This window comes from Pleurodeles waltl, chromosome 3_1 (genome assembly GCF_031143425.1).
Source record: "Pleurodeles waltl isolate 20211129_DDA chromosome 3_1, aPleWal1.hap1.20221129, whole genome shotgun sequence".
NCBI classification, from domain to species: domain Eukaryota; kingdom Metazoa; phylum Chordata; class Amphibia; order Caudata; family Salamandridae; genus Pleurodeles; species Pleurodeles waltl.
In genome coordinates, this window is record NC_090440.1 from 1,576,985,090 (window position 1) to 1,577,129,268 (window position 144,179).

A 144,179-nucleotide genomic window follows, 5' to 3' on the forward strand; every position below is an offset into this window, starting at 1 on the left:
GTGATCGAACAGACCTTCGGCCTTCTGAAGGCCAGGTTCCGGTGCCTCCATATGACAGGTGGTTCTCTCTACTACTCACCAAAGAAGGTGTGCCAGATCATCGTGGCCTGCTGTATGCTGCACAACCTGGCTTTGCGATGACAGGTGCCTATAGGAGGATGGTCCAGAAGGAGGTCTTGTGGCAGCTGTGGAGCCTGTGGACAGTGAAGAAGAGGAGGCAGAAGAAGAGGATATCGACAACAGAAACAATGTTATCCAGCAATACTTCCAGTGAGACACAGGTAAGAAGACATCACTGCCTCCCACTTCTCTTACAATTGTTAGACCTATCATATGTCTGTCACTTTCACCCAGTGTATGGACCCTGACTTGTCACTTTGCCTTTCCATTTCACAGATGTGGGTCCCACTGTGTGACCTCTGCTATATTACCTAATGGACTAGAGCTGTGTGACATAGGTTGGTTGACAATACAATCGACATTGTTATTTTCCTTAGTTATAGCAAATACACATTTGTGAAAGCACCTACTGACTCCAGATTGTTTTGTGATTCAAGGGTGTTTATTTAAGTGCAAATTAGTGGAGGGGGTTGTAAAATGGTCAGGGGTGTTGGTGGAGGAATGTCCATGGCAGAGTCCAGTCTAATTGTTTCACAGGTGCATTGTCCAAAGGGGCTTAGGAAGTGGAGCTAGGGCAGTTTAAGGATGGACAGGGTGACAAAGTGGGACAGAAGGATGACATTCAGGTTGGTCTCATTTCTTGGCAGGGGTCTTAGCATTGTTCTCTGTCTTGTGCCTGGATCTCAGGGACTGTTTGCGGGGTGGTTCTCCATCTGCAGGGGGTGGGGTGCTAGTGTCGTGGTCCTGTGGCGGTGCCTCCTGTCCACTAGCGCCAGTGGAGGTGGTGGGCTGCTCATCATACAGGCTAGTGTCAGGGGCCCCTTGTTGTGCCACAGTGTCCCTCCTGGTGTTCACAAGGTCCTTCAGCACCCCTACAATGGTGACCAGGGTGATGTTGATGGACTTGAGTTCCTCCCTGATCCCCAAATGCTGTTCCTCCTTCAGCCGCTGGGTCTCCTGAAACTTGGCCAGTACCGTTGCCATCGTCTCCTGGGAATGATGGTACGCTCCCATGATGTTGGAGAGGGCCTCGTGGAGAGTGGGTTCCCTGGGCCTGTCCTCCCCCTGTCGCACAGCAGTCCTCCCACTTCCCTGGTTTTCCTGTTCCTCTGTCCCCTGAACCGTGTGCCCACTGCCACTGCCCCCAGGTCCCTGATGTTCTTGGGTTTGTGGGTTTGCCTGGGTTACCTGTAGTGGTGGACACACTGCTGCTTGGCCTGTCCTGGGGACAGAGGTATGGGCCCGCTGGGTGGGTGCTGTGCTGGTGTTTCCTGTGGGGGGAGGCTCTGTGGTGGCATGTGCCAGTGTGTGGGGAACCGACTGTCCTGAGGTCCCAGATGGGCCGGGCTGGTCATCTTTATCCAGTTGGACAGAGCTGCTGTCATCACTGTGGGCCTCTTCTGTGGGGTGAGTGGACATGTCTGGAACCTCCTGTCCGGTGACGTTGGGTAAGGGTCCTGCAGGGGTGTAAAGGCATGATTATTGCATCTGTGTGTGCCATTGTGTGCAATGGGTGGGTGACCGTTTACCCCAGTGCTTACATTCTCTACATTCTTACATTGTCTAGGACCTTGTGTGATATTTGGTTTGGGGATCTGTGTGGGTATCTGTGGTGGACATGCTTTGGTGTTGCATGCAGGGCTTGGCATTGGGATGTGTGGGTTGTGATAGTGGGGCATATGTGAAGTGTTGGAGTGATGGGGGTGAGGGTGAGGGTGGGGTATGTGATAGCATGCAGGTAGGGTGGGGGATGTAATAGTTAAGATTTGACTTACCAGAGTCCATTCCTCCTGCTACTCCTGCGAGGCCCTCAGGATGCAGTATAGCCAAGACCTGCTCCTCCCATGTTGTAAGTTGTGGGGGAGGAGGTGGGGGTTCGCCGCCAGTCCTCTGAACTGCAATCTGGTGTCTTGAGACCACGGAACGCACCTTCCCCCGAAGGTCGTTCCACCTCTTCCTGATGTCATCCCTAGTTTTTGGATGCTGTCCCACTGCGTTGACCCTGTCTACGATAATGCACCATAGCTCCATCTTCCTAACTATGGAGGTGTGCTGCACCTGTGATCCGAATAGATGTGGCTCTACCTGGACGATTTCCTCCACCATGACCCTGAGCTCCTCCTCAGAGAACCTGGGGTGTCTTTGCGGTGCCATGGTGTGGTGTGGGTGATGTGTGAGGTGGTGTGTCTTGTGATGTGTGAGGGGATGTGTTTGTGTGTGTTGTCTGAGGTGCGTGGATGTTGTGTGAATGATGGTGTTGTGTGCCTGTGGATGCTAGTGTTGTTTCTGGTGGTGTCTCTCTCTGGGCTTCTTTCTCAATTTTTGTCGTAGGGGTTTGTGGGTGATGTGAGTGTGTGTTTTATTATTGGTTTGGGTGTGTGGGAGTGGTGTGTGTATGTGTATCAGGTGTGTGTATTTGGAATTGTCCAATGTGGTTGTGTTTTGTAAGAGCGTGTGTATTTTGAGCGTGGATCCGTGCGTCGTGATAGTGTGGGCGTATTCCTGTTGGCGTGTTGGTGTCGGTTTTGTTATCGCCAGTTTATCACTGACCTTTGGTGTGGCGGACTTGTGTGGGTGTCTGGATTTTGGCGGATTCCGGCCTGTGGGTCGTAATAGCTGTAGCGGAATTCTGCCGCCGCAGCAGTGTGTTGGCGGGCTTCTGCACGGCGGTAAGTGGGATTTACCGCCAATGTTGTAATGAGGGCCATAGTCTTATTAAAAAAAAAAACTAAAGGGTGCATTGACACTTAGGCCAATATTTATACTTTTTTAGCGCTGCATTTGTGTCTTTTTTCACGCAAAAACGGCGCAAACTTTCAAAATACAATTATATTTATACTCTGTTTGCGCCGAATGTGACGTCAAAATTCCTCCGTGTGCGTCATTTTTTGGATGCAGGAAACCGCCTTGCGTTAATGACATGCAAGGTAGGCGTTCCCGCCCAAAAATGACTTTAAGGCCTGTGTCCCTTATTTATACTCCTGCGTCATTTTGACGCACAGGAGGAGGTGGGCCTTAAAAAACTGCGCCCAGCCTGATGTGAGCCATTTTTTAACGCCTGGGTGAGGGCAGGTGTTAAGCAGTCCAGAGGTGCCCTTTCCTGCCCCGAGGGACAACCCCTGCCACCCTCGCCCACCCCTGGAGGACACCCATGGAATGGTGGGACCCAACCCAGGTAAGTACAGGTAAGTTCAAGCATTTATTAACTTTTTTTTTTTTTAAGTAGCATGGGGGGCCTAATTTGAGCCCCCCTACATGCCACTGTGCCCAATGGCCATGCCCAGGGGACAGCATGGCCATTGGGCAAGGGGGCATGACTCCTGTCTTTACTAAGACAGGTGTCATTTCAGTGGGGGCTGTGCGTCAAAAAATGGCGCAAGTCCGGTTTAAGCCATGATTTTTGACTCAAAACTGACTTTCACCATTTTTTGACGCACAACCCCCGGCTAACGTCAATCCTTAAATATGGCGCCCGCATTGTGCGTAGGAATGGCGTTAGCCGGCGGTAACATTTTTTATGCATACCAGCGCCAGCGCTGGTTTGCATCAAAAAGTATAAATATGGGCCTGTATTTTTTAAGTTTGCGCCATTTTTGCGTCAAAATGCGGCGCTAAAAAAGTATAAATATGGGCCTTAAACTCTTATTATGAATGTGGACATTAAATCAAAAATCTCATGCTCCTGCATACCGTTTGTCACTTGCATTAACAAACCCACTAAAAGCATTATTCCCCTAACCGCACAGACCACAATCTATAGTTTATTATTAGTCACACAGTCACTCTACTTTTTGATCAATGCCCTGCAATATAAATAGAACTTTTCTTTGTACTTACGGTGACTTTTCCAGCTCTGTAAACATTTCAGAACAATCTTAGATAAGTGTCTGAAATCAAAGGTATTGAAGCATGTCTTGGCACCTAATTGAACAAGAAACATTCTACATTTTCAGTTGGGTAAACCTAAGATGTTCAGTATGTTTCTATTTTGTATCACTGAATTGGCCTCCGCATAATTCAATGCGAAAATAAGTTGAATTCTTGATTTTACAGAGGAAGAATCCCTTAGGTTGCAGATGTGTCTTCCTTTTCCACTGTGTAAATCAACTTTTGTCATTTTATATCTAACAACAGAATATATAAGCATTCATTTATGTAATTATTTAGCTGTAACATGCAGTCCAAACGTATGGTCTTCGAGCTATTTTAGGGTCGAATGTTATATAATTCATATACTTTGAACTGGTGATGTAATGTGGGTGGGTTAGTGATTGTCTAGGTAAGCAGTCGTGCCTGTGGGGGAGGTGGCAATCATATGGATTCCTATTAAAACTCAAAATAAATGGGTAGGAGTATAGAGGTGGAAGGAACAGAGAGAATACAGGGTGCATTCTGCATGTCGAGGACAGTTGTAATCTGGCCAATAAACAGCTAAAGGCTACACTTCAGAATACTAGCTGCCGAGTTTCTTGACACCGCTGCCGAGTTTTTTGACTCCGTGTATAGGTGGAAGGATCCGCATCTATTCTTCTGAGGAGCTGGTGGGTTATTTTTGCTTCGAAGAATTAATTAAAACCGTTCTATTGAGTGAGACCGCCAGTACAATACGTGAGATGTCCTTTGATGGTTTCCTACTTAAATCTCTGCTGACAGGTTAATAATGTGTTGCTCAGTTGTATGTTTGTTGTTGGTACATCGTAGGATCTAGTTTCTGAAGGTAACCTGGATATTAACTTCAGAAGGTATGGGCATGAACTGCAGAATTATTATAATTTCATGTTGGGGCAATATATGGACCCCTAGTTTTGAACTCATTGCAGGTCACCAACTATTATATTTGTCATGTTGGTGTATTGAGCTACCCGTGGGAAATTGTTCTATATAGGTATAGTTTGGGAAGTTGGATGCAGGTGTACTTTACCACAACTTATATGATGGATGAAAATGGTTAGGCCTTATAGAAGGCTATGCCTACTCTATTGTTTAGTTCATTGTCTGTTTTATTCACAAGGAGATGGATTATTTAGTTATGATTCCACTGAATTATAGATGCTATTTTTCAGGTACGGGTGTCAAAAGAGATACCTAGTTGTTAAATTCTAATGGTGAAAAAATCACTCATCATTGCACGCTATGGTTGTTCCCATAAAGTCCCAAACTTCTCACTTATGCATTCAGCAATATGAACTCGTCTATTGTTCATGGAAAGCAGGTGGGTTGAGTAGTGTCAAAGTTGCATTGTAGCAGTTGTGGGTTAGGTTGTGATGATGTGCAGGTGACATCTGGTCTTAGCATTTTGATAGGGTACATAGGTATAATAAAGAGTACCATTTGGCTTGGTATTTAGGTTGGGCTATCAGATTCTTATAGAGTCTTTATTAAATGCATGTTTCAGCAGGCCGGATACTGCACTCTTGAGGAAGGTTTGTTCAAGGAGCTCTGCCATATCAAGTGTAAGGACGGGGAGGTATGTATGATGATGATGCTTTATTTACAGGTGTCAATAGCGATGCGTTTGAAGATAGATTATAATAACTATATGGGTATTGGCTGTAAGAATACATTTCATTTCTGCTGTTCCACCGGTGTTTTTGTTTTTAAATATCTTAATCTGTCTCAGCTGACTTGGGAGGCCTGGAAACCTCTATGTATTTCTGAACCATTGATTTATACAGTCTGTAATTTCTCTTCTCGAGTGACAAAAGCAAGATTATTTGTAATGTTTACAGATGTTGATATCTGTGTTTTAATGAATTAATTTACGTCACCTGCTACACCAAGATTAGCTTGAAGCATTAAGGGGCAGATTTAAGAAAAGTGGTGCTGCACCAATTGCAGCGCTACTTTTCTTGCACCCCTTAGTGGCCCTCCTACCTCCACCATGTGTGTGCCGTATTTAAAATACGGCACACCAGTGTGCAGGGTAGGAGACAATAGCGTCAGAATTTTTGATGCTATTGATGTATTCAGGGTTAGCGCACCAACATTTTGGTGCTAACCCTGGACAGTACATATAGGCTCATTGTAACCAGTCATGTGCCCCTTTTTAATGCCTGCTCTGAGCAGCTGTTAAAAATGCAAAAAAAGGCACAAAGAAATCTTTTAGATTTCTTTGTGCCATTGGTTTGGACCCCCTAACGGGGTAATGTCCCCCTTGCATACATTATGCCCGGCTCAGACATAATGTGGCACAAGGGGTTACAAAGTGGTGCAATGCATGCATTGCATCACTTTGTAAATGTGGAGCGCCTTTTTTGCCATAATATCACCACATTAGCGTAAAAAAATGACCCTAATATGGCGATATATGGTGCAAGGGGCTCTTAAATCTGGAGACCTAGTGTAAGAAGCAACTAGGTACGAATGCAAACCCAAATACTTATCTATTACTCCGAATCCAGAGCAAATAGTCTTTTTGCCCAATTAATACATGCTTTCCCATTGCAGAGACGTATGGTTGGTCAACATGTTCAGAGAGGTGTCAGGTGGTGTACAAATAGGATACTTGTGCATTTCAGAATTTAGGCACCTCTGTTTGTGGTATTTAAAAACATTGCAAATTCCTGAAATACACCCTGTTTCTTTAACCTTACGGGTTTGCAGTCTCTGTGCTGCAGAGATTCAGCAGATACAGGGTCAAAAATACTGAATTTCAAAAACGTTTGCTCTCACGTGGACATTGGATTGATAAGTATAAGAGGAGGAGACAGAGGCCTCGATCTTGCTGTGGCTGAGCTTTATCAAGGCTAAAACATTCAGGGTCTAGGGATAACAGCATTTTTAGGTCTAGCTTAGACAGCGCACATGTGCTGTCTGCAAGACTTGTTGGATGAAGTATAGGCATTTGTTCCCGCCTACCGTTGCCTGCCACTTACAATAGGTTAAAGGCAGTGTAAATCTTGTTGTGCTGCCTCCTAACTGGTTTGGCAGCCGATACATCACCTCCTGTAATTGGCTGAGGAGCACCGGCCAAGTACAGTTTAATTACGCCTGGAATGTTTTTTTGTTGTTTCGATGGCCTCTTTCCTCCCTCTTGTGTTTGTCCCTGGGTACTTGTGTTCACACGCACGGTTCGTTTTCCATGTTTGCCCATCACTTGGTCCTTACTTTACATAATCAGTAATTAAAAGTAGTTGTGTTGTGCGTGTGTTTTGTACTTTTTTCTGTTGCTTAATATAGCATGAAATGGACCCAGAAATAAATCCTCAACAGCGGCTCTCCCAGCACAGCGGGAGAGCTGATACTACAATATTAACTGCACTTGGGTAAATTCACCCATAATGCTTTGCAGGCATTACTTTTTCAACACATTATTGACCATAACTCAGCCTATGGTGGTCCTAGGGCAATGGGACCACCACCAAAACATTCAGAACAATGTGCTCTTCTGGTTCAGGCCATTTTGTGAGTCAAACTAGGTGAGAGGGGCCCCACAACTCATAACCTCTTCCACCATTCAATGCATATTTAAATTCTCTTTTAGTTGAAACTTTAGTTTATACAGTTGAGTAGAGTTTGTGTTATTAGGGCTTTGTTTATAATAGTATTTTGATAGTTCTGCTTAGCTTACAAATGTGTAATGTGCAATTTTCTCTGAAGGCTGATGGATGATAATTGATCAAAGCACTACTTTCTCAGTTGTCTTGACAGGGGCATTTAGCTACTACCAATGGCATTGCATGTCCTGCTAATGCACAAACACAGTTTATTTTTGATAACGGTTTAATGTATGCATGAAAGCTCACCCCATAATGCTTTGCAGGCATTCCTTTGCAACACATGTTTTGCTATAACTCAGCCTGTGGTGTTCCTACCAAAACATTCAGAAGAACATGCTCTTTCTGTTCAGGCCATCTTGTGGGTCACATAGGTGAGAGGTGGCCCAAAAATCATAACCTAGTCCATCATTCATTGATTATTTAATTTTCTTGTGTTTGGAATTTTAGGTTTTATAGCTGGGATGAGTTTGTATTACTATGCTGACAGTACAGCTTTTTGGTCTCTAAGGGCTGAAGGATGGTAATTGTTCCAAAGCATTACTTATTTGGTTGACTTGACAGGGATATCTAGCCACCAGCAGTGGTACTTGCACCTTCTGCTGTTGACTCTACAGGGACATCTAGCTATAACTAGTAGTACTGCACCTCTTGCTGTTGACTCTACAGGGACATCTAGCCATGAGCAGTGGTACTGAACCTTCTGCTGTTCACTCTACAGGGACGCCTAGTAATGACCTGCAGCACTTCACCCTTGTGCCACTGACTCCACAGTGTTAAATCATATTTAAAATGTCTGCTACACCTGAAAATGTGTAATATACCATGCCGTCAAGGGGCTGATTATATGATTACACTGCAATATTATTTATCATTCTTTTTTATGTGATTATGCTCTCTAGGGACTGAATATATGTTGACATGACCATGTTTCTTCCAAATGTTATTTTTACTGTTGTGCTTTGTAGGGGCTGTTCGGACCATTACATTCTAATGCCAATTGTGTGAAGGAGTGCACAAACACAGTTTATTTCTGATAAAGGTTTAATGTGCTGCATGGATAAATATTTATAAGGTCCCAAATGCGAGGCTGTCATTATCTTTTACAATGCCAACAGCTCTAACTCTTGCTAATGCGAGACCTATTGCATTGCAAATGCTTGTTTTCATAGATATCTCAAGCTTACTACTGGTAGTTTACTCAAATAGCAGGCTTCCTCCAGAAAAAATGGATGTGCTATATCAAAACAGAATGCTATTTAACAAAGAAAAACAGCATATTTCCTAAATAAATTAGTTAAATAGAAAAACTTTAGTGGCTACGTTGACACAAATAAAATGTAGAGGTTAGGAGAAAAAAAATAAGGTGGGTGTTTTTAGCATTGAAAGTTATTTCTTCTTCTAACACACTTTTGGGTTGTCCTTCTCAAAAAAGCTTTTGGGACAGAGATTCCCTTCAAATATGCTACTTTTTTGGAAAAAGCATTCCTCCCAGGCTGCACCAAATGTCCATATTTAGAGGCATATTTACAACAAAGTGGTGCATCGGTCCTGATGCACCATATTTCTTGCATCACCCCGCCCCACCTAACCACACCATCAAAAAATGTTATGCTATTGTGGTGCTTTGCTGCACCAGGGGTTGCAAAATGGCGCAATGCAAGGATTGTGATACCTTGTAAATGCGGCACAGGGGAAAAGCCACTGTAGCACCAGCTTAGCGTAAACAAAATGATGGTATGGAAGTGCAAGGTGGTGCTAGCGGCTTGTAAATATGCCCCTTAGTTTTGAAAAACAAATGTGTAAAGGTTTAGAAGCTGTAGTAAAAGTTCTGTATTTCAGTTCTGGTGTTCCAGGAATCCCTTGACTCTTCAGCAACTGTTCGTTGAATGCCAGGGCGTGGATTGAATATACAAATGCTTTTCATTCATTACCTAGAGGATGACAGTAAAAAGTTTTTTTCCAATGTGCCATGCTAGACTTTGCCTAGATATTGCACCACCTCTGGTCCTCTAGACACTCCATGCGTCCCAGCTCAGGAATTGTGCATACACAGCAAAGGCCCTCCTGAAATCATCCTGGTCTCCTTTTTACCACTTGGGGTGGCAAGGGACCATTTCCCTTGTCCCTAGAGTAGCGTTAGACCAGAGATTTAATGACATGCTGGAGGCTGGCACCCCACAGTAATTTTTCAGGCAGTCAAGAAATCTTTCAGGCAGGTCATCTTACCTTCTTCACTTTTCCAGCAGCATTCTGCCTTCAAGATGGTAACAACAATTAATTTAGCATTACCCCACTAGTGATTAGTGAACTGGTCTAACTATCAACTTCTCAGAAGGACATTCTGACAAAATGCCCTCCAATCCAGGGGTGCAGCATGGGGGGGGCTATCACCCCCCCCACATAATTGTATCATCTGGTACATAGTTAGGTACGGGGGCTTCCAGTCGGGTAAGGTGAAGTGACTATCGGATTTCACCAGACCCTTTTCCATACATAGGGTCGAAAAAACACACAGAGTTTTGATTGCTTTCTGTTTTGAAAGTCTTCAAAAATTAAGTTTGTTTACAAAATAGTGTGTTTTCTCTCACTTAGGGGCAGATCTATGAAAAATTACTCACAAGTGCGCTAGTGCAGTTGTGCATCAAAAATTCCACTGCGAGCTACCATCATTCCCTAGCGTCATCAGTGTGCCATATTTTTTAAAATGGTGCACGATGGGGCTAAGGAATGGTTCACGTAAAAACAAATGATGCTAACCATTGCAATATACCATCAAAAAAAATTATGCTAATGCTGCAAAAGTGGTGCTAGAACGTTAACGCCACGTATTTTTGACGCAAAATGGAATAGCACCATATTTATCCACATTTGCGTAAAAAAAAATATAAGCAAGAAATAAACATTTGGGAAGACAAGATGGAGAATAATGGCCAGGAGAAACCCCAGGGAGACCCCAATCACCCAAGTACCAGCCAGGAGGGTCCATCAAAGTCCCAGGAGAAGGAGAAGAGGAAGCAGAAGTGTCACTTTAGTGAGGAAGAGCATGACATCCTGGTCAGAGAGGTGATGGAGCACCAACACCAGCTCTTCGTCACCTCCAAATTGCCAATAGGTAGGAGAGAGGCCATATGGCAGGCAATAACAGACAAAGTCAACAGCGTGGCAGAGGTGAGGAGGACTGTCACCGTTTGCAAGAACTGCTGGCACGATTCCAATCACAGGACTAAGGAGGAACTGTCCAGGAACCAAACGGCAGCACTGCACACTGGAGGTGGAAGTACTGCACCACAGGAGGTGATATCCCAGAGGAGCTGGTCACTGGAATCATAGGACAGGACAGCGCACACTACCAAGAACTACCACAAATGCAGAGTAAGTTGCAGGGGGGGACTATCTGGAATTTCACAAATGGCAGAAGGGGGAGGTACATAGGACACACTCAAAGCATGCTAAAGGGTTGCATCAGGACACATCGGCCCTGAATCAAAATGTCCCATCGCCACCCAAGCCACACTTGTAGTGACTCTCTGGTTGTGCAATGCATATACACAACGTGGACATAAGCCACTCACTATGGCTTTACACCGCCATGTAAATATGCAGCACATTGAAGGGACATGCAATTAGTGTGGTTGTGTCTGTGCCATAGCAACACCCATTGCATATTGTCATTGCTCCAGATCCAACACAACATGTACATCATAGACTGGGACTTAAGTCAATATCACCCTAGGGGTGGTGTCAGGATGGCGTAAAAAGGCAAAATGCTTTCCTTCCTCATTGTGTCATTGCCCTTCTCATGTGTGCTGCATCCTGCAGCACACATTAAAATGCCACTTTGCCAAAATAGCTTGCACATGTGTAGGAAGGGACACCCCCTTGAACATAAACAATCCATCCCCTCAACACAGGCACCCCTTCATCATGCTGCAACAATTCCTGCATTGGTGCAGGGAGAACAAATCTGCACAGACGCTGGGGGAATTGCAGGGGTGTGCTGTATTCCAGTAAAGATGGTGCATCCTTGCGTATCAAAACTGGTGCTGCACCATGCAACTCACATTGCTGCTGCACTGAGCTGTGCCACTTAAGAAAAAATAAGGCCTTAAGTGCGCAACCTGTGGAACACAAACCGCACAGGGTGGATCAACAACAACTCTCACACAACTTCATGCGCCATTTGGGAATGGCCACAAAAGTCAACTCATACACATGGGGCATGTCTGTGAACATCATTTGTGCAGCTGTACAAGTAGCTGCAATCTCACCATCTGACAATATTGAGTGTGTTGTGTGAATGGTTGGTATACTGCATAATGGTACAATCAACATGCATAAGAAGTGGCACAAGTGGCATCAAAGTTGCACTACCAGAACACTATCACTATCCTGTAATGCAACTGTATAACCATACAAATAGTTGTCCATGTGGATCCAAGCTGCACATTTCCCTTGTGCCACATTAACAAGGTCTCAAAATGTATGCTTTGATTCACATTCTACATCCTTACACCAACATATGCCTGTTTCGGATATGTTGTGTGCAAGGAAACGTCCCAAATTTAGGGAGGGACAAACTAATGGGGCAAACATTCCACATTGGTTGTACTGTCACTTCCAATTAGCACATGTGTGGGGCCTGCTACACGCAGTTGAGAAGGTAACACAGGCACTGTATGCAATGGACCTACCTGTTCTATGCTGCACTAGTGCCATCATTCATGGTGGCAATGCATCATAGCACCAAAAGAGTGACAGCACGCATTACACTACTTTGGCAATGTGCACCATGGTGAATAGAAAGGCAAATTACATGCCACTGTGGTGTCAATGGCAGGGATATGGAGCCTGCACGGAAGTAGGTGGTGTGGGATCAAAGCACTAAGGGCCAGATGCAATAGAAAATGATGGTGCACGGCTCTGCCCCAAGTTTGGCAACAGTGTGCACCGTCATTTTCAAAACACAAGAATGCACCATATTTTCAAGAATACAACAAAATCCTCTCTTTCACCCTGCGCCGGCACTAAATTAGCTGCTGTTTGCCAACACAGCAACCCTTGCACCATAGTGCAAGGATGGCTGCGTTGAGGGGTAGATTGTTTTTGTGCAGGAAGGAATACCTTCCTGCACAAAAACAATATTAAATGGTGATTTGCTCTTTCTATGTGTGCTGCAAAATGCAGCACACATAAAAAAAGCAAAAAACAAGGAGAAATGAAAGCATTTCTCCTTGTTGTGCCATGCTAATGCCACCACTGGGGTGGCATTAGATATGGGCGCTGCCTCAGGTTTACGAAAATTTTTAAATCTTTGGCAGCATCAAAATGCAATGGGTGTTGCTGTCACCCACAGCAACACCTGTTGCACTCCCCTTCCATGCAAAGTGCTGCGTGTGAAAGGGCCGTATTTACAAGGTGGTGTTAAGCCACAAAAAGTGGCTTAACCCCACCTTGTAAATACGGTGCTGGTCATTGCGCCACCGGAGCTTCACAAAATGTGACGCTCCGGTGGCGCTAGGGGCTCTCAAATATGCCTCAAAATACCTTGTGAGCTTGCCCCATGTGTGATACACAATGCTACACATAATATAAGACTACAAACTGGGGTCTGTAACATGTCACTGAGCCTCCAGTAGCAAGTAAATGATATGCCATGTCAACAGCCACCACAATCAAAGATTGACATATTACTATCTTATTGCAGAGCATGATTCCTTACCTCCTTCCGACCTGCCTGTCCTGAATTTTACAGATGACATGGATGACCAGCTGCCGACCATCAATGAAGAGACTCTCTCCCCAGGATGTCCTAGGTTCCCTCCAGACACCACCTTCAGTCCCAGGGAGGACACACAGCATTGCGGGTTCTCCACATGAACCGCCCAGCTACCAACACACAGCACCAGGCATTACTGACACAGCCCTGGAGTCTGAGGATCCAGACATCACATTCCAGAGGACAGTAGTAGGAGCCCACCGGGAGCTGGCCAACAGGTGCAGGTGGGGATGGAGACCATGGCAGGCAGCCTAGAGGGAGTGCAGAGGTGCCTCAGTCCAATTAAGGACAACTTAGCTGCAATCAGAGGCACCCATTCCCCCCTACATGGACTCCAGCAGTCCCTGGCCGACATAGCTGCTGTCATTAGGCAGAGGCTTCAACAATTGCCCTCCCAAACTGGCAGCAGCATGACAGACAACAGACCAGGGGCTATACAAAATACCCTGGAGTCCATACAGTGGGACGTAGCCTCCCTAAGAGGAAACCATGGCTGCCTACCACTGTGATGTTGCTGAGGTATTGAGAAATCAGCAGTGCTTCCTTGCTGCAGTGTTGCCTTATGTGTTCCCACAAATGACAGCTGCTGGACCTTTGACTCCACATCTCTATCGCCTGATGTGTGTGTGGCCCCCTCAACCTCAACAACAGCACCACCCATGGCACAGGAGGCACCACGTACATCAGAGGATGAAGATGTGGAAGGAACAAAATTCACAAGGAAAACCACCTGGTAGCACCAGTCTGTGCCACTTGGACAGTATCTCCTTAGTTCTGTGCTTAAGATCATGCCAGTGTTGTGACAGCAGGCAATGTGCCCCTTTCACTCAACCACTGTTGACTTGTCTGCTACGTACTGTCATTGTCTCAAATCTTTCACTCAACCACTGTTGACTTGTCTGCTACGTACTGTCATTGTCTCAAATCTTAACTATTGGCCATTTGAACACCTCCTCACTAATGCACAATTCTCCTAACCATGTCTCATGACATGTCCCTCACCCTTGGACTCTGAATGCACAATACATGGCTCTGGATCTCTCATGGGTTCTGCAAACAGAAAATTGTATAGCATTGGACTATTCCCCTGTAAATAAATCTCCTTGTTCATATGTAACATTTCTACATTTACTGCAATCTATCAACTCATCTAAATGTATGCATCGTGTGAAACAATGACAATTAGAACAGGACCTATTTACATGTACGCATAACTGTCAGACACAAAGCCACACACTAGGATCATAACATGAAAAAGATGAATGCTGGTGTTGTGGCCTAAAACCAGCTTTCAGAGCCTCAAATACATGTACTGAACAGCTATCAATGGAAGTTGACATATGGCATGTATAGATCAGTACCAAGTGTCAGATAAATTACCCAGATGGGAGCACCTCTACAACTAATATGGGTAGTTCAGTAGAGGTGAATTTCATCAGTGATGGGCAGATGTCAGTGTTGCAGTACACAAACCTTAAAATGGCTGATGTCATATGTGCTCACTTCCCAACTATAAATCTGCCTGAACCCAGCAAAGACAGTTGAAGTTCCGTATCTACCTGTCAGAGTTTGTATACATACACAATTTGAATGGCTGGAACTGTTGATGACAAATGTTTTGAGTAGCTGAAGTCATTTAGCAGGCTATCTGACAGCTGATTGGTCATGGGGGATGTGCATGCTCATTCATGGAAATCAAAACAGTAAACATACCCTAAGGCATTCCTCCTACTTGGCCAGTACACACATGAGAACACCCAGACACTCAGTCAACATGGAGAGATAATTGTTTAATACTAACAGGATTTAGTAAAACAAATTAAGAACATCATATATAAACCTACCCTATACACTACCCTACATTAAACTAACCTACACTAACTTTTCTAAACTTACACCTGCACCTATCTATCCTATTCTAAACTTATTTTACACATGTAACGCCACACTCTAAACATTGTCCCTCTACCCCCTTAAGAGACAAGATACGAGTAGGACAACATAAACCAAGGATACACATGTACTAACTTAACCTACGTCCTAAACAAATAGATATTTTTAATGTATTTTTTTGATTTTTAAATGCTTTTATGTTTTTATTTTTTAAATAAAAACCCCAACTAAACCCCCACCCAAACCCCACAAATCTAAAAATGTACTAAGATTCACCTCCCAACTATACTTACTCTAACCTATGCCTACCCTACACTATTTTAATAACCTAGTACTACCCATCTAAAGCCCACTATACCTATTTAATATCAGTAAAAGGAGAGGCACAAACAGTTCACAGCTTTTTCATTTTTTTCTTGCAGTACTTGAGCATCTTATATTTCTTTTCAGAATCTTTGACCAAATTGTTTAATATGGCCATCATGGTGGCCATGTCCTGTCTCATGTCTGACTCAAAGCTAGATGTTGTGGCTGGAGCAGGTGGTTGTAGAGGTGCCTGGCTAGAGACAGGTCCAGCAGATGTCGAGAGGGTCGGACCCGCTGAAGCCCCCTAACCCAAGATTTCTTCCTCGATGTGGTCCGCTTTGTTGTTGGCTGTTGCAGAGATCCCCATGTGTGAATGTACACCAAGCCCCAGTGGCTTTCTCTTTCCCAAATCTCCTCTCCATCCTTTCACCTTCAGGAAGGCCCGTCTGTCTGCTTGTTGAAAGCATGTTTTTCTGTTGGGGTCATATTGGCAGTTGAAATAAGCAGAGAATAAAGCATTAAATACAGCATTGGGTGGGGGTAAAACATACATGCAATGTACATAGCATCCTCACATGGCACATGCAGTCCACCACACATTCCACAGCACTGACTGACTCAAAATCTATACCAAATTCCTACCAGCCATCTACAATATCATTACATGTCACTGGGGTAATGGCTATCCATTGTTGATCACCAGGGCCCAGAGTTAAGTGGACTACTGCATCCTTGCTCAACATTTGCATGATCAAACTAGTGAGGATCAAGTGGCCCAACAAGTCCAGGATCCCTGTGCCATTGTCAATACACTGCGCTTTGAATGCAATCCACCACTTTGACACTCCTGGTGCTACACCAAGCCTTGCCCAAGCATCATGGATGCAAGGTGGGGAGTCATCTGATAGTGGGGCAGGAAACTTCCCACCGGCAATTCTAAGGTTAGGTAAAGCTTCATTCATGTGTCCTTGGTTAACACCTGCTCAGATCACGCGTTACAAGGGGGCACATCATTGCTCACAATGTGCCCACATATTCAATTCAGGTAAAGTGCCCATATAGTTTGGGCAAAGCCTGAGCAGCACATCAAAGTTGTCTACAGATTTTGTAACTATTGCCCTCTACCCTGTTCTATGTTGTGCAAAATGTGTAATGCGGTACACACATGGTGGCTGTATGGGGGCCCTTAGGGGCACAGTAAGATTTGTACTGCACTGGGTGCAGCTATAGTATTCCTATCTATTGAACAACATGTGCACATGCAGGCCAGGCATCTCCTAAGTACCAGGTACACACTGAGCATTCATATTATATGCACATGTGATGTCACCAAGACCACTCACAAATATCATGATGCGTAGACTATGTTGGTAAATCTGCAGAGATCTAGCTTTCTACAATCCGTAGACATTTCCCACAACCATCTGGAGCTGAGTTGTATTCTCATTGTGTACTCTACTGACTGTTAGCCAGCACAATAAGGCTCCTTGCACGACTACAGCCTCAATTAAAATCTGAAGAGTATTGAGGCGCCAGTGGTGCAAGTATTTCCTACATACTCCCCCTAGAGACCTCAAAACATTTACTTCGTTTGTACAGTTTCATGAGTAACTGAAAGCTACATGTGGCACTCAGTGCTGCCAAAAGTGCAGTGACAAATTTGTTGGCAACAGGCATGCTAATCAGATAAACAGCAGCTCTGACACCTATCATGACTGACATCAATGTATATGTGGGCATGCTTTCAATTTCCTAACACCCACAGTTCCATAGCAGCACACGTTGCCACTTGTGCAACAATTAAGCCATTCTCAGTCCTCAACATTGTATCAGACATGATGTCAACATCCTTGCTCAGATGATTTCATATTACTAGTAACACATTACATTTAATCATTGCATTGCACACATCAGACTGTCTGACACAAAACCCTGGAATGCCACATGTGACGCCCAAGATGACACTTACTGGCAGCACTGGGACTTTCGAATGTGGACACCTCTCCACTGGTGTAGGATGGAGGCCCATCTGCAATACTTGAAAGGAAAGCATAGCTTAGTGATATTTGGACTTTTCTGTGCTTGGCGACAGTTTCAAAATAAACATGTAAAGCTGAGTGAGCAAGTCAACCTAGTGGTAGATCTGAACAACTGTCAAACATATATAATCTGTCTGTGAGACATAGGGCCAGATAATGGAGACCCTGGCACCAACAAAACATCACTTTCCCTGACACTCCTGTGGTGCGTTTAGCTGCACATACATGGAATTGTCAAGCAGGTGTTTTGTTGCTTTATGCCTCCATGACCATAGGGGGCTGCATGACACAGTATTCTGCATCTGAGGGGCATGCGATGGTTGTTGCAGTGGCCATACCATTGTATCACCCATTGCATTTGACCCTGCCCCAGATTTTAAAGACACCTAGGTCATTCTCAGCATAAAAAGACTGCCAACTGCTGAGGGGTTGTGTGAGTATTGCAAAGTGTTGAGGAATGCATTGATACATCATTGTTTCTACTATGTGTGTGCCATTACAAGGCACACATACTTGAGCTATTATGCCATGGCCGTTTACTTTTGTTCTTTTAGTTGTCCCTACCTGCACATTAACTAAATAACATTACGGATGTCTTTCCAATACTGTGTGGCCAGTCATTGTTGACATGGTAACAATTTTTTGTCCAGGAATCAATACCAGACTGCACATATCCATTCCCCTCAACACAGACACACTTGCTCTGTGGTCCAAGGATGCCTGTGTTAGTGCAGTATTGTGCTAGTGCTAGCGCAGAAGCAGGCGTGTCCCATACTGTCTGTAAGATGCAGCAGGCCTGTGGTACAAATTCAGCACATATGTGTAGGGTAAAAGACACATTATGGGATGTATATGATACACAATGTGCAGGAAGAGGAATGTGCTAGTAGTCTGGAGCCACAAAGGGGCTTATTTAAGGAAAGTAATGCTGCACCTTGTGCATCATTACTGTCCTAGTGCCTCTTAGCACCCGCCCTTTCCTCCACAATGTGTGTGCCGTAAAAAACATAAGGCACACACATGGTGCAGCTAGAGGGCAATTGCGTCAATTTACATGGATGCAAATGATGTACTCAGCAGGAGTAGCACCAAAACATTTCCACAACTTCTGCTGTGTATATAGGGGCCCGTCAGATACAATGGTATGCCTCCTTGTAACACCTGCTCTGAGCTGGCGTTCAAAGTGCAGGAAATATGGCACTAGAAATATATCAGATTTCCCAGACCTATTTACCTTAGCTTCTCATACAGGGGTAGGCCCCCTCCCATACATGATGCCTGGCACAGCCATAATGTTGTGCAAGGCTTAACTGAGTGGCGCTATGCATGCATCACATCACTTTTTTAATATGGCACAGGGAAGATGGCACTTCTGCCCTATGTCAGCTTCATTAATGAAAATCACAATGGCAGCCCTAACATGGCGCTGGACCTCTTTAATCATGCCTGTTTGAAAATGGATTATTGGTAAGGGCAGGTAAGTACCTACACTTACCAATAGGCCACTAACACTAGGTTCAGTTAGGTCTCAATAAATTAATCCTAGCTCAGCCCTTGGTAGATTGGCAACAAGCGACAAGGCTTAACCTAGGAGACAAAGCATAAAGCATTCAAGTATCCCACAACAGTAATTAAATAAAACACAGAAAACAGTTTAAAAATCCCAGACCAATTCATAAAAATAGGGAATACTTTTATGTTTAAATGACACCAAAACAAATATAATCGGATAAAGGGAACTGGAGATATGAATTTTAAAGAATTGGGTCCATATTTATACTTTTTTAGCGCTGCATGTGTGCCGTTTTTTGATGCTAAATCGTCGCAAACGTACAAAATACAATTGTGTTTTGTAAGTTTGCGCCGATTTTGCGTCAAAAAACAACGCACATGCAGCACTAAAAAAGTATAAATATGGGCCTTGGTGTTTTTTAGCACACAGAAACGAATAGCGCCAATCTGGTAATCTGGTCGCACCTCGACCGGACCAAAGTCAAAGTTTAAGGCCAACCGCAATGGAGCCCTGCTTGGCTACAGCCAGTGAGAGGCATCGATCAAAAGTTTATCTTTGGACTTAGTTGTTTTCTTGAAGATTTTCTTCAGCGGGATGAAGTCGCCAGTCAACCTCATAGAGCCCATCCTCGGATTCGCATCGTGGTAGCCCTTGGAGAAGATTTCTATGTTAGGACTTTGACGATTTTTCGAGATGAAAATCCTTCGACCGGGGCAAACCCGAATCTTCATCTGACGTCCTTGGAGCCCTCTTTGGAGGCCCTGTGGGGGATCTCCTGGTCAACTTTCTATATTCGTCACTTTTCCAGAGATTTATTTTACCGGGATGAATCTGCAAGTCAGACCGGGTTGCGGTTGAGGCAAGCTGGCTAGAGTTGCTGCAGCAGGTCGGTCCCTTTATGGAGCTTTTTCCAAAAAGTTCTCCAAACTTCTCCAAACTTCTGGATCTTATTCCAGAAGGTCTTTTAGTAGTCCACAGCTCACCCCAAGGTTCTAGAGGCTCTGGTTGCTCCTTGAGGGTGCGGCCTACAACTCCAAGAATGCACTTGGTGCAAACTCCAAATTGGCTACTGGACAGTGGTCTGCTGGTCGGTTTCTTCAGGAGTTGGTGCAGGAGGTTCTGGTTAACAAATTTGTCACCTGTTGCAAACAGAGAGTCCATCTTTGAACCAGTTGAAGCCAGGCAAAGTTCTTCTCTTCTTGTGGTGAAGCCCAAGTGTGCAGCTCAGGCAGTCCTTCTGAGTGCAGTGTCCAGGTGTGGGTCAAGAGTCCAGCAGGGCAGTCCTTCTTCTTCTGATGTTCTTCCTTGTAGGGATCTGAGGTGTGGGTGCAGCTCTGCCATATTTATCCTTCCTCCTGGGTGAAAAACAGGAGGGTCCTGATTCTCCAATCAGATGCAGGGTCCTCCCCCCTTTGATGACCACTTCCTGGGAAGTGTGACAAAAATCAATCCCAGGGAGCAACATTCTTCAAAAATCCATCATGGATAAAACTGTTTTTCGGAGGTTACATCTGGCTGAGCCCACCCACTGGTGTGGCTAAAAATCCCAAACACACCCCTCTCCTGCCCTCTCCTAATCTAATCAAGAGGGCACCTACTTGTCTGGGGTTGCAGGATGTGAGGGAGGTCCAAGGGTGCTCCAAATGTCCTCCCCTGCCTTTGAAGATGAGTTTGGCAGCCCTTCCCCTTCCTGCTTTCCCAGCTACTAAGGTAGGTTTCCTCCCCCAGGCACATCTCTTTGTGTTCAGCCCAGGCCACTTCACACCTCATCAAGGCAGCCTGGCTAGGCTGCCAGAGGCTGGCCAATCAAAGAAGGGCACTACAGAGCTGAAGTTGGCAACTTTTCAGGTAGACTTTAAAACTCTTTACCTGAACAGGTTATATTAAATCCAACAATTGTAAGTAGTGGTATTTATTATAACAATTAATTTGATACCAAACTTGAGGTATCTGACACTTTGTTAATTAAAATAAAGTCTCCCTATGTCAGCCTATGGAGGCCATTCACTACAGTGAGGGAAAACAAATTTGGCTATTTGACCTCACCAGGGCTTCTAAAACAATTTTCATGAGGTCCCTGCTTATAGTAACATGGCACTCAACCCTAGGGGTACATAGGGCACACTTAGGGGCGACTTATATGTAAAAATAAGGTAGTTTAAGACTTTTTAAGTACTTTTAATTCCAAAGTCGATATTGCATATAACGTTAGTTTAAAAGCAGCCAGCAAGGCAGGCCTGCCTTTAAAATGATACTAGGCACCTCAGCAGTGCACCTATGGGTCCACTACCTAGGCTGGGGTCCATAAACCTACATGCCCTACCATATACTAGGGTCTTATAGGAAGGTTACTATTGCCAATTATAATTAGCCTATTTTGCATATCCACTTTACACAGAGCACTGGTCCTAGGACTGGTAGGCAGTACCCAGGGCACAGCCAAGAGTTTGTAACCACCAGTATCTGTCCAAAAAGTTTGGGAGTGACCAGGGCAAAAAGGAGGACTTTCCAACAAGGCCCAAAAAAACCTGTCCAGATCCCTTGACAAAACATGTTGCACTCAACCGTATAACCACCTGTCATGCACATGCAAATAATGGTGTCGCTATGCAAATTGGATACTTACCAACTGATCCACCAGTCTGAATCCCCAGGTGATCCAGTAGGTTTTTCTCCCTTGATATCAGGTCAGCCCAACGGAGTTCCAGGTGGTGGTCATTGTGTCCTCCTTCAAATATTCGGGTTAGGTGGTGGGGCACCTTGCCCCACTGCAGCTTCCAGGCCTCTGTGGTGTAGCCCTGGATCATCCGGCCACCCAAAACCAAGATTATCGGAAGGTAATGCTGCACCAGCCATATGAACCCTTCCAGTTCCTCTGCCGTCATCTTTGTGATCCTCCCTTTACAGACATAATAGGAGGCTGCAAATGTAAGTGCCCAAAGATAAATTTACTATAAAGCTACCCCACCTAACCCCAAATACCCCATCAAACTATGCTACCCCTAGGCAAACACCCCACAATACACTGACAAATACAGTACAAAACACTACAAAACACTAAGGAAATGACAAATATAGCACAACAGCAACAGGACACAGCACAAAACTCTTCTACAATTCCAATCCTCCAACAGCACCAGTTCCATACACCCTCACACAGTCACAGACATTAAGACTGTGAAGTGAAAGTGAACTCACTGTACATGTTTCATCATGTTCCGGGCCTGTACATCACGTTTTCAGATATGCATCATTTTATTTACTGCATAACGGCATCGCGTTGCTTTTTTCCTCAAGCCTCATGACTTGTGATTGACACTCAGGGGCAAGCGTCATTTTTCTGAATAGGAAAGTATGAACTTTTGGCCTTTGCGACTAAAATTTTGACGCATGATGATTATGTGGTATTCCTTCGCATGAAGTCTGACAACGCCTGTGGAGTTGAGATTGATGCCCATAGGCCAGACGTAATTTTTTGGGCCTTTTGGAGTATGGAATATTGCCATTTGTGTTTTGTGCACCCTAATTCACATACCATGTCACGGGCTGTGCATGTATGTTGTCAGTATGGTATGGCTACCTGTGTGTGCATGTCCGTTTTACAGTAACATCAGTATGTGTTGCCAATATGTTTGTATATGTGTGTGATGCATACGATGACTGATACAGTGTGCATATGTGCATGTGTTGCTAGACTGTGTCCCCATACATGTTACCACATGTGTACTAGGTGTGTACATATGTGATCTAACACATATTTGTGGGTCTACCACATTGTAATGTCTGATGTACAAATGTACTTTTACCAACAACATAGTAGATTTGCTATTGGTGCTGCCAGAGCTTGAACACCATGACTAATACGGGGCTGTGCCTATGTGTGACTTTCTTCCCTTTGACCTATGCCATTCACATAGCTGAGCTATTCATTGTTTAGTATAGTGTGTGTGGGATCTGTATTTAGTCGTCATTCAGTGGACACTAGCAGTGGTTTGGGGCCAGCTTCTGAATGCAAAGGGGACATAGCTCCACCTGTCCTCACGTGGTGTGCCAGTCAGGTTGTAGCTATTTTATGTACATGTGGGTGTATGTGTGTGTGATGTACAATGATTGCGGTGTAGTATGGCATATGTGTTGTTGTCTGTACATCTGTGCTCTTCTGCCCATGTGTGTTTAGTGAGGTGTATGTCTTGTTTGTCCTACAAGGTTGGTGTGTTGTCTGTATACTGATTGGTATGGTGACTTACCTACGAGTAGCCCATTGCCATATTGTCCATCCTGGAACTGCTCATTGATGGTGGAATGCTGGAATATGTACACATCCGGGGTATTTGGAAAGGAGGTTTGAGAAGAACCACCAGTTGTCCGCAATGGCCTGCACATTTATCGAATGTGTGTGCTTGCGGTTCATGTATAGGTGTTCTGCTGCTGCCCATTGTACCCAGCACATGCTGGAACCCAGCAATTAGATAGACACCTTGCTTGTTCTCCTGCTACAGTTGCTGGGTGTTGGGGAAGCAGATGTAGTGGGGTGTGAGGAAGATGATTGCATCAAGGACCTTTAGTAGGAGGGCTGATATGGATGGCAGGGAGATACCAACCACTTGTGTGCCCATTGTCTGGAAAGATCCTGATTCCAGCATATGGAGGACAGTTAGGAGTTTGGTCATGGGTGGTATATTGTTGGAGTTTCCACCCTTACAGTGATGTCTAGCGCTATGTGGTACAGCAGGCATTTAATTGACTCTCAGTTCAGACGGTAAATCCTAATTACATCTTTTTCCCTGTGCCCAAGGATGTTTGTACTCTGTCGAAAGATCCTCTCCCACCTTCTGCACTACCTTTGGGGCTGCTGTGGTGGGGTTTAGGGTTGCTGCGGTCGTGCTGGAGGGACCTGTTGCCGTTGCTGACGTCTGGGGCATATGCCAAGCTGGTGCAAAAACAGTTTCATGTTGTCCAGGAGGTTGCCAGTGCTCCTTCTGTGTGTTTTCCTTGAGTAGTGGTGTGTGGGCCTCATTTTAATGCTTGGTCTGACAAGGCGTAAAAATTTTACGCAAGTCAGGGTTTGTATCATTTTTTGGGACCGGTTCCTTTCTGTGCATCGTTTTAGCAACGGGGTGTAAATATGGCGCTGGAGGGCTAGCATAATTTGTTTTGGAAGGGAACGCCTACCTTGCATGTCATTGTCTCAAAACGATGCAAGGTGTTTTGGTGCTCCCAAGAAAATTATGCTAACAATGATATTTTGATGCTAGACAGGTCTTGCACTAAAATATAAATATGACAGTAGGTTTGCACGGCTTTTGCATTAAAAAAATGACACAAAGGGGCTCAAAGCTTTCATAAATATGGGCCTTAGTACTTCTATGAATCCACATTCCTCTCCCATTCCACTTCCCCCTCTGCCTCTCTCATGCACCCTGTTTGGCGCATAATGTATTTTGATATTATATGTGAGCGTAATTGTGGGAAAATCCAAAGCTCACCCTCCCATCTAAATGACAAAGATACGCCCCTGCTCCAATCCTTCTTAACACAACCTTGGTTTTCTGCAGAATCAATTCCATAAAGTACTGCTTCTCACATTTTCATGTCTGCTACATAGAGGCCTAAGCAAAGTTAATCCCCGCTCTATCTTGCTATACTCTAGGTCTGCCTAGGCCAGCCCTCATCCATCTCCTTCCTGATTAAAGTAAAACAACACACGTCTTAGTCAAACTTCATCATTTTTCCAATGGAGAGAGGTGTCTGAATGTCATTTGGGTACCGTTCTATCAAAAGATTACCTGCTGTTGTCCCTTTTTGTGTGTCTGCTATATTAAAAGACAGGATGCTTCTTTGTGCAGTATGAGCTGTTGCACACATTTACCTTTCTTGAACAAGTATTTGCTAAATATAAGGAAAGACTGACCTGATGCCCAGTTCTGTGTCCTGTCCTTTCAACAATAGGCTTTTTTCTTACCTTATAGCTGTCACCTTTAATGAGTTCTGCGACTCAGGAGCCCATTGATTTTGAGAGAGCCCTAATTATGTGAGCCAATCACTCTCCATCTCACATTCCTAGACCGGAAGGAAGTGGGAAGTAATCTAACTTAGGCCCATATTTATACGTCATTTTTTTCACGCAAATCCAGTGCAAACTTAACTCCATATTTATAGTTTGATGCTAGACACGTCTAGCATCAAAAATATGGAGTTAACATTATTTTAAGGATATGTGAAACCACCTTGCATCAATGAGATGCAAGGTAGGCATTCCTGTCCCAAAAATGACTTCAACACCCTAGCGCCATATTTAACCAACAGGGCAAAAATGACGCACAGGTGGGAGGCGGACCCAAAAACTGATGCTAACTCCGCTAACTGACTGGGTCAGGGCAGGCATTAAAATGAGGCGAACACTTCACTACTTAAGGAAAACATACACAACATTACAGACCAACAGAACAACATGGAGGTGTTACTGATGCAGCTTGCAAGACAATGCCAAGCACAGGACCAAGCGCAGGAGAGACTTTTCAGAAACAGGACAGCCTTCCATGGCCTCAGGGAACAGGACATCATTCGGAACTATCGACTCAACTGGCAAGCAGAAGGAAGCAGCAGGAGATAAAACAGGGGTGTTATCAAATCCATGGCTTGCCGCATGTTCTCAGTGCAATTGACTGCAGCCATGTCTGGATCGTCCCACCTGCAGCAACAGAGCACCTATTTAGGAACAGAAACCACACACATTCTTTCAATGTGCAGGCCATAGTTGACCACCGTGGACTGTTCACAAACATTTTGGCCAAGTATCCTGGGAGTGTCAATGACTCCTTCATATTCCGGCACAGAAGGATCAATGAGCACTTCCAGGATGGACAATATGGCAATGGCCTTCTTGTCGGTAAGTCAACAAACCTATCAATATATACACGGCACAACAATCCTGCAGGACACACAAGACATACACCACTACATTGACACGTGGGCCGGTGACACTGAGGTGTGACACTGGTAGTTATGTTGTACACCCAGACACAACGGGATACACACCTCTGGACAAACGACGACTGCCACAAACATTAGCTGCCACTCAAGAGCACCAAGGAACCAATGTCAAAGCCCACAGTGATAATCACATGGTCTGCACTGTAAGTACAATTTGTAAGATGAACTATTTACAATTACATTAGGCCACATAGTCAATTGGCCACCCTCCCAAGCAATATGTAGCGTGGAAGGGGTGTGCAATGTGTGTTACAGCAGGTCTAACACCGTGAGACACATAGCATGACGATGCTGACTCAGATGTAGGTGACACGGAAATACTGAGGCAGTCCCGACATCACACACCACTCCTGGGGTGCCGTTTGCAGGTTGCAATAAGGAAGTGGACTGTGCAATGAACACATATTGATGTGCCACCAATGGAAACTGCACACTGCTGCAAACACTGAGACCCTGATTTACACTTTTGGGTGTAAAACTGCACCAATGCAGTTTTGCACCAAAAGCTTTAGCACTGGCTTGCACCATTTCTGAGCACCAGACGGGTACCATATTTATGGAATGGTGCAAGCCGGTGCAAAGGGTAGGCTAGCGTAAAAAAAAATGATGTTACCAGGGTGGGGCTGGCGGTATGGGGTTTTGCACCAAAAAATGACGTTAGGCAGGTTAGAATTAAAAACAATGACTCTAACCAGCCTAGCATCATTTTCTGATGCAAAACCATCCATACCACATGACTTCTGTCTTAGAAATGACAGGAGTCATGCCCACCACCCCAATGGCCAGCACAGGGGACCAGGGTCCCCTGGGCATGGCTATTGCACCCAGTGCCTTGTAGGGGGGGGGCATTTCAGGGCCCCCAATGGCACTTTAAAAAAATATATACATACCTGTACTTACCTGGGATGGGGTCCCCATCCTTCGCTGTCCCTCTGGAAATACCTACTTTGCATCTCGTTGACGCAAAGTAGGTTTCCACGTCCAAAAAATGACTTTAACTCCATACATTTGGCGCTATACAGGTCTAGCTCCTAAGTATAAATATGGAGTTCGTTTTGCACCAATTTTGAGTAAAAAAACGAGGCAAATGTGGCACAAAGCAAGTATAAATATGCTCCTGAAAGAGCCAATTGTCCATCAAAACAGCACATGTATAGTGAGATGGCCCTTCCTGCACAGATACATCCACCTCCACAAGGCAGTTAGCCAGGTTTCCTGGAAGAAGTTCGGTAGTGTAGGTGCATAGTTGCACATGAGCAACTGGCAGAGAGAACAACAAAGGCTTGCCTAGAAACAAGTCACACATAGGACCATCGTGCATTGTCAATACTGAACAGCTCAGTGCTTCCACCTTATAGAGATGTGTTGTGCATTGTCACCTACCCAGTTCAAAGGGGCTCAGTGTCACATTTCATCTGCAATGACATGTCTAAATGGATGGGATGTCCAGGCCATGTAGTGCAACCATGTTACCACCACATCTGAACCCATTGTGTGTGTGAATGTATCATGTCCCCTCCAGTGAAAGCACACTGACACATATGGGACACTACACAATGCATGGTACATACATACTGACCAACAGTTGGAAAACCAAAGATCCCACTCCATGAGCCAAACATAAGCTGTCATGTACAACAACCAGGTGTTGAGAAGATCTCACAGAAGCCCAGGAACTCACACCATATCACAAACACATTTGAGTCACAGAAAACACAAGATCCCAACTGCCATGCTACAAGACATTCCTGTTGCAAGCACTAACAAAATACTCACTCCTACTATGTTTTGCAGTGGATCAGGGATATGGGATCCAGCCATGGATCATGACCCCATTCCCCAACCCATGCACAGCAGCAGAGCGTGCCGATATTGAGGCAAATCGGAGGACACGCACCATTGTGGAAAGGACTTTTGGCATCCTGAAGTACGGATTCAGGTGCCCGGACATCACAGGAGGCAGCCTCCTACATGCCCCACACATTATGTGTAAAATTATACTGAGCTGTGCTATCCTGCACAACATTTCTGTGAGGATGAACATCCCATTACATGAGCCGAACCAAGAACTGCCTGAGGAGGAGGATGGTGGCAGGGAAAATGAGGGGGAACAGCAGGACACAGCTGCAGGAATGCACAGCAGACAGCAAATTGTACACAACCTTTTTTACTTTATAATCACTCTGCACACCTTGTTCAGATATTTAAATAAACACCTTACTTGATCACACAGTCCTGATCTGGTGCTTTCATTCTCCATCACATGTACCTTAGAAATGTGAGTATTACCTCAGGGAGAATGCCACAAATAGAAATCTGACTACTTCTAATTCAAAATCACATGTGATGCGTATGATTGTACAGCAACCATCACACACATACCAAAAAGACTCATCTCTTGAATGTCACAAATGAAGGACACAATCAATGGACCACAACATATGAGTCACATCCACGTTGCCAACATGTTTAACTGTAGCACATGACACACAACTATGACATCTCCAATCATCAGGTAAATAAGGGCCCCATACATGAGGCAGTGGATGTGAAATATCAGAAGTACAGGAATGTATGAGCAGACCCCTTACATTACTAAGTGTGACACTTGCAATGTCTGCAAGGAGCTTGTGTGACAAGGGGGGGGCATCATTTGTTACAATGGATAGCATGATTGTCCCAGGTATGACAAGCAATGTTCACAACACTTGCCCGGCACAGTCCATCCCTAGAAATAAGTCTTGCCACTGCCATGGAGCCCAATCCTGACACAGGGTACACATGCCCACACACTTGGACTGGACACTTCTGTGGAATGCACATCTGAAATTATGTGAACACATGCATCTAGGTTAGCAGGTCCACCACAGCAACACAAGTAACTTAGCTAATTGTAATGAGTCAAACTGACATGTACAAAACATTTTATGGGTGGAATCAAGGCACAGTGTCTCAAACACAGTACGTGCCAAACATGTACACATGTCAGACATTTGTGTAGTCCACACACAAGTCACCATGAACTCATAACCAACAATTAGTGACATGTGAGGAGTAACATATCCTACATAGCACTCGTCAACCATCCTTAATGATGCCTGAGTTGTGTTTGTCGGCTATAATGTATTGCCCTCTAAGTCAAACAACTACACACATCACATGAGTCAACACATTTCACAAACAAATACCATGACTGTTGTAGATCGCTAACCGTCATCAAATGTGGCTACACATTTGGCACACATTCATACATATGCATGACGTCCAAAGTACTGCATGCCGCTCATTCAGAAACACACACACATCGTTGTGAGAGACCATACACACCCAACTCACAAAGTTGCATGCTCTACCACATGTGGTCATACACTATGTTACACACTTCAGCCCATACCATCCTATTTGCATGTTGATACAGAGTGCATCCATGGTAAATATAATAAAATCACACAATCACAGATAGAGTCAAAAATGTTGACGCTAATGTGTCAAAAAGGCCTGCAAACACAAACTACTGATACATGGGCCCTTAGCGTGAATTCCACCCGCGCACCACACTCAAGCAGATATCCAGTGAAATCGAAGTCTACAGGTAAGGCATTGTATATTGCCACCCAGGTAGTTAATGCGTCAAAAATAGTCACACAAACATCTTATGCATCAATAAAATACACGCATGATGTAAAACGTGTTGCAAGGGGACAGGAAGTGATGTAATAGGAAATCCTGTTTACAAGCATGGTACAGTGGGTGTACTTTCATTTTCACTTTACAGTCTGTGCCTTTGTTGACAGCGTGGCTGTGTCTCGGTGTTGCTGGTGTGTTGTAGGCGAATATTGTATCTTGTGGTGTCTCTCTTGTTGTGTCTGTCATGAAATCGGTTTGTTACTTGTACCATTGCATGTAATTTTGTGTAGTTTACTATATTTCATATTGTATTTGTACTGTGTGGTGTATGTCTGGGTATTAGGTTAGTTGGGTTAGTTGGGGTTCTTCAGTTTGGGCAGTAAGTTTCCTTTATTGTCATTTTTCTTTTCATTATTTACTGTTTGAAATTGTGGTTGAGGGACATGTCAGGAAGGGCAAGGCTGACACGGATGGGGGAGAAGGAGCTTGGGGACTTTGTGTGCCATTTCCTACCTATGATGGTCGAGATGGGTGGAAGGGTGATACAGGGGTATCAGCCAGAGGCGAGGCGTCTGCGGTGGGGCAAGGTGCTCCACCACCACAAGAAGGTGTACCACACCAGCCGTAATGAGCACCAGCTAAAGCATCGCTGGGCTGACCAGGTGGCCAGAGAGCAGGATCTGCTGGACCACCTGCTTGTGGTGATCGGTGGCCATGTTGGTAAGTATCACATTGACATATGTGTACAATAGAATGCTCCTGAGTGGAGTGACAGTAGCAGATGTGTTGGCGTGCTGCATGCAATGTTTTTGGTCAGGTTGAATGCAACCATAACGAAGTATTAGTGTCCCAGTACTGAGATGGAGTTCACATGTCGGTAAATGTTAACAATGCAGGTCAGAGGTTTGCTGAGTCATGTACGACTATCTCTTAGGGCCACATGTACGAAGTTCTTTTTTTCATCGCAAATGGCCCAATTTTCTGATTCAGGCCGTTTGCGATGAGAAAAAAGCTGTTTCCAATGCAGAAACCCAATTTTGCAATTCGGTAATCACATTACTGAATAATTTTTGTTTTTGAAATACATTCCGTTTTCCCTTAATGAAAAAAAAAAAACTGCCTTATTTAAAAGCAGTCACAGACATGGTGGTCTTCTGACCCCAGCAGGCCACCATCCCTGTGAGTGCCGCCATTCCCAATGGGTTTGCAAACTGAGACCTAACTCATGAGTATTCATGGAGTAGGTCATTTGCTACCCCATTGCGAATTGCAAACAGTGTCATTGACACTGTTGTACATCAGGTTTTGCCACTCGAAAATTGTGAGTCACTAAGTCTCACAATTTGCGACTTACAAAACCTTATCTTCGTACATGTGGCCCTTAGTCACACATTTCAGGTGCCATGGTAACACCTGTGCCCATGCATTCTGTCAATGATGATCAGGCAAGACACCAGAAACATACCATATTTCACTGGATCCTGACAGCAAATTGGGCAATCCATGTTTAGCACTACATTGTCATCATCACACACACATGATCCCTGCCATTATGTTGGCAAAGGGGGCGTACCTGCCTTAGGAGACACTTGCAATGGGGCACTTGTTACCAACTTACAACTGTGCCACATCAGTCATGGACCACTGAACGCATGATAATTGCAGCCTGAAAATTGAGCCCCATGTGTATCACACAGCTACTCAGTGTGCCTTGATCCACAAGCAACAATACCTGAGTCACTTGTATTGCAGTGCACCAGGGAAGTGCCATGGATTGTTCACCCAAATACAAATCATGCCATGGAGAACCATCTTAAATGGATTAGACACATATTGTTGCTGTAGGGTTTAGCACCACATCAGTGCATGTGTGCAGATGTGTGGCTCTCAATCACCGGAGTGTCAGTGTCAATGTGAGTTTACAGTGGTATGTCTGTTGTACTGTCTTCATGCAGGATCACTAGCTCACTCATGTAAAATGTCACACACAGTGATATGTTGTCCATTCGTATGTATAGTGATATGACATTGAGCATATATTTCCCTCCATGTGTTACAGGTGGACCTGCCCCCTATACCATTTGAGAAGTGGCAAGATTTCAGGACCCAGATGCATCCAGTAAGGGTGATAATGTCTGCCCCATGTAGTGATTGCGGCTGTTGTGTGAGTGACTCTTGTGTGTTACACTCAATGCTAGATATGATGAGCTGGCACGTGATCAGATATCAAAGTAGGCTGGACGGTGACACTGTGTCCCATGCAAGGGTTACCCATTCACAAGCAGAGAGTCATATCTTGGGAGTCGTGTGCTGCACAATGGGTAGCAACATGTGAACAAGGTGATTTGTAGCCACATGTAGGCCCACATGTGACTTGGAAGTGCACCAGTGTCAGTATATTGGCATTGGGTCATACCTTCATTCACACAACACAGTGATGTACCAGTTTTCCACAAAAATTGGTGCATCACTTTACTGTAATGTACATGTAGGACTGGGTGGGTAACTGTCCCCCAGCATGTAGCCCCATAAGTTGTACTCCATTTACGTGACACTTATGTTGTATGCATGCAGGTCAAGGCCAGACGTGTGTTGGCATCAATGTGGGTGTTTAGGGAATTGTGTTGGCAGATCAGGTGTTGATGGGTGTCCACACCTGAACACATAAATGTAGATGTGAATGACCCATGGATACCTGCTTCCTAGGTGGCAGGCCTCCTCACATATGTTCCACTCCCTAAATCCATTTATAAGTGGACATGCCTTCGTGGTTGACCTCAACAGTTGGGATGATGAATTGCATGCCCATCCCCCATAGGCACAGGGGTATGGGAACAACATATATGTAGGTAGATGTGATGGTCACAGTGTAGATGACAGCCATCTCATTCAGGTTTGCATGTGTCCCAGAAACACTGACCCCTTATGATTAGCAACTGCATACCATACACTCAATGACATCTACTAGTTATTGGTGTTGTGTGCTTTAAAGTTGACTCAGATGATGAAGAATAGTGGGCCTCGCCCATGTGAAGTAGTTGCTGCCTTTGCATTGTGACACGTTGCACTAAATCAGTGCACAGATTAGCTTATTTAGTTCCAACTCTTGTTGTGCATCACTTTGGTGTCAATGACATGATGGGTAGGCAGCGATGCTGTTACATTCATCAGGGACATTGTATTATCTGGAATGTGATTAGGAGTGCATGTGCAAATCGAGGCAGAGTGTTAGAGTATCATCTGTACATACATCACATAATGATGACACATATGGTTTCTTGTCTCAATTTAACAGCTGCTAACATTGATGTTGCGGAACTCAGGGTGTTACAGAAGAGGGCAGTACGCTATTGCTACATATTGGATGTGGAGTCTGGGTACCGCAAGATGGCACAAAGCTATCAAAAAGAGCGAGCCACTGGGGAATGGCGGGCATTGAGCCAGGTAGGACCCGCATTGGCCACAAAGAGTGGACCGAGCACCACACCTACACAGGGGGCCACAACCGCCACCACCACATCTGTCCCACCTGCAGCACCCTCAACATCTGCTGCAATGGACATGTCAGCAATAAAGGACCTACAGAGGGACATGAAACATGTCCTCAAGAGGCTGGACAGCCTAAAGAAGTAGGTGGACTGCAATACAAAGAGACTGAAGGCCATCAAGAGGACACTCAAGAGGGCCAACCTCTGAACTGATGCCTCCCTTCACCCGTAGGTCAGTCCGCTCCCTCCTCCTTCCTTATCATGTTTTGTAGTGGGATTAAGGGGGTTAGTGATAGGTTAGATTAGCGTAGTTGTTCAGATAGGATAAGTAGGCTTGGGGTGGCTTTTCATATTATTACATGTTAGTTTGAGGGTGGGTCGGTGGGTTGTAATGTTGAAGCATTTGTGTTAAAAAAATATATAAAAATATGATAAAAATATATATATTTATTTGTTTATGATTAGATAGTATATATGTAGGTTAGTATATGTTGTCCTGCATGTGTCTCGTGATATCAAGGGTTTGAGGGGCCAATGTTTAGAGTGTGTTGTTAAATGTGGTAAGTAAGCTTAGCATAGGGTAGTTAGGGCCAGTTGTGGGTAATGTATAGGTAGGATAGATAAGGTTAGGATAGGTGTTTAACATAGTTTTCAGGTCAGTTTTCTACATATATAATACAAGTTTGGGTACTCCCTCACTGCTTGTGTCACATGCTTGGGTCTCAGGGTCTTCGCATAAGTGTACAGTGCCAATTGTCTGTTGGCCAGGGGATTCCGTCCTGCATCCAGATTCTTCTCTTGTCACGTTCATTCCCACTTCCATCAGAGCTGTCACATTGGCAGCTACAACTCATCTACTTCTCAATGTATCTGCCATCCAATTTACCCATCACTCAAGGTGACTATGGTTCCCATGTATTGGACAGGTAGGTGTGGTTTTTAAGCTGTCATTGTTTGGGTCCTGTGTCAGAATGTTGGGCACTGTGAGATGTCTGCCTGAAGCCTGAAGTTCATGTCAATACTACTAAACTGAGCAGTGCCAATTTCAGATGAGGTCAAGTATAACTATTTCACATCAGTGTGTTTCACTGGTACTCCCAGTTGACGTTATTGCCCGAGCACTCTTACACATCCATTCCTGCTGTATGTAGTGGGTGAGGCATACATGTGTTAAACAAATGTCACAAACACAGTGACTTGCTTGTAGGGGATGTGGCCAGCATTGACGTTCATCATGTTGGTACCTTGTGCGTAGATATGTTGCCACAATATTTCTGTACTCTTGTACTGACACTCTGTGACTATAGACATGTTACATGCATCACAAATCAACAGCAAAGTAGATGTGTCACATTACACAGAGGCAAAGTGGTTGTGTAGGTGCTGTTTATTTCAAAGTGCTGTAGTGCAATATTTACATTGTCCAGGTCTGTGACCCCATTAGTGAAAACCATTCTATTGTGACACAACACAAGTCCAGGGTTGAGGGACATGTCATTGGACATGCTGGGGTGAAGTGTTGTTCAGTGCAGGGGGACATGAATTACCACTGGAGTAGTGAGAGACAATTCCAGTCCATAGTGGAAAGGTTAACAGTGTGTTGGTGAAGAGTGCATGTCACCAACTGTAGCGACACTGGAATGATGTCAAGCACAGGACAAAGGGAAATCTCTGCCCATGTGGCATGGGCTGGTGCTACTGGGCACTCCTACGGGTGAAGATGATCTGTTACACATCTTCATCCTTTGATGTGTTTGTTGTCTCCTCTGCCATGGATGGTGGTGGTGGTGGGTTAGAGGGGGCCACACATACTTCAGTGGTTAGAGAAGTGGACACCAAATTCCCGGCAGCTGCCATCTGTGGAACTACATATGGATCACTGTAGAAAAGGATAAGCTGCTGAATATTGAGTATGGCAGCAACATCCCTTTGGTAGGCAGCCATGTCTGCCCTGAGGGAGGCCAGTTCCCAGTGCATGGAGTCCTGCTTGTTGTCATGCATGCAGCAGCAAGATTGGAGGGCAGGCGTTGTGTCAACTCCCTCACACACTGTTGGACTCCTTGCAGTGGGGTTTGTGTGCCTTGTTTGGCTGCTGTCTGTTCAGTGGCCATTATGATGCACATGCGCATACCCTCAAGGCTGGCTGCCATACTTTGGATCCCCACCTGTACCTCCTTGGCCAGCTCCTGATACTGTCCTCTCAAAGATGGTCCCTGTGACATCAGAGTCCTCAATTGTGTTTGAGCTGGTAAGTCGTACTATTGGGTTGGTGGGTGGGGCCTCTGGAATGGCTGCTACATGAATGCTCCTCCTTGCGACTGGAGGTGGTGTCTATTGGGTTCCCAGGACACCTTGGAGGGTGTCCTGGCTGATGGATGTAAGCTGGTCATCCAGGTCATCAGGGTAGTCCAGGACAGGGACAACCACAGGAGAGCCATCATCCTCTGCAATGAGATATTGTACAATTAGTGTGTCTGTGTTGTGGCAGTTGATATGTGTCGTCACTGACTTTCTATTGGTGGCACATTGGTATCTTGGTTCCCATGCATTGTTACTGTACTTAATCTTTGCAGTCTCTCAGCCCTATGCCACACCTGCATGTCACATGTAGGGGGCGGCAGTTTGCACAATTGTCTGCGTCACATCTTCTAGGTGTGGGTTCTGCCCAATTTGTGGTTTGCCACCTTCTTGTCCTCATCAACCCTCCCTATGCTCCATTTGCATCGTGAGGCCTTGCAATGGGTGTTGGTGTGCTGATGCCACAGCACCACACATGACAATATGGCCTTGTCCCAGTCTTTCATTTTTCAAATACACCTACGCGGTGCTGAGTCCAAGCACCACCCTGTGCATGGCATTGCCAGAAGACAATGCACTTGTTACCATTGGTAGTTCCTCATGGTGATGTTTGTGTATGTGTGCTATATTGCATTGCCCTGATGGACCTGGCAGAGTTCCAATTCCTCTTGTGACTGTGTGGGTGTGTTCGCCTTCCTACACACATATGTCCTCCCCCTCAATGCAGTCGTCTTGGCTCTATGATACCTGAGATGCTGCATGGTGGCATTGCAGCTAATGTGACACAGGCACAGAGGTAAACACCGGGATGGCCAGCATTGGTATGAGATTACTGCTGTGTACATAATTATGTATGTGATAGTGCCTGATGGTATTGAGTCTATGGACATGACCAGTTGACAGGAGTTGCACTTGGATAGGGATTGATAAGGATTGATCGCGTACCCATACTGAACCCTCATTTCGAGTGTGTTTGTTCTATGAGCACCTAACTGCCATTTCCTAAATGACCAGCGCCAACAGCACAGGTGGTAGTGACAACTGTTGTCAATGGGGAATGCCCCTTGGGCCAATGGCCTGAGACTGGGCAGTTTCCTGCAGTTTACATTCTGGCATTACCATCTGTCCTGTGACACCAGATCAGTTTTACGTTCTGCCCTACCTTCTTGGGTGGCTTCAGCATTTCCACCAGCCTTGGCATGGTGGTGTACCCCCATGCAATGGTTGTTGGTGTTGTGTTGTGCTGTGCCCCTGGATGCCCCTGCACAGCCCATGCACCTGGCATGGACAGTGAAGGGGGTCCCATGCCCTGCCTATTTGCCCTTTCCACGGCCTGATTTGCAGTAGCTATATGCCTCCCTCTTCTTGCACTTGACATTTTGGCATATTTGTCCCCCATGCAACTTATACCGCATATGTGTTGTTTCCTGGTAGTCTGCTCTGTCCTGTCCTGCGATACCAGTGATGATTTCTTCCGGGATGACCGCTGCAACCATCTCCTCCATCTCGTCCAGGTCCTCTTGTGGTGCTGGACTCCCACCTCCGGTCTGCAGGGCTGCCTTCCTGTTCCTTGTCATTTTCTCCTTTGTCCTCCGCTTGCAGTCATGCCAGCGTTTCTGGCTCTCAGTGATAATTCTCCTGCTAAATTGCCTCTCTCCTTCCAATTGGCAATTTAGAGGTGATGAAGAGTTGATGTTTCACCTGACAGACCTTTCGGGAGCCTTACCAAGGCCCCAGAACAAGGGATTTTGGAGCTGAGTACTAAGGCCCTGATTTATACTTTTTGGTGCAAAACTCCACCAAAAAAGTTTGGCACCGGCTTCCACTATTTCTGAGCACCAGCCGGGCACAATATTTATGGAATGGTGCAAGCCGGTGCAAAAGGTAGACTAGCGTAAACAAAAACAAAAAAAAGATGTTAGCCGGGCGTGGCTGGTGGTATGGAAGGAGGGGGTTTTGCACCAAAAAATCACTTTAGGCAGGTTAGTGTAAAAGAAAAAATACTCTAACCAGCTTAACGTCATTTTCTGATGCAAAACCATCCATATCACATGACTTCTATCTTAGAAAAGACAGGAGTCATGCCCACCACCCCAATGGCCAGCACAGGGTACCAGGGTCCCCTGGGCATGGCCATTGCCCCCAGTGCCATGTAGGGGGGTCCACGTCAGGGCCCCCAATGGCACTTTATAAAAAAATACTTACCTGTACTTACCTATACTTACCTGGGATGGGGTCCCCCATTCTCTGCTGTCCCTCTGGTGTAGGTGGGGGTGTTGCTGGGTCCTGGGGAGGGCACCGGCGGACTTATTGCCTGGTGTTCCACCATGGAAATAGGCCCACAGGTCCCCTGATGCCTGCCCTGACCCAGGTGTTACAAAATTACCCCTCCTCCCCCATGCATGATTTTAGCAGGAGGGATAAATATGGCACTAAAGCCATAGAGTCATTTTTTGCACAGGAATGCCTACTTCACATCTCATTGACACAAAGTATGTTTCCACTTCCAAAAAATGACTCTAACTCCATAAATTTGGCGCTAGACAGGTCTAGCGCCAATGTATAAATATGGAGTTAGTTTTGCACCAAATTTGCATCAAAAAAATAATGCAAATTAGGTGAAAAACAAGTATAAATATGCCCCTAAGAGCCCTGAATCCAAATGAGACCTTGCAGGTACATGGACATCATACACATTGCCAAGAACAGGAACTGCAATAAGCCATTTTGAAAACTATGAACATCTCATTGTGCAGCTCAATTTCTCCACTGCATATTGTGCATTCTCTGACTGATGTACTGTATCTGTACATGCCCCTTTAGAGAGCTCTTTTCAGCCTCACTTTCAGTGATCTGATCTTCGCCACCTCTCACACTGGCTAACATACATTGACTTGCATCTTTCCTTCCCACGATTGTCCCTTCATTATTCCATTTTCCAACATTGCCCCTTTCTGCTATGCATGTCTCCTATTTTTATGTGTACTTAAATACTTAAATGTTTATTAAAAATACAATACAAATGCTTAACATACAAAAGAAAATTTTAATTGTGAGGCTTAGCGGCTTTAAAGAGATTTAAAGTATTTGTGTATGCTGACGATACTCAGCTTATGATGAATAAGTGAGCTATGGCCAATCGGTTTGGGAACTTTGGTTGTTCTGGCCAAACAGGACAAGACTCTTGTCTTTCTGTTTAATTCTGAGATGGTTTTAAGTCTCCAATCGAAAAGGTATTGTCCTCCTCTTTTCTCTACACTTGTCTCCTAAAAATTATATTTCCATTCAAGCCATTTCAGCTTGTGACACAGTTATCAGAACTAGGGTTCTTTTGTGTCCCTCTAATGGGTGCATTTTAAATTTTGGTCACCCAAAGCTCAAAATGGCAAGGTACAGTAGACTCACAAGGTTGGCAGGTAAGCTTAAGAAATGTGATCACATCTCTGCTGCATGTAGATCTCTTAACTATCTCCCGGTGATGCAGCATACATATTTCTATCTATCATCCACTGTTGTTAGTACAAAAAAATCCTATCTTCCTAATTGATCTTCTGCAGCTATGTACCACAAGGAATAATCTGAGATTTGTCTGTCTCTTTTCTCAACGTTCACTATTCCAAGGCATAATGTGTTAGTTGCAATTTGTTTGCATATTTACCCAGAAGCCTCACATCTTTCGCCTGCCCCAGCAGTGTCCCATTAAAAACTATTTGACATTTTTGAAAGGCTCAGAAAATACACAATTTCTGTAAAGTGCTTAACTCAAATCTTCCTTTTCTGCACGGCCTTAAGCTCAGCTTCCTTTTTATGGTGTATGTTTGTGTGAATGAGTATCATATCTATTGTTCAATTTCTCGAACTAAGTATTTCTACCAGCTTCGTCTACTTTGGAAAGTGTTCATTCTTATTTCCAAGGCAGAATGCTTGGCTTTCCAATCCCTGATGCTATCAAAGGTGAGATACTGCAATGCACTTCACCTGAGACTGTCTCACAAATCACTGTCTTGACTACAACAAGTCCAAAACTGAGCAATTCATCTAATCTTCAATGTTCCTTGGAATTCTCATATCTCCTCGTTCAGGATTAGTGTTCATTAGTACTCTATCTCAAAGCTTAGTCTTTTTTAAAATATTATGCATTGTACATTACACAATAATGGCACCGGATCATCCTATCTTCGTGGAAAGATGACTCACTATAAACACCCCAGTACTCATAGATCTTTATCTACACTTTAACTTTTGGTTCCTCAGATTCATCATCATAAACTAGGTGGTTGAACCATTTCCTATCCAACACCTTAGCACTGATATTTGTTATCTAGATCTATTCAGTTAAACTCTGGTCATTCAGCCTTCCAGAAAGGATGTATGACAGTGCAATGCCTTTACCATTCATTGCCTTTACCACTCTAGTCTTTACTATGAATGAGCCTTTACCACGCATGCCTTTACAATTAAGTAGTTAATAGTAAGTATATATCAGGTAAGAAAAACTACTATATATATATATATATACCTATCTAACTATATATATACATATATACCTATATATATATATATATATATATATATATATATATATATATATATATATATAGGAAACCCAGAAAGGGAGCACCCTGCCACACACTCCAACATGATGCAGTCAGCCCCAATGCATCCTGGTAAATACAGTCAAAGTTTGTTTTTTATTCATAAAGTAAACTGAGGTTTTTTTACCTTAGTAGGTGTAGAAAGTGCTGTAAATCTCTGGGCACATGTTTCTGGGTTTAGCCCTTCATCAGCAGAGAGCAGCTTTGTCTGTGGGGTTGCTGTAAATGCTGCTAAAAGTCCTCTCAGGTTTATGTACCACTCACTGGTGCTCAACCAGAGCTTGTCAGCACATTGGTTCAAGGGAGCCTTCTTAAACAGGAAAAACAGAAAGGAAGCACCATCCCTCACACTCCAGCAAGCAGTCAGCCCCAATGCATCATGGTAAATGCAGACAAAGTTAATTTTTTATCCATAAAGTAAACTGTCGTTTTTCACCTTCGTAGGTGCAGCAAGTGCTGTAAATCTCTGGGCAAGTGTTTCTGTTTTTTTTTTTTTTGATTATATTTACATAGGCGAACATTTTAACCGTACCGAAACATAGAAATTCACCAGTTATAGTTAAAGTTACATCAAGTAACTAAAGCTTGTGCCCTAAGGTAACTTTGACTCGCGCGCTTGCGATGCACATTATTTCCTCAAAAATGTTACTGCAAATATTACATTGATATTATGAAGGATGTTATTAGCAGTGGATGGGAATGTTTTTTCCATAATCACAAATATTTTGCAGATAATTAATGGAAATTCATGAATCTTCACCAATATCGCACGCTGTGACACAAAATTATATTAAATCTATAATTTGCCCCTAAAACACACCTGTTTCACACTCCTGTGGTCAGGTACCTTCATCTTGACCCCTTATGCCATATGCTCACCCCCAGGGACCGTGTCCCGTTAATTTCAGTCAGCCAATTGCACAGCTTCTTTTCGCATGCATGTTCGTGAAAAACTCACAACATTTTTGTGAATTATTTGTAACCAGAGATATACACATTTATTTGCCCTTAAATATCTTCTAAACTACTGAATGGATTTACACCAAATAACAAAAAGTACAATCTGCATACCAAAGCTAGCTTTCTGCCAAATTTGGTGAAATTCCATCCAGTGGTGTGGGCTGTAGACGTGTTAACAGGTCCAATAGGAAATAACAACGGAAAAACAATGTTTTTTTAGCCCACTTTTTCTCAGCCACTGCTTGACAGATCACCCAGAAACTTCCTATGCACAACAAGAATCACCGGACCACTTTTTTTTTGGAAAATGTCATGAAGATTTGTCAAATAGTGTTGTTCATTTGTTCCTGCACTGGAGGATGCTATGAAATAAAATACAATTGGTTTGGATTCTGGTTGTGCTGCCCATTCATATTTCATGTATATTTTTTATGACATTATAGAAGTTGTCATGAGTCCTGTAAATCTGGGGTAATTAGCAGTGCATGAAATAACTCTAACTATAACTGCTGAAATTTTATGGTTTTGTGCGGGTAATTCAGAACCTAACTATAACGTCCTTGTAACTTTTGTATTTTCCAGTGAATTTCTATGTTTTTAAAAATTCTATTTCCTAACTATAACGTCCCTGTAACCTTTGGTTTTTAAGTGAATTTCTATGTTTTTTTAACATAAAGGATTTTTTATTACTATATGCTAATCCAACCACTGCCACATGGCCAAGCTCCTATAACCACCCAAACTGCACTGCGCACGGCCTTTGGTGGTGTACGACGTGGAGTTAGCCTACAGCCAGTCTCTGCGGCCAACCTCCATAATGACCCAACCCCCAGCAGGAGTTGGCCTCAGGGTCTGTATCTCTGGGTTTTGGAAAATGGCTCTCTCTTAAGGGTGTCCTCAAAAGATTTTGCCTTCCTTCTCCTCTTTTTCTGACCTCATTTTTGTTGGCTTTAGGATTCTCTTCACTTTACCACTGCTAACCAGTGCTAAAGTGCATGTGCTCTCTCCCTAAAAACATGGTAACATTGGCTCATACCCAATTGCCATAATTAATTTACCAGTAAGTCCCTAGTAAAGTGCACTACATGTGCCCAAGGCCTGTAAACAAAATGCTACTAGTGGGCCTGCAGCACTGATTGTGCCATCCACATGAGTAGCCCCTTAACCATTTATCAGGCCTGCCATTGCAAGGCCTGTGTGTGAAGTTTCACTGCCACTTCAACTTGGCATTTAAAACCACTTGCCAAGCCATAAACTCCCCTTTTTCTGCATATAGGTCACCCCCTAAGGTAGGTCCTTGGTAACCCATAGGGCAGGGTGCTATGTAAGTAAAAGGCAGGACATGTATTTATGTGCTATACATGTCCTGGTGGTGAAAATCTCACAAATTCATTTTCCACTACTGTGAGGCCTACTCCTCTCCTAGACTAGCATTAGAACTGCCTTCATATATATATATAAATAGTATATTCTGATCTGGAAGGAGCAGCCCTGTCATGTTTAGTAAGGCCAGAATGGTAATAGAAAATCCTGCTTACTTTTGAAGTTGGATTTAATATTACTATTTCAGAAATGGAATGTTTAGAAAGTGGGCATTTCTCTGCACTTACTGCCATCTGTGCCTTAGAGCTCTGTCTCCAATCCAAGTCTGGTCTGTGTTGGTTGACAGCTCCACTTGTGCATTCCACCCCGACAACCATAAGCACAGGACACTCAGTCACATCTGCATTCATCTGCATACAGATGGGTCTCCCTGGGCAGGAAGGGTTCTCTCTTACACTTCAAAGGTCAGTGGCATGCCCTCACAGAAAGGATTAATAACTCCCCACAGGGATCCTGGCAGGTAGGATTGGGCTGAAAGGGGAGCTTGTGCACTTCAAAACCACTCTTTGAAGTTTTCCTCACTTCAAAGGCATTTTTGGGTATATAAACTGGGTCTCTGACCCCACCAAATCAGACACTTCTGGACCTATACCTGGACTCTGTCAGAGAGGCTGCCTGGCTGCCCAAAGGAATCATCTGGACTTTTTTGTTTAAGGACTTCTTTCCTCCTAGTTGCCCTTTTTCTTGGTGCTCCTGACTCTGCTGGAAGGATACTGCCTTCCCCCAAAAGTGCTCTCCAAGGTCTTGGATTGAGCTTGCCTCCCGTTTCTGAAGTCTCAGGACCAACAAAGGCTTCACCCCTTTAGGAAATCCTTGTGAGTCGGAAATTCAATGTAACACCTACATAAATCTACGCAGCACCTGCATTGCAGCTGGAAAATCACTGCACCGCTGACCAAAATGGCACATCGCTGGACTCAAAACTGGAAATCTGACTCAGTGCTTCCCTCGTGGCTGAAAAATCACTGCAACACCTACCGGATCACCACAGCACCTGCTCCTTTTTACCAGTGCATCCAGGATTTTCGACGCATTGTCCCTGGGTGTCAAAATATCCCCGCATCGCAGTGAGGAACCAAGGCTGCCCTCCTGGAAATCGATGCATCACCTTGCAGTGTGGAAAGGAACAATGCATCATCTGAGCCACACCGGAAAATCTGATGCAGCCCCTTATTTTTCAATGCATATCCTCCTCTGGGGCCCCCGTGCATCATTATTTTTGATGCATCCCAGGTACTGTGTGTTACAAGGATAAAACAACTCGTTTTTAATGATTGAGACTCTTTTAAGCCTTTAAAAAGTGATATCTCAACTTGTGCATATTGGATTTTTGTTGTTTTGAGCTTATTTTAGTCAGATACATATTATCAATTTTTCTAGACCTGTGTGGTGTATTTTTGTGGTGTTTTCACTGTGTTAGTGTGTGATATTGCACAAATACTTTACACTTTGCCTTCCACGTTAAGCCTGCTTGCTCCGTGCCAGACTACCAGAGGGTGAGCACAGGATAATTTGTGTTGTGTTGTGATTTATGCTGACTAGGACTGTGGTTTCTACATGGACGGGGTACATAGCTGTGAGACGGAGTCTCTGGGTGTGGGAGTGGCTGTGAGAGTGTCTGTCTGGGTGTGAGAGTGGATGTGAGAGTGTCTGATTGTGCTCCAATAGATGAAAGATGCATTTACCACCACAATGGATTTCAGATCGGTTTTCAATATGGAATCTCAGAGTAGACACACTTGCTTTGCCTTTGCCAAAGCCAGGAGTTAGAATAATTTGTCCTTTCCAGAAGCGGAGCTTCAACTGGGGAACCTCCTACATTTATATTTGAAAGTGCTTCCTGTTGAGATTTAATTTCTGTGAAATTAGCATCATGGCCAGAACAGAAGCTCACCTGCTCGTTTATCTAACAAGTGTCCACAGTTTTGCACAAAATGTCTATCCAACTTGAGTAATTTCTACTGGTTAGTTAGTAAGGGCTACCTTGTTAGGTGAATGGCCAGTGTGGGGGAGGGAGGCCATGCTGCCCCTCTCCCCAGGCCGATTTCGGCTACGGGGACCCTATCTCCCAAAGCCCACTACAATTAAATGGAGGTTGGTGAAAGTCCCTCTCCAGGGACCCCATCCCCCAGGGCCCAGCCTTTATTAAATGTAGAATAAAATTTATTAAATTGGAAAATTTTGTGAAGATTTGTCAAATAGCCCCAATCAATCAAAGATATAGGCAAGTCAAAAGATGATTTCTCTATGGAAACATGGTCCTAACTATAATTACCTACTGCCCACCACCAGTAGGATATATATATATATATATATATATATATATATATATACATATATATATACATATATATATATATATATATACATACATATATATATATATATATACATATATATTTATATATATATATATATGTATATATATATATATATATATATATTTGTTTTTAATGCTATTTCCTAACTATCAAGTCCCTGTAACCTTTAGTTTTTTTAGTGAATTTCACGTTTTTTAAATATAAATTGAGCTACAATTCCACTTATAAGTTACATTTATTGATATACATTTTTACAAGTTTAGAAATACATTTTATGAATACATTTATTCTTGTTATACTTTTTAAAAGTAACAATTAACAAATCAAGGTAAGGTAATTTATGTAACCTTTCTATAAATGCAATAAAGCAAGTCTTTCTCCTTTTTGTATTCATTTCATGAATCCACATGTGTGTGTGAGTGTGTAAATGAGTGTCTGAGTCGGTGTGTGAGTGGGTGTGTGAGCATATGAATGGGTGTGTGATTAAGTGTGTGAGTGGGTGTGTGAGTGGTTGTGTAGGTCTTTGAGAGGATATAGTAGTGGCTCTGTGGGCCTGTGAGTGGGTGTATGAGTGTTTTAATAAGTGAGTGAGTGGGTTTGTGGTCTGTGGGTGGTGACGCGAATGGCTGTTTGAGTTTTTGATTGGGTGTGGCAGTAGTATTGTGCATCTGTGAGTGTGTGTGTGTATACATGAGTGTTTAAGTGGATATGTCAGTGTATGGATGGGTGTGTAAGTAGGTGTGTGAATGACTGTGTGGGCCAGTTAGTGGGTATGGTAGTGGTTTTGTGGGTCTATGTTGTGGGTGTGTGTGTGAATAGGTGCAGGAGTGGGTGTATAAGTGGCTCTGTGGGTCAGTGAGTGGGTCTGCAAGAGCCTGCTTGGGTCTGTGAGTGGGTGTGGAAGTGATTTTATGGGTCTGTGAGTTTGTGAATGAGTGTCTGAGTGGGTGAGTGTGTGTGTGTGTGTGTGAAAAGGTGTGTGAGTAGGTGATTGAGTGGCTGTGTGGGTCTGTGAGTGGGTATGGTAGTGGTCTGTGAGTGGGTGTGGGTGTGGTAGTGATTTTATTGGTCTGTGAATGGGTGTGTGAGTTTGTGAATGAGTATCTGAGTGGGTGAGTGAGTGTGTGAAAAGGCGTGTGAGTGGGTGTTTGAGTGGCTGTGTGGGTCTGTCAGTGGGTATGGTAGTGGACTGTGAGTGGCTGTGTGGGTGGGTATGAAAGTGGGAGTGTGGGTCAGTGAGTAGGTATGTGAATGGCTGTGTGGGTCTGTGAGTGAGTATAATAGTGGATTTGTGGGTGTGTGAGTGGGTGTGTCAGTGAGTGAATGAGTGTCAGAGTGGGTGTGTGCATATGTGAATGGGTGTGTGAGTGGGTGCGTGAGTATGTGAATGGGTGTATGAGTGGGTATGTGAGTGGTCCTGTGGGTCCGTGAGTCGGTGTGTGAGTGTGTGAATGAGTGTCTAACTAGGTGTATAGGTGTGTGAATGGGTGTGTGAGTGTTTGAATGGGTGTGTAAATGGATATGTGAGTTAGTGAATGGGTCTGCGAGCAGGTGTGTGCGTGTGTGAATGGGAGTGTGAGTGGGTGTGTGAGTGGTGATGTGGGTCTGTGAGTGGGTGTGTCAGCGTGTGAATGAGTGTCGGAGTAGGTGCGTGAGTTAGTGAATGTGTGTGTGAGTGGTTGTGGGTCTGTGAGTGGCTGTGGTAGTGGTTTTGCGGGTCTGTGAGTGTGATTAGTGGGTGGGTGAATGGGTGTGTGAGTGAGTGTGTGTGAATGTGTGTGTGTGTGGATTTGTGAGTGTGTGAATGGGTGTGTGAGTGGTTGTGTGAGGCTGTGAGTATGTGTGGTATTGTTTTTTGATTTGTGAGTGGGTGTGTGAATAAGTGTGTGAGTGGGTGTGTGAGTGGCTGTGTAGGTCTTTGAAAGGATGTAGTAGTGGCTCTGTGAGTTGGTGTATGAGTGTTTTAATAAGTGTGTGAGTGGGTGTGTAAGTGGCTTTGTGGTCTGTGGGTGGTAGCGTAAATGGCTGTTTGAGTATTTGAGTGGGTGTGGCAGTAGTTTTGTGCATCTGTGAGTGTTTGTGTGTATAAATGAGTGTTTAAGTGGATATGTCAGTGTATGGATGGGTGTGTAAGTAGGTGTGTGAATGACTGTGTGGGCCTGTGAGTAGGTGTGGTAGTGGTTTTGTGGGTCTATGAGTGGGTGATTGTGAATCGGTGCAGGAGAGGGTGTGTAAGTGATTGTGTAGGCCTGTTAGAGGGTATGTGAGTGCCTGTGTGCATCTCTGAGTGGGTGTGTAAGTGTGTGAATGAGCATGTGAGTGGGTGTATAGGTGGCTGAGTGGGTCTGTAAGAACCTCCTTGGGTCTGTGAGTGGGCGTGGTAGTGGTTTTATGGGTGTGTGAGTGACTGTGTGAGTGGATCTGTGAGTGGTTGTATTGTTTTTGTTTTTTTTAATCAGGATCTTCAGATCAGTTGAAGATTCACACAGGGGCCCTGATGAGCACTGTGGTAGATCTGCAGGTCCTCATGCATCCCCCAAAAAAGATTAGGGGCAATTTCTTGCCCAGGAGTGGTCCCTCACTGACACCTCAATCAGGCCTATGGAGTCAGGATAGTTCTATGCTGCCCCCTTATATCCTATTTTATTTGTATTCCCCCCCCTTGGGAACCGTGTCCCGATTCACAAAATGGCAGATGCAACTTTGCTCTTGCGACCAGTCCACAAAATTATATTAAAATTCTGCAGAATTCAGCAGAATTTTGCTAAGGGCAGAGTGAGCATGCTGCAGAGTCAAGCAATAGATACCCATGTGCCGCAGTATATGCAGTGCCATTAACAATATACAGACTCCTGTGGCATGGTTTACTCGCACAGTCGGCACTGCAAACCTAAATGAAAGGCCTCCAGCCTCCCTGGTCTGCCATAAGGTAAGGGAATTGGCCATGCGTGCCACAGTTCCCGGGCAGTGAAATATATGCTCCTTTTGTACAAACCATGTCACTCACCTGTGAAAAAGCAGTAACCTTTCCAGCACTGACTGACTCGGGGGATCATGGTGGGCCCTGGTCAGAGTCCTTGCGTGACACTGAAGGAGGCTGTGCCACCGTCTTTTTCTCCCTTCTTTATTACAGGTGCCAGTTTGATTTTACGAGCACACAAACAATTACACAACCTCGACTTCACCCTATCCGCATTCCCTATTGGGCAATCTTTTAGAGCTTTGGTGATTGGACAAGTTTCCTCATTGCATGCTCCAGGGATGTGCACTGCTGCAGCGCTGCAGTTGCACAGTGTGACAGTAACCGTAGGATAGCAATATCGCATGCCATTATCCTCCTAAAACATTTTAGGAAATGAAATTGCATGTCATGCACGTCATTCTAAGAGGGCATTGTATATATTTTACTATCCTTATTGAAAACTCGAGACTGAAGCATTTTGAGAGGCGGGGACTGAAAGGTGGCATGCACAGCCAGCTGCTAAACTAACAGATTTATTTTCCTGCAGGAAATAGGAGCAAAAGCATAGTGTATTTACCTACCATTAGATGCCTTCCTGTCTCTGATTTATGAGCTTAGGATTGCCAGGCACTCTGACTTCATCCTGTTACTTCAGCTGTAATGCTTGTTCTAAATAAGGTGGTCATTTAAACCTCGGCACTTAAGTTGGACACAGAAAATCCTCCTTGCACATGATCTTTGAGCTCCCTAGGTTTTGGTACCTGATTTAGAGTTCCCCTTTCAAAATGAGTCATCATGGACACATATGTTTTTGCTTCTGTTTAAGGCTTTTTTTTTTAATGTACTTTTGCCCTACATTTTACCATCAGCAAATGATGGGTGCAAAAAATATGATGTAGTAGTGCTACCTGCTGTAGTGCCACATGCGCAGCACTGAATTTAAGGAGGTCCAGTTGAGTCCTTTAGAGGCAGATTTATGGAAAGCGGCACTGCCAACATATTGGCGCTACTCCTGCAGAGTAATTAGGGCCCCATTCTAAAGAATTGCAGCCCCTTTTAAGGCCTGTTCTGCATATTCTTCTATTCCATTAAATAATACTTAACTCATATGTCTTTATTTTGATTTATTTAAAGGTTTCATGAAGCTTAGACAGCAAACATGATTAGCCATAAAACAAACTTTAAAAGAATGTGAAATATTAAAGTGTCACACATGCAAACATTTGGCACACCCAAGAAAGAGATTTTATTAAAGCATGAAAGAGGAAGACTTGTATTCATCCAACGTTATAGTGGTGCGTAATTTAGAAATGAAAAATTGAAAAACGAAGAGAAAAAAGGTCTACATGTTTGGCTAAACAATAGTGACTCTCCAAAAATAGTAAACATTGCTTGTGTGGTAATAACCTTACATTTCACTTGTTATGTGACGAACTTCGGCGCCGCAAGATGCCAGTCAATGGGGTAATTCATTATCAAGTAAGGATGCTTTTTACAGCCCAACTACGTGCACAAACTCTGAGCGAGCGCGAGCACATTAAAGCAAACTTTTATTACAATGCAGGCTAATGAACAAGGATAAAAGAGAAGAGAGCACCACTTTCAATAGTCTGTGGTGATTTTTAAATCCGCCAGTGAACCGGCTGTATTTCATTAGTAATTCCATGATACATGAGTAACACAACATTACTAAATTCCTCCAATTCCACCGTCATATTTAAACAAGCATTGGCAAAGCCAATAGGTTTTGCCTTCTTCTTTTTTTCTATCTAACTGGCTTAACAATATTTGAAAAGTGTTATAATATTATTTTTTTTATATTTCGTAAAACAAACATTATTATAACTTTGTTTTATTATTAGTAAGCCAGTTAGATTGGAAAAAAAGACAACAGCGACACCTCCTGGCTGTGGCTTAAAAGAAAGAAGATGGCATGCGGTACAGAAAACAGAAGACAGGAGCGAAAAAAGTAGCCATGTGCAGGCTAAACTGAAAAATCACCCACCCCTATAGCCGATCACATCATTGCTGTTGGTACGTGGTTCAGTGGATCCACCCCGATGGATCTGCATCTCTAGATATGCATATTTTATCTTTAATAACTCTAAAACCACTGATTATTTTTACACAAAATTACAAAAAGCACTATTTCTGGACCAAGATCTAGCTTTCTGTCCAATTTGGTGTAGTTTTGTTCAGCGGTTCGGGATTTAGTTGTTCAAAATCCCTAAGGGAAATTGCATGGGGAAAACGCATTTTGGGACACCTCATTTTTTTCGACCCCGCTTGATGAATTACTCCAAAACTTTCCAGCATTTTTAAAGCTCCCCCCAAGCAAAAGCAAACACAAAGTCTTGCAGTGGACGGGAGATTGAAAAATTCTCCTGCCAGCCAGAAGCAGATTCCAGGTCTGTTTCCCTGCACACAGTGATGTGGGAAGGAAAACAGATATGAATATTCCTCCCACCTGCAGAAAGCAGCTTCATATGCTGCTGGATGCGGGGACTCTGCTGGGTTTATGGGAGCCTTGGGACTCCCCCGGCAGTCCTCATAGATGATGCAGTGGGTGCCCTGGGTGGGCTCCAGGTCACCCACACTATCTTGGCACAGGTCCCAGGGCCCTGAATTCCACCCGAGGAGGGTGGGCCATGTGCCCCCCCCCTCGAGTAATTGACCTGGTCCTGTGTGATGGGTTCCAGGACCAAAATCAGCCCAGGCAGGAGGCCATGTGGCCCCCTCCCGGTCTAGTAATTGGCCAGACCCTGGGGGCTGGTTTCTGAGGGACCAAATTGGGTCAGGAGGGGCTGCGTGCCCCAACCCCCTTTACCATATGGCTGGGCTCCAGGAGATTGCGTCACCCGGGGCACAAATCGACCCAGAAAGGGGGGCTACATGCCCCCTCCCCCATTAATCCAATTATAGGCCCCAGAGGATAAGGTTCCCATTGCCAAAAATGGCCATAACCCCTAAAATAATGTGTCTGTTGGGGTCCACGGGCCATAATGGGCCCTAGGAGGGGGCTGCATGCCTCCCTCCCTGGTTGGCTGACTTTGGATGGTTGGCCACAGGACCTGGCAGCAGGCCAAGCCTTGTGGCTAACTCTGCACTGCACACAAATGAAGGCCGTGTGTGGCATGGGGTTAGCTGCATGTGGGGAGTTGGTTGCATGTGGGGGGTTAGCTGCAGAGCCTGTCCACAATGATGTCCTTTGAGATGTCATAAATGATGTAATCAGCGTAGTTATCAATGATGTCATTTGAGATGTGTTAGAAATGGGGTCTATGATTGCCAGTCAGGTTACCCCTTGTCCAAATAAGGACCCTCACTCTAGTCAGGGTAAGTCACACACAATCCAAATTATCCTGTGCCCACCCTCTGGTAGCTTGGCACTGAGCAGTCAGGCTTAACTTAGAAGGCAATGTGTAAAGTATTTATGCAATAAATCATGCAATAACACCATATAGCACCACAAAAATACACCACACAGTGTTTAAAAAAAATAATAATATTTATCTAATAAGATGCATGTCAAAACAATTAAAATGCAATAAGTAAGTGTTGAAATATCACTGCAAAGTGATATAAAGTGTCTTAAGTATTTTAAAAGCAAACAAAGTCTCTTCCCGCAGAGGAGGAGATGCGTGGAAACAAAGGTGTGTGCGTCGATTTCTCGGGCCGCACATGTCGATGCATCGTTTAGTTTTCATGCAGGGATATCTGTGCATCAATTTCCGGCTCTTGGTCGTGGATCCTTTTCGGGGTGCAGGGTTTTCAGATGCCCCGGGGACAACGCGTAGATTTCCTGCACTGGCAGGATGAAGCAATAGGAGCTGCGTCAATCTGGTGGACATTGCATTGAATTTTCTACCACACGGCAGGTGCTGCGTTGATTCTTCTCTGGAAGTCAGGCTGTGTCGTTCCGGTTCGGCTGTGAGTTGATCCAGTGGGCCATGTGTTGAATTTCCGGTTCCTACGCTGGTGCTGTGTCGATCTTCTCGTTGCGAAGTTGGGCTGCGTTGTTCCGGTTCAGTGTGCGGTGAAATTTTGACAGCGTTGTAGGCTGTACACCGTTTCTGGCAGGCTGTGCATCGGATGTCGCCACACAAGGAGTCCTTCTTGTAGAGATGAAGTCTTTTTGGTCCTGAGACTTCAGGGAAAAGGAGGCAAGCACTATCCAAGCCCTTGGAGAGCACTTCTTCACCAGAGCCAGAGAGCAGCAAGGCAGCAGGGCAACAGCAAGGCAGCAGTCCTTCACAGAAAGCAGTCAGGTGAGTCCTTTGGGCAGACAGGCAGTTCTTCTTGGCAGGATGCAGGTTCTGGTTCAAGTTTCTTCTCAAGGAAGTGTCTGAGTTGGTAGGGGCAGAGGCCCTGTTTAAATACTGAAACGTGCCTTTGAAGTGAGGGAGACTTCAAAGAGTGGCTTAGAAGTGCACCAGGTCCCTTTTCAGTTCAATCCTGTCTGCCAGGGTCCCACTAGGGTGTGTGGCAGTCCTTTGTGTGAAGGCAGGCCCTTCACAATCCCAGCCAAAGAAGACCCATTCAAAATGCAGATGTATGCAAGTAAGGCTGAGTATCCTGTATTTGGGGTGTGTCTGAGTGAATGCACAAGGAGCTGTCAACTAAACCCAGCCAGACAAGGATTGTAAGGCACAGAAAGATTTAAGAGTAGAGAAATGCTCACTTTCTAAAAGTGGAATTTTTGAAATAGTAATATTAAATCCAACTACACCAGTCAACATGATTTTATATCACCATTCTGGACATACTAAAAATGACCTTCCTACTCCTCCAGATAAGCAGCTACCACTCAAACAATGTATGAGGGCAGCCCCAATGTTATCCTATGAAGGGAGCAGGCCTCAGAGCAGAGTAAAAACTAATTTAGGAGTTTTACACTACCATGACATGTACACTATACAGGTGCATGTCCTGTCTTTTGCCTACACAGCACCCTGCCCTATGAGTTACCTAGGGCATACCTTAGGGGTGTCTAATATATAGAAAAAGGGGAGTTTTAGGCTTGACAAGTACATTAAATGCCAAGTCAAATTGGCAGTGAAACTGCACACACAGGCCTTGCAATGGGAGGCCTGAGACAAGGTTAAGGGGCTACTTAAGTGGGTGGCACAATCAGTGCTGCAGTCCCACTAGTAGTATTTAATCTGCAGGCCCTGGGGACATATAGTGCACTCTACTAGGGGCTTATAGGTCAATTAAATAGTCCAATTGGGTGTGATCCAATGTTACCAGGTTTAAAGGGAGAGAGCATATGCACTTTAGCACTGGTTAGCAGTGGTAAAGTGCGCAGTCTTAAAACCAGCAAAAACAGTATCTAAAAAGTGGGGGGAGGCAGGCAAAAAGTTAGGGGTGACCACTCTAAGGCTGTCAGGTCTAACATGATGTCATCCGTGATGTCATAAATAATGTCATAGAACATGTCACAAGTGATGTCATATGTGAGGTCCTAAGCAGTGCATGATAGGGGTGCAAGTTATAGCTAGTATAGCTGAAAAATGACAGTTTTATTTTATTTTAGACGAAATAATAATGTTTCCACTGAGAAATTCACCCAACTATAATGTTACTTTAACCTTTGTTTTTTCAGTGAATTTCTATTTTTTTCTTTAAATGAAAACAGATATTTTTATTGCACTTAACTAAAATGCTACTTTAATTTTTCTTTGCTGCTGTCAATTTCTAGAGTTTTCCAAAAATAAATTAATTTAATTAGTGCTGATCTGCAATAGAGCAGTGAATAAAACATAATGCAATATTTTTTTATCCTTTTGAAGGGTGATGGCTCTCACAAGACGCTCAGGGGAGCCGGATGTACAACCCCCAGTGGGTGCACTGAGAGGGCTATACTTCTTGTTCGGCTATCATTTACAATTAGGTTATTTACTGTGTTTTACTGTAATTTTGAACAAAATAGAACATTACACATGTTGTTTAAGGTAGCAAATTCATTGTGTACTGTTCTATGGAGGGTATAAAGGAGGGGTGTGTAAATAGATTGGCCTCTACTTTAAAACAGTGCTCTCGGATGATGGTTGTGCACAGTAGGGTGTGTGCATCAACTGGCCTCTCCTTTCAGACTTTCTATCAGATAATTAATGTTTGTAATAGGGTGTATGGATGGACTGGCCTTTTTTTAGGACCTCTCACTCAGATGACAAGTGTACGCAGTAGGATATGTGCATGGACTTGCCTCTCCTTTCGGATCTCTTCCTCAAATGACGAATGTTTGTAGCAGGGTGTGTACATGGACTGGCCTCCCCTGTCAGACCTCTTTCCCAGATGACAGGTTATCGTAGCAAGGTATGTGCATGGACTGGCCTCTCCTTTCAGACCTCTCTCTCAGATGATGGGTGTGTGTATTAGGGTATGTTGCAAGAGACTTGCCGACCTCTATCTCCGATGAAGAGTGTGCATAGTGGTCGTAGAGAGGAACTTTCCTGTCTGCTAACATCCCTCTCTCTCAGAAATGGTCTACATTGTAGGGTGTGGGAAGAGACTGTACTCTACTCACAACCCTTACAAAGCAGATGAGCATAACAGTAGGCTCTGATAAACCCCATCTCCAGTAAAACTCCTTCCTACAGTAGCGAGTGTGCATATTACAGCGTAATCAGAGATCACCTACTCCTTGCTGCTTTTCATAATCCTCCAGGTGTCCCTCGAGATTGTAACTTTTTTTGAAAATCGGATTTCACCATCTGTTCATAACAGTACTCAGCTCTTACACACTTCCTCTCTCAAACACAATGAGCACAATATGCATTCCTACTAATCGAGTGTATACAGAACACATCTACTCCTTTTTACTAATCACGATCCCTTGAGATTTTAAAAAATAGTTAAAAACAGTGTACTTTTTTATCACAGAAGTTCAGTTCCACAGCACTTCAAATTTTTCATGGTAAACTGAAATGGCCACTGTGATGTTTGCGCTTCAAGAGAACAGCGCGTGCCATCTCCGTGGTGATCGGAGAGAGCGCAGTGTTCTCGAGACGCGAAACCGGAGGAGAAGACGCATTGACGGTTGAGGGAGCGGATGGCTGGGGCGACAGAGAATAAAGAAGATAACATAAAATCAGCATTGCCTTGCACGTTTATTTGTAGGGAACGGATCTTCACATTGGCGACGAGGATGGCTGTCTCCTCAATATCGTTTTGGCTCTCGTACTAAAATTTAAAGGTCTGCTGCTAAAGGCTCACTTATCTAACATCGTTTTGGCTCATAATCACATTGGAAATGTCTGCTGCTAAAGGCTCACTTACCTGGCAGTGAAACTTCTCCTCGTCTCGACCCTTGATATCGGGTGGTTCCGGGTCCATGTAAGGCTGTTTTAACTCGGAATAGAAACTGTTTGATTCACAGAAGGCGTGGCTTCCTGTATTTTCCTTAAAGGGATTGTCAGAAAGAGTTTTACTTAAAGGGATTGCCACCCAGGAAACTGCCTTTCAGCTTAAAGGGATATTTGAGTCACAGTCTTAAAGGGGAGGAATTTTCTGAATTTATTCATAAGGTGAACTTATTTTAAAAGAAAAAAGGAAAACTAAAGGATGAAAACAGGAATTCAGGATTCTTATAGTACTAAACTTGTGTATAAAATGACATTGTGATTGGAATGCCTGCTGGATTGGTGATAGGCACACCTGAGCTAAGTTAATTCGCCTGTCATACAAAGTGTGCGGTGACAGGAACACCGGAAGTAAGATCTTGTGCATCAAGAAGAAGGGACTTCAGGGCCAGCGGAAGAACGTCACTTACAGGAGTACATTTCTAGATTGTGACTGTAGTTCAAATAGGAATTATAATGCAGAATGTAACACCTCCTCTGTTTTTTTTAAGTAGTCCAGGAGATCCCACATATCCTTGGACTAAGTGGAAGAAAATGTTTGTTCATTATGCGAGAGTGTGTGGACCGACTCTGAGTGCAGAGAGGAAGCATGCATTATTAATGCATTGTTTAGGAGGTGAGGGACAGGAGGTACTTGAAAATTTACCAGAGTTAAGTGCTGAAGAGTCAAGAAATTTGAATGAATATGAGGTGTGTATTAAAAAAATGGACAAACATTATGTACCTAGAGTAAGTACAATAATGGAGAGATATTATTTTGGGAAAAGAGAGCAAGGAAAGGACGAGTCGGTAGAGGAATACATAACCAATTTAAGGAAGCTGGCAGCATCGTGTAAGTTTGGTACATTGGTGGACGAAAGAATTACAGACCAATTTGTATTGAAGTGTTGTAGCGACAAAATCAGGGAGGAGCTGTGGTTAAAAGATGAACCACCATTAGAGGAGGTGGTTATAGTGGCAAAGAGTGTGGAACATATGTTAAAGTGTGTTAAGGAGCTAAGTGGAAATAAAGTTGTGAGTGGAGAGTGTACAAAGGTTGAAGAGGTGGTTTGCGAGGTGAAAGTCAAAGAAATTGGGGCGGAAAAAAAGAAAGAGGAGTTTTCAAAATTTAAAGGGGAGTGTTTTCGGTGTGGGAAAGTCGGACATAAGGCTAACGCGAGCAATTGTCCAGCATTAAATGTAATATGCAATGGGTGTGGGAGAAAGGGACACTATTTTAAATGTTGTCGTAACAAAAAGAAGAAGTGTAGCAATAATAACATGTTAAAAGAAGTCAAGGAGGTATCCCAAGAGGGGATTTTTCAAGTGAAAACTCAGATAGAGTGTGGTGAGCATCCCAGTGAGATAGTGAGAGTGGAAGATGTTGATTTATTGATGAGATTTGATTCCTGTTCACATTTGACAATAATTTCTAAGAAGAGTTATGATCTCATATCAAGGAGGAAGAGTGTGTTACGGAAAATGAATGTGTGTCCTGGTGGTTATGGGGGACAACCGATAAAAATGTTAGGGTATTTTGAGGGACGTCTTGAGTTGAAAGGGAGACATTTGGTTGGGAAGATTTATGTGTCTAGTCAGGGTGATAATCTTTTAAGTTGGACACATCAAAGATTGTTGGGAGTGGTGTTAAATCCCAATGCACAACCACAAGTACAACTGCAGAGTGTGGAGAGTGAAGAAAATAATTTGGTCGCTAAATTTCCTAAAGTTTTCTCAGAGGATTTAGGATGTTTAAGAGGTTACAAACATAAAATTAAGCTCAATACTGGTGCCATTCCGATAATAGCGAAGGTGAGGAGAATTCCACTAGCTGTACAAGAACCAGTTATGAATGAGCTTAAGAAGTTACAGGATTTGGACATAATTGAGGAGGTAGAAGCAACAGAGTGGTTGGCGCCCATTGTAGTGGCAAGGAAGAGTAATGGAGAGATCAGGTTATGTGTGGACCTTAGAGCCTTGAACAAAGAGGTGGTAGTCGACAAATTTCCTCTTCCAAATATTGAGGAAATTGTGTCCACGCTTGGGGGAGCGAAGTATTTTTCTACGCTGGATTTAACCTCAGCGTACCACCAGGTAGAATTGGAAGAGTGTTCTCAAGAGTTGAATGCGTTCATTACACCTTTTGGTGCTTTTAAATTCAAAAGGATGCCGTTTAGGCTGGTTTCCGCAGCTTCTGTGTTTCAACGTATCATGCACAAAATTTTAAAAGGAGTGTGTGGTGTAAAATGTTATCAAGATGATGTGTTGATTTATGCAGAGTCAGCAGAAGAGCATTGGAGATGGGTGAAATTAGTGTTGGGATGTTTAAGCCAAGCTGGTCTCACTCTTAAGAGGAAGAAATGTCATTTTGGTCTAACTGAAGTTTAGTATCTGGGACACTTGATTACGGGTGATGGTGTAAAGCCTAAACCTGAGTTGGTCAAGACAATAAAACAGTTGACGACTCCTCAAAGCAAGGAGGAAGTGAGTTCATTTTTAGGAATGGTAGAATATTATGGGAGATACATAGTAAACTTATCAGAGAAAACAGTAAATTTGAGAGACTTGTTAAAAAAAAAAAGAGAGTTCCGGTGGAATAACGAATGTGAAAAGGAATTTTTCCTAATCAAGGAAGAATTGGATAATGCCCCTTGTTTACAGGCATTTAAGCCAGACAGACCGACTGTCATAGTCACAGATGCCAGTGCGAAAGGGCTAGGTGCTATTTTGATGCAGGAGAATAAAGGAAAGAAAATTATGATTGCCTGCGCATCTAAGGCATTGAATTGTGCTGAGAAAAATTACTCTGTGGTAGAAAGGGAGTCATTGGCCATCTTCTGGGCTCTTAGGAAGTTTAGACAGTTTGTGTGGGGCACAGAATTTCTGTTGTTATCAGACCACAAACCTTTGGTGGAAGTTTTTGGCAGTAAAGGTTTAAATTGCATTTCTGCAAGGATTAGGAGGTGGGTTATCGGTCTACAAGACTTCAAATTTAGGGTGGAGTATTTACCAGGCTCATTGAATGTGAGTGCAGATTGTCTGTCCAGATTAGTGCGGGAGGACGCTTTGGAGGGTGAGAAAGATGGTTTATCGTTGCAGGAGGGTGATGTTTGTGAAGTTTTCTGTAACGTGAGTGAGATTATGTATGGTGCAATAACTGAGCAGGAGTGGAAAGAGGCATTGAAGGAGGATGTTGAACTGAGTGAGATCTGTGTGGCGTTAGAAGATGGGAAAATTAGTACCCTTGGTAAAGTGTGGGGTTTGATAAAAGATGAATTGGCGGTGGAAAGTGGTATGTTATTGAGGGGTACTAGGCTGATCCTGCCAAGTGTTTTGAGGAAGAGGGTTATGGATCAAGCTCATGAAGGCCATTTAGGTATTGTCAAAACTAAGGAGAATTTAAGAGCAAACCTTTGGTGGCCTGGCATGGATCTGGAAGCAGGGCGAGTGGTCAGAGATTGCATACAATGTTCACGGAGTGACAAGATTTTGAAAACTCGTAATGCACCGATGCATTGTAGGAATCTACCGAGTAAACCCTGGGATGAAGTTGCGATAGATATTGTCGGTCCCTTATCAGGCGAACATTCTACCCCATACTTGATTGTATTGATTGACTTATATTCCAGGTGGGTGGAGGTTAAAAATGTATGAGACGTCTCTTCTTATAGTATGATAAGCTTTCTGGAAGAGATTTTCAGAAGAGAGGGTTTCCCTAAGTCATTGTTATCTGATAATGGTCCGCAATTTTGTTCAATGATGTTTGTAGAATTTATGAAGGAATGTGGCATTACACACAAAAGGTCAGCTGTATATCATCCTGAAACGAATGGTGCAGTAGAACGTTTCAACAAATATATCAAAGAGAGCATTCAGCTAGCAAAAGTGAACACTTTGAATTGGCGAACAGAACTATTGAAAAGGATTACTGCTTATCGGTTTTCACCACATTCTACCACGGGAAAATCTCAGTTTGAATTGTTTAAGAGAAGATTACCCAACACCAAATTATCCCCAGCTTGGATGGGATGGAGGAAAAATGAGTTTAATTTGACAGATACAACATGGCGTAATAGAGAACTAAGACTCATGGAGAAAAGAAAGCAAGAGTTCAATACTAGGAAGAAGGTGTCCAAAGTGAATATAGCTGTGGGTGATGTGGTGAAGATAAAGGCTCCCTTAGGGTGTATGGACGGATCAAAATTTACAAGACCCTTAACAGTGGTCAAGGTATTTAAGAATGCCATAAAAACCTCTGATGGCAGGATTTGGAATCTGAACCGAGTTGTGCGGATGAAGGAGGTAACAGAACCGCGTATCGAAAGAGAAATGATGAACCAAAGTAAGGTATTGTCAAGATCTCCAAGTCACAATCGAGGTGGAAATGATAGGTGTGAAGGAACAAGGAGAAGTAGTAGGAGGAAAGTCAGTCCTAAACGTCTTAAAGACTATGTACTTGGTTGAAGGTTGTATGAGTCTAAGTTTGTCAGTTAATTTCTCACTGTGTTATGTGAAATTTATTTCATTCCGTTTAGAACAAATTGTTGTCTAGGGTCAAATATATATTTTTTCTCTTTATGTTTGTTAAATATAAAAAGGGAGATGTGTGATGTTTGCGCTTCAAGAGAACAGCGCGTGCGATCTCCGTGGTGATCGGAGAGAGCGCGGTGTTCTTGAGACGCGAAACCGGAGGAGAAGACGCATTGACGGTTGAGGGAGCGGATGGCTGGGGCGACAGAGAATAAAGAAGATAACATAAAATCAGCATTGCCTTGCACGTTTATTTGTAGGGAACGGATCTTCACAGCCACCATATAATTTCAAACATTCCAACAGCCAGCCAATCAGAGAGTTCTCTCTTGCAAGCCTCGCAGGAGCCTCTTGAAAGAGCGTGGTCCTGTGAGAGCATGAAGGCTCATGGAAAAAACGGGTCTCTCAACCAATCACAGGTCTTAATTTTGATATTCATGGTCTTGCAGGAGGCTCGTAGGACTTTTGCAAGCCCAACCGTCTGAATATACAATTATTTTTTGCCTATAATTTCTCAAAACAATACTGAACAGATTTACACCAAACCACAAAAAGCAGAATCTTATGACCAAGATCTAGCTTCCTGCTGAATTTGGTATAATTCTATTCAGCAGTTTATGCTGTATGCATGTCTAAAACAATCTATGTAAAATGCATGAGGATTTTACATTTTTAGGCCTCCTTTTATTCTTATCCCCCGCTTGATGGATCACCTCAAAACTTTCCAGGAAGAAGCTGAGGTGGATGAACTTTTTTTTGGAACCTTTCATGAAGAGTCATCAAACCCGGCTCCACGCTGTACACAATTACTTAGAAAAGTAATATGGTATTTTTCCGTCACTGTGTAATCTGTAAAACAATCTAGCACACACATTGGATGATGTCATTAGTAATGTCATCAATGATGTAATTTGAGATGTCGTCAATGATTTCATAGAACATGTCATGAGGGATGTCATATGTGAGGTCATGAGCAGTGCATGCCAGGGGCACAAGTTATAGTTAGCACCGCTATTAATAACTGGCAAATTTGTAAGCCACTCATGAAGTGTTTCTTTGTTTTGTGGAGATGAGATCGTATTCCTTTACATCAAGAATGTGTCTCCAAAATAAGGGGGAAATGCGCTCACAGAGAGTCCTTTTAGTAAGCCGTCTATCATCCTGGGAAAATGTCAGGAAGACATTGCATGCCATTAATTTATATGGGATGGGGCCAAAATGGTGGGGCTTTTAGGCCATTTTACATACTTGTAGTTTTTAAATGGGAGAACATGGACTCTGGTTTAAGCAGCTAATAACAAGAAAGAACCCACCCGTCATGGTCACCTCATGAGTTATTTCACTTGAAAAAAGCAAGGATGTATACACCTTTGTCAAGGATTACAGATAACTTTTCAAGTTGGAAATGCAGAGAAGAAATACTTGCTTTGCCTTGAGCACGAGCAAGAAATTAGGATGATTAGTACTTTACAGAAGAGGACCTTCAACTTGGGCTCCAGCTTTGTTTAGAGCTGCAAGCGCTTCCCATTGAGGTCTAATTTCTGTGAAATGAGCATTATCCCAGAATGAGTCCTACCTTGCAGATATATCCAAGAAGAGGTCGCTGTTTTGTGCAGACTGTCTACCCAACTGAGTATCTTCTACTGGCTAATCAGTAGATGTCTTGTTGGGTAAATGTATAGTGTATCTCCTACACTATAACTGTGTAAAGGATGCTAAGGTAATCTCACCAGTGACCTTGTGTGTCTGTAACTTTGCCAGTGTGATTGTTCCTCGAGTCTCTTTGTCGGATAACTTTTCGAGGTGGAACTGCAGAGAAAACACACTTGGATGATTTGTATTTTACAGAAGTAAGTACTTCTTTGGTGGAGATGTGATCCTATTCCTCTCCATCAAGAATGTGTCTCTAAAAATGGAGGGAAATCCGCTCAAGGGGCCTTTTAGTAAGCTGTCCATCATCCTGGTAAAAGGGCAGGAAGACGCTGGATACCTCTAATATATATGAGGATGGTAAACGAGTAAGACTTTTAGGCCATTTTACATACTTGTAGTTTTTAAAAGGGAGGACACAATTTCTGGTCTCAGCATCAGAAAAAACCCACTCATCACAGTCACTGCATGAGATATTGCGCTTGAAAAAAAGGAGGCTTCATCAAGGATTTCAGATAATTTTCATGGTGGAAAAATACTTGCTTTGTCTTGGTCATGTGCAGGGACCATGGGAGGAGCCTCAAAGCCCCCTCAGACCCGGCCGGTTCCCAGACTCCAGCGGGAGGTGGCATTGCTCACACATTCAGGGAGCTCCTCTCTTTTGCATGGGTCAGTTCTTGTGAGGTGGAGGTCACTGAGGCTGTATATAGAGGCCCGACTGTTGGGGGGGTCCATGCGGCTGTCATCAAAAATGTTCTGTAATAATTACTTAGGGCAGGTGGTGGTCCCTGGGGCCCAGATGAGTCTGCACGGCCCTCCCATGTATTTATTTTAAAGTAGCCCTGGGAAGGTAGTGGTCCCGGGGGCTTAGGAGGGGGACCTCATGCGCCTGTGGGACCAGGCCCACCTGAGGGCTACATTAAAAGCAAAGGGCAGGACACTGCTCTTTTTGCTCTTTTTTTTATTCATGTCAAAATTTGCAAATATTCACAAATTTCACTGTGAATTTAAAAAAATGCTTTTTGCCCTGGTGGGTTCCCGGGCGGCCCCAGGACCAAGGCTAGGGGGTTAGGGTATTCGTACCCTGCATACATTTCCTTTTTTTTGCATTTATTTTTTGAAGCTGAAGCTGAGTCACAAAATGGCTGCCAACACTTCTTAGGTCAAGTGTTGGCAGCCAATCAGATTTCTGCACTTGATCAGGAGTATTTGCAGTCATCACAACCCTAGATATACAAAATTGGATTTCCTTTAATTTATTGAAAACTACTGAAAGATTTACTCCAAATAGCTAAAAGGGTGCTTTCTGGACCAAGAGCTACCCTTCTGCTAAATTTGGTGTAATTCAGTCCAGCAGATCGGCCGAAACCTTTTGTGTACAACAATACCCTAGAGGACACTTTCATGAAGATTCTCCAAACAGTGCTAAAGATATAGCCAAGTCAAAAAATGATTTTTTTAAGGAAACTTGGTCCTGACTATAACTATCTACTAGTGGCCGCCAGTAGGAGGAAATATATTGGGGTGATCCGTAAGTAAAGGCTTAGAAAAAGGGGAAGTCACAAAACACTTTTTCCTCATGCATTTTTCCATAGGGATTTGAACAGAAAAAGCACCTAGACCACTAGACTGAATTACACCATATTTGTCAGAAAGGCAACTCTTGGTCCAGAAAGTGACCTTTTTTAGTTTTTTGGTGTAAATCCGTTCAGTAGTTTTTGAGAAATGAAAGAATATCCAAATTTGTGTATACAGGGACACGAAGGCTCCCGCAAACCCTCCAGATCTCGTACTGAGATCTGATTGGCTGCCAACACTTCAACAAGGAAGTGTTGGTAGTCATCTTGGAACTCAGCTTCAGCTGAAAAAAAGATAAAGATAAGGAGCCAGTGTAGGGACACCCCGACCTCTTAGCCCTGGTGTTGGGGTCCCAAAGGGGACCCCTCAGAGCAAAAAAGTATAGTTTTTCAATTTTCAGCAGAAGTTGTGGCAGGTCCATGGATCCACTGAATATCTAAAAGAAACACAAGAGTGGGCTCCCACACTTATTTAAATGCAGACCTCTGTGTGGGCCAGGTTCCAGGGGAATTTAACATTTGAATGCTAGGGGGCACCCGCCCCCCCTACAGCCCCAGGAACCACCACGTCCCTGCAGCTTTATAGTACATCAATACAGGGGGTGCACAGCCCCACCACAGTCCAAGGGACCACCACCTCCCTGGGGCTTTACACTAAATCAATACAGGGGTCCCCGCGGCCCCAATGCAGCCCCTTGGTCAGCCACTTCCCCAGGGCTAAAGTAATTATAAATGCAGGGGGCCTGGACAAATACAGCTCTGAATGCGGGGGTGCATAGCCCCTGCAGCCCCAGGAACCACCACCTCCCCGGGGCTAAAATAAAACAATGAGGGGCCCCATTTCAGAACCCCGGCCCCAGGGACCTCCACTTCCCCCGGGGAATACATGTTGGAGGGTGGCCATGCGGCCCCACCTTGAGGAGCCAATGATGGCCCTGGGAACCACTAGGTAGGTAGTTATAGTTAGGACATAGTTTCCATAGAAAAATCATTTTTTAACTTGCCTATAACTTTAGCACTCTTTGACGAACCTTCACAAAATTTTCCAACAAAAGTGCCTTGTTGATTCTTGTTGCAAATGGAAAGTTTGGGAGTGATCCATCAAGTGGTGGCTGAGAAAGAGGGGGTAAAAAAAGTTGCATTTCCATAGGACCTTTAGACCCAACTATGGCTCGAACCACTGGACAGAATTACACCAAATTTGCCAGGAAGCTAGCTGTTGGTATGCAGATTACACATTTGCTTATTTGGTGTAAATCTGTTCAGTTGTTTTTGAGATATTAAAGGAAATTCAATTTTTTTTTAAATAATTTGCGAATATACATGAATTTTCGTGAATGCGCATGGTAAAAGAAGCACAGTATTGTGCTGACCACAACCTGACTAGAATGTTGTGGCCACCCTTTTATTTCACGGGACATGGGCCCCAAGGCAGAACATTTTAATTTAAAGTGACATAAGGGGTCTGGGTGGAGGTACACTGACCCTGGGGGTGTGATATAAGTGTGTTTTAGGGGCAAATTATGGGTTTCAAATAATTTTGCGTCACAATGTGTGATATTCACAACAATTCACGAATATTCGTGAATTATTCAAAAATATTTGTTAATATAAAAAACATTGGAAGAGAACCCACAGACTAATTCATAAACTACTCACACATCCACACAGACAGTGACACACCCACTTACAGACCCATTCAGGCCCTCTTGCACCCAATCACAGACCCACTCAGACACTGATGCACCCACTCACAGACCCACTGAAACACTCATACACCCACTCACATACCATTCAAAGCCTCATGCACCCACTCACAGACTCACTCAGACACTGATGCACCCACTCACTGACCCGCTAAGACCCTCACACACTCACTCACAGATGCACACAGTCCCTCGTGCACCCACTCACAGTCCCATTCAGACCCTCACGCACTCACTCACAAATCCACTCAGACCCCCATGCACCCACTCAAAGACCCACTTAAACACTGTGGCACCCACTCACAGACCCACTCAGACTCTCACACACACATACACAGACCCACACAGACACTGAAACATCTACTCATAGACCCACTCAGACACTGATGCAACCTCTCACAGACCCATTCAGACCCTCATGCACTCACTCACAAATCCACTCAGACCCCCATGCACCCACTCAAAGACCCACTTAAACACTGTGGCACCCACTCACAGACCCACTCAGACTCTCACACACCCATACACAGACCCACACAGACACTGAAACATCTACTCATAGACCCACTCAGACACTGATGCAACCTCTCACAGACCCATTCAGACCCTCATGCACCCACTCGCAAATCCACTCAGACCCTCACACATCCACTCACAGACCCATTGAGACCCTTATGCACACACTCACAGACCTACTCACACACTGATGCATCCACTCACAGACCCAATAGTACACTGATACACCCACACACAGACCCACTGAGAAATCATACACCCAATCACAGACCACTCAGAGCCTCTCACACCCACTCACTGACCCACTCAGACAAAGACACATCCACTCACAGACCCACACAGACACTGACACAACCACTCGCACACCCACACAGACACTGACACAACCACTTGCAGACCCACTGAGCCACTGATGCACCCACTCACAGACCCACACAGTCCCTCATGCACACACTCACACCCCCATTGAGACTCTCATGCCCCTACTCACAAATTCAATCAGACTCTCATGCACCCAATCACAGACCCACACAGACAGTGACACATCCACTCACGGACCCACTCAGAGCCTCATACACCCGCTCACAAACCCATTCAGACCCTCACACACCCACTCACAAATCCACTCAGACAGTAGCACCCACTCAGAGACCTATTCAGACCCTCAGACACCCATTCACAGACCCACACAGACACTGACAAAGCCACTCACAGGCCCATTCAGACAGTGATGCACCCACTCACAGACCCAGTAGTACACAGATACACCCACACACAGACCCACTGAGTCACTCATACTGATACTCAAACTGAGACCCACACATCTCCTTCGCTCCAGGCACCTCAGCCCCTGCCCCAGTCAGCCCTGCTGCCCTCAGTGAAGAGGCTATTGACCTCCTGAGATCCCTCACTGTTGGGCAATCTACCATTTTGAATGCCATCCAGGGTGTTGAGAGGCATTTGCAGCAAACAAGTGCATACCTGGAGGGCATTCATTCTGGCCAGGCAGCCTAACAGAGAGCATTTCAGGCTCTGGCTTCAGCACTGATGGCAGCCATTGTTCCTGTGTCCAGCCTCCCCCCTCCAACTTCCTCCACCCAGACCCAATCCCCTATACCTCAGCCTATCCCAAGCCCCAAGCACACCATCAGACCAGCATGCACACTCATCAACAAATAAGAGTGGACATGGCAAACATAAGCACCACACATCCCACAGGCACTCACACAAGCACCGCCCCCATGCAGACACAGCAACATCCACTGCCTCCACTGTGTCCCCCTCCTCCACGTCCTCCTCCTCCCTTCCTGTCTTGTCTTCACTCACACCTGCATGCACTACATCCTAAGCCACTATCTCCATCACCAGCACGCCCATCACCACACACCGCTCATGTGCACTCACAACCCCCATTACCATTCACACATCCCCTGTGTCCTCTCCCAGTGTGTCTGTGAGCCCTCCTCCCAAAGTGCACAAACACAGGGACACACCCACCCAACAGCCACCCACCTCACAACAGCCTCCGGCCCATGCACCTTCACCCAAATTCAGCAAACGTACACCTCCTACAATCACTCCTCTTCCTCCACTCCCAAACCCCCTCCATCTTCCCGTCCCAGTGTGTCTAAGAAACTTTTCCTGGCTAACATTGATCTCTTCCCTACACCTCCCCCTCTGTCCTTCCCCTAGGGCCAGGCAGTCCAGGTCCCAGCCCAGCACCTCAGCCACCAAATCCGCAAGCAGAGTGGTCCCAGCAACTCCAGTCTTATTGCATGCGCCACCCATCAGGGCTGCCAGGGTGCCACCTAGCTAGGCCATTCCGCCACCTGCCAAGGTGAAGAAGGTGCCCACATGCCGGAGTGAGAAGCCGCACCTATCAGCAAGCAAGGGCTCCTCCAAACCAAAAGGGGACAGTGGCAAGACACCAGCAGCAACATCAAAGGTGGGGAAGGGACACAAGCCGAAGAGCAGGTCAGGACAGGGCACGGAGGCTCCGGCTGAGGGACCAGAGTCACCCCTTCTGTCAACCACAACACCAACCTGTACAGCAGTGGACACTGCCACATGCACGTCTGCTGCCTCAGCAACAGTCCGCAGCATCATCCCCAGTGGGCAGCTGTCCGAGGCTGCAGAAGACATCCTGCTGTGTGCCTCAACAGGTGCAGACACATGCACCACCGCCAGCACCACCGCCACAGACACTGCCGCAACCACTGCCACCAGCCCCGCGACATGCTCAGACAGTGCCACCACAGCTGACATGGCAATCATCTCCAGTGGGCAGCCATCCGAGGCTGTAGGAGACGTCCTGGACCATGCCCAGAGTCCATGAGGCAAGACTCCCAGCACTGTTTGTACCTGCAGGTGGCAGGCGAAGTTGTAGCAGGGTGGAGTGTGTCTCTTCCTCCATGGCGTATCATGCTACCTGTTCCCAGGCAATCTCCTAGCACACACACCCAGGTGAGGGAATGGGGCCTGTCACAGTGCATGTGAAGCAATCTGGGCACCAAGCCCCCTCCAGAACTAGTGGAGATTGACATCCACTACCTCAGTCCTTGGCAGGATGAAGCACTATGGGCACCAAGCCCCCTCCAGAACCAGTAAAGAATGACATCCACTACCCTAGTCCTTGGCAGGATGAAGCACTCTGGGCACCAAGCCTCCTCCAGAACCAGTGGAGACTGTTATCCACTTGAGAGACTATGGCTTTGCACTCCCCAGGATACAGCAGTGGGCAAACCACTCACTGGAGAGACTTGAGAGACTGTGGCTTTCCACTCCCCAGGATACAGCAGTGGGCAATCACCCACTGGAGAGACTTGAGAGACTGTGGCTTTGCACTCCCCAGGATACAGCAGTGGGCAAACCACCCACTGGAGAGACTTGAGAGACTGTAGCTTTGCACTCCCCAGGACCAATCAGTCTGCATGGAGTCCCCTCGTGGAGCAGTGGCGTCGTCCGTTCATCTGGCTGAGGTGCCCCCACCTCCCTCCCCCTGAGGTGCCTGTTTATTTTCCATCTGATGCCCCTGCAGTGTTCTCTCCGTTTCGAGTCTGGTATCTTCTGTGGGCTTTGCCCATGCATTTTGGGGCACTGATACAGAGACAATGATTTGATTAATATCCGGACTTGTGTAGTTGGTGTACATATTTGTATATACTGATTTTTTAAATTGCCCTATTTGATTTTTATTGATTACACTTGTTACAATCATTTAATTTTGTCCTTGCGTTCTTCCAGTGGGTGAGGGGTTGTATATGTAATGTTGCTGCATGTATTTGTGTGTATGGTGTTGTGGGTGAGGGTGGGGGTGGTGCGTGTTGCGTGTGTGTGTCACTCTCTTTTCCCTCCCCCCTACCCTGTGTTGTAGGTGCAGTACTCACCGTGGTCGGCGACTGCGTCTTTCGTGCTCCTGATACAAGAGGAGGAAGACCAGCATGGGCAGGACCTGTAGTTCGGGCTCCATGGTGTCCTGGTTCCTCGTTGGGTATCGAGAGGTGAGTGGTTTCCCTTCCAAGTCCTGTTTCCACCGTGCTTTTGACAGCGTTGGTACCGCCCCAGAAAAGGTGGCGGATACGCGTGTTGTGATACAGTGGGCGGATTCTTGTGTTCCGCCTGTCTGTTGGTGGTTACCACTGCGGTGTTTGTTTCTACCGCCGTGGTGGTCGGAGTGTTAAAGTGGCTGTCTATGTTGACGGTATCCGCCATGGTCGTGATTCCATTTTTTTTTCCGCCTGCCTGTTGGCGGTATTACCGCTGCTTTAACACTGACCGTCAGGGTTGTAATGAGGGCCTAAGTGATTTGTCCAGAATCACAGGATGTCGAGCTGGCACAAAAACTCAAACCTTTTTCCTCAGTTACAAAGTCAGCAGCTCTGGCTGTAACGCCACATTCTCTCCCCTAAGTGTAACAAATAATCAAGTGATCAACTGGATAAAAAAATAAAGATAGCAAATAATTTAAAAATGCTTTGATGCTATTTGAAACCTCAGAAAATATGCCCTCATTTCAGTTTTTTAGAACACTAACCATAATTTCTATAGGAATCAGACCTTCTAATTTTTTTAATTTCTAAAGGAAATGCTTTAGGTATTGCACTTTTGATTACATCAAGATGATGTCAGGCTTGCAAAACTTTTGTAATAAATACATAATGTCAACAATCTAATTGTTCATTAGAATACTGTGGGGAGGCAGATGTCAGGGGCACAGAACCGGATAACTGAGGGCAGGTAGGAGGATGCAGAGACAACAAGTTGAGCATGCTGGGCAGGTGGGATTGGCAGTGGCACCACAATGGACAATGGAGGGCAGGTGAAAGGGGGTCAGGGGCAACAAACCAACTATGCAGGACAGGCCAGAGAGGCTGTGGCAATATAACAGGTCATGGAGGGCAGAAGGAAGAGGCAGTGGCAGTACATCCATACAAGCCAACAAACCTGATTCATGTGTGAGACCCCATGATGTTTATTTTATCTGTTTCCTACATAAAATCTCCTCTTTTTCAATGTAAGTCAATGGGGGAAATTGATTCCCCAGGAATTTTTAATTGACCATGAATAGCAGGATGGAGGGGCACAACAATGGAAACGACACAGGAGGAGGGAGGGGAAAAGGGCCTGCACATGGAAAATAGAGGGCAAGTGGGAAGCGCAGGAGCAGCAAACTGACCATGGAGGGCAGGCAGGACAGGCACTGGAATCACATACACCATGGAGGGCAACAGTGAGATTATAATGGCATACACATACAGTGAACGGAAGGTGGGCAAGGTCAGGGCAGCAAGCTGACCCCACAAGCAGGTAGGAGGGTTTGTGGCAGTAGAGAAGACCATGCATTGCAAGCGGGAGGGTTAGTGGCAGCATAATGGCCAAGGTGGGCAAGACAGAGAGGGAAGGGGCATGCACAAAGGACCATAGAGGACGGAAGGCAGGGGTAGGGGCTGGACTCAACCAATAGACGGTAGGGGAAGGGACTTCACAACAAACCACACAGGGCAGGCAGGAGGAGCAGTTGCAGTACAACAGAGCATGGAGGGCAGAAGGGAGTGGCAGCAAAATGGACCATAAAGGACAGGAGGGAGGGGATAGGGGCATGGAACTTGGACAGGCAGAGTGGAGGTGGCAGGGACAGGTGACTGCCATCTGATCACGCTGGGCAGATGAGAGGGGCCATAGCAGCTCAACAGAACAGTCAGGATTGATGGGAGGGGAAGTGGCAGGTCCATGGAACATGGTGGGCAAAAAGGAGGGAGCAGGGTCATGCACACAAATATCAGAGGCAGGGGGAAGGAGGTTAGGGGCAGCAAGCTAAGTACAGAGGCTAAAGTTACAAACTTCAGCCCTATAGTGCCCTTCTCTGATTGGTCAGCCTCTGGCAACCTCAGCCAGTCTGCCATGAAGAGGTGTGAAGTGCCCTGGAGTGAAATAAAGTAAGCATCTGGTGGGTGGAGATCTGCCTCAGCAGATGGTAGAACAGGATGGGGGGAGAGCAGCCAAACTGGCCTTCAAAGGAGAGAAGTACATTTGGGACAGCAACTCTACCTACCCCATTTTCTGCAAACCCAGACAGCCAGTTACCCCCTGATTAGATTAAGGAAGAGGTGTGCTACGGGAAACTTAGCCACACCAGTGGGTAGGCTCAGCCAGATCTAAACTCTAAGATTGAATTTTTGCTATTTTAGAAGAATGTTGCTCCCTGGATTGATTTTTGCCACACTTCCAAGGAAGTGGTCACTCAAGAGGGTGATGGCCTGCATGTAATTGGACAAGGCCTCCACCCTGCTTTCCACCGCAGAAGCAATGATACAATTGGTAAAGCTGCACCCCCACCTCAAAATCCTACTGGAACAAGAGGGACTGACCTGCTGGACCACTGGACACTGCACCCAGAAGGACTGCATCAGCTGCACACTTGGGATTCACAACTGAAAGGCCTTTGCCTGGCTTCTACTGCTTCAAGCAGGGACTCCCTGTATGCTATAGGTACAAAATAGCTTACCAGAGTTCCCTGCAATAAGCCCTGGAAAAACTGACCTGCTGACAGGTGACCAGTGGTCATTTTTGGATTTGAACCAGGTTCATTTTGGGAGTTGGAGACCTAATCCGCAAGGAGCAACTCAGGGCTTCTGGAACTTTGGGATGGGTTGTGGACACCTAAAGAACTTTGGAAGAACTTCTGGAACAAGATCCAGAAGTTTAAAGAAGTTTGGAGCAACTTTGGAAAAAAGCTACATAAGTAGACCTACCTGATGTTGTGAGTCAAGCCGGCTTACATCGACCGAGACCTGGCCTGACTTTCAGGTTCGTCCAGCTTAAAAGCTCCAGAGCCCCAGATTTTCAGGATTTCACCAGGGACTTATAGAAATCGGCTTGCTGTGGAGGGTCATCCGACATTGGAGAGAAAAAGCTCCAAAAAAGTTTCTAAGTCTGAACTTAAAATGTTGACCGGAGATTCCCATGCAGTGGATCCAAGGAGAGCTCAAGTGAGGTCGGCTTCAAATCCAGCTTGGTCCCGGATGAAGATTTTACGTCCCCAAAAATTGCCTAAGTCCAAACGTAGAATCCTTCACTGAAGTCTCCTGTGACGCAAATCTGAAGAGGGCCCCAGGGATGTTGGATTCAGCTTGTGATTTTGTCCCGGTCCAAAAAATCTTCAAGAAAACGTCTAAGTCCGAAGATAAAACTTTAATCAAGGCCTCCCACTCACTGTAGCCGAGCAAACCTCCATCGTGGTCGACCTCAAATTTTGACTTTGCCCCAGTCCAGTCAACTCCAGATTGGCACTTTTAGTTTCAATGCGCTAAAAAACATGTACATTTTAAAAACTCAGGTTCCCTTTATTGGATTTTTGTTGTTTTAGTGTCATTTTGAAGATAAAACTATAATCTATTTTTTCAAATTGCTTTTGTGTTTCTATTGTGATTTATATTGTACTTGTTTGCTGTTTAGTGATTTTTAAATGCTTTACACACCTATCTCCTAAATTAAGCCTAACTGCTCATTGCCAAGCTACCAAGGATTGAGCTTGGATTAATTTATTGTGACCCTAACTGGTCTTAGTGGGGTTTTGTGGCTTATTGCTAATTGCATGGACTTACCTGCCCTTGCCAAAAATCCCATTTGTTTACAGAAATAACCCATGCCTCACTGTAGGATAACCCTACCACTGAACCGATTGTGTAAACACATATTTCTCCTTCTAAATATGTGCAATTATGTGTGTTTGTCAGTGCCACCATGTCTTGGTTTTAATTTGCTCGTTGTTCTATTGGGAACAATATATCATAGTGTCTCCAAGCACGGATTACCCCCAAAACAAACTAGGACACAAAATGTACTTATACATGTACATCTGTCTCGTTTCTAAATATAAACACGTGCATTGGATGTTAGTCAAAATAAGTGAAGCTGATGAAAGATACTAATATTTTATTAGTCCTCCGTGAATGCTTGCACTCAGGATATCGTGACCCATTTTATCTGATTAAATAATTTGCATTCCATGATTGAATCCAGTCTCCCATTCCAAAAATTCACATCTGCTGAAGAAGAAAACTAATGAAATGCCTTGAATAGCCACATGGTCATTCAAGATTTCGCATAGTTACTATTGCCAGGGAAACCACTTCCCTTGTTTCCATGCATTCAGTGCAGCAGCCCGAGTTTAATTAATTTCTGAGACAGACCGATGCACACAAATACTATATATTTGTGTGCAGCAGTGTAATTAAATGTGATGGGCCCATGGTGCAAAATTTGGTGGCGGGCTCTTGCTATTCTAAGTAAACTAAGGGTCAGATTTATGGAAAGTGACGCTGCACTGAGTGCAGCACACTTTCTCTGCACCTCTAGCACCCCCCTACGGCCACCATGTGTGCGCCGTATTTAAAATACAGCGCACCATGGTGCAGGGTAGGGGGCAATAGTGTAATTTTCCATGACGCTATTGATGTACTCTGCAGGAGTAGTGCCAAAATATTGGGGCTACTCCTGCAGAGTACATAGGGCAACACTCTAAAGAATGGAAGGCCCCTTTTAATGCCTGCTCTTGAGTAGGCATTAAAAGTGCCGTACAAAATGGTGTAAGGAAATCTCATCGATTTCCTTATGCCATTTTTCCCACCCCCCTAACGGGGAACACCCCCTTTGCATATGTTATGCCTGGCGCAGGCATAATGGAGCGCAAAGGGTTAGAGTGGTGCAATGCATGCATTGTGCCACCCTGTAAATAAGGCACGGGGATCTCGGCCTCGTTGGGCCACACTAACTTCAAAAACAATGATGTTAAAGTGGCACAAGGTGGATGTAGGCTACTATAAATATTCCCCTAAGTACCTCACAGATAGAGAATGGCTGTGAACTGAGAAGGAGCCCCAAATGGGAGTGGTCCCTGCACCACAAAGGGTCAGAATCTATCAGTGCTTCCCTTTTTGGTTTTTCCCAAATATCTTTACTGCACATTTAGGCCCATATTTACACTCGGTTTGTGCTGAATTAGCCTCATTTTTTTTACACTAATACAGCGCAAACTGAACTCCATATTTACACTTTGGCGCTAGACACATCTAGCGCCAAAGTTATGGAGTTTACGTCGTTTTTCTGGATGGGAAAACCTACCTTCGTCAATGAGATGCAAGGTAGGCGCTCCAGTCCAGAAAAGGACGATATGGCCTTTGCGCCATATTTATCCCCCCGATAAAATCCAGCACAGGGGGATGGGGCCTTACAAAATGATGCTAAGCTTCCTTAGCGCCATTATTTAGAGCCTGGGTATGGGCAGGCGTAAGGGGACCTGTAAGCAGATTTCCATGGTCAGAGACCATGGAAATTGCCCACAGGTGCCCTTCCCTGTGCCCAGGGACACCTCCACCCACTCCTACCCACACCAGGAGGTCACCTACGGATGGGGGACCCATCCAAGGTAAGTCCGGGTGAGTAAATTATTTTTTCATCCAACACTGCTCGTGACTGGAATTGGTGCTCCCTGCATGGCGCTGGCCCCATTGGCCATGCCCAGGGTACATTCGTCCCCTGGGCATGGCCATTGGGGTGGTAGGCACAGCTCCTGTCTTTACTAAGACAAGAGCCATGTCCATGGGCCTTGTGTGCCAGAAAATGGTGCTACACTGCCTAGAGGCAATTTCTTTGCCTCTAAACAGTGTAGTGCCATAATTTGGCACAGAAGCCCAGGGTACCACTATGCCTCCCCGGCCCTGTTAGCGTCCTTTCAAAGGACACTAATAGGGCCTTAGTGCCAGCTAGCACCATTCCATAAATATGGCACCTGGCCGGCATCTAGGAATGGCGCTAGCCGGCGCTATTCTTTTTAGCGCAAACCATAGTTAGCGCAGGTTTGCACCAAAAAGTATAAATATGGGCCTAAGTGCTACAATGAAAACGCTAAACAAAACACATTTGTTATTTTCTGTGTACAATGCACCTACGAGTGAAACACTTGAAAGTGTGCTGCTTCAGTGCTCTTTCAAGATGTAAAGTCAGTGCTTAATTTGTGCTTGTTGTTTCCGGTGCTGAGTATCAGCACTTATTTTTGAGGGCCGGGGCTTATTCTTCTGCATCAAGCATTTGCTGCGAGCAAAAGCCACATATGGGAAAGACAGATAAAGGGAAAAATGAAAAAGCGTCACAAAGAGGGAAAGTAGAAAGCTGCAAGAGTGAGCTGAAGGGGCAGGGAGTGGCTGTAAATGGATTAAAGAGGCCCGAGGTGGCTTCAGGATTACACTGCCTCAGTATTCTGTGTTCACACATTTAATTGCAGCAGCTGTGTGTTTGAGGAGGGCTTTGGGCACTGGCACCTTTTTATTTACAAATTAAGCACTGCGTAAAGTGTATGTATAAATATACTAAATATTTAATGCAAGCACTTCATAGGAAGGCTGAATGCCACACTACAGCCAATAGCATGAGGTAAGTGAGAAATACTCCTCTGTGCAGTCAAACCCCTCTCTATATATATTTAAGGAACTGGAAACAGTAGGTCAACAGGCAGCTGGGCTCTCAAGCCAGATCTAACAAGGACAAATCTACCTGGAGTAGTTTTGTCCCTAATATGACATGGAATGGAGCAAATGGTATTTACTCCAGACTAACCTTTTACACAAGAGCAAAACATGGAATAAACTGATTACAGACTTTACTTGATACGTTTCAAGCTAAACACAATGAGAAATCACAATTTTACACTTTTCAAAAGTTTCATTATTGAGCTAAACTCAAGGCATAATCAGTTTGTTTCATTTGTTTTGCATAAAAGACAAAATATTACAAAGTCGATATGTTTTATGTTTTAAGTGCCATCTCATGGTTTAGATCTATTTAAAATATATATTCGATGAATTTGATATGACTCTTAAGCAATACACGTGCTTATGAATTTCTCTTCAATCAGTTTCCTCCATTCTTGCCTTAGTACAAAAATCTTTCTGAGGCACGCAAGCAGAAACTATGATGCAAATGAATATGCACTGTTGCTACCCGTGTGCAAGACGTCTTAGACACAGCCCATGTGTTTTTAAAGGAGCCTGCTTTAAGTACCTTTGCAGCATACAATACAATGCTGATGCAATGAGATGGGCTGTAAGATTTCGGAACGTCAACATTCCCCTACTGCCGCACTTTGTCATGCTGTTAAATTAATGACTTCTCCATGCCCGCAGGGTTTTTTGCCATTGAATCGATATTGATAATGTAAAACGTGGCTTTTGTTCAATAGGAAGCTTGTATTACTTGGCAGGAAGGTATTCCAGAATTGAAAACACATCTTCTTCTCCATGCATCTAACATCAGAGTCCTGTAAGCAGCATGTTGTTCTTCTGCTGCGAAACAACTTATATGAAAGCAACACACTCTGAATAGCAAAGGCAGATTTAAGTTTAGAGCATACCCTATGCCTCTAACTAAAGTAGAGTGCTGTATGACCGGCCCTTATCACTGAAATTTTCCTTCCAAATATTTCAGTTTTCTGCAAAGTTAAAAGAAGATGATATTAAAATAAACAGCTCCGAGAAAGGCCTGCTTGTTGCAAGAAATATCAAACTATTATGTCATCACACCTCCGAATTTTCCCTGAGGCATTAATTAAAAGAAATTGCTACCTGTAAACTGGTTGGCCTTCACTTGTATGTGGATGCATGTGCAAGGTGAATGTGTTTAAGAATAATTCTTGAAAGCCGCAGCGTCATTCACAGTCACAAGTCAAGTATATCTTTATTCGGCCACCGTGCATGACCATAAAAGCACAAAATAAAATCCATTTTACATCGTATAAATTAAAAACTAAAAACAATTAAAACCAATAAATCACAGAGTATATATATTTTTTCAAGACATCATAGTAAAGCCCATATAATGAGCAATTAAGGTATGTGAGTTCTTCTTGATACAATAATAGAATAACAGCAACAATAAAGCTAAGGATGTAGGACAGATTCCAAGAACAATCATCCAGCAAACAGTTAAAGTGTATATGTCCTTCTGAATGTATTAGCACCAGTAACTTAGCTAAGGACAGCAGTGCAAATCTAAGCAGATGATAGTTTTTGCAGGTAAATCAGCCCCTCTTCATAAGATGTAAAGTGCTTATTTAACAGAATAGGATGCAGAGAGCGCAGGCTCAGGGAATCGTACAGTGTGCAAAAGAGCATATTTACAAGTCCCTAGTGCCGCCTAATGTCATTTTGTTTAGGATAAGGCAGTGTCAAGGAGGCCTTTTCCTCATGTTAAATTTACAAAGTGGCACAATGCAAGCATTGTGCCACTTTGCAACCCCTTGTGTCACATTATGCCTGCAACATGCATAATGAATTCAAGGGAGGCCTTTCCCCGTTAGGAGGCCCAGAAAAATGGTGTAGTGAAATTTACGAGATTTCACTAAGCCATTTTTCCCGTCATTTTTATTGCCTGTCAAAGTGACTCTCCCATTTTTTACTATGGGCCTTCCCACGCATTGCTGGACCAGGGCCATCATTTTTTACCAGGTTGGCCAATGTGCGCAATGTAGCATGAAAAATGTTGACACTATTATGCTAATGTGCGCCATGGTGCACCTTATTGTAAATACAGCGCTACCATGGTGATGTTAGGGGGCACAGGGGGGTCAATAAAATTGGCCCATCATAGCTGATGTGCCACTTTCTTGTAAATATGCCCCAAAATGCAGAGTTGATTGGGCAGTGACAACATCGTAAGGGTAGCATGGAAGAGATGTATGCCAAGTACTACCTATGGGAAAGGCCCCAGAGAAATGGACTCTGTTCAGTCTCAGCCTAGTGAGATTGAATCTGTGCTCCAGGTTAGTTATCCAAATTAAATGGGGCTCCATGCCTGTAGATGTAGAGAATTGGACGCACCTGATAACTAATGGCATATCAAGAGATCTCTCAACTCTGGTTTCTTCTCCCCCTTGATTATCTTTTAACCCAGGCCATAGAAAGTATTTTTATATAAGCCAGCCATGGGATAGTGGTCATGTTGTCTAAGCTTAAACAATCCGCTAACAACTGTCTTGAAAATTGTGCGTTTGGGATATTCCAATTCTTGAACCATAAAAGAAGTGGTGCCAAACTGATTTGATCCTCCATGAATCCTAATCCCTGTTCCATGTGTAATAAAGTTTGCATAGGTTTTAACATTAGCTAAAAGGTCTATACGGAAAGCTGTTTTCAGCTCTGTGCAGTTTCCCTGAGGCAGCATAGTTCCATACTCCAGCTCTATAAATGCCCAATGACAGGCATTTGCTTTTATAGAGCTGGACCACCTCCCAAACTAGCTTTTGCTGCTGCCCCCATTTTTTGCAATTTCAGTCATTCACCTATCCAATCAACCATTTTCTTTCACTACTTAAAGAATTAAAAGTAGGTACTTTATCAATAGGTCTCCCCCATAAAAATACTTAAACCTTGTCTCTCTGAGTTCCATAGTGGTGTGTGGGGTAGTATTGGTGGCTGCCCTAAGGGCTTTAAGTGCTGCTGTGCACCCAGGGGTAAACCATGAGTGGCCAGCTCACTCTTTTGATGATTTACTTGAGACAACCCTAACGGATATAGCTCTGCCAATCCCTAAAATACTGTCCATGGTTTTTGCAGAATCATTCACTGTAGAGAGACAGCCCAAGATCTCTTTAGGGTTTGCAGGGACCAAATCATTAAAAAACTTTTTTGGATCAATAAAGCCCCACTTTAAACACAACTAATATAGGGTATGGTCTTACCAGGCTTACTCTGCTAAAAAAAGAATCAACATTTTAAGATAACAGGGTTGTGGCCACTGTGCGGAAGTGGGCACAACTCGTGGCCCACAAGATGTGGAGTCTGTTAGGTCTCCTAATAGCAGGACAAAAATCTATTGTAGTGCCCTCACCCCTTTCTGTAAATGTGGGTAGGTTTTCTTTACCATTTCCCTGGACATCAGACGAAAAGATTTGAGTGTGCGATAAAGTCAATTAATTTGAGGCTTCGCCATCACTTGAATGTGCAAAGTGACCAATATCATCACCTTGAACATTAGTGAATCCACATGTGCAGTCCCCACTATACAAACATTTGGAAGTATTGAAATCACCCACCCGTATGATTGATGTGTGACTTTTTCTCTTTTCTGCATACTCTGAGAATAGCTTCCCCAACTCATCAGTGATGCCTATTGGGTGTGCCAAAAACAAATTAAATAAAAATGATTTAAAAGAATATTAAACTGTTTTGTCAAACAAATATTTAAAATTTGATAGCATGGCCTTGATGCTAATATATTTTGACTAATTTTCTTACAACTTTCCGACATGCCACAAAAATAGCCAGTCTCCCTTTTCCTCTTCCAGCAACAGATGGAGTTGCATTAATACAGTAAGATTTGAACCCATTGATGGCTATAGCATCAAAGGCCCAGGTCTCTTAGCAACAAATTAAATCACATTTCTGAACTAAAGTAAACCAATCTTCATTTTGAAGTTTGTGGCAAGTCCCCGCAATGTTCCAAGATGAAAGTTGCATGCCTTGACCACCTCTATTGATTCTTGGCAGGTGGATATTTGATCCATGCCAATTTGATGGATGAGCATTTAGATCATGGGTATGTGCCCCTGGGTCTGGTGAAATTGATGCTGTTGTTGGTTCTAAATGCCTATAGAAAAGTCCAAGTGGCAATATCTTCATGGGGCTATGTTTTACCACACCATCTCTCACTTGGTCAGAAATACCCCCCACAATCTTAGACTTGCAAACATTTATAATAGCAGTGTCACCTGGATCATTCCTTTCTAGGAAGGAATGTGATTGAATGATTGTGTAGCAGGCTGTATAATAAAATTGAAAGAGGCTGTTAATGAAAAAGCTCACACTCAGCATGTGATCTTTCTTTAACACCAGGTAGGATTCTTTCATAGAAGGGAAAGGCATTAATGACTTCTGGGACAGGTTCGACAATTACCTCACAGAATCTTTTGATAATTGTTTTATCCCCTTCCTGGTTCTCCTGTGAAATAAGATAGGAAAGGAACAGGGCAAGTGGAAAACATGAGGCTCAGTGCCTATTCTTAAAAACAATATGTAGCTTTCTGATCTCAAGTAAGTTACAAACACTGTCTTATGAAATCCATGTCTACGTTTTTTAGCAAATCAAGGAACTAGTCAATCAACTTGCTGAGAAACCTTTTTTAAGGAAATGTCACTGCTCATTTCTCTGAGTACTACTTCCTTAGTGACCTCTCCCAAACAATCTTTATGTAATTATTTGGCTAATTGTTTGCAAAAAGTGGGCACTGATATTATACAAGACAGCATCTCCTGAATCACCGATCAATTCCACATCTCAGACGTTCAGATGTTGTCCTCTTCTATGTCACTGAATACTCTATCTCCAATTTATCAAGGATTTTCTGACCCTTCTCTCTGGCCTTAAGTCAGGTTCCTTGGATGACATCTGCCTGTTAGAAATCTTAAAACCATGTTTGAAGCCACAGTTACTGCATTTCCAGAAATGAAAAGGAGCCGTGCTCAAAGACTTCTCAAAAAGCCTAGTTTGAGTCCTGAGATAAAAGATTATTCTAGATCTATATTACTTCTCCTTTCCAATAGTCAGATGCATGTAGCACAATTCAAATGCCTCACCCTGCTAGACCTTTCAACCTAAACTGATACTGTTTATCATTCGATAGTGACCTATCGGATGGAGGAGGTGGGTATATGTGCCTCTGCAAAACTGTGGCTGGCATCTTTTTTTGAGACAGAAGCCATTCATTTTTTCTCCATCTAATTGGGTCTAAACCACAGCAGGTGGTGTGTGGTGTGCCTCAAATCACTTCTTTCTCCCTAATTTTGTTGAACATTTATCCCTTAGCCCTCATGATCAAGACCTTTGTTGTAAAGTACTATCTTATGATGATGACATGCAAATTAGTTTCAGAGTTGATAAACCTTGTTTTGCAGCCCAAGAAAATATCAGTTCTTACCTCTCTTCAACGTATTGCTGGATGACGAACAACTTCATAAAGCTCAACCCTGTTAAATCTTGATGCTTGCCAATAGCTTGTGATGATGTCATGCTTCGTGCCAGCTTGTTTGAGTACCCTCTTCTAACATCTGGAAAGGTTTGACCTTCAGACTGGATAAGCACCTTTCTTTAAACCTACAGAATAATTACATAGCATCTTATTGTTACTTACAGGTGAGGCGATAGAAAAAGTCCCTTTCATTTATACCTGCCCACGTCAGAGCATGTGTTGTCTATGCATTGATTATGTCCAGGCTGGGCTGTGCTAGCACTTGCTACTTCAGTCTTCCTTCTTTGCTCATTCACTGCTTAGAATCTCTTTAGAACATGGCAGTCTGGTAGGTCTGTGGCCTGTAGTACTGTGACAGAGTCAAACAGCCCCATTGTAATATCCACTGGCTGCCTATTGCCAACCTGAATGAATCCAACCCCTCTGCCTGGCGCATAAGGATTTTCAGGCCTCTCATTCTACCTCTGTGATTCATAAACATGAAGGCCAAAACCTGGTTCATTTACACTTTACCTGTTCTCGGGGTGGTCAGACCCTCCCGGTTATCACATTTTCTTTCTGGAATGCTTTAAGCCAAACTCTACATCAAACTGTTAGTTGTTCTTCATTTCATTAAGGTCTTTAGATTTATGAGCTATGTAGTAGACTGTTTCAGCTCTCAGCACCATTAAGCCCTGAGCTGTATGTTTGTGCTTTATGAATTAATTCACTGGTGGTATAGAAACGTAAAGGTATGTTGTGATGTGAGTGCTTGTAGTTGAGTCATTACTATAGTAAGAGGGATCACTTGTGGTAAAACAGTGGTTATATAATAAAATATGGGCAACAAAAATATTGTTGACAAAAGTATTCCCAAAAAATATCAAGTACACAATTATCGACTTTACATGCTTTGGACTACAATATTGTCAAAGGAGAGGCATCCATATCCAGTTTTAAATACTATATACTATATGCAATTTAAAATATATATAAACTTCAAAGATAATATAACATTTAAAAATATGTACATATATAAAATATATACAAATTATAACTTCAAGCATTTTAAATAACTGAAAATAATAAACACAACTAAAAATATAATTCTGTTTTAAATATACATGAAATGTGAATAAAATGAATAATAAAAAGCATAACAAAAATTAGAAACACTAGAAATTAAAATAACAAACTGTACAAACGCAGTATCAAAAATTCCTTAAAAACCTTAGTACAAAAAAAACTAATGATAAAATAATGTACATGAAACTAATTTGGAGGTGTGAAATTCACTGGTTCCTCTCCAATCTGAACAACATAAAGAAAAGTGCTGGACTTTGAAGGGGTCCAATTTACTATTTCCACTCCAGTGTAAGCAACTGGAGGGAAACTGTTGGATGTTTGAGGAGATATAGTTGTTATTCCTGCTCCCATGTAAGCAACAGTAGAGAAAGAGATGGACTTTGAGGGGGGGCAAATTTGCTATTTCCTGTCCAACATAAACAACCATAGGTAAAGTGCTAAACCTTACTGGGGTTAGGTTTACTATTCCTACTTCATCATAAGCAACAGTAGGGAAAGTGTTGGGGTCAGTTTTAGTATTCTCCAACCTGAGCAAGAGTACAGAAAGTGATAGAATTTGGGGGTGTCACAATTACTATTCTCAATTCAATATAAGCAACAGTAGTGAAAGTACTGGACTTTGTAGGGGGTCATATTTACTATTCCCCATCTAACATGAGCACCAGTTAAGAATGCGTTAGACTTTGGAGGCGTCCTCCCTCTTGTCTGGCCCCCAGCCCTCCAATACCAGCCACCAGCCTCAACATGATGCCTGCCAACCCACTTCTGCTGCCTGGGGAAGCTCCATCCAGTCTGACACAAAGATACAGCCATTATGCGGCTCCCTAGCCTAATGGACTTGGATGGCTGCTGTCAAGAGCTTTAGTGGTGTGTGTGTTGTGGCTGCCAGCTACTGTGACCCACAGCCTGGCCTTTACCGGTCAGTGAATCAAGCGAAGTGGGATCCAGCCCTTGCATGCACCCTTCAGTCCCACCAGCTGTCCCAGTTCTCTGGGGCCAGAGCGTGTGGTGAAACGCCAGGCCTATGGGGTGTCTGCAGGCCTCAGGAGCCAAGAAAGGCCCTTCATACATGTGGGTGCCTTGCTCCGAGCCCCACTGGGGGCTGATACAGACTGCTTTAAACCTCCCTGCTTCAGACTCTTTCACCAACTGGGGACCCCAGGAGAAACTGGGACCCATGCCTTATGGATCAGCAGCCACTGCACCCTTCTGCCTGCCAAACACCTAGAGACTATGCATGTGGAGCATGGGAGGGGGGAGATGACCAGGGGCCCCATGACAGCACACTGGAGTAACTCCTGACCATGGCACCATTTATTGAACTGTCTCAAACAGCCCACCTCCCATTCGGTGCAGCTTGATAGATTGCCCCCACCTTGTGGGACTCAAGGGATAGCTCCTTTTGGTGAGTGAGCCCCAGGGCTTGTGGACCTTTGCACCAGCTGTGGCCTTTTAGCCTGCCCCTGTTGTACATCACACACTTCGACTATCAGGCACAATATTGTGTGGTGGCTCTTGAGGGCCCGACACCTTGCCCATGAGGGAGATCTTACCACTTTCATGCCCTGCACTGTTAATCCTAGCTGCCGGCACTTGCACCATGTCTGGGGTTAAATGCAAGAAGGACTCAACCATTAATACTTTTCTCTAACAGTCAGCTCAGCACCTCAGGGAAATGGACTCCCCCCTGCCCAACACAGTTGAGCTGGACAATCCGCCAGACAGTCATTCACATCAGGTCACTAGAGACCTGCTCCTTTAACTGTTTCAGGAACTTCGAGACAACCTGAAATGTGTGAAAGCTGGCCTACAGTGAGACCTCCACACCCTCCAGAGGGATGTCGACAACATCGAGAGAAGATGACCCAAACTGAAACCTTCACTGGCAAACTCAACAAAAAGGGTGAGGCCATTCAACAATGACTCGTCGAGCTGGAGGATCGGTTCCCCTCCTCTAAGTGTGACGCACTGGAGATTAGGTTCTGCTGCTATGAAAACAACATCTGCAATTACTGCCAACTACTCCTCCTAGCTCTCCAAATACCTCTTTGACCTGTTTCACATTGTCCTGGAGCACCCAGGAGGGGACCAGGCCCACATAAATGCAAGACACATCCTGGGGATGCCATCAGAGTCGATTGAGTTGGAGGCACCTGCAGCTGGTACAAAACTCCAAACATCAGCCTCTGGGTGGTAAACTATCTCCAGTGGGTGGTGACAACTTTGACCTAGTACCACTGGCATAGATTCAAGCAGATCCCAGGTCCTGGAATACCTACGTTGTTCTACTGATGATGCGGCTCAGCCCTGTGACTAAGATCCTGCCCCCTAATTCTAGCTGGCTGCATAAACCTACTCAGGGCACTTCTGCTTACTTACCCTAGCACAAGTCAGGGAAGGCTGGGCACTGGCTTTAAGTCAACACAGCCACTTAACCTCCATTTCCTGTTCCACTCTTGACAGTGCCACAGTCAGATAGACTGGATTTCCACTATTTGTGGCTTTGTTCTTCTTTGTTCTGTTGCCTATGGGCATGTTTGTAGTTACCATTTGGGGTTTGAGAGGTACAGGAAGGTGGATTAAACCTCATTAACCCCTTTAGTACACCATAGGACCACACAGCAATCACCCCTTATCCTTCTCCACTGCCATTACCCTCCCCACTTTATGGGTAGTCACATACAATGTCAAGGGTCTTAACCCCTCTAATAGGCCCACCATTCTGATCGAGCTCCGCACAACTGGAGCGTCTATTTGCCTGCTTCAAAACACTCATCTTCTGCGCTCCAATACACATTGAATCTACTCCTGCAATTTCCAGCTCTGATACCATGTCACCTCCAAGGCCAAAAAGGCAGGGGTGGCAATCTTTATTTCCCAACCCCTACAGTTCATTTAGCATGATCACAGATCCAACAAAGAGTGCAGGCGGGTGTTAGACCTGTCAGCCTGAGGGTGGACTTCCCCCAAACATTTTGCCTGCTTTTCCTCACTGTTGCTGATCTGTTTCTGGGCTGTTTCTGTGGGCCTTAGGACTCTGGGATCTTTGCCAATTCCAACCAGTGCATGTGATCACTACCCTAAAACATGATAACACTGGTGTATCCACAACTGGCATATTTAGTTTACTTATAAGTCCATAGTAAAGTGCATTCTATATGGCCAGGACCTGTAAATTAAAGGCTACTAGTGTGCCTCCGTCACTGATTGTGCCATCCACTTAAGTAGCCCTTTAAGCACGTCCCAGGCCTGCCACTGCAGAGTCTGTGTGTGCAGTTTGACTGCCATGTCAACTTGGCATTTAAAGCACTGGGCCAACCCCAAACCCCCATTTTATTACATATATATTATATATATGTCACCTCTAATGTAAGCCGTATGTAGCCCACAGTGTAGGGTGCCATGTAATTAAAAGGCAGGGCATGTACATTTAAGTTTTAAATGTCCTGGTGCTGAAAAACTCCCAAATTTGTTTTTCACTACTGTGAGGCCTACTCCTCTCATAGATTAACATTTTGGGGTTACTTATTGCATTTGATAAAGTGCAATTTCTGATTGAGAAGGAGTAGGCATGACATGTTTAATACCTATGGAATTGTAATGATAAATCCTCTTTAATGGTAAGGTCTGATTTACTACTACAAGTTTTGAAACTCCACTTTTAGAAAGTTGACATTTTCCTGCTCTGTGTGCCTGCAGCTTGTCTCCAATACATGTCTGGGCTAAGTTACAGCTGGTTTCCTGAATTCCCTCTAGACAATGTCACACTAAGGAAGGGCAGGTGTAGCTGAGAGGCCATCTGCATGCTGATGGGCCATCCTGGGCAGGATAGGACGGAGGAGCTGACATGTACACCTGAATAGGCAATGGCCTGCTCCCACACAGAGGACTGCTTAATCCCCTGTAGTAAGCCTGGAGCCAGGGCAGGAAGGTAGGACCTCCATGCACTTCAAAGACACCTCTTTGAAGTCACCCCAACTTCAAAGCACAATTGGGAATAAGAACTGAAAATCTTTCCCTACCAAACCAGTACCCTTCCGGACCTGTGGATACCAGGAAGAAGGATTGCTGTGCTTCCATGACTTCTGCTCTGGAAGAACTGCTGTTGTGCTGTGATGACATGCCTGCTCCCTGCTGCCTTCTTTGCTTAGGTGTGAAGGACTGGATCTACACTTCTTGAACTCAGAGTGACTGAAAGGGCTTGTCTGCTTACCTTCTGTTCTGAAGTCTCAGGGACATCAAAGACTTCCTGCAACTCTCCACCATTACCTGGGCTCTGCCAACTGTGAGCCCTCCCTTCCGAGTGGTGCCAATCCAGTCATGGGCTCTTGAAAGTGGGATGCTCTTTGCTGAAGTAGCAAAATCCATGCATCACCACTGTACCATTGGTTGAAAGCAAAAAATCTCCTTTGATGCACTGCATCACTTCTCGAGAACTTTGTATCACCAGCTCCATGGCTCGATAACAATGCTTCACCTTTATCACCAAAGGACTCATCAACGATGCATCCCTGACACAATGGATTGGAACCGATGCATCACCTGTGCATCATCACCTCTGCTCTTCGCATCAGGGGTTCAGAGTTGACACATCCTCCATCCAAAGGTACTTTTGCATGAGGACATGGTTGGTCCCTATCTCTGACCCACGCGCCATGGTTTTCAGCTTGATTATTCAGATCTGACTCAGTCTAGGACGACCATATAGCCCTGATGGCGCTTTTAGCATGTAAGCACTATATTTGCCAATAATCTTTAAAAATTCATATCTCAACTTCTTCTGACTAGATTTTTTTTGTTTTTTCTTTGTTTTACTCAGAGGAATATGGTGTGGAGTTGTGTGGTGTTTTCTTTGTGTGGCTGTTTTAAGTATTGCACAAATACTTTACACATTTCCTCCGAAGTTAAGCCTGCCTGCTCTGTGCCAAGCTACCAGAGGATGACCACAGGTTAATTTATGGTGTGTAACTGACTTACCCTGATTAGGATTGTGGTCTCTACTTGGACCGGGTGCAAACCTTTGCCAACTAGAGATCCACTTTCTAACAGTGGGTAGCACTCAACAGTACCTGTGATGGCCAACTTCTTTGTATCACCACTATATATGTCCCCAATACTGCCCAGGATGCCTTCCTCCAATCCACGCTGAAAACTATCACTAGCTTGTGTGGGGCCCACTGATCTTATGGGGGGACTTTGAGTTGGTTCTCCATGCATAACAAAGATTGGCTACTTCCTCTAGTCTGCAGCCCACCGCACCTATGCCAGGATTGATCTTGTGCTCATAGACTTGAGACTCAAGGGTGAGCTTCTCAAGGCTGATCACTTCCAATTGACTCTCTTAGGCCATGGCCCTGTGGTGATGCTACGCTGGAACCATTCTTCACCTCTGCACTCCAGGGCCTTCTGGTGCCTGAGCGATAACCTTCTCCACAACTCAGTTGTGTTTGATGCAATCACATCCACTCTCATGGAATATGTAGCCCTGAATAGCACCAGGAAAGTGGATGAGAGAGTGGTCTGCGATGCTCTGAAGACATTGGCCTTTATTGAGGAGGCTGCCTAAATTAATCCCATGCAAGACCACACTAGAGCAACCTTGCTTTGGACCTGACTGACTTCACACAACAGCATAAATGCTCACCCTTGAACGACTCTTTGCAGTGGATTTTGATGATTCAAGGTCATCTCCCCACTCTAGAGAAGGACAAGGCTAATTGCCTCCACACCAAGCTCAGGGATCAGTTTCAAGAGAAGTGTAATAAGCCGGGTGATCTTCTCACCTGACTGCTCTGCGTCAAAAAGTGGTAAATAAGCCCCCAAGGTTTAAAGCAGTAAGCAGCTTGTGAAAGGAGTGATGGTGTGACTGTTTACTAAAAGGAATAAAATACTCTCTTCTGTGTGTTAAAAGGATGATGCAAATCCATTACGTGTTTTCCTATTTCCTCTATAGGCTGATGTGACGTCTTGGTTACTTTCAATATCCTTATAAGGGATGCATAGAGTATGTTATCCCTTATCAAATATTATATAATGTGGTCTTGTATTATGCGTAGGACCGATATTAGTCGCTGACTGGCAAATTGAGGATGTTGATGTGAAAGATAGTTACAAGATTTGTATTTATTATTATCATTTCCTGACTCAATGTTTACCTTCAAATTGACAGAGATTCCTACGTGTAATCAGAGCAAACTATACTCTGCTAGTCAATGCTCTGCGTAGTGTAGTAAACTGATAGTTAACTGCAAAGGTGGTCCTTTGGACTAATATAATTATTCATGTCAACTTGTAACTATATATTTGTGATATATTATAAATGCTGTGGCCTATATAGTAATAATATCTTATTTACATATAGGGAAGGCAGAATTTGCATATTTAAATGCAGTTCCTATGTCATGTAGGTCACAGGCACAGATAGCTTCAGCTGTTCTCCAGCAGATTTATTGTTCTGATACATAACATATCCTTAGAGTGGGCTTTTAGTCAGTCCTTTGCTGCTGATTGGATGGCATTTTGTCTATCTCACTGCTCTTGATTGCCTGGCTTTCCTTTCTGTTTTTGTCTTGTCAGGAGTATTTTAGTCTCACAGTGTTTTCACTGGAAGGCTTTTATCCTTCCACCACTGACTAGAGGGACTATTTTTGTTCTTTCCCATACAGCACTTCTTGAGAGTACGTTTTCTAGAGCTTCCTAACTTCCCTGCCCCCTCACTCTCTCTTTCTGCTTTCTCCTGCCACTCCATTGACTTGTTAATTATCACTAGCACCTTTTCTTGGTGGAGTGATATACAGCTTCCATCATTATCCTGGAGTCCTGGTGGCTAGTCTTGAAGAAACAGCGCATGGCCTTTCTAAGTATGAAAAATCTATTGCATGCATCTTTTAATGCTAGTGAAAGTCGTTTGTTTCTTAAAGTGTTTTTAATGTGTAGCTATTTTGGAAACACAACTAATGGCAACAGGGGGCTTGCTTACATTGTTGTTATTTAAATCATTCTCTTTCCAAATGTTTTGCACGTTAGGGGAGGAAAAAAGAATAATTGCTGTCATCCTATATTGATGCCTGCATACCAGGCATCAGTGTTAGGAGTTCGCTTTTGTCTGTATATTGTAGCTTTTAATAAAGCAAAATCAAACATTTTTAGAAAACGTTTGCTGCAGTTCAAGGTCAGTCAATCACCGATGACCTGCAGATCACAGGCACAGAAAAATTAAAGGAATCTCATGTATGGCAGGCATGCGGAAAATGGTGCATTGCTACATCTGGAGGCCAGCCCCAATAAGGTGAAGTTGAGAACCAAAATCTTACGCTCTATAGCTTGGATCAAATTGGAAGCATTCTTGTCCTGAACTTCAGCAGAGTTTGGGATATAGCAGGTGTAAACATTTCTTGCTAACTTTGCCTAATGGAGGCCAAGGAAGGTCCCACTGCATAGTAATAGGCAGTCAGTGAACTGTGGTTTAGTCCTACATTTCTCCTTACCCTGATTCAATGTTGAACCTTTTTTTGTTCTTGTTGTTAGTCGTCCCCTCGTAGCCTGTCAGTTTGAATGGCATCACAACCTATGGAAAGCTCTCTCCTAGTGGGAGCATCGCTAAATTTAACCCATATTGGTTGAGGCCTAGTCCTCATTGTTCTCACCACCAGCACTCTTACCCAGTGCAATAGTACTGTTCTAGTTTCCTATAATTTATTATCTCCCAACAGTCAATGTTGTATGTGGCAAGAAGCCCTGGCTCTATGCACAGACATGGTCTGGTTCACTCTCCAGTGATAACAAAGAAATTAGGCCCTCATTATGACATCGGTGGTAAGTCCCGCTTACCGCCATGCCGACTATCGCCAACATACCGCCGCCACTGCGGTTTACCGCTACCCATATTATGACACACACATAGCAATCCGTCACTATACCGCCATACACGCAAGTCTGCCAGCCCAAAGGTTGGTGATAAACTGGTGGTAGCAAAACCCACACCGTTATGGCAACAGAACTACACCCACAGCATTATGACCCACGAATCACCGCGGTGGACATTCAACTGCGGTAAACCATTGGCAGTACATACCGCCATGCTCAAAATACACAGAACCTAACAAAACAACACTACATTGGACAATTCAAACTACACACACCTGACACACATACACACACCACACCCACACCCACACACCCACAACACTAGAAAACACACACACACACTACCCACAACCCTTTATGACTCAAATAAATTGCAGCAGAGAGTGAGAGACACCAAGAGCACCCACAGAACCAGAGCCAAAGAACACCATCACCCATACACCATCCACGCACCTTACAGCACACACCCCAACACATCACCCCACCCACCCTCACACACACCACTCACACTACACCCATCGCACCACAAAGACACCCCAGGTTCTCAGAGGAGGAGCTAAGGGTAATGGTGGAGGAAATCATCCGGTTAGAGCCACAGCTATTTGGATCACAGGTGCAGCAGACATCCATTGCTAGGAAGATGGAGCTATGGCGGAGAATCGTCTACAGGGTCAACGCCATGGGACAGCACCCAAGAACAAGGGATGAAATCAGGAAGAGGTGGAACAACCTACGAGGAAGGTGCGTTCTGTGGTAGCAAGACACCAGATAGCAGTACAGAGGACTGGCAGTTGACCCCCACCTCCTCCCCCACAACTAACAACATGGGAGGAGCAGGTCTTGGCAATACTGCTTCCTGAGGGCCTGGCAGGAGTAGAAGCAGGACTGGACTCTGGTAAGTCAAACTCTATTATTATCACCACGTCTACCTGCATGCCATCACATACCCCCACCCCTACCCTCACCCTCATCACCCTACCACCTCACATACACCCCACCATCACAACCCACCCATTCCAATACCAAGCCCTGCATGCAACACCAATGCATGGACATCACTTACAGCCCTGCATGGACACCCATCACTAAAGCATGCACATTAGAGAGAATCACCTAGCCCACCAAATAACAAGTCACACAAGGCAAATGTGACAGGGCAATCACAAACATACAGGGCAACACACCCATGCACAAGATGTCAAACGCAGAAACAATAACACTGCATTTACATCCCCACAGGTCCCCCACACAACGTCACTGGAGAGGATGTGCCAGCAACAACTAGTCCCCCCCAGAAGAGGCCCACAGTAATGACAGCAGTTCTGGACGCCTGGATCTGGATGACCAACCTGGCCCATCAGGGATCTCCAGACAGTCGGTTACCCAGGCACAGTCCCATACCACCCAGAACCTCCCCCCTCAGGAAACACCACCACAGTACCCACCCAGAGGGCCAATACCTCTTTCCCCAGGACACGTCAATCAGCAGTGTGTCCACCACTACAGGGACCCCAGGCAACCCCACAAACACAGGACGATCAGGGAACTGGGGTCAGTGGCAGTGGGCACACGGTTCAGGGGACAGAGGCACAGGGCAACAGGGAAGCTGGGAGGACTGCTGGGCGATAGGAGGAGGACAGGCCCAGAGAACCGACTCTCCAGGAGGCACTCACCAACAACCTGGGAGCATACCACCATTCCTAGGAGACGATGGGCCAGATACTGGACAAGTTGGAGGAGACCCAGCGGCTGCAGGAGGGACAGTACCTGGGGATCAGGGAGGACCTGAAGGACATCCACACCACCGTGGTCACCATTGCAGGGGTGCTGGCAGACATGGCCAACTCCTTGAGGGAGGCAGTGGCACACCACCGGGCCCCTGACACTAGCCACACCGATGAAGAGCCCTCCACCTCCACTGCCGCTAGTGGACAGGAGACCCGCCACAGGACCAACAGGCCACCAGCACCCCTCCACCTGCAGAAGGAGAACCACCCCGCAAACGGTCCCTGCGATCTAGGCAGAAGCCAGAGAACATTGCCAAGACCCCTGCCAGGAAATAAGACTCTCCTGATTGTTACCCTTGAGTCCCACTGTGTCACCCTGTCCACCTTGAACTGCCATTGCTCCACTTCCTCTGCCCTCTTGGACAATGCACCTGTGATACAAATAGACTGGACTCTATCCTGGACTTTCCACCACCATCAACCCAGAACATTCCACTATCCCCTCTACTTCTTAGCACTTAAATAAACACCATTTAAAAGATGCAAGTATGGAGTCTGTCAAATGATTGAAAAACGTATTCATTTAACAAGCTTTAAACACTGCAATACAACTGTAAAGGAATAAGTACATAGGAATGACATGTAGTAGGCTGCAGTCAACACACCAGGTGCCAGAGTGGCACAGATATCTGAAAATAGAGATGCCAAAGGGTACAGTAAGTGGCTATAGAATTGGGAGAATCTGCCTGCCATGTACAATGTCAAATACAAAACTGTCAATGCAAAGTGAAGTTACAGTGTCTTACCTGTGTGTCACTGGAAGTATTGTCGTATAATAGCTGTACTGTTGTTCTCATCCTCATCATCTGCCTCCTCATCTTCACTGTCCACAGGGTCCACTACTGCCACACCCCCAGCTCCAGCCTCATCCTCCTGCAGAAAAGGCACCTGGCGTCTCAAGGCAAGGATATGCAACATGCGGCATGCCACGATGATCTGGCACACCTTCTTTTGTGAATAGAACAGGGATCCACCTGTTAGATGGAGGCAACGGAACCTGGCCTTCAGGAGACCGAATGTCCTTTCTATAGTTCTTCTTGTTCGCCCATGTGCCTCATTGTAACGTTCCTCTGCCCTTGTCCTGGGATTGCTCACAGGGGTCAGCAGCCATAAGAGAATGGGGTAACCTGCAAATATCAAGGGATACCTGTTAGCCAAACACTAACTTTTATGGCCAACACCATACCCATACACCAACATCCACTGAGTGGGAACCATGGGCTCACCTATTAGCCACACCCGGTGCCTCTGGACTTGAGCCATCACATATGGGATGCTCCTATTCCTTAGGATAAAGGCATCATGCACAGACCCAGGATACTTTGCATTGACATGGGAGATGTACTGGTCCACCAGGCACACTATCTGCACATTCATCGAATGAAAGCTCCTTCAATTTATGAAGACCTGTTCATTTCGCCGGGGATGGGGGGGACAAATGTAATATGTGTACCATCAATAGCCCCAATAATGTTTGTGATATGTCCCATTGCATAGAAGTCAGCTTTCACTGTGACTAAAACCTCCACCTGGGAAAACAGTGTCGCTACGCATGTGTTTAATCAGGGCAGACAACACTCTGGTAAGCACTATTGAGAACATTGGCTGAGACATTCCTGCAGCAAAGCCCACTGTCACTTGGGAGGAGCCACTTGCCAAGAAAAGGAGCACTAATAGGACTTGCACCAGAGGAGGGATCCCAGTGGGCTGACAGATAGCAGATATCAGGTCAGGCTCCAATTGGGCACACAGCTCTGTGATTATGGCCCAGTCCAGTCCATAGGTGAGGATAATGTGCCTGTCCTCCATTATTGCAAAGTCCACCACAGGTCTGTACACAGGGGGATGTCTCAGTCTCCTATTCATCCGCAGCAGTTCTAATCTAGGGGGCAAAACGGTGAGCAGCTGGTCAGTATTCCACATTTCCAAACATTACACTGCATTGCATGTTGTGATTGTAACAGTATGTCGTTGGATAGGCCCAAATGGTGCCTATGTGTACTGTGATGCAGTTAGGTACCATGGCCTGCCCCCCCGAAATGGCATCCACCTGTCCTGTGTGGATTGACATGTGGAAATGAGGTAATGCCGCTGACGTTGTGTGCCGTTGCGGGAGGCAGTCGAGTACCGCCGTGCAACTCCTCATTGGTTGTCATTGGGCCCTATGGTTTACAGTGGCCATTGGTGATGTAGGCCGGTGCTGAAGGTACGCACCGCAGCGGACGTGACCGCCATTTTCTATCTGTTCACTCACTTGCTACCTGACCTTCAACAGGAGAGGACCTACACTGCAAGTGCTGCTGTGACCTGTGTCTGGAACCAACCATGGCTCGTGTCACTGGGGAAAGGGCCCATGCCTTCACCGCTGTGGAGTTGGAGAGACTGGTAGATGGGGTCCTACCCCAGTACCGAATGCTGTATGGGCCTCCAGACCAACAGGTGAGTACACTGTGAGCACGATGCATGGGGCATGAATGCATGGAATGCTGTGTGTGAGGGCCACGTGTGTGGGGGTGTTGGTGGACCAAGCAGTGGGCAAACCACCCACTAGAGAGACTTTGGCTTTGCACTCCACAGGACCAAGCAGTGGGCAAACCACCAGCTTTAGAGACTGTGGCTTTGCACTCCCCAGGACCAAGCAGTGGGCAACCACCCACTTGAGAGACTGTGGCCTTGCACTCCCCAGGACAGAGTGATGGGCATGTTGCCCCCTCCAGGACCAGTGGTGTTATACCATCTTCCGGCTGAGGTGCTCCCCCAGTATTTTCGACCTGATGCCCCTGCAGTGTTCTCTCTGTGTTGTTGCAGGAGTCAAGTGGGGCCTTGGCCTATGTGATGTGACCCTGTGTGTATGGTGTTAGGGGTGGGGGTGTTGCGTGTTGCATGTGTGTGTCGCTCTCTTTTTCCTCCCCCCTCCCTTGTGTGCTAGGCGGCAGTACTCACTGTGGTAATCTTTGTTTCCGCTGTGCATTTGATGTTGTTGGTACTGCCCCGGAAAAGGTTCTGATAAGGCCTGTTGTAATACTGTGGGGGGTACATTGCCTTCCGCCGCAGTGCTTTTGCTACCGCTGTGGCGGTCGGTGTGTTAAAGTGGCTGTCTGTGTGGGCGGTTTCCGCTGTGGTCATAATTCAATTTTTTTACCGTCAGCCTGTTGGCGGTATTACCGCCACTTTATCACCGACCACAAGGGTTGTAATGAGGGCGTTAGTATGTACCTAGCAATGTGCTGCATCCACATGCTGGAGCCCTTGTTGCCCGGTTCTCCCTTATCTACACTCATTCTTTAAAGTTTGCACTGAGGTCCCCAGAGATTCTGAATGAACTAAAAGCCTTTGTTGCTCATGTGACAATGCACAGGTGATTGCCATATCGTTTACAAAGTTATTGAAGTCTTTCCTTCTGAGCTACTCTGTAAATGCTACCAAGCTTTTATTTTAAGAACCTGCAGGAAGATTTGTTTACCACATAGCCTCAATGTTCGATGTCAAGTAATTGAGTAAAGAAAAAAGAGCAATTGAAAACATTTAACTGGGCCAGATTTTGTTTCAAATGTATTACATATATTTAGAGTGGGTTTTGTGTTAGCCCATTGCTCACAATTCAATGGCTTTGTTGTCTAACTCAGGTCTCTACTCTTGATTCAACTGCTTTCCTATGTTTGTTCTACCCAGTAGCATTTAATTCTCACAGTGTTCTAATTTGTTGAGGTGTAACCTTCAACTGCTACCTTGAGGGAGCTTTTTTTCTTTCATTTTAGTGCTGCATGGAAGTGAATGTGAATGAGTGATCCTCCTAACATTCCTGCATCCCATTGCCCCCACTCATCTTTTAATCTGTCCCACCTCCCACACGTGCTTTATTTTGTGCGCTCTGCTGCTCATCCATTGCACTCGGTCCTGCTCCTGTTTTTTATTTTATTTACTTATTCTAAATATATGCGTGTATATATATTTATATATATATATATATATATATATATATAAATATATATATATGTCATTGCTTCTATTTGTTTTATTGTTTTTATGTGAGGTTGTTGCTGAGTGGTACTGTGCTGCTGTGCCCCTTTCACGCTCTTGTCCATTTTTGACAACTTTAATTTACAGCACATCCATGAGCATAACTGGCTGTCTTTTTTTTAATTGAACTCTCACTCCAAGATGCCCATTCATGAGTCCGGATGTGAGTGCATGGGTAATGACATATGCATGTTCCAGCATTTTGACCCCTGACAGCCAGTTTAACATTAGCAACGCAACAAGCACTGACAAACCCAATAGATAGTCCGTTTACAGCTAAGAACTATTGGCCTTGCCAGTGTTCGTCATATGGGTAATATAAGTATAAATACCATGGGTCTATTGGACCACAGTTGATCCAGAATACACTGAGCTAAGCACAGCCCTCAATACAGGGCTGATATGTCAAAAAATGGATGCTCATCTTAAATACATTGCGAATTGTGATGACTTATTAGGGTTGAATCCCTATCCAATTCATTTACAAAGTGTATGTTTTATTAAATTTAAAGTGAAAGCAAATACTGAGAACCTGGTACGGGCATCAGCAGTCTTCCCATAGAGTTGTGCTCGCCGCTTGTCTGCACTGATTAGTGCGAGTAGCTCGCTCCACAGTGCAAAGCGAGTGTGAATGTCACCAGTTAGTCACATGCACGCACAGCAATTTTGTTTTACCTGTTCTGTGCAGTACTGGGCCTTCGGATTAATCTACCCTAAATCTTTGCAATCCTCCCCCTATCATACTCCCCCACCCCTATTTTACCTGTATTATATTAGTGTGTGTATTGGTGTTTGTGTAATTTACGTTTTTGTCAGAGTCACCACATCCTCAGATCTGTGCACGTTCCCAACACGTCAACCACAAGACAGCTCCAATACTATGATTAGAATGTCACAGAGTCTAAGAGAGTCCAAGTGGGGAAAATGGGAATAGGTAGGGAACAGCTGGGAAGGAGACCTGTAGGAAGCAAAAAGGTAAAAACACACAATATCAAGATTATATCATATTAATCATTACTAGACTATGATTCTAAACATTTCCATACTGGAAGCATTGATAACTTAAGCATGGACTAAAATAACTAGGCCTCAGGATGTCTGGATACCTGTGAAGGAGTCAAGAAAGATTAATACAACTTTCCAATGAACCTCTCAATGAAATGTTACACATGGATTTTTGCATGAGGACCAGGAAAAAATCTGAATGATTTCTATAACACCTTTTGAATTGTACTTAAGGGACTTATTATGCACATCCAATATAACATCTAGAATTCTAACACTTTAGTTTTCTTAAATTGCAGGAACAAGAATTGCGCACATTGCGGATTTCCACAAGGGTTAATAAATGCCATGAAATGATTGTGCACAATGAATAACATGAGTTAGACACAGAAATGAATTGCGCGTCTTGCCGATGCGAAGGCCACCAAGCAAATGCCATGAAGTGTTTGCGCACAATGAACATCGTGATTTAAGCACAAGTAATGAATCGCGCGTCTCGCCGATTCAAATACCACCATGTGAATGCCACGAAATGGTAGCACACAATGAGTAACATGAGTTTAGCACAAGAAATTAATCGCGCGTCCTGCCGATTCAAATGTCACCACGTAAATGCCAGTAAATGGTAGCGCACACTGAATATCATGAATTAAGCACAAGGAATGAATAGCGCGTTTTGCCAATTCGAATACCACCATGTGAATGCCAAGAAATGGTAGCGCACAATGAGTAACATGAGTTTAGCACAAGAAATGAATTGCGTGTCCTGCCGATTAAAATGTCACCACGTAAATGCCATGAAATGGTAGAGCACAATGAATATCATGAATTAAGCACAAGAAATGAATTGCGCATTTTGCCAATTCGAATGCTACCTTGTTAATGATATGAAATGGTAGCACACACTGAATATCATGAATTAAGCACAAGGAATGAATCGCGCATCTTGCTGATTCGAATGCCACCATGTGAATGCCAAGAAATGGTAGCACACAATGAATAACATGAATTAAGCACAAGAAATTAATCGCGCGTCTTGCCAATTCGGATGCCACCATGTGAATACCACAAAATGGTAGCGTACAATGAATAACATAAATAAAGCACAAGAAATGAATTGCGCGTCTTGCCGATTCGGATGCCACCATGTGAATGCCATGAGATGGTAGCGTACAATGAATATCAAGATTTGTACACAAATAAAGAATCGCAAGTCTTGCCGATTCGAGTGTCAGCATGTAAATGCCATAAAACGTCAAGCGCACATTCACACGCACAAGAGCAAAATTGTTTTATCATGCAAATTAGGTCCAAGAACTCGAAAACCTTCGAGAACGGAATCGGGGACCAGCCCGACCTCCGTCTTACCGCCCGGATCAAGAATCACCAACAAAGTGAAAGGGCAAGGCCTGGAAGATCAAAGTAGGCCTCTGGAACAGGAGCTCAGGAAGTTGCTGCTGCTCTGCACTGTGACCTCTGACTAGTGAGTTCGTGGAGCTGGGCTGGCTCCCTTATATAGAGTCTTGGCCCAGCCCACAAGCCACACCCAGGCATGCTGCAGGGAAAGCTTCTAGAAGGCCCTGGAAAGGGACCACACCCTGACACACTCTGAAAGCCTGCAGTAGTGCATTGCAAATGTACAGTATTTACAAGCACCTTGAACATAAGTCTTCAGGATTAAACTCTCCAATGCAAAAGGTTAAACAACAGCATGTCAGCACAATGCATAAATTACGTTATCTTGAAAGTGCTGGGTTTTTGCATTCTAGTCGCCTGTAGAACGCACACTGCCCTGATGTTGACAGTTTTTGTCTTCTTTTTATTTTTCTGTGACTTTTGTACTTTTGTTTGGTTTTCCCCCTAATTCCTTATTTCTTCCTATCCCTTCCTTTTTCCTAGGTTTTTCCCCCACTCAGCGTCATGGCACAGCATGGGCAAGGTGGCGCCAGCCTGGCTGTTCACTGAAAGCCTTGCGGTTGCCGGTACCACCAGAGGGTGCAGTCCCCTGCCATTTGTTCCGAGGCGGGGGTGGCCGCACTTTTTGTTTTGTGCAGCGCCATCCCCCCTCTATGCTGACAGCAGTCAGCAAGGCTGGGAGTGGGTACGGCCTGCAGGTGCATCAGCGGCTGTGGGAGAGGGTGCCCCGGTGTATGCAAAGGAAACAGGAGTCAGGCACATCCCAGCAGTAGTTGACACTACTGGGCCAACATCTTTGGCCGGGAGCAGGAACTCCTGAACCTTGCTGGGGGTCCAGGTTGTGGGGCTCGGTGAGTAATTATTTACTTGTTGTGTCCTACAATGCTAATATTTTTTCAAATAGCATGGTCACACTCAGAGGTAAGTTAATTTTACGTAATATTACGAATATGATGTAATCCAATTTGAGCGAGACAGGTGCTTGGGGCTACCTAATTGTACATGTAGCTGTAGGTGCCCGCTTGGGCTGATTATTTAAGAAGTCATGCAGACTCCTTTGTCATGTCATAGTCATGATTAAAATATTAGTGATTTAGGGGCATATTTATACTCTGTTAGTGTCGAATTTGCACCATTTTTTCAAAGCAAACTTGGTGCAAAATTAACTCCATATTTATATTTTGACGTTAGACACATCTAACGTCAAGATATAGGAGTTTCCACCATTTTTTGGATGCATGCACCTCCCTTGCATCAATGCGATGCAAGGTAGGCATTCCCAACAAAAAAATGGTGCTATCCCCTTAGCCCCATATTTATTCCCCAGTGCTAAAATGATGCACGGGTGGGAGGAGGGGCTAAATAATGGGGCAAAGCTTACTATGCACCATTATTTAATGCCTGGGTCAGACCAGGCATTAGGGGACCTGTGTACCCATTGCCATGGTTAAACACCATGGAATGGGTCCACAGGTGCCCTCCCCAAGCTCCAGGAACACCACCATCCAGACCAGAGGGACACCAGAGGATAGGGGACCCCACCCCAGATAAGTAGGTAAAGTATCAGTAAGTATGGTTTGATTTTTTTTTAAATGCCATAGGAGGCCCTAACTTGGGGCCCTCTGCATGGCACAGGGTGCAATGGCCATGCCCAAGGGACACTCGTCCCCTGTGCTGGCCATTGGGGTGGTGGGCATGACTCCTGTCTTTCCTAAGACAGGAGTCCTGTTTTTGGTAGTTGTGCCCCTGGAAAAGGCGCTAGTCTGGTTAAAGACATTTTTTTGGCCTTTAAACAGGCTATTTTTTGGTGCACAACCCCCTCCTTCGCAACCGCCACGCCCACCTGGTTAGTGTCTCTTTTAAAACGCTAGTCCCAGTTTAGCACTGGCTTGCGCCATTCCTTTAATATGGCGCCCGGCCAGCGCTGTGGAATGGCGTCAAACTGGCGCTATACTATTTGCCACAAAACTGCTTGAGAAGTTTTGCGGCAAAAAGTATAAATTTGGGCCTTAGCGTTCTCCGTGTCTTTGTCTGTCTTTGCCTTTGTCTGTGTAGCATGCATCTATGTATTTGAAAGGGAAACTGAGCTGGCCCATCAATGGGGGTTGAGAAGCAAAGATCATTCATTGCAGTGCATTAGTAGTTCCAAATGTAGTTTAGGAAATTTAAAATACGGCTTAGGTTTAGGAAATTAGGAATATGTCACGTCGATATGTAGGTGATCTGGTTTAGAAAAGTACAATGTCACTATGTTCATACATTTGTCTTTGCATGTCAAAACATTTTCTAGGAGATTAACAGTACCGCTAATCTATTTTTATGTTCTTTATTTCTTTCTTCAGCACCCAAGGGCAAGACAAGGGCATCAGAGGGTCAGGCAGAGGCTGCCACCACCAGTGTCGTGGCAGGTGGAAGTACCACCGCCACCTCCAGTGCTGTAGTAGCAGCAAACAGCTCTGCTGGCTCCAGTAACTTTCCATTTATATGCTCCCACACAGATGAATACTGACCATCAAATGTTAAATCTAGCTACATACCTAGGACCAAGGATCAATTGTGTGACTGGAAGGGTACAGTCACCAATAGAAGATACACAAGGTGGGTGGGACCCAAGCAGTACTCAAAGGTACGGCAAACCCTGGGGACAGAAGCCACATAGAGTGCTACTCAATTAGGGCCCAAGAGACCAAGAAAGAGGACTGGGTACCCAGATATATATGATGAAAATCCCTAAACTGACAACCAGAGCTAGCACTGGATCCAGTAGGTCAGACTCTGCAGACCAATTATGAGATCAGACGATTTAACTGTGACGCACTATTACTACAACAGGAATTATGACTACTTAACTCTTCAGCTAATTCATGATTTACTTGGGGCTGGACTGGTTAATTTAAACCAGCAAACTCTACATTTTAATGGCTCCAATATCCAGTTTAAGTTCAACCTACCTGAAGAGAGTAGTTCACTAATTACTAGTGATACTAGGCCCTTTGTCGATCAGCTGGAAATTGTTCAAGGGGGCTCTTCTGATCAGAATGCTGTGAGAGATGTACCTTGGAGGAAGGTCTGACAAGATGAGGGATTGTCAGAAGTTAATTTCTAAATTGGCAGTGGATGGTTCAAAACTCAACAACATCAAACACCTAGAGTCTCATACTACCCCATTTATGATCAATACTGAAGTAGGGCAATCACTATTAGCACCAGCTCCAAGGGTAATCCATAATAGTACTAAGCTGAAGGTAGTTTCCTGGAATTTAGTGGTGTTGACAGTTAAGTAGATAGTGTGGAATGGGGCAATTTTACTGGCACTTTTCATATCTGTCTCCTACCAGAGATGTGGGCTACTATGCCAGTTTATAGAGCAGGGTTTTCTTTCAAAAAATAGTTTTGAAGCCCTCCCCTCTCCACCTGCACACCACCTGGAGGACTAATCATTTGGGTGCAAATATCTTTAAATTGTACCATTAAAAAGCTGGATATTAAATCTGCTGACATATTAGGCTTCAGACTTATGATAAACAATGGGAAGCAGCAAATTCTTTTGAATAACATTTAAAACAGGTTTTCTTTAAACCAAGACTCTCCTATCCTACTAGATTTAGATGACTATTTGGAACAGGTTGAGAGGGAAAGTTACTTACTCCTACCATGAGACCTCAATTCAACACTTGACCCTTTCACCCTATATGAGGGACATACCTGTAATTGAAATATTAGATAGTGATCATAATGCCCTAGCATTATACTTGGACCAAATGTCTATCCTCTCCTGTAACCAAATAAAACAAGAAATACAGATACCAATCATAGTGAGTAACAATAGGAGGAGGATAAAATAGGCCCTCATTATGACATTGGTGATAAATCCCACTTACCACCATGCGACTGCCGCCAACATAACGCCGCTGCCGTGGATAACCGCCAACCATATTATGACATACACATACCAATCCATCACTATACAGCCACACACACAAGTCCGCCAGCCCAAAGATCAGCGATAAACTGGCGGTAGCAAAACCCACACCATTACGCCAACAGAACTATGCCCACAGCATTATGACCCATGAATCACTGCGGCGGACATTCAACGGCGGTAAACCATTGGCGGTACATACCGCTGCGCTCAAAATACACACACACAAGCAAAACAAGACTACATTGGTCAATTCAAACTACACACACCTGACACCCATACACCCACACACCCACACCACTATAAAGCACACCCACACTACCCACAAGCCTTTATGACTAGAAAGAATTGCCACCAGAGAGAGACAGCAAGAGCACACACACAACCAGAGCCACATAACCAACATCACATATACACCATCCACGCACCTTACATCACACACCCCAACACATCACCCCACACACCCTCACCCACACCACTCACTACACCCGTGGTACCACAACAACATCCCAGATTCTCTGAGAAGGAGCTGAGAGTCATGGTGGAGGAAATCATCCGGGTAGAGCCACAGCTATTTGGATCACAGCTATTTGGATTTGCAGCAAACATCCATTGCTAGGAAGATGGAACCTTGGCAGAGAATCGTGGGCAGGGTCAACGCCACGGGACCACAGCAGCAAGACACCAACTAGCTGTACAGAGGACTGGCGGTGGACCCGCACCTCCTCCCCCACAACTAACTACATGGGAGGAGCAAGTCTTGGCAATCATGTCTTGGTATCATGCATCTTGAGGGCCTGACAGGAGTAGGAGGAGGACTGGACTCTGGTAAGTCAAATCTCTATTACTATCACCCCCCTTCCTGCATGTCATCACAAACCCCCACCATTACCCTCACTCCCATCACTTCACCACCTCCCACATTCCCTATCATCACAACCCACTCATCCCAATACCAAGCCCTGCATTTAACACCAATGCATGGACACCACTCACAGACCTGCATGGACACCTATCACCACTGCATGCACACTGGAGAGAATCACTTAGCCCACCAAATAGCTACTCACTCAAAGGCAAATCTGCCAGGGCAACAACAACCATACAGGGCAACACACCCATGCACATAATGTCACACGCAGAAACAATAACACTGCATTTACATCCCCACAGGTCCCTCAGGCATAGTCACCGGAGATGAGGTGCCAGCAACATCCAGTCCCCCCCCCCCAGAAGAGGCCCACACTGATGACATCAGCTTTGCTCGCCTGGATGACCAACCTGGCCCATCACGGATCTCCGGACAGTCGGTTACCCAGGCACACTCTCACGCCACCACAGAGCCTCCCCCCTCAGGAAACACCACACAGCACCCACCCAGCGGCCCCATACCTCTGTTCCTAGGACACGTCAATCGGCAGTTTGTCCACCACTACAGGGACCCCAGGCAACCCCACAAACACAGGACGATCGGCGACCTGGGGTCAGTGGCAGTGGGCACACGGTTCAGGGGACAGAGGCACAGGACAACAGGGAAGCTGGGAGGACTGCTGAGCGACAGAGGGAGGACAGGCCCAGGGAACCAACTCTCCAGGACATGGCCAACACTATGAGGGAGGCAGTGGCACCCCACCGGGCCTCTGCCACTAGACAAACAGATGAACAGCCCTCCACCTCTGCTGCCACTAGTGGACAGGAGGCCCCACCACAGGACCAACAGGGCATAAGCATCCCTCCCCCTGCAGAAGGTAAACCAGCCCACAAACTTTCCCTGCGATCCAGGCAGAAGCCAGAGACTATTGCCAAGACCCCTGCCAGGAAATAAGACTCTCCTGATTGTCACCCTTGTGTCCCACTCTGTCACCCTGTCCACCTTGAACTGCCATTGCTCCCCTTCCTATGTCCCCTTGGACAATGCACCTGTGATACACATAGACTGGACTCCAACCTGGACTTTCCTCCATCATCTCCCCAGCCCATTGCACATCCCCCTCTACCTCTTAGCACAGAAATAAACACTCTTTGAAAAAATATGGAGTATGTCAATGATTTAAGTATGTATTCTTTTAACAAGGTTGAAACATTGAAAATCAACTGTACAGAAATGTATACATAGGAATGACCTGTAGTTGGCTGCTGTCAACACACCAGGAGCGATAGTGGGGTACAATTATCTGCAAATAGAGATGCCAAAGGCTACATTGAGGGGCCATAGAAGTGGGAAAATCAGCCTGCCAGTGACAATGTCAAACACACAACTGTCAATTAAATGTGAAGTTGCAATATCTTACCTGTGTGTCATTGGAAGTATTGACAAATTATTGCACTTCTGTTGTCCTCATCCTCATCCTCTGCCTCCTCATTTTCACTGTCCACAGGGTCCACTGCTGCCGCATGGCCATCTCGAGCCTCATCCTCCAGCAGAAAAGGCACCTGGCGACGTAAGGCAAAGTTGTGCACAATGATCTGGCAGACCTTCTTGGGCGAGTAGGACATGGATCCACCTTTTAGAAGGAGGCAACAAAACCTAGCCTTCAGGAGGCCAAAGGTCCTCTCTATAATCCTTCTTGTTTGCCCATGTGCCTCATTGTAACATTCCTCTGCCCTTGCCCTGGGATTGCTCACAGGGGTCAGTAGCCATGAGAGGTTGGGGTAACCAGAGTCACATGCAAATATAGAGGGACAACTGTTAGCCACAGACCAACGCTTAGGGCCCACACCATACACCAACATCCACTGGGTTGGAACCAGGGCTCACCTATTAGCCACACCCTGTGCCTCTGGAGTTGAGCCATCACATATGGGATGCTGCTATTCCTCAGGATAAAGGCATCATGCACAGACCCAGGATGTTTTGCATTGACGTGGGAGATGTACTTGTCCGCCAGGCACACCATCTGCTCATTCATCGAGTGAAAGCTCTTTCAATTTCTGAACACCTGTTCATTTTGCCGGGGGGGAGGGGTAAAGGCTAAATGTGTACCATCAATTGCCCCCATAATGTTGGGTATATGTCCCATTGCATAGAAATCAGCTTTCACTGTGGCCAAATCCTCCACCTGGGGGAAAATGATGTAGCTTGGCATGTGTTTAATCAGGGCAGACAACACACTTGTCAGCACTATTGAGAACATTGGCTGTGACATTCCTAGTGCCAAGCGCACTGTCACTTGGAAGGAGCCAGTTGGCAAGAAATGGAGCACTGATAGCACTTGCACAAGAGGGGGGAGCCCGATGGGGTGACGGATAGCAGATATTAGGTCAGGCTCCAATTGAGCACACAGCACTGTGATTGTGGCCCTATCCAGTCTATAACTGAGGATAATGTGCCTGTCCTCCATTGTTGCCAAGTCCACCAAGGGTCTGTAAACGGGTGAGATGTCTCCATATCCTATTCATCCGCAGCAGTTGCAATCTATGGGGCAAAATGGTGAGAAGCTGGTCAGTATCTCTTATTTCCAACCACTACACTTCAATGAATGTCGTTTTGGAGAGGTCCAAATGGTGCATATGTGTACTGTGACGCAGTTGGGAGCCATGGCCTGCACCCCCTCCTGAAATGGCGTCCGCCTGTCCTGTGTGGAGGGACAGGTGGAAATGAGGTAATACTGCTGACGTTGTGCGCCATTGCGGGAGGCGTTCGAAAACCGCTGTGCAATTCCTCATTGGTTAACATTGGGCCCTATGGGGTACAGTGGCCAATGGTGATGCACCGCCACGGATGTCACCGCGATTTTCTATCTGTTCACTCACTTGCTACCTGACCTTCAACAGGAGAGGACCTACACTGAAAGTGCTGCTGTGACGTGTCTGGAACTGACCATGGCTCGTGTCACTTGGGAAAGGGCCCCTGCCTTTACCTTCGGCGGAGTTGGAGCGACTGGTGGATGGGGTCCTACCCCAGTACCAAATGTTGTATGGGCCTCCAGACCAACAGGTGGGTACACCATGAGTACGATGCATGGGGCATGAATGCATGGAATGCTGTGTATGAAGGCCTCATGTGGGAGGGGTTAGTGAATGGGCCCTGGCATTGTGCTGCATGTATGGTGGGCCATGTCTGTGCTAATGGGGATGGAAAGGGGTATGGTGGGCCATGAATGTAATAGGCAGGACCGTCAGACAAATACCTTTCCCTGTGTCCATTTCCCTGCTGGTCAGCGCCCATCAGAAAAAGGGAATATGGCGTGCCATCGCCAAGGACTTGCAGACCCTGGGGGTCTACGGCAGGCAGAGCACACACTGTCGGAAACGGTGGGAGGATCTGAGACGCTGGGCATGGAAGACTGCAGAGGCCCAGCTGGGAAAGGCCTCCCAACAAGGAAGGGATATGCGTCGAACACTGACCCCCCTGATGGCCTGCATACTGGCTGTGGCCTGTCTGGAGCTGGATGGGCGCTTGGGGGCATCACAGCAGCAACAAGGGGGTGACTACAGTGCCCCAATATACAACTTGCGCCTGGTAGGATGATATCCAGGTGGGGGATGTGGGCCTGTGGGTGCCCCTAGGCCAGGCCTGACATTGCAGAGTAGGCCCCATTTTGGGCAGGGTTCTGATGTGAAATACCTCCAACCAAGTTAGTAGGCATCCACCACTGGGGAGGGGTCTGTGGGTCTCAGGTATGCTGCAATTGGCATTAGGTGTCCCTATATATGGCCTGGTGACTTGCATTGAGACTGGTACTGAATTGCCTAGTGCGAAGGGCTGTTCCCTATGTGTGTGTGTCATGTATGCCAACGGAGGTGTTGTTGCCGCCATTGACAAAGTGTATCCTTTGTCCCTTCCCCCCTTTTTGTTTTGTCACCCTGTCCTTATGTGCATTAGCATCATCTGGCAGAAGAGCTGCGGCACCGGTGACGGAGGGAGCTGCATCCCACAGGGCCTAGGAAGCCGAATTTGCCGACAGTGAGGGCACCAGTGGGACAGAGGGCGAGGGGAGCACCACGGCAGAGACAGGAGGGGACAGTTCGGACACGGATTCTTCCTCCTCTGGAAGCTCCCTGGTGGTGGGGACACCTCTGTGACTACCCCATCTAAAGGTACAGCCGCCACCCCCGAACCATCACTGCCCTCCCAGCAGCCCCTGAGCGTGTTGCCCTGAGTGAGGAGGCTATTGATCTCCTGCCATCCATTTCTGTTGGGCAGATAACCATTGTGAATGCCATCCAGGAGCTGGCAGCCCAAATGCAACAGACAAATGCATTCCTGGAGGGCATTCACACTGGCTTGGCTGCCCAACATAGAACAATCCAGGCTCTTGCCTCCTCTCTGATGGCAGCCATTGTCCCTGTTTCTAGCCTCCCCCTCCAACTTCCTCTACCCAATGCCATTCCCCTCAACCCCAGTCTATCCTAAGCACACAGGCAGACGAGCAGGCACCCAGGACAACACACAAAAGTGGACTTGGCAAACACAAGCACCACACTTCATCCCACAGGCACTCACACAAACACCATCCAGATGCAGACATACCAACACCCACTGGCTCGACTGTGGCCCCCTCCTCCTCCTCGTCCACCTCCCTCCCAGTTTAGTCTACACTCACACCTGCAGGCACTACATCCTCATCCACTACACCCATCACCAGCACACCTATCAGCATACGCCCCTCAATGGCAGCCACCACCCCCACTTCCAAGCACACGTCCCCTGTGTCCTCTCCCACTGTATCTGTGCTCCCTCCTCCCAAAGTACACAAACGCAAGCACTCAGACACCCAACAGCCATCCACCTCACAAAAGCATCCAGCCCATGCCCCTGCACCCACACACAGCAGACAGACACCTCCTACAACCACTCCCTCTACCTCCACTCCCAAATCATCTCCCTCTTCCGGCACCAATGTCCCAAAGAAGATTTTCCTCTCCACCTATGACCTATTTCCTAGCCCTTCCCTGCCCCTGTCCCTCACGTCAGGCCAAGGTGGTCAGAACCCAGCCAAGCACCTCAGCCACCCAGTCCAGGGGCACCATAGTGTCCACAGCTACACCAGGTGGGAGAGGATCCCGGGCACCAGGCAGCCACACTGATAGGGTGCCTGTACCAAGTGCTGTAAGGAAGGGCAAGGAGGCACCCAGAGCTGCTGCAAAGAAGGGCAAGGATGCACTCCCAGGTGCTGCAAAGAAGGGCAAGGAGGCACCCTAGCTGGTAAAAGGAAGGGCAAGGAGCAATACCCGGCTGCTGCCAAAAGGAGCAAGGAGCCATCCCCAGCTGCTGGCAGGAAGGGCAAGGGGCCTGCACCAGCAGGCAAAAAAGACAGGAGCCTGGTGCTGGGACTCAGTCAGAGCCCCCACCACCAACGATGGTGGTGCAGTCGTATGAGGCTGCAGGGGATGGGCTGAGCCTCCCCTCACCACTGCTAGCATCAGCACCAGCACCGCCACCAGCACCACTGCCAGCAGCAGCAGCCCCAGTGGGCAGCCATCCGAGGCTTCAAGGGATGGGCTGGAGCCTCCCCCCACCACTGCCAGCACCGCCACCAGCACCACTGTCAGCAGCAGCAGCCCCAGTGGGCAGCCGTCCGAGGCTGCAGGGGATGGGCTGGAGCCTCTCCCCACCACTGCCAGCACCAACACCAGCACCACCACTGTCACCACTGAGCAGCTGTTACCGCCGGCGGACAGTGTGTAGTCATGCATCCATGGGCTGTTGTGCAGCCTGGCCCCTGCAGATCCTGTGGGTCTGACACCCAGGTGGGAGACTGTGACCTTGCACTCCCCAAGACCTGCATCACACGGCACAATGCCCCCTCCAGAACCAGTGGATAAGCCATCCACTCCACCCATCCTCCACAGGATGAAGCTCACTGGGCACAATGCCCCCTCCAGAACCAGTGGAAGAAGCCATCCACTCACCCCATCCTCCACAGGATGAAGCTCACTGGGCACAATGCCCCTAACCAGAACCAGTGGAAAAAGCCATTCACTCACCCCATCCTCCACAGGATGAATCTTACTGGGCACAATGCACCTCCAGAGCCAGTGGAAGAAGCCATCCACTCACCCCATCCTTCCCAGGATGAAGTTCACTGGGCACAATGTCCCCTCCAAAACCAGCGGAAGAAGCCATCCACTCACCCTATCCTCCACAGGATAAAGCTCACTGGGCACAAAGCCTCCTCCAGAACCAGTGGAAGTAGTTACCCACTAGAGAGACTGTGGCCTTGCACTCCGCAGGACAAGTCAGCGGGCAGGTCACCCACTAGAGAGACTGCGTCCTTGCACTCCCCAAGACCAAGCACAGGGCATGTTGCCCCCTCCAGAGCATGTGGGCAAGTCACCCACTAGAGAGACTGTGGCCTTGCAGTCCCCAGGACAAGTCGGTGGGCACGTCACCCACTAGAGAGACTGTGGTCTTGCGCTCCCCAGGACCAAGCACAGGGCATGTTGCCCCCTCCAGAGCATGTGGGCAAGCCACCCACTAGAGAGACTGTGGCCTTGCACTCCCCAGGACCAAGCACAGGGCATGTTGCCCCCTCCAGTGCATGTGGGCAGATCACCCACTAGAGAGACTGTGGCCTTGCACTCCCCAGGACCAAGTACAGGGCATGTTGCCCCCTCCAGAGCATGTGGGCAGGTCACCCACTGAAGAGACTGTGGCCTTGCACTCCCCAGAACCAAGCACAGGGCATGTTGCCCCCTCCAGGACCAGTGGCGTTGTACCATCTTCCGGCTGAGGTGCCCCCCATTCCCTGTCCCCCTGAGCTGCCTGTCTATTTTAGACCTGATGCCCCTGCAGTGTTCTCTCTGTGTTGTTGCAGGAGTGAGGTTGGGCCTTGGACTTTGCAATGTGGCCCTGTGGCCCATGGACATTGAGGACTGGGCAGTGTCCCTTGCATTGTAAATATGTATATACTTTTAGATTGGGATGCACAAATTTCACCTATATTTATCTGAATACAGCCTTTTTAAACTATAGTAGTTGTCCTTGCATTATTCCTGAGGGTTACAGGGTGAATATGTAATGTTACTGCATCTGCTTGTGTGTATGGAGTTGAGGGTGGGGGTGTTACATGTGTGTGTCACTCTCTTTTTCCTCCCCCCTCCCCTGTGTGCTAGGCTGCAATACTCACCTTGGTCATCTTCGCCAGCCTTGGTGTTCGTAGTGGAGCAGAAAGTAGAAGAGCATGGGGAAGACATGCAACTCGGGCTCCATGGCAGCATGGTTTTATCTTGAGTGTCCAGAGGTGAGTCGTTTCCCTTCTGTGCAGTGTGTCTGCCAGGCTTTTGATATCATTGGTACCACCCCGGAAAAGGTGGTGGATTGGACTGTCATTATATGGTGGGTGATACATTGTCTTCCGCCTGGCTGTTGGCGGTTACCGCTGTGGTACCTGTTGGTTTGGCCCTGGCTGTCGGTGTGTTAAAGTGGCTGTCTGTCTGAGCGGTTTCTGCCGTGGTCATAATTTCATATTTATTACCGCCGGCCTGTTGTAGGTATTACCGCCGCTTATCACCGACCTTAATGTCTGCCATTGAAAGTGGATGTATGGGGAGTGTCTTGGAGAAGCTGAAAAATATATAAAATGACCCAGGAGGAAGCTAAAAGGAATTGGGAAGAGGGGGTACAGAGAGAATTAACCAAAGCTACATTGGTGAAGGACAACAGGCAGTTCTGGCATTTGTTATTGAAAGCAACACTGTGCCAGGTTAAGGAAGAAGACTATCATATCCAGCCGCTTACCTGAGTAGTACATTTTATTGTACTTTATTCAGACCAAGCTGACCGAGAGACTGAGATAAAAGGTTGTGTGCACAAAGAGTGAAGCAGTTGGATGGAGAGGCACAACTATTTATCTTTACTATGGAGGAAAGATTGCAGACCCTAGGTAAAATATAAAGGAAAATCACCAGGCCTTGATAAATTCCTGGGAGACCTCTGTGTCTCTGAACCAGTGGTATGGGGCTACATTCTGAACCAAAAGTTTAATGATATAGCCAACAGTGCTGATATACCCGATTCATGGTTGGGTGCATAAGTAGATCCTATTTATAAAAAGGGGGATAAGGGAGATCCAGCAAACTATAGGCCAATTAGTTTGATCAGTGTCTGACAGAATTTATTCTGCTGACAGTTATTAGCGAGGATCAAATTATGGATGGAATTTGTTACACTTTCTAGTGAGGCTCCACAATAACAGCTATACTCAGGTGAGGTGGGGAAGGAGTGGTGAACTAACTGAACATGTAGCGATGATCAGAGGAGTTCATCATGGATGTGTACTAGCCCCTACTCTGTTCACTCTAAAGACATTATTCAGCTGCAATGTAGACCCCCAGATGCAATCATTCTGTGAAATAAGAGCACTCGATACAGGGGTGAAAATACCTTGGTCTAGTTATGTTAAAACATCACTGCATAAGCTAAGGATGGATGAATTTTGGACTAACTCCGAATGTATTCAGAAAAATACTTTGATTGGTCTAAAAAATAGATATTGGAGTTACATCAATGAGAATTGGCACTGCAGTAATGCTGTGGGGACATTAACAGGGAAGTTCCTAGATGTCAAGGACAATATGCAGCTGGAAGCCTTTTTGGACCATAGTGAACATACACAAGTGAAAACACTGTATTTAGGGGTGGAGTACCAATGACTGGAGGAGCAGAAAGGTGAGGCACATGCCCCCTGCCTCGAGCCACAGTTCCTTCAGCCAGTCATCTTCACCATCATCCACCGGGCCACATCATTGCCAGCGTCTCTGGTAGCCACCTATGCCCTTACCAACCTTGTTGCCCCCCCATCAGACCACCTGTTTAAATACTGCATTCTTCATGAGCTGGTGCACTTGGGACGTCAGATAGCATGCACCAAGGCCAAGCAACAGGAACTGTGGGCCCTCAATAATAATGTCTGAGCCCTTTTTTTATTTTTTGTTTTGGTGGGAGGAAATTTTGTTGTGGTTTGAGAAGGTGGGAATTGGGTACAAACTTTGGTAGTTTTGTTGGACTCTTTGTACTTTTTTGGACATTGGTTGGGGACGGGGTGATTTTTGGGGGAGAGGGGTGGGCCTGTTACGTGCAAATAGAGTGGGTTTTCTTATAATAAAAATGAAAGCTGATAAAAGGAAAACTATTTTATGCCTTATGCCTGGAACAGTTTTATTTTTAATTTTACTTTGTACTGATGCTTTTTTACGCACCATATTTTACTCCGATTATCAAAGTGTATACCAGTTAGTTATAGTTGGTTATACCCATGTCTTAATAGCCTTTGTAACTATATTGACCATTGGGTTAATGCCTATATTGCCTACAACAAACTAGATGAACACGATCTAATATATCTGTAGTAGAAGTTAGTTACTCACTAGCTAAAACAAATCACTTCACTTTTAGTTCCCTTACCTGAATAAATGCAGCAATGGCTTTACTGCAGTGTTTCCGAAGGTGCCTTCGTAATCGTGGTGGTAGTGCGCTAACAAGGAAAGTGTTACAAGCGATGTCTCACTCCCACCTAGGTGAGCTCCATATGTAGGATTAATTAGAAGTATTATCCATCACAAGCAGCTAAATTGAAAGAAAAATACAGTTAGTGGGCTACATATTTATATCACAACTTTAGAAAGACTGATACCAGACTATTACCACAATGACACAACAAAGAATGTCAGGTATTATAACAAAACCTAGCAATTGTAAATTATTCTGAGCAATGGGGAACATGGAATTTAATTAAAACTAAAGTTACCAAATCCTCAATTCAGGAAAAGTGTACTCCGAGTCCGGAGTGGACAAGGTTAAACGTTTAAGCAACACAAGGCCTGAATGATGATGTCAACATTGACGAATGATGTTCTTCTACATCTAAACTATGGATCCCTTTTATGAGAGGTTGGGTAAGTGGGGTTGGTGTGTGCCATTGCTCCTGTAATAAAAGATCCCACAGTGAGTTGGTGTTGCATTTAATCACATATGCCCGAACAAGTATGTGATCCACTTATGGTGTAAATTAAGTCACATCTCAATAAATCACACAGCCTGAGGGAAGAGGGATAAGGGTATGTCCCGTATGAGGGCTTTAGCTGTGACTCAATTAGCACACTGAATAATCCTCAACTGATTCCGGGCTTTGAAATAATGGCTGAAATGACTGCAGATTATTTTGGAGGTGGTCAGTATGTTTCTAACTATGTCTTCCTTTTTGAGAAAGCCCTGCACAACCAGGTTAATGCAATGCACTAAACATAGGAACCTGAAATAGCCACAATATTCTCTGGTCTGGCCTTGACTATATTACTGCCATTGTCCATGGCAACAGATCCAATTTTGAGACCTCTGTGTCACAGCCATTCACACACCTTGGTGTTAAAATCTTCCAAGATGTTTGCAGCTGTATGGGATTTCTCCATTCCAAACATGTCTACTGTTGCATGCCGCTGAAGGCCCTTAAAAGTATCTTCAGTGCTGAGAACTGTAGATAGCCGTTGTCTAACCTCTGCAAAAGATCAAGTGTGCAGTGATACACATGTAATCAGTTGCTTAACAACTGGTCCTGATGTCTGTAGTCATGTGGATAATTTGAGCAGAACTTTGCTGCAAAGCTTGTCCAACAATTGCAACACATCGGTGGAACAGCAACTCTGGCAAAATAGGTCTGAGTTAAGACCTTGCATTTCAAGCAGATGGCTGCCACAATTTTTAAAAATCCCACTCCTTCCACCAAAGTAAAAGGGAGGAGGTTAAGCGCTAACACTTCAGTCAGCTTCTCATTGTACAAATGTGGCCTTGGGGGGGTTATGGTCGTAGGTTTCCTCCTGCCTAAACAATCCCATAAAAGTAGACTGGATTTTCTTCTTTTCTATGGATACTGCTGCAGGTGACTTCTGAGAAGTAGGAGGGAGTAGACTCAATGCGTGTCTTGGGGTTGTCATTGTATGCCATGGTCTCTACATCAAACTCTTGTGCCATTTTGAGGTTGATGAAGTGGGTGATACTGGTGCACTGCTGGGGACAGGGCTGCTTTGCATAAAGATGTCCCCTTCTTCTTCCTGATCACATCCCACCATGAGTGGAGCTGATGATTCCCTGATATCCTCAGCTTCAACACCACCACTTGCAGTAATCTTTTAAGGTGCTCCTCCCACAGGATTGCATGATATTTTTTCATATAGGTTGCTTGGCCTCAAGTACCATAGTGTGAACCAGGCAGGCCTAGGCAAATACTAGTTGAAAATGGAGCATATTTCAATGCTATCCTCCTGCTTGCTAAATATAAAAAAGTCCCAATCTGGGGAGGAAAATCTTCTTAGTTGGCCAGAAGTTCCAATGCCTGAAGCCAAACTGGAGATATGTGGCTGTGTCGCTGATTGCCTCTCTGAAGTGCATACTTCTGAGGTAGGAGTTAATGCAGGTCTCAAAATGGGCCTTACGAATATGGTAGCTGGAGCTGGTGGTGATAGCTGTGCCACACCTCTCGGAGCAGGTAGAATATGAGGGGTAATGTCACTCCTTTTTGAGACAACTTCCATAAGAATGACTGGCTCATCATCTTGCTCATCCTTTTTCTTAATTCTAATGCTTTTAGGAACTTTTCTTTTCCCTTGCCTCTCTTGCTGTGTCTCGGACTTTCCATGGTCCAATCCATGCCCTGATCATCACCAGAAGGGGTTCTTGGAGAAGATAGTGTAGTACCCTTCCTTTTTCTTGCTGGAGATCTGAGAGCCAATAATTCTAAAAGTGGAGGTTCTTGCTCAGCAGGAAGCTCAACCGCATGTTCTGTTCCAACTGCAGGAAGATGTACTATTGCTGATTGTGGCTGCTGTCCACTTTGCCCTGTTTCCTGAAATTATTGGGTACTACTTTGCGAAAGGGACAAATCTAATTCAACATCACTGCTAGTTGCTGTCACCATGATTGCAGTGGCTGCCTCACTGACAGACATGGGCTTGGGATTTTGTTGTGGTGGTGCAGTTGATGCAGAGGTTCTGCTACTAGTTTCCTCCCCAGAGGCTGGTGCAGCAGGCACAAGCTTCTGGAAAAAGGTTGTGGGTGCCATGCCAGTAGTAGAAAGCTGCTTCTTCTCACAGGCCACTTTCTTGGCAGCACCTCTCTTTGGGGCCATATTCAAGCTGTCAGTTGGCAATGGCATTGAGCTGCACAAGCATGGGAGATTGGGGACTGACATCACGTGTTGTGTGGTCATGTGTCTTTGGACAGGCCTTCCCTCTGGCAATACTGCAGGTGATGTCTCTTCTCTTGTGCACCTAAAGGCAAACAAGCAAGAAAAACATTTAGTGAAACTGGCATTGTTGCCGTTTGGATTAGTACCGACAAAAAAAATATACAACAATGTATCCAACCATTTTAAAAGTCAAGCCACCATAACATAAAATTGCATTTCCAATCAGGATAACACAACATACAGATGTAACTCTTTGCTTTCTGTGCATCTATTATAAAGGAGACACCTGTAGCAGTCAGAGAGGTTCATGGGAAAATGGAATAATCTTTAAAAAATGAATGATGTTGGTGTGTGTGCAGTGCACCTACTATGGCAGACAGATGGTCCGGGGGAATAGAATAATACCTAAAAAAATAAAAGATGTTGTGTGGCAGGCACCTATGTCAGTCAGGGGGTCTATTGAAGGAGGCAAAATACAAAAACATTGGAAAAATAAACAATAAAATAACAAATTAAAAAATAATTAAATTAAAATAATTTAAAAAAAGGAACATTAAAAATTTAAAATAACATTTTTTTTAAATGAATTGCTGATGTTTGTACTACGGGAGTAAGAACAAAGCACTGGGAGGCAAGGAGATGCAGGTGACTAATGAAAACAAATGCATGCAATATAAAGCATTGTTCATCATGATCATATTCATAATTTACATATACTATAATTATCCTCAAGCATATTACTAATCTGATGTCAGTGAAAAGTAAAAAAAAAAAGGAAACGAACAAAAATAAAAAGACATATACTGCTCCTATAATAAATCTCCCTAAAAATGGCTTTGGAAACTGGAATAAATAAAGAGAGGCTGCACAAAATGGCCACTGGCCACATGGTTAACCAGCAGCAGCAAGCAAGGAGTCATGGAGAACAAAGAACAAATGTAAGCGAATGGCAAAAGCATATTGACTAACTGCACAAATGGATGCCGACCAGACCGTCAAACCACAAGAGTGAGCATGGAGACAGGGGGAACAAAGAACATATGCAAGTCTATGGGAAAGCATATTGGCAGGCTACAACAAATGCCACCGGCCACATGGCCAAACCAACAACAAGAAGCATAATGCATGGAGAACAAAGAACAAATACAAGCCTATTGCAAAAGCACACTGACTGGCAGTACAAAGTGGCCTCTAGCCACATTGTCAAACAACAATAGCGAGCAAGGAGGCATGGAGAACAAATAACACATGCAAGCCCATGGCAAAACACACTGGCTGGCTACACAAAATGGCTGCTGGCCACATGGTCAAATCAATAACAGCAAGCAAGGTGGCGTGGAGAGCAAATGCAAGCCTATGACAAAAACACACTGATTGGCTGCACAAAAAGGGCATTGGCCACATGGTAAAACAACAATAGTGAGCAAGGAGGCATGGAGAACAAAGAACACATGCAAGTCTATTGCCATGCGCGGATGGCAGAATTTATTGGGAACTCCACGTTACTTGCAAGCAGATTTAATTTTTCCAGCCACAATGAGTCACAGGATATCTCAGTCAACAACTGTGCATGCTGGTAAAACTATCCATTGTTTTAAGAACAGAAAATCTAAAAAATAGGTAGCTGTATGGCCTTCTAACTAGACAGAACCTGATAGAAGCATAAGTGTGGAACTTGCGTTTTTCCTTTCGGAGAAAGAGGGTAAACCTCAAAAGAATGTTTTTATTGTTCCATCTTGCATTATTCCAGAGGAGAGTGAATCCAGTCATGATAACAATAGAATAAATACACAAGGCCTACTTGTACACTGTGTGGAACCAGAGAGAAACAAAGCCATCAAGGTTATTCTTTTTGCATGCCTTGAGGGTTCACCTATGATGCTCATAAGTCGGGAAAGTCATGAAATGGGTCACTGCAATCACTAAAGAATAGCTTTGGTGGTCGCATAGAATGAGAGTGATCCCATTGGTTTTAAAGCCATCTCTCTTGGCAAAGTGTGTATTTTGGGGCACACCCACTTGAGACTAGGGGTAGTTGTAGATGATTATAAAGAAGGTAGAGTGGATTGGGAAATTAAGCAAGTAAGACTGAAAGAGATACTAATTGCAATTCAATGTGGAGGGACTGCAAGGTTTGAAAAATGTGGGCCCAGTTTTAGGCTGAATAAAGGTTTAGGTTAGGGAGGCTGCACTGAAAGGGGAGATTATTTCATTGGTTATGAGTACTCTTTTACATACTCTTTCACTCCTTTGTGAATTGAGCACAAAATAAAATGGTAAAATTCAGAGACTATTCTAGAATGGGGTGAAATAAGTTCACGTCTGCCTAATCTTGCATAACTCCGGGCATTTTGTGCTACACTTGTTATACCAAACATCTGAAATTATGCCATTATGGAACACAGTAAAATTGAGATTGTTTTCAAGTAAAATTCATATTGGGCGAGGTTCGGAACAACACCACCAAACAGAACACAAGCAGCTGCTGTTTACGTCACATGTCATTTCACATTCTTTTTTAGCGTGAAATGTGTCCTTACATCCAGAATAGCATTGAGGATGCATTTTGCATTTAAAAATAGCACAATGCAGATTGTCATTTGTTGTATTTTTTGCCACTTTATGTGATTCCTTCCAAAGAAATTAATCAAATTTCACTGACGTCTGAAATATTCATTTGCAAATAGTACAACTAAAAATGACTGTGCCGTGTTTACTAACAGAGAGTTGGACATTTTGGGTCCAATTCTCTAAGGTGTGTAAGACTAGTAAAAGAGTACACTTACAATACTGTTTCCTGTATTTTATGAGTGTTTTTGTGAATTAGCCCTAAAATTTGTCTTTGAGATTTCTGCTCTACACCTATCCAAAGCAGATAATTTATTGTTTTTGCTAAAGACTGAGCTTTTAAGTTCAATTGAAGGCATATTCCAACTGTGTCAAGCTAATTTGATATCTAAGCAGATTTCATAAAATATTGTATAACCAACGAGATTGGCCTACATCTCAGACTGGCTCAACAGTCACATCCCATTTCCATCAGTTCTTAGCATGACAATTAGGCAACATGCCGATCAAACCTAAAAGCCTTCTGAGCTTTTCACTTGATACGGATTCCTCCACATCACAGATAAAGGAACTGACAAACAGCCCAAAAAGGGAGCAAAGAGGTTCTCAATCAACTTTTCCAGTGGAGACACCCCAGTGATTAATGATTTTCTTCTGCTCTCTTTTTGCTAAGTTTACCACTTTGTTGAATAGTGAAATAGCTTTCTATGATACACTGGGAACTGTTCTGAAAGCTATCATGAATTTGACTGCACCCGATGCGCATACCCGTAGTCCTCTGGGAGTTGAATCATGGACTTCCTCCTCCAACAAACTATAAGCAATGTGGGGCAAAGCTGACTGGTTGAGTATACCTAAAATGGTTCTGCAGTCAAATTGACAAATTTAGTGGCATATGCTATGTAGAATATGTATGCTATGATGCAACATACAAGTATATTATTTTGTATGTTCAATATATTAAGGTAGACTTTGAGGTCATCATTTTTTATGCAAATTTCTTGACATTTTGTGAACATTCGTACCACAGCCTTTTACCATATGGACACTTGGGCCTATATTTTTACTTTTTTGAGCCGCAGTTGCGTAATTTTTTTACGCAAAAGTGGTGCAGACTTACAAAATATAGGCCCATATTTATATTTTTTTAGCGCCGCATTTGCGTAAAAAAACTACGTAAATGCAGCGCAAAAAATGTATAAATATGGGCCATAATTGTATTTTGTAAGTTTGCGCCGCTTTTGTGTCAAAAAGTGATGCAAATGTGGAGCAAAAAAGGTATACATATGGGTCTTGGTATATAGAGCTCCACAGTTCTTAACATTGTAACAATATCCCCTTTCAGTCTGCCTAAACTTTAGGATAGCACTCTATATGTACATAGGAGCAGGGACTCCACTTTTGTCCCATCAAAGCAAACTCCACCTGAGCTGCAGAATACAATTATTCTATCTTGTGAGGGCTCACATGCAGTGCACAAATGCAAATTTAGTCAGTCAATCAAACTTTATTTGGCATTAGTGCCATAAACGAGCATCAGAGGAGAGTTTCAAACAAACAGAACAATTAAGAATAAAAAACAATAAATAAAAATTGTCTAAAAATCACCGGATCCATAATTCATGGTTATTTTAAACAATCAAAACTAGATAATCAGTCCTAAAATGTACCACTGACTGTATAAAATGCAAGGAAATTAGATCATAACGAACATAAAATAATATAAACATGCACTGGCTAAGCATCTTTCTTCTAAGTATTAATGACATCTAATAAAACTAATATCAGCACAGCAAACTTAAGTCAAACCTTACTACTGTAAGTACGAGAAGCACTTAGTTTTTATACATAGGTTAGACACAATTCTAGTTAATATCTAGGGGATATTACGCAATAATTTGTCATTAAAGACAGCTGGTGAGCCTTTTTTCAGTGCTCACTTTGATGCTAGTCGAAAAAGAGAGACCTTATCCAGGCCTAGGAACCCCTATTGTACATGTGTTGGTAAAATAATCTGGAACCCTCCAATCTTGCGAAAGTGTCTTTCACATAAGCAACCCATGGAAATTTGCCATATTATCCTAACAAAACAATCTGTTAGGATTAATTTAGTAAATCATAACAAAAAGGGGTCAGCCCAAGTAAGTCTTCCAAGTAAGTCAATTCGACCTCAGAAGACAAAACAGGTGGCCATACCAGCAGGGACCGCCAATAATATGTGAAGTAAACTTTTTTGTAATTTTTGAAGAATATAACAGTTTCCGTAACCCCACACACCAGTCCCATAGGTGACAACCTAGATGCATTTGGAGTTAAAAAGATTTAACATCTCCCTCTCTGGCCTATGCCCCAATTTTCATGGAAAACAGAATAATGCTTCGATTGTTCTCGAAAATTGTTGTGATCATTAAAGCTGCCTACTCTAACAACTGATGCAAAAAAAAACCACACACAAACACACAACAAAAACAGATGATGGACAGAATGCTGAACAATGTCAAACATGCAACCCCAGTCACAAATGTGGGCCTCAATCTATTTTTTGCTTGCTCCGCTATTCCTGTTTGGACCCAGCCATATGAAAACCGGTCTTGTCCCTGTTCCCCATGGTAACAATCCGGCCCGAACTGCCAGGCAATGGATTGGGATGCAGCCTCAAGCCATTGCCAGTGACAGATTAATTTAAGCCTCCTATCCATCACCTTGTTGTTTTTGTACTTGCTGCCCTAAGTGCGCCGGGTATGCCAAGATGTGAGTCCCATGCTCACTGTGCCTCTGGATTTAAGCTAGCCTGGCTAATGAGGGGGTAATACCTCGAAATCAGTCCCAGGAAGCTTGTTGCTGGTCCAGAAAGGACCTGGCCTGGCAGTTTGGGCTGGACTGTTCCCATGAGAAGCAGGGTCAAGACTGATTTGCTTCTGGCTGGGTTTAAACAGGGATGGCACTGTGGGCAAAAAAACAATGGATTGGGATACGGCCAGAGTGATTGCCAGTGGCTCAGATAATTCAAGCATTCCATCCATCAACTTGTTGTTTTTGTACCCTAGCAACCAAGGGCCCTTGCTCCAAACAGAACTTTGGCCAGGGTATCCAAATGGAGGTGGTGTAATAGTGTGACCAGTGCTTTTTTCCACCCCCAATTTTCTCACATTGTCCATATTTAGGGCATTTCACTCTGTCTAAAACATTCCACAGATCCATAAAAGCTAGATGCAGAGCACTTTTATTTACTTGAACATACTTGCCTATCAAGAGAGAAAGGTTTAAACATTGTTCTACTGTGCTGATTGGGCATCTGAAAGGATATTATTCGCTTCAGCTCACTTATTAGTCTCGCAAGAAATTCCCTACCCAGAATTTTCAACATGGAGTCTAATATGGAAATTCAGCGCTAACATGCTGGGTTGTTTCTATCACCTTTTTTACAAATAGGAACAATAATTGCCTCTTTTCATGTAGGTATTAGTGGGCCCATGATAATAGCTGTAAACAAGTTTGTAAGCAGAGGGGCTCATAAATATACTTTTTCAATAAAAATGTCCACAAGGACTTCATCAGGACCAGGGGCCTTTATGGATTGGCTCTTCATTATTGCTGCAGCAATGTCCTCCTGCCCTAGGGTATTGCTAAACCGAACAGCCACATCCCTGTCAGGCTTTAACCTTTCCCCATCATCTAAAACTCTCAGGAGTAGATTATTAGATTTAAATACTTGGATAAAATGAAAGGCCTAAGGCCCATATTTATACTTTTTTTAGTGCGCATTTGCGCCGCTTTTTGACGGAAAAGCGGGCAAACTTACAAAATACAGTTGTATTTTGTAAGCTTGCGCCACTTTTGCATCCAAAAAATGACGCAAATGCAGCGCTAAAAAAGTATAAATATGGGCCTAAGTGTCTGCTGCAATGAAACAATCTACCTTTCAGGAAGGTCCTTCAGGAAATAAAGGGTGATCAATTATCTCCCAAAAGAGTCTAGGGTCACTTGCACTCCCAGTTACATGCAAGTCAGCCAAAGCAAAATTCCCAGTTCTAACTTCCTGGCCTTGAGCACAGCTTTATACATGTAACGGGTGGATTTAATATTCTCTCTATTTCCTGAATGGCTATATAAGGCTACCCTAAGTGGTTTATGGGCTTCAGTGCAGGATTTATTAAATCAATAGTGCAGGGAAGGACTAGTTGGCCTATATTTTAATGTTAATGATTAGGACATTGATTGGCAGATGGTAGCAAAACTATTTTTTATGGAACAGGCTGGAATGTCGAAGGAAAAGCACTCTTAACTGCTTCTAAAATTTCAAGCATTTGATTTAGTGTGAACTCTGTCTGTTTCACTGAGTCCCATTTAGTTCCGAGACCCTTGTTTTCAAAAAATACAATTGAGGCCATGTCCAGATTTTCCCTCTCAATTTTCTGATCAATGTTCAAAAACAATGCAAAGGTATTATGATCGCTAATTCAATTAGCAGTAATTTTAAAATCTGATTATAAGTAACTAAACTCTTTTGACATCAGAATAAAATCAGTATTGATACAATTTTCTCCCCATATATAAGTTGGATGATCCCTTGAGGTGGCCAATACACACTTGCTTACAAAAGATAAAATTGTTATTACAATCATTTTATTGAAATCGTCCCATACTTTGTGTTCTTAAAATGTGCAACCTCATTGCCATCTAGATCTTCTATCCCACATACTGAGACAAGGTACATACACATAAAGCACAATTAAAGTTAAGATTTGAAATGATTTTTAAAATACAAAACAAATTAATCTAGCGTGTCTACTACATTTGAACAATGATGGTAAATATTAATAATCAGCAGATCAACAGGCCCTGTGCCAAACAACATCAATAGCTGGTATCAAGGGGAAGTGCACAGGTACGTTACTTTTAGTCACAGAAGCTTAACAGAAATAAAAATTGCTAAACCACCCTTTGCCCTCCTGAAGGGTGATGGGGCAGTGGAGTTGCAGAATGATTGATAACAGTGTACATGAAAATCATCAGTTAACCAAGTTTCTTTGAGACAAAATATATTGTACTCTTTTATAACTATTAGCTAGTCTTGATTAAACAATTTGGAATGTACTCCTGCGATGTTCCAGGATAACAGATAACAAATTGGTGACCACAAATGTGAATTTGTAATAGTCAAACATAATAACTGTGCTTTTTGCTATCCTACCATTGTGCCTACACTTGGTCAAGGATTCTAGGGTGTCTAAATAATGTTAATAGGCAGAAATATTCCTGTTTTATGCTTGTTACTTTAGTTTATTTTACATTGCATAGGATTCTGTTATTGTAAATTGTGAGTTATGTTTTCCTTTGAATTCCTTGTAACTGTGCTCTGGCTAACTGCTTGGAATTTGAAATGTGCTGCAACACATTCCAGTATCTGCCAAGACAGCTGGTCCAAAGATACTGATGTATATCAGGAAGCTCTTTTAAGGTTGGAACTTATATTCAAACCCACAATAAGGGCCTGATTACAACTTTGGAGGAGGTGTTAATCCGTCCCAAAAGTGACAGTAAAGTGACGGATATACCACCAGCCGTATTACGAGTCCATTATATCCTATGGAACTCGTAATACGGCTGGTGGTATATCTGTCACATTTGGGACGGATTAACACCTCCTCCAAAGTTGTAATCAGGCCCTAAATATTTTGTTAAATACATTTAAATTCTTCACCTGGTTACAGAAAGAAAACAAATCTTTTGATAAGTTTCTTACAGAACTAAGGGGACTTTCAATGACAAGTAATTTGGACTTATGATGGATGAAATGATCAGGGCTCAAGTCTTAGTATATTTTAAGAGCAAAAGAATACAAGAAAAGTTGTGGGTCATGGGAGATCCCAAACTACATGATGTGATTGCTAATGCAAAGGCGTTAGAGCAATCAGAAAAATGGATTTCAGTAGAGAACAAAAATACTATTAGTATTGAAGATATATGCACAGTAAATAATACTGATGCAAATGTGTGCAGTGTGAACAATGCACGCTCAAATGTAAGGAGAAGTGAGAAAATGACAGCATGTTGTAGGTGTGGTAGTACCAACCACCAACCAACCACATTGCCTCTTTTCCCAGTGTCCTGCTATTGGCAAGGACTGTAAAAAATGTGGATGAGTGGGATACTTTTTCCAAGTGTGCAGGGATGTAAAGAAGAATATTATTTTTCAACATGGAAAAGTGTCTTGTGCAGGTGACAGTGGGTAGAAGAAAACCAAATGTGAATGTGACAAGACAGAAGGCTACAGTAACAGTGTGGTGTTGTCTGTTTAGAATTTCAGTACAAATGAGGAGGAGCGAGAAATGAAAGGTCCACCTAAGTACATTGTGAAAACTTTAAACATCGAACTGGAGCTTATGGTTGATTCAGGTTCTCCGTGGACCATTATCACTCAGAAGTATTTCCTTGAAACATTTCCAAGAGTATTGGACATACACAATTTAATGGCCTCTGACATAATTGCCGAGAGCTTTGATGGCTCTACCACTGACATTGTGGGATTTGTGTAAGTTGATTTGGGGTTTAAAGGGAGACTGGTCCAGATCAAATTGTATGTTGCTGAAAGAGACGTGAATGTACTCAGTTGGAAAGATCTATAAAAGTTAGGAATAATTCTTAATCCAAAAGTAAAGAGCCTGTGTTGCTGGTAGTGGTTAAATGTGATGGGCAGAGTATATGTCACCATTTTCCTAAGATTTTTATTAATATGTTAGGTAAGTTGAGAGGATATTCATGCAGAATTGAAATAAAAAAGGAGGCTAATCCTGTGAGACAGAAATTAAGGAATGTCCCTTTTAATGTCAGACAAGAATTAAGAGTGATGTTGGATGACATGGTGAGAGATGGAATCATAAAAGAGATTGAGTATTTGGAATGGGTGTCAACCATAGTTTTGGTGCAGAAAAAGGACAAAACTTTGAGAATATGTGTTGATGGGAGCGGTGAATGCCAATATCATAGTGGATTTTCATCCCCTCCCCAATATAAATGAAGTTGTTGGGATGCTAGAGGGAGCAATGGTATTTTCCACATTGGATTGAAGATCAGCGTATCATCAGATAGAATTGACTGAAAATGTCAAACATTATACCGTCTTTCTTATGCCACTGGGACTGTATCAGTTTAAGAGGATGCCTTTTGGTTTAGTCTCAGCGGGGTCGGTTTTTCAAAGAGTGATGTACCTCATATTTAAAGACATGCACTAATTTGTCAAATGTTTCCGGGATGACATTCTAATATATTCCAGGAGTCATCAGGAACATTTGACTTATCTTGGAAAAGTGTGTAAGAAATTGGAAGAGTGTGGGATAACTCTAAAGGAAAGTGTACATTTTTCTGAAGTTCTGTGGAGTAGTTGGGACATACATTGTCTAATGAAGGGGTGGTACCTAAAAAATCCCTTGTGGATGCCATTGCGAAAGCACCTGCACCAGACACTAATGGGAAATTGTTATCTTTTGCAGAAATGTGTGAATGTTATAGCAAATTCATTAGGACTTTTGCAACTAAGATGGAACCTTTAGGAGCATTGACAAAGAAAGATGCTCTGTTTGTTTGTTCTGGCAAACAGCACCAATCCTTTCAACAAGTCATTAATGACATACTGGAAGGACCTACGTTGAAACCCTTTTGCATGGGAAAGGAATGTATAATTACGGTGGATGCCAGTATGTATGGTTTGGGTGGTATATTATCCCAGAAATGTGGAAAGGAAGAATGGAAGGTGGCATTTGCTTTAAGGACTTTAAGTGACACTGAGAGGAGATATGCTTTAACAGAGAAAGAGTTACTGGGGTATGTTTGGGCTATTGAACACTTTTGCAACTATGTGTGAGGAAGTTATTTTCTTTTGAGAAAATATCACCATCCACTTGTCTATATTTTGTCTCCAAAAAGTGGTTGAAATGCCACTGCTCACATTGCAAGGCTAACACCAAGATTACAAGAATACAGTTTTAAAGTTGAATATGAACAGGAAAAAAATGTTACAGGGGATTATCTCCCTAGGTTGGCATGTAGTACTGATCATGAAAATGATGGGAAGAAAGAACTGGACATGATTACACAAATTAAGGATGTTGTGGGAGACAAATTTGAAGGTATTGATGAAGGGTTATAGATGGAGAGTCAAAGAAAGGATGAGTTGTGGCAAAAAGTGAAAGAGTATGATTTAGAAGGATGGGTTGAAAAAGAAAATGTGAACCCTGAAATTTTGCCATTCTGGAAAGTATCTGATGAGCTGGAAGGGGAATTTCTTTTCAAGGATGGTAAGTGTGTCCCACTGTCTAAAATGCAGCAGGTTATTCTTTAGTTATCTCAAAAACAACATTTGGGTTTGTCCCCCCTGAAGAAACTCATTAGGACCAGTTTTAGTGGTCAGGATTGGATAGGACGGTGGACAGAATGGTCAAAGATGAGAAAGGGCACATAAGGTGCTTCCTGCTCATCAGAAACCTGTAAGGTGGCCAGAGTTCCCTTGGAAGAAGGTTGCTATTGATATTTCAGGACTACGTTATTCCTTGCCAAAAGAGGCCCAGTTCGCTTTAATGCTAGTGGATTACAAAGAGGCCAGAGATCAAGTTTGTGACACAGACCACTACTAAGGTAGTTATTGAGTTTCTCAAAGAAATATGTGCAAGAGAATGGTACCCAGAAGTATTAATCACTGACAATAGTGCTCAACTGAAGTCTAAGGAAATGGAAGAATTTCTCAAAAACTGCAGGATCCAATATATCATCCTGACCTTAATTGAACCTCAAGGAAATGAGCAGATTGAGATTAATCGAGGATTCAAGGATTGGGTGTCTGAAGCACGTAAGTTTGGATGTTAGTGGAAGAACATATTGAAGGAAAAGTTGTGGATGTATCGGGCAATACCTCATACTGTTACTGACAGTCAGTCCTTTAAAACTGCTTAAAGGAAGAAGTCCTGTGACAAGTTTGTGTCCATGGTGGTTCAGGACAAGATGGGAGAAAAGAAGTGCTGCAGTGGATGTAGACCAAATGTGCAGAAAAGTGGAAAGTAAGCAAAGTAAGGTGAAGGAATGGTACGATGCCAAATGGAAGATCGAGAAACCTAAGCCCTGATTTATACTTCTTGTTGCAAAACTGCACTAATGCAGTTTTACACCAAAATGTTTAGCACCGGCTTGCACCATTTCTGTGCACCAGCTGGGCACCATATTTATGGAATGGTGCAAACTGGTGCAAAGGGTAGGCTAGCGTCAATAAAAATGACATTAGGAGGGTGGCACTGGCAGTATGGAATAAAGAGATTTTGCACCAAAAAATGAAGTTAGGCAGGTTAGAGTAAAAAAAATCACTTTAACCAGATTAGCATTATTTTATGGTGCTAAAACTACCATGCCACGTGACTCCCGCTTTAGAAAAGGCAGGAGTCATGCCCACCACCACAATGGGCAACAAAGGGGACAAGGGTGCCCTGGGCATGGCCATTGCACCCTGTGCCATGTATGGGGGCCCATTTCTGGGCCCCTTATGGCACTTTAAAAAATAAAATGTATACCTACCTTTACTTGTACTTACCTGGGATGGGATCCCACATCCTCTGCAGTCCCTCTGGTGTGGGAGGGGGTGTCCCTGGGGCCTGGGGAGGCCACCTGTGGGCTTATTCCATGGTGTTCCACCATGGAAATAGGCCCACAGGTCCCCTAATGCCTTCCCTGACGCAGGCGTTAAAAAATGGGGCAAAGCACAATTTTTGCACATGAGTATAAATATGGCGTTAAGAACATAGAGTCATTTTTTTGCACAAGAATGCCTATCCTGCATCTCATTAAGGCAAGGAAGGCTTCCACGTCCCAAAAATGACTTTAACTCCATAAATGTGGAGCTAGACGGGTCTAGCACCAAAGTATAAATATGGAGTTAGTTTTGCACCGAATCAGAGTTAAAAAAAAATGAAGCTAATTTGGTGCAAACAGAGTATAAATATGCCCCCTAGTTTCCAAGTGGGTGATGTGGTGAAGATTAGGCTACCGGATATTGTAGCAAAAGGTATGCCTAAGTATAACAAAGCTTTGAAGGTGTTAAAGGCTAACACCAATAGCATGCTTACTCAGAATGGTAAAGTGTGGAACATCAGACTTGTGTCAAAATGCAAAGAAGAATTGATTGGTAAATTGAATGCGAGGGAAAAGTATGACTTTAAGGAAGTGATACAAGGAAACAGGGTGCTGGGATGTTGTGTTGGGACCAAGGGAGGAAGCTAGTCTTTGTGAATCTTTGGCATCCTAGGTTAAGAGAGCAACTAGAATGAGATGTACTCCAGACAAGTACAAGGATTTTGCATCAGAGTTACCCATTTCTTTTTTTTTCCTTTTAGGGGGAAAAATTACATTATATTCTTATCACTGCAGTTTATTTTACATTGTATAGGATTGCGTTGCTGTAAATTGTAAAAAGTTATGTTTTCTTTTGAATTCCTTGTAACTGTGCCCTGGCTAACTGCTTGGAATTTGGAATGTGCTGCAACACATTTCCAGAACCTGCCAAGACAGGTGGTCCACTGATGCTGTGCTGCTCTAATAAATCCTCTCAGGAGTATCTCTATGCTTTTCAAGAATTCCCACACATAAAATGAGTTTAAACTACAAAAAGTAAGCAGAGAGCTGGGAAACCAAAAGCTTCACTGGAAAATTGCTTACACCAGCCCCACCTCCTTTTTTTTTCTTCTGCACTTTCTCTCTTTCCATCCATCTATTTTCTTCTTCGCCCTGACTCCTCTATCACTTCCCCCTTTCTGATTGGTTTTGTTTTACCTCCACTACTCCCTGCCTTTCTCTCTCATTGAAACCCCAATCAATTGACCTCTGGAAGCTGAGAAAAGTGACCAAGACACTAGGAGTGACTCTGGGCTTTACAAACTGGCCTAAAAGGGCTCCAGCCAACTGGGGAAATACAAATAAAAAGTCTGCCTAGCCCTGAGAAACCAGTGCTCCTAGATGCATGCTTACTTTCTATGCTAGCAGCTGGCCTCAATGCCTCTGAGACCAGGGTAGCAGGGTGCATTTCAGTGGTGCCAATGGGCAGGCCAATGGTAACAGCTGTAAAAAATGTTGATCCCTCACTGATTATCCCCCACTGATTACAGCTGACTAATCATTACCCCATAATACCCTCATGCTCTCCTACTCTTTTCGCCTCTGTTTTAAGTGTCTCAAAAGGGCATCGATGAATTGCAAATATGTAAATGTACAACCTAATTTGTGAATTACTATTGCTTAACTTCCTACTCAGTTGGCACCATAAAATCATGAGCTAAATATTGTCTGAAGAAAACATTGTGTCCAGAAAAATCAAACCCATTAGAGTTAATAGTAGAATGTCCGCACCCACAGGGATGCAATGTTTTAATGATAACTAGGACACAACATATATGTCACTGGATGATATTCTGATTTACAGCATACTGCTGAACTTTTCTCTGACCTACCACTCTTTAAACTAACCACCTTTGTTAGTATCCACAGTCCCATATGATACTTTACCCCTTTGATTTGTCAGACGGCCTTGAGTTCTCCGACGCCAGTTTTATGTGCTGAAGCAGTTGTAGGCATGGCGGTGTATGGAGAGGCGGCGATGGTGGCAGAGCAGCATCCAGGAAGCCTGTTCCCTCCCGGAGCAGCGTGATGGAAAAGGTAAGTGCGGTCCTAGAGGGAAGGGGTGATGGGTGTGTGTGTGTGAGTGTGTGAGTGCGTGGGGGTGTGCGTGAGTGTATGTGTGGGGGGATGTTTGTTTGAGTGCATTTATGCATGTGTGCATGTAAATGAATGGGAGCATTTGGATGTGGTGGGTGGAGTTTGGGGGGACCTGTATGTAGGGGTGGGGGGGTGGGCAATGGTGAGAATTGGGGGGACCTACATAGGGTTCTGGGGGTGGAGGGTTGGGAGGGTCAGTCTTTGGGGCTCAAGGCGTAGGGGTGGGGACTGTTCTAGGGATGTGGGGGGTGGGTAGGTGTTGTGAGAAGGGGGGATGGGCCTTGCGTGTCACAGACAGGTGACAGGATTGATTATTCCTGTCACCCTTATGCTTTCCACCAGGGACTACCTGGCGGGGTAACTCGCCAGGAAATCCTGGCAGCCCGGCGGTCGAATCTGACCTGGTGGTGGGTGGTAGTAAACTGCCTGCTTTGCAGCCAATTCCATACTGTGTTCCGCATGCCGTTGGCAGTAATGACTGCCACCACCGGCGTGGGGGTCCAGACAGCCATGTTCATTATGATCACCTAAGAGTTTTTTTTAGAAAAGTCCAGAAGTGGGGGCTGCCCAGAGTGGGTATGGCAGTTCTCCCAGCATCCCCAAAATAAGTACAGTCTTTCTGCCTGTCATGGGGGCAATTGGGATTATTACTCCTTATCTGCCCCTCAGGGGGGTAGAAAGCCCACTAGACACCAGGATTTTTTTTTTTTTATAAAGGAGAAGCGGCAGCTGCCTGTCATGGGCATGTCCATGCCCCCACCCCATTTAAATGGAGACCAAAGTCTTTCTGCCCCCCAGGGGGAATATAGGTTAATAACCCCTGATCTGATCCCCTAGGTGGCAAAAAGTCCACTAGTCACCAGGGATTTTTTTTCTTTAGAAAATTCTAGGGGTTGGGGGATGCCCAGAGTGGGCACAATAGTGCCCCCACCCCCTCAAAATAGGTGCAGTCTTTCTAATACCCTCAACCTGCCCCTGGGGCCAAAAGCCTACTAGACACCAGGGAGTTTTTTTTTTTATAAAGGAGCGGTGGGGCTGCCCACTATGGGCATGGCCATGCCACCATCCCATGCCGGGGGCAGCTAGGGTAATTACCACCTATTTTCCCCCTCCCCCGGGAGAGTAGAAAGCCACTATACACTAGGGAATGTTTTTTGTTTTTAAAAAGAGGGCTGGTGGCCGCCCACCATGGGTATGGCCATGCCAATACCCCAAATAAATGGGGACACAGTCTTTCTGACCCCCTGGGGGAGCAAATGGAAGTAATTACCCCCAATTACCCCCAGCGGGGCACACAGCCCACAAGAAAGAAGGGAATTAAAAAAAATAGAGGGGTGGTGGCTACCCACCACCATGTGCACAGTTATGGTTCCTGGGCAACCGTCTTCCTTCCAACAGACTAAAACATTTCATCCGAATGGCAAACAAGAGGACATTTGACTCTTTTGGGTTTTGATTTTACATATGGGTCAAGCAAGCTTGCGTAACTCCCAATATCGTCCCATTTGCAATGGTGAGCCGCTGCACATTTTGGGCTTGGGTACACTGCCACTGGGAAACACCTATTAGACCCAGACACATCTGAAAAATAAACATCTCATGGAGTTTAGGGTGGTATGCTTCACATGTGCCACACACCATTTTCTTACTCACAATGCCCTGCAGATCTCCAACTTTGCCTGTAATCATGCATTTTCCATAAATTTCTGTGATGGAAACATCTGGGATCCGCTGGAATCCACAAAATCCCTACCACCCAGCATTGCCCCATCTCTACTGATAAAAACACTGCCTCACTTGTGTTAGTTTCCAAAGCAGAGTCAAACTAAAAACATATGAAACAAAAACCTGCCCTTTAGGACAAGTGTTGGTTTCCTCTCAATTTCTACAAATTTTTGCCCCTTCCTTGTCTCAGGCACTTGGCCCACCTACGCAAGTGAGGTGTCATTTTTTACTGGGAGTTTGAGGGGAACTCTGGATGGTAGAAAATTTGTGTTGGCATGGTTATCCCACACAGAAATGTAAGGGAGATATGATTTTTTAGCTGAATTTGAGGCTTGTGGGGGATTCTGGGTAAGAAAACCTTGGGGGATCCACAAAATCCATACCTCCCTGAATTTCCGTGGGTGTCTAGTTTTCAGTAATGTCTGGGTTTGATAGGTTTCCCTTGAGGTTTGCAATGGATTCTGGGTAACACAACCCATTCTGGATTTCCCAGAGTGTCTAGTTAAAAAAAATATACAGGTTTGCTAGGTTTCCCTAGCTGCCGGCTGAGCTAAGGCCCAAAATCCAAGATCTGTGACTGGGGGTGAATGTTTGATTGGTTCCGCATTCCGTCCATCCAGTTACACTATCCCACAGCGTTTGTGTTTTGCTTTGCTTTTGCCGCCCTGAGTGCACCGGGTATGCCCAGACGTGGGTCCCGGGTTCACTGTGCCACTGGATTCAAGCTAGCCTGGCTGATGAGGGGTGAAACCCTGAAACCGGTCCCAGGATGCTTGTTTCCGGTCCAGGGAGAACCTGGCCTGGCAGTTCTGGCTGGACTGTTCCCATGAGGAACAGGGTCAAGACTGATTTGCATATGGCTGGGTTCAAACTGGGGTGGCATGGTGAGCAAAATAATGGATGGATTAAACCCAGATCTGTGACTGGGGGCGAATGGTTGATTGGTTCTGCATTCCGTCCATCCAGTTACGCTATCCCACAGCATTTGTGTTTTGCTTTGCAAAATCCACAGCTAGGCACATAGCAAAAAAGGTTTCTTTTTGGGTGGAAAAATGTGATGTGTCCACGTGGCATTTTGGGCTGTTTCCTGTCGTGGACACTAGACCTACCCAAACAAGTGAAGTACCATTTTTAACATGGGACTTGGGTGAATGCTGGGTGGAAGGAAGATTGTGGCTCCCCTCAGATTCCTGAACTTTCCATCACAGATATTGGAGGTAAATGTGCTTTCTTAGACAACTTTTGAGGTTTGCAAGGGATTCTGGGTAACAGAACCTGGTGAAAGCTGCATATGTCACCCCATCCTGGATTCTCCAGGGTGTCTTGTTTTTTAAAAATGTACGTTTGCTAGGTTTCCCCAGTTGCTGGCTGAGCTGGGCCCCAAAATTCACAGCTAGGCACAAATCAAAAAAAGGGTACAATTTTTATCAGGAGACAAAGGGGAACATTGAATGATAGAACGACTGTTATTACCAATGGTCTTTCTCTGCATTTGCTTTCCAAATGTAAGAGAATGTGTAAGAAATGACTCCTTGCTGAGTTCAGAACTTTGGCTCCTCCTCAGAAATGTGTTGTTTTCCAGGATCCACCATTGGGTTCAAACCCATTTCTACCACTAACTGGTTTGAGGCTGAAAGCACAATGTATGGGATATCTCCCGGTAAAATGCAGTAACTGTGTTGAAAAATTTGGTTTTCTGATTCAAGCCTGCCTGTTCCTGAAAGCTAGGAAGATGGTTATTTCAGCACTGCAAACTGTTCATTGATGCCATTTGCAGGGAACAAAAACTGCTTTTTTATTCTGTAGCACCTTTTTCCCATTTGTTCCAAAAAGACAAAATTCTGATATATTTTGACTAAGTTCTTGCGCCCCTCCGGGGAAATCCATAAGCCCTAGGCATACTTAAAATCCCAAGTATATTAGAAAAAACGATCCAAATTTGGTGTAGATACCTCATGTGGACAAAACATTATGGGAGCCTAAGCTAAAAAAGGGCTCAGCACTTGGAGGTGGGGGGGTGGCTAGCAGAGAAGGGGCTCAAACATTAGTGGTAGACAGACTTCTCATACAAACTGGAAACCTTGAGCAGAGAATTTGTCTTGTCTTGAACATTCTCATTGCAACTTTCTCATTTCTGGGTTTATTTGGAAAAAAAAATGCATAATATATGTTTCTGCTCCAATAAAATGAACATCTCTAGTTCAGAAAACATTTTGTTTTGGGGATCAACAATTCTTGATGACTGTTTCTCTGGTTTTCATGTGTGTAAGCCATGCAAAAATTACAAGTTTGTTTATGTAAATGAAAAATTGTTAATGAAAGAGAGACATTTCATAAACGGCAACAGAGAATGCATACTATCATTAATTCATTTCCAACTCAGATTTGTAAGCACTGAAAATTGAAATAAACAAAAGCAGGGTCAAGACTGATTTGCATACGGCTGGGACCAAACTGGGGTGACATGGCAAGGAAAATAACAATGAATTAAACCCAGATCTGTGCCTCGGTGTGAGTGTTTGAAAAGTTTGAAACACTGTCCATCATTTTATTTTGTACTGATGTTATGTTCATCCTAAGTGGCCAGAGTATGAACTGACGTGGGTCCCTTGCTCACTGCACCACTGGATTCAAGCTAGCATGGCTGATGAGGGGTGATACCCCAAAACCGGTCCTAGGATGCTTGTTTTCGGTCCAGGGAGTACCTAACGTTATAGTTTGGGCTATACTATTCCCATGGGGAGCAGGGTCAAGACTGACTTGCACATGGCTGGGTCCAAACTGGGGTGATATGGCGAGCAAAATAATAATGGATTAAATCCAGATCTGTGACTGGGGGTGAGTGTTTAAAAAGGTTAACACTACATCCATAATTTTATTTTGAGGTGTTGCTATGTTCACCCTAACCGGTCCTAGGATACTTTTTTACGGTCCAGAGAGGATCTGATTTGACAGTTCATGCTGGACTGTCCCCCTGGGGAGCAGGGTCAGAAGTGATTTGCATACGGCTGGGTCCAAACTGGGGTGACGTGGTGAGCAATATAACAATGGATTAAACCCAGAGCTGTGATTGGGGGGTGAGTGTGTGAAAAGGTTCAACATTCTGTCCATCATTTTATTCTGTGGTGTCGAAATAAAAACCTGACATTTTTGTCATTTCTAGGTCACCAGTTGAAATGAAGCCTAATGACAGCACGTAGCAGTGAAATAAAGTCATATGTAATTATAACAGCTGTATCTCTTAGCAGCATTTTCACCTTTACAGTTGTTCATGTTTAAATTAGGCAGCAAAATATGTGTTAGAGCAATGGACTTGTAAGGCATATCCTGTGAATATTACATTTAATACATTTGTTATTTGACCTATTTACTACTGGAGGTAAGAATTTATTTTCTTTCATTTTTTTTTTTTTTTTGCCCTTTGTCAGGTAACCGAAAGAAGATTTGTACAGCATAGATTTATAAAACATATATCCAAAAAGAATGGCAGCCTATAGTGTGTTTACCAAAGCATAATACACATAATGCTTGTATTACAATCACTTCAATACAATTCAGACTGAAAAAACCCTTGAGAGAGATTCTATCTTTCATAGGATGCAGACTTTCCTAGCCGCTAGTGTAGGAAAGTCTGGAATTTATGATAGACAGAGAGACAAGTGATATGGTTTATTTTCTCATTTCATTTTATTCAACAGCCATGATGAAGTAATAACCCCTGTGATGCTTGTCAAAAAAACAATGCAAAATATGTTGTTGTAGGGTAATAAACCATACAGATTACGCCTGCGAGTACCAAGTACTCTTTTCTTGTGAGAGTCATTAACCTTACCAAACTAAAGGGATGAAAAGGAGTAAGTAGAATAACAATAGAAAATGAAAATCTAGCAACAGAACAAATAAATCCTGAAAAATGTCCATGGAAGGTCTGAAAACAGTTTGATGATATCCAAGAGTCATTGTATTTTAAGTGAAAGTCAAATACCCGAAAGGGTTTAGGAAGTCCTAGGATATTTGGTCATCTGATGTAGTGACCACACAGTATACTTTTGTAGTGTATGGAGGATGAGGTGCTCAAAGGTAGGGAATGATTAGAGTATTGAAGCATGATAATACTGTGTTTTTAATAAAATCTAGACTTTAATAATAGCTAGGAATTCTACATTTTATGGTGAGACGGTAGATTCATATTATGCTCATTTAATGCATATTTACAACATCAGAAACAACATTAGATATCAGTTTACAATAAAAAGTATGAAGACTGAATCATTAGACCCATTTGTTGATCCAAGAATGTCCTCCAATGTGAATCCATCCCCAAAGGCTTTAACGAAGCTAACAGAGTTTTTGGAACTTTGCGCTCTGACAGGGCCAGGGCCGTAGGCAGCAAAAGAATCCTGCTATTTCAGGCCTATTGCACACCAGCCTGCCACGCATGCACTGCACGCAGGACAAGCCGGTGCACAAGAGCCCTGAAACAGCAGCTTCACTGCCTATGGCCCTTTCCTGAATGCACCCAATATCTGAAACATTAAACAGGGCCCGACCCTGCTAAGCCCTTCTGAGATTGGGTGCATTCAGGACTCCGTGGATCACAGAACTCTGCTCTGGGGAATTCCACAGAGTTTTTAATCAATTCCACGGAATTCTGCAGAGTGGAACTCCATGAACTCCACCCAGGCCTACTTTAGATGTCTTGGCTCCCCTATTAGAATTTAAGCCTGGGCAGAGTTCGTGGAGTTCTGTCACACTATGCGGAGTTCTGCAAGTGGCAGAGGGTGTTAGGTCACGCTGTTCATGCTGATTCTTAGCACATGGTGTTCGTTCTGTGCTGAAAAATCAGTGTGATGGGCACCACACACACTGCATGAGTGTGACGCCTGAGCAGATTTTCTACTCAACCTGCAGCTTCCTCAATGTGAACAGAAGGTTCTCAATTCAAGCGGTAGCGACCATCCATGACAGCCCACGTTGAGAAATCTCATTGGGTGGTGGTTCTGGAGAAGGATTTTCCTCACTTGCACTCACCAACTTAATATTGGCGGGCGTGAACAAGGAAAAACCTCCACTCCACTATATAGAGTTCTCCTTACTCTAAGCGGAGCGCTGCGTGGGAAAAACTCCGCAAAAACCATGAGCGTAGCGAAGTTCACCACCCACCTCTAATTAGAATGAGCTTCAAAAGAAGTGGAAACATTTTTGGCTAATGTCTTAACTCATCTTACCCAAAGGGCCAGAGTAGAAGAAGAGACAGGTTTATGAGGCTTTTAAAAAGAATCAGTAATTAATAGGAGGAGGTTTTTCCTAGGGAAGTGTCGGACCTGACATTGTTGGAGTAATATTCCTCCAACTCTTTGCTTCCCAGACTTGTGTTCATGCTGATTTTGTGTTTGCTGACTTTAGAACTCTACAAACATTTCCACTTCTAACAGTGCTACAGTTATTGTGCTCCTTTAAACATGGTAACGTTGGCTTATATATAATAGGCACATTTGTGTACTTGTAAGTCACTAGTAAAGTGGTACTACATGTCTCCAGCCTCTAAATTAAATGCTACTAGGGGCTGGCAGCTCTCATTGTGCCACCCAATTAAGTAGCCACTTTTATCATGTCACAAGCCTCCCACTGCAGCCTTGGTGTTCAGTTTTCAACTATCTTTTTGACCTGATAAAATGAACCTTTTGAAAGGCCTAAACCTTCCTTTTTAATACACGCAAGTCAGCACTAGAGTAGGCCGTACACAGTTCAAAGGGCAGGATATTGGTGGTCATTATGGCACTGTCGATGACTGTTAAAGTGGCAGTAATACCGCCAACAGGCTGGTGGTAATTACTTCCAAATTAAGATCATGGCGGTAATAACTCCCATAGACAGCCAATGTACCACACCATCCCCCAGGGCATTAACACCACGCACCACAGCAGTAGCCATCAACAGCCAGGCGGAAGACAAGGACTGCCTACCATATTATGACACTGAAAACCGACAAGATTTCCAGGGTGGTACCAACGCCATCAAAAGCCCGGCAGAAACACATCACAGAAGACCAAATACTCACCAGCAGAGACACAGACAAGATCAACGCCGCCATGGGACCGGAAGTGCAAGACTTCCCGATGCTCTACGCCATGATCTACCTGGAACACCAACGCCGATGAAGACGGTGAGTACAGCTGCCTAGCACACAAGGGAGGGAGGGAGGAAAGGGAGAGTGACACACACCCGAACAACGCACACCAGACACACACACACCATACACACAACCAGCTGCAGACAAAAACCAATGCCACAGGACACACGGCATAATAATACAAGGGCTAGAGGTCAGCAGTACTGAAATTGTAATAACAAGGCAACAACCACCATATGAACCAATTTTAGAACAAAGATACATGAACAATTGTCCAGAAAGGCCAATGCCCAGGCCAAAGTACATAAGGCCCACATGGCCACAGGGCACAGTCTAAGCCCCAACTTGATCCTGACTAATTCCAAACAAAACTGTGCAGGGGCAACATCTCGGAAGTAGACAGGCACCTCATGGGGGAGGTGGGGGAGGGACACCTCAGCTGAAGTCAGGAACTTTCCCACTGCTTCTGGAGGGGGCTCCATGCCTATTGCCCAATGCTGGAGAGTGTAAGGTCACAGTCTCTGAGGTGGGGAACTTGCCCACTGCTTCTGGAGGGGGCTCCAAGCCCATTTCCAAATGCTAGGGCGTTCAAAATCACAGTCTCTGGGGTGGGGGGCATGCCCACTGCTTCTGGAGGGGGATCCTAGTACAACAGTCCCTGGAGGGTGGCCTACATGCCCTCTGCAGGAAGTGAGAGCTGCATTGTCTCAGCTGGGGGAGGTGTCTCCTGGGCATCCTCTGCTGGAGATGAGGGCTGCATTGTCTCTGCTGGGGAAGGTGTCTCCTGGGCAGCCTCTGCTGAAGGTGAGGGCTGCATTGTCTCTGCTGGGGGAGGTGTCTCCTGGGCAGCCTCTGCTGGAGGTGAGGACTGAATTTTCTCAGCAGGAGGAGGTGTTTCCTGGGCAGCCTTTGCTGGAGGTGAGGGCTGTTGTGTCCCAGCTGGAGGTAAGGGTTTCTTGCCTGTCATTAGTGGTTGAATGGAAACCTCTTCTGTCATTGGTGGGTGAGTGGGAAAGATTTCTCTCATTGGTGGTTGAGTGGGAACTTCTTCTGTCATTGGTGGTTGAGTGGGAACCTTACCCCTCCTGGCTAGTGGAGTGGGATCCTTCCCTTTCCTGGCTGGTGGAGGGGGATCCTTCACTGTCTTGCCTCCAGGACTAGGAGATGCCTCCACTGTCCCCGTGGAATGTTTGGCTGAGGTGCTGTGCTGAGTCATTGGGACCCTGCTCTTATGGGCAGGACGGGGAACGGGTAGGGAAGAGGTAAAGTTGGGCAAGGGAAAGCTTCTTAGGGACGGTGGGGTGGGATGAGGGAGGTGGGATGGGAGTGGAGGTTGAGGGAGTGGTTGTTGGAGGAGTACGTCTGCTGGACTTGGGTGCAGGTGCATGGGCAGTGTATGATGTGAAGTGGATGGCTGTTGGGTGTCTGAGTGCCTGCATTTGTTTCCATTAGGAGGGGGGACAGACAGGGTGGGAGAGGACACAGGGGATCCATGGATGGATGTTGTGGAGGTGTCTGCTAGTGAGGTGTGTGTGTGCTGCTTGGTGTGGTAATGCTGTTGGTGGCTGTTGAAGCAGTGCATGCTGGTGCGAGTGTCAACGTGACTGTGAGGGGTGTGGAGGAGGAGGAGGAGGAGGGGGAGACAATGGAGGCAGTGGATGTGGATGTGTGTGCAACCGTTGTTGTTTGTGTGAGTGCTTATGGACTGAAGTGTGGTGCCTGTGTTTGAATGTGCCACTCTTGTGCGGCCTTGTGTGCATGCTTGTATGTATGTGTGCATGGGATGGGTTGGGGTTGAGGAGATTGGGACTGGGAAGTGGTAGTAGGAACAGGGACAATGGCTGCCATCAGAGAGGAGCCAAGAGCCTGAATCGATCTCTGTTGGGCCGCCAATCCACCGTGGGTGCCCCCCAGGAATGCATTGCATTGCTGCATCTGGTATGCCAGCCCCTGGATGGCATTCACAATGGTTGACTGCCCTACAGAGATGGATCTCAGGAGGTCAATAGCCTCCTCACTCAGGGCAGCAGGGCTCACTGGGGCAGGGCCTGAGGTGCCTTGGGCAAAAGAGATGCCCACCCTCCTGGATTAGCGGGCACGGGCAACTCGCTGAGGGCCTACTGGGAGGGCGGTGCTGGTACTGGGGTTGGCAGCTGTACCCGCAGCCGGGGTAGTCACAGAGGTGTCCATCACCACCAGGGAGCTTCCATTGGAGGAGGAATATGAGTCAGTGTTGTCACCTCCTCTCTCCGCTATGGTGCTCCCCTCGCCCTCAGTTGGTTCCATCGGCGTTGGTGGACTCTGCCCCTCCACCAGATGATGCTAATGCACACATGGACAGGATGACAGAAGGAGAAAGGGGGGAGGGAGAGAAAGGGAGCTCTGGGTCAATTACAGTACAGACACCACAGTTGGCATACACAGCACCGTCACACACAGGGATCATGATTGAACACTATGTATTGCACTGGCATTGAATTGGCTAGATGCCACAGCAAGATGAGGGCCAAACACTTCCAACTGCACTTCTCCTGTGACCCACAAAACCCTGGCTGAGGTGGAATCCAAATTAGCTAGGTTATCTGTATTTGCCATACACCCATTACCCTTGAGCTGGATCACGCTGCAATGTCTGTCCTGGCATTAAGGGGCACCCGCTAACTCGCATCCACCACCCGGATCCCATGCCACCTACCAATTATTGTAGTAGTGCCCACTGTACTCATCCCCTTGTGGCTGCTATGATGCCCTCAAGCGCCCATCCAGCTCTGGGCAGGCCACCTCCAGTATGCGGGCCATCAGGTGGTCAGGTTCGGACGGGAACCCCTTCCTCATTGGGAGGCTTCCTCAGCTGGGCCTCTGCGGTCTTCCGCGCCCAACATCTTAGGTCCTCCCACGGTTTCCCACAGTGGGTTCCCCGCCTGCTGTAGTCACCCAGGGTCCGCACGTCCTTGGCAATGGCACGCCACAATTTTGATGGGCACTGACCCCTAGAGGTAATACACACAAGAGGACAGCATTACACATATAATTGAGCCTGTCAATCATGTGGCCCACAAATCCTATTTCCAAATCCATTCGCACACACATCGCCCGACGAACATCTTGTACTCTACCACCAGACATACCACCCCACATATGACACGATGCCTGCACACACATCTACATGCAAGCCTCCCACATGCATCGTGCTTAACATGTACTCACCTGTTGGTCTGGAGGTCCATATAGCTGTCCATACTGGGACAGGACCCCATCCACCAAGCGCTCCAATTCCATTGAAGAGAAGGCAGGGGCCCTTTCCCTGGTCACGCGGGCCATGGTAGGTTCCAGACATAGGTCACAGCAGCACACGCAGTGTAGGTGTTTTTCTGTGAAAAGTCAGGAATCAAGTGAAGGTATAGATCGAAAATGGTGGTCATATCCGCCACTGCGGCCGCTGATCCCCATTGGCCACTGTACTCCGTAGACCCCTATATTAGATAATGAGGAATTGCATGGCGTCACTTCCACCTGTCCCTAGATACAGATCTGGTGGTCGCAATTCCATGATGGGGGACAACATACAGATCGTCCATAACTGTATCATTGCCAAAAATTGCACAGACATTGCCATTCCCACTGCCCCATCACATTAATGCTGTATGCACACTGAGGTGGTGGGTCCATTGTTCAAATTGTGACAGCCTACTTACCGGTGTACAGACCCTTTGTGGACTTGGCTACACTGGAGGACAGGCACATTATACTCACCTATAGACTGGATAGGGCTACAATCACGGAGCTGTGTGACCAATTGGAGCCTGACATGATATCCTACTGGGATCCCCCCTCTTGTGCAGGTTCTATCAGTGCTCCATTTCCTGGCAACTGGTTCTTTCCAAGTGACAGTGGGTTTGGCAGCGGGAATGTCACAGCCAATGTTCTCAATCGTGCTGGCAAGGGTATTTTCTTCCATGGGGAAACACATGTGTAGCTACCTTTCTTTCCCCCAGGTGGAAGATTTGGCCACTGTGAAAGTGGGATTCTATGCAATGGGACATATACCCAATATTATTGGGGCGACTGACGCTACACATATTGTGTTTGTCTCCCCCCGCCAGAAGGAACAGGTGTTAAGGAATCGGAAGAGTTTCCACTCACTCAATGTGCAAATGTTGTGCCTGACGGAGCAGTATATCTCCCATATCACTGCCAAGTATCCAGGGTCGGTGCATGACGCCTTTGTTCTGAGGAATAGCATCATCCCAAATGTGATGGCCCAACTACAGAGGCACATGGTGTGGCTAATAGGTGAGCCAGAGTCCCCACCTACTGTATGTCAGTGTATGCCTTCAAGTGTCATCCCCATAGCATTGTGTAAGGCTAATTTTTGTCCCTCAATACTTGCAGGTGACTCTGGCTACCCAAACCTATTGTGGCTCCTGACCCCTGTGAGGAATGCCAGGACAGGGGCTGAGAACCGTTATAATGATGCACATGGGCAAACCAGGAGAATAATCAAGAGGACCTTCGACCTCCTGAAGGCCAGGTTCAGATGTCTGCATTTGACAGACAGATCCCTGTGCTACTCACCTGAGAAGGTCTGCCAGATATCAGTGGCATGCTGCATGTTGCACAACCTGGCCTTCATGTGCCTTTTCTGCAGGAGGAAGGGACTGGAGATGACCCCGTGGCAGCAGTGGACCCTGAGGACAGTGAGGATGAGGAGGCAGAGGATGAGGACAACAAACATCAGTTATTTGACAATACTTCCAATGACACACAGGTGAGACAGTGAAACTGACCATTACTCTGACTATTGATGTCTTCTGTGCGGCTGTAGCATGAAGCCATTCACTTCCTTTGCATCTCAACTTACTGTCACCTGTGGCTTGTCCTTTCACAGATGTTGGTGATATAACAACAGTGTCCTGATATGATTACTGCAGACAGCTACAGGTCATCATTTGTATGCTATCACAGTGTTCATATCATTTGCACTAGATGTGACTGTTCCCATAAATGCACATTTTCACCACATAAAATGGTGTCACTCAAGTTGTGTTCAAAGGCGTTTATTGTAGTGCAAATAATTGACAGAAAAGTGCAATGGAATGGGGTGATGGTAGAGGAAAGTCCGGGGTATTGTTCCAGTCTGTTTGTAGCACAGGTCCAGTGTCAAAGGGGCCATAGGAAGGGAAGCAAAGGCAGTTCAAAGTGGACAAGGTGACAGGATGGGACACAAGGGGGGCAATCAAGAGAGTCTCATTTCCTGGCGGTGGTCTTGGTCTTGGGAAGTGTCTCTGGCTTCTATCTGGGTCGCAGTGAACATTTGCCAAGTTGTTCACCTTCTGCAGGGGGAGGGGTGCTGCTGCCCTGTGGGTCCTGTGGCGGGGCCTCCTGTCCACTTGCTGTAGTGGAATTGGAGGGCTGGTCAATAGACTGGCTAGTGGTAGAGGCCCGCTGGTATGCTGTCGATTGCCTCATGATGTTGGCCATGTCTGCCAACATCCCTGCTATGGAGATCATGGTGGTGTTGAGAGCCTGAAATTCCTCCCTGATCTCCTGATGGTGTTCCTCCTGCAGCCACTTGTTCTCCTGCATGTTGTCAAGGATCTGGCCCATCATGTCCTGGGATTGTTGGTAGGCCCTCTGCCAGGACCTTGGTGAGTGGCTTCTGGAGAGTTGGATCACTGGGCCTGTCCTCCCCCTGGTGCACAGCAGTCCCCCGAGTGTCCCTGTTGCCCTGTGCCCCTGTCCCCTTAACGGTGTGCCCTCTGCCACTGTGCCAAGGTCCCTGATTGTCTTGGGGGTGAGGTGTGGACTGGGGTCCCTGTACAGGTGGGCACACTGCTGATTGACGTGTCCTGGGGACAGAAGTGTGGGGACGATGGGTGGGTGCTGTGGTGTTGGATACTAATAGGGGAGGCTCTGTGGTTCAATTGGAGTAGGCTGGGGTGGCCGACTGACTAGTGGTCCCTGATGGGCCAGGTAGTCCATCCAGATACAGAAGTCCAGAGTTACTGTCATCACTGGGGGCCTCTTCTGTTGGGGGACTGGTTTGTCGTGGCACCTCCTCTCCACTGAAATTGGCTGGGATACCTGTGGGGATGTAAGTGATCCCTTATATCGTTGCTGTTGCCCTGCCACCTTTGATTGTCTACAGTGATGTATTGTGGGATTGTTAGTTCCCCTATGCTGTGCATGCTTTTGTGATGGGTGTTCATGCAGGGCTGGGAGGGCTGTCCATGCATTGGTATAGCATGCAGGGCTTCGCATTGGGGTTAGTCATATGTGTAGGTACAGTGTGTGGGATGGAGTGGTGTGATGGGAGTGAGGGTGAGGGCATTGAGGTATGGGGGATTAAAAGTAGTAAATGTAGACTCACCAGTGTCCAGTCCTCCAGCAACTCCAGTGAGTCCCTCACAATGCAGGATTGCCAAGACTTGTTCCTCCTATGCTGTGAGCTGTGGGGGAGGAGGAGGAGGTCCACCGCCAGTCCTCTGTATGGCAAACTCTTGCCTTGCTGCCACAGAACGTACCTTATCCTGTACTTAGTTCCACCTCTTCTTGATGTTGTCCCTTGTTCTTGGATGCTGTCCCACGGAGTTCACCCTGTTTACAATTCTCCACCATAGCTCCATCTTCCTGGCAATGGATATTTGCTGTACCTGTGCTACAAACAGCTGGGCTTTACCCCGACTATTTACTCCACCATGACCCACAACTCCTCATCTGTGAAACAGGGGTGTCTTTGTGGGGACATGGGTGTTGTGTGGTGTGTGTAAGTGTGTGGGTGTTGGGTACTGTGGTTGGTGTGTGAATTGGGGTGCGTGAGGGATGTATGGGTGTATGTGGTGTGTGTGTCTAGTTGCCGCAGTGGTCTTGATATCAGTCTGGTGGCAATACTTTGTATCCATAAAGGGTTGTGGGTAATGTGGGTGTGACTTTTATAGTGCTGTGGGTGAGTGAATGTGGTGTGTGTATCAGTTTCTTGTGTGTGTTTTTGGTATTGGCCAATGTTGTGTAGTTTAGTATTTGGGTGACCAGTTTGAGCGTGCCGCTGTGTACCGCCAATGATTTACCTGCTTTGAATGTCTGCCGTGGTGATTTGTGGGTCATAATGTGGTGGGCGTTGTTTTGTTAGCATAACGGTATAGGTGTTCGTACCACCACTTTAGCACTGACCTTTGGGCTGGAGGA